The 142,611-nt window shown below is 41.0% G+C and overlaps 4 protein-coding genes across 11 annotated transcripts; 2 read left to right on the top strand and 2 right to left on the bottom strand.

Annotated features, from left to right (window-relative positions):
* Nucleotides 1–3,255: 3,255 nt before the first annotated feature.
* On the top strand, nt 3,256–52,831 carry USP54 (ubiquitin specific peptidase 54). The gene is made up of 22 exons (XM_074154347.1): nt 3,256–3,644; nt 6,186–6,278; nt 15,961–16,095; nt 18,055–18,168; nt 18,331–18,413; nt 19,063–19,168; nt 22,580–22,726; nt 24,116–24,265; nt 25,577–25,745; nt 28,676–28,846; nt 32,925–33,056; nt 33,336–33,716; nt 35,199–35,433; nt 36,145–36,284; nt 37,404–37,577; nt 40,436–40,555; nt 41,724–41,916; nt 44,114–45,570; nt 47,916–48,034; nt 49,114–49,254; nt 50,461–50,647; nt 51,376–52,831. The coding sequence occupies exons 1-22, from the start codon at nt 3,498–3,500 to the stop codon at nt 52,032–52,034; spliced, it is 5,253 nt and encodes a 1,750-aa protein (XP_074010448.1). The 5' UTR covers nt 3,256–3,497; the 3' UTR covers nt 52,035–52,831.
* Nucleotides 52,832–64,203: 11,372 nt separating this feature from the next.
* Nucleotides 64,204–108,414, top strand: PPP3CB (protein phosphatase 3 catalytic subunit beta). Of its 5 annotated transcripts, XM_074155333.1 has the most exons (15): nt 64,204–64,273; nt 77,932–78,132; nt 80,304–80,428; nt 83,675–83,786; nt 84,456–84,601; nt 89,900–90,039; nt 90,137–90,214; nt 90,314–90,408; nt 92,068–92,193; nt 94,181–94,258; nt 95,737–95,763; nt 99,081–99,165; nt 100,036–100,133; nt 105,674–105,703; nt 107,437–108,414. In XM_074155333.1, the coding sequence occupies exons 1-15, from the start codon at nt 64,204–64,206 to the stop codon at nt 107,613–107,615; spliced, it is 1,590 nt and encodes a 529-aa protein (XP_074011434.1). In that variant the 3' UTR covers nt 107,616–108,414. The 5 variants fall into 5 exon arrangements, with proteins under 5 accessions (XP_074011434.1, XP_074011435.1, XP_074011436.1 ...); XM_074155334.1 differs by lacking the exons at nt 95,737–95,763; nt 105,674–105,703; XM_074155335.1 differs by lacking the exons at nt 64,204–64,273; nt 95,737–95,763 and having other exon boundaries at nt 77,940–78,132; nt 99,084–99,165.
* A 4,558-nt stretch (nt 108,415–112,972) lies between these two features.
* Nucleotides 112,973–127,405, bottom strand: ANXA7 (annexin A7). 4 transcript variants are annotated; one of them, XM_074155339.1, is made up of 13 exons: nt 127,265–127,405; nt 124,393–124,450; nt 121,286–121,505; nt 120,935–121,042; nt 119,889–119,932; nt 119,476–119,578; nt 119,097–119,191; nt 118,270–118,383; nt 116,887–117,057; nt 115,247–115,417; nt 115,060–115,135; nt 113,571–113,683; nt 112,973–113,331 (listed from the first exon to the last, which is right to left on the bottom strand). In XM_074155339.1, the coding sequence occupies exons 2-13, from the start codon at nt 124,447–124,449 to the stop codon at nt 113,209–113,211; spliced, it is 1,395 nt and encodes a 464-aa protein (XP_074011440.1). In that variant the 5' UTR covers nt 124,450; nt 127,265–127,405; the 3' UTR covers nt 112,973–113,208. The 4 variants fall into 4 exon arrangements, with proteins under 4 accessions (XP_074011440.1, XP_074011439.1, XP_074011441.1 ...); XM_074155338.1 differs by lacking the exon at nt 127,265–127,405 and having other exon boundaries at nt 119,476–119,605; nt 124,393–124,449; XM_074155340.1 differs by lacking the exon at nt 127,265–127,405 and having other exon boundaries at nt 120,935–121,033; nt 124,393–124,449.
* A 5,159-nt stretch (nt 127,406–132,564) lies between these two features.
* On the bottom strand, nt 132,565–140,210 carry EIF3F (eukaryotic translation initiation factor 3 subunit F). The gene is made up of 8 exons (XM_074154708.1): nt 139,915–140,210; nt 139,731–139,801; nt 139,495–139,574; nt 137,856–137,993; nt 136,748–136,839; nt 136,407–136,543; nt 136,154–136,267; nt 132,565–135,097 (listed from the first exon to the last, which is right to left on the bottom strand). The coding sequence occupies exons 1-8, from the start codon at nt 140,204–140,206 to the stop codon at nt 135,020–135,022; spliced, it is 1,002 nt and encodes a 333-aa protein (XP_074010809.1). The 5' UTR covers nt 140,207–140,210; the 3' UTR covers nt 132,565–135,019.
* Between the last annotated feature and the right edge of the window lie 2,401 nt (nt 140,211–142,611).

Raw genomic sequence — 142,611 nt, 5'->3', positions numbered from 1 at the left:
ATTTTTTCATTGTTTTTTGTTCTGTGTGTGTTTGCTTTTTTGGTTTTGTTTTTTAATACAAGAGTTGTGTAGAGCTGCAGTTGTTGCCACTTAACATTAAAATACTCCAGGAAGCTGGGAAGCTCCATTGGCAATTCCGTTGTAGGGGCTTTTGTACTATTTTGTACTATTAAAAAGCTGGCTTTTATGTGTTCTTAATAGGGGAGCAGACTTTCTCAAGAACTTCTTTAATCGGAAACACTATATGAAAGTGTTTTCTTATTATTTAGCTATATAATTCTCTGAAGCTTGTGGCAAATATCATCAAAGTGTTACCATGATTTCATTTTGGAAGGTAAATTTTGTTTTTTCTTTAGTTCTGTGGTTAGGACTGGTCACAAGCTCACACCGTACCTGGGGGAAGGAGCCTGCTTGGGGAACACCGACATCTGCTGAAGTCAGCGATAGCCTTCCCCTTCCCTTCCAGGTCCCTGCTGTTTTCTTAGCAATTGTATGTTGGGTGTTGTAAAGTATGGGAGGGTTAGCTTTTTTCCGCTGACGAATCGTCAGCGGCGATGGAAACAAACCAGGATATTTTAGTAATGGCGGTTGGTTTTTACAAAAATTCACTTTTTCCTGCTTGCTTTTTGTGACCCTTTTTATGGTAGAGCAGAAGCTAAGTGGATCTGTAAATAATCCATACCAATACCGTCCTATATGTATTTCAGATTAATTAGGATTCCATTTTGTAGCTGTTGAATAACGTTGGTAGGTTTTTAGAGGTTGGCAAAGCGCGAAGCTGCCGGTTATCTCCAGAGCTCTGCTTGTGTCACAACTGGGTGGTTACCAGCTTAAGTGTTTTCTGCTTGTTCTTAGCTCTGCAGAGGCCCACGTAGCCCGAGGAGCAAAACGAACGCCTGGTAAGGAGTCAGTCCTGGGAAGCTTGTGCAAATGCAGTGCAGGTATTAAGCTTCCCCAGTTAATGCCGGAGTCCCAGCCAGCTTGCAATAGTTCTGCTGCAATGACAGGCAAACTAGAAAGCCTCTAATCTAGTTCTGGTTCCAAGACAATAAAATCAATGGAAAAAAATGTATTTGCTTTGTCATAACTGAGACAGCTTGGCTCAAAAAGTATTTAAAGTTTTATAGCCCTCTTTGAGAGCAGAATCCTGATTTGAACTTTAAGCCCGTGAAATAGGTGCTGCTCACAGCTGGGCATCTTGGGCATGTTTTGGCTTGTATTTTCCATCTTTTCATAGGTGCTGTGGAAAGGAGAAGACGGAGTGCTTGGCTCAGGGCTTTTTGTGGGTGAACCCAGAGCCTCGGCTCATTCCACGCAGCGTTCGGCTCCGTCCCTGCACCTATTGCAAGTGGTGGTGGTTTACAGGGATCCTTAAATTGTTGCCTGAAACCAAGTTACCTCACAGTTCATTAAGGGATTGAGCAAAGAAAAGGGGGATGAGGCTGAACTGACTTTGAAATGAGTCCTGGATACGTTCAGCGCTCAGGAATGCTGCGCGACGGGCACGGCGATGCTCTGTGTCTGCAGCCTTGCGAGCACAGCTGAAAATTTTGCATGGCACACCAGAAGCCAAGAAGAATATTCGTCTGTATGTAGATATTTGCCTGCCTTACAGCAACGCTGAGACTTCATTAATATTTGTAGAATGAGTTTAGTAGGAGTACAAACAGAGTATTACTGGAAAGGGAATGGGTTAGGCTGCTGTTACCCATCTGCAGATGTTGTGCGGAAGGTGAAAAACGTGCCTTCACAGATACCTAGGATATCTTTGTAAGGAATTATTCTCTCAGTTAATTTTTGCTGATGCACAAACGTCTGTTTTGTGCGTCTATTCCATAGTGACTTCATGCTGCAATTGCTGCTTCAGAACACGTGGAATAGTCATCTTGCTTCTAGCAGCCATAATAGGTGCATTCAGGTGTTACTGTGTGTATAGAAAGTGGGATAACCCTAAATGTCATTGGGAATGTCCCTGGAAAATATTATGTGACTGTCCGTAAAGTAAATATAGGAGGACTACGCTTGCAAGAGCTTAAAAAAATGTTTTGCCATGAATCTTGTGGTTCCTGTTTCTAGGAATTTCTCAGATCAAATTATTTTCTACATTTCCTGTGAGATGAGGGCAAAAGTGAACTTGTGGTGGGAAGAGCAGCTTCTATTGAATGATTCTTCCGGCTTCTTCAGCAGAAGCATTAATGTCTTTTGGAAGATACTGTATATCCTGGGTACTTAAATTTAAGTAACTTTTTATAGACATACACATAGTTTCTAATTAAGAACATTTGGAGACTGTTGTTCTGGAGAGAACCGTGGCTGCTGAGTCAGGGGAGAACCCTGTGCCTTTGTCTTCTCAACCTTCCAGGTTCAGTGCAAAATCCCAGTTCCAGGGTGGACAAGGTGCTAGCGTATACTCACAGAATCACAAATCCTCGTACTACTGTTTGAATGATTAAGGAAATTTAACACTTCAGGATTCTAAAGGTTACCTATGAAAACTGCCATGGAGTTCACATGAATGTTGGGTTTTATTTTTTTAATCTAACTTCCTTCTTTAATGCTTCCAACATGCTCCAGCCCTTTTGCTCTTACATACTTTTTCTTGGAATTCTCTGTTCTTTTACATGTTATTTTATTTTTTGGGTGGAGGAAGGTTTATATTTTTTTGCTTTGTCTCAGAAGATTGAGTGTATTGTGGGAGGTGAGGCAACACTGGTCTTGGCAGAACACCACAAAACCAAGAGAGTAATTAAATGACGCAAGCCTTTGATTATTTTTCTCTCTCAAGCTTTCTGGCACGGCCGGGCATTCCGATTGCAAAAGGCAGATCAGGAGAAGGAACTTCTAAAGATCACACACGGAATTAGAAGAACTGTATTGGAGACTTTTTGCTGCTTTAAACCTCTTCGTTCTCAAGTCCTGGAGTTCCTTTTTTTTCCCCTGTGAGGACGATGTCTCTTTCATCACCCAAGACAGATGTAACGCAAAGAAAGCTGCCAAGGTTTTATTTTGGGTTTGGTTTCTCTGCTCCCTTATTATTTGGATTTTTCCTATCTTCTGCGGGAGGATTATAGAAGGATTAGAGAAGCTGGGTTTTTTGGGGTGTGGGAGGTAGCTGTTGTTTTTCTTCTCTCAATTCTGGGACCTGCTTAATTTGCCACTTGTTCCCTGAAGTCACTGCCTGTTTGGAAAAGGGAGAAGCAGAATAACAGATGAACTTGCCTGACCATGGATTCCTTCCCTTTGCAAACTTTGTATGTGGCTGCTCGTAAAAGACGTTTTTGCATACATAAACATCAAATGAAGAATAGCATCCTGGGCTGGATTTAAAAGAAGCAAACTGCTTGTGTCCTGTTAAAGGATAAATTCCGTTTAAACTATAATTTAAAGAAGATTGGATGTTGTTCCAGTTTTGAATTTTGGTGAAAGAAAGGAAGGGTCTGATCAAGTCGAATACTCGGCCAGCCCAAACCTGCATATTCTACAGCTAAAACGAGAAGATGTCTTGGAAAAGAAACTACTTTTCTGTGGGTCGAGGGAATGTACAGGGCATGTTTACTCCACGAAATACAACCTCAATAGCACCCAGTAAAGGTCTCAGCAATGAACCGGGACAGAACAGTTGCTTCCTGAATAGTGCACTACAGGTAAGAGCACGTAATAAAAAAAATGTTTCTGTATTTGTCCTCTATTGCAATATTTTTTTAGGCTTGACTGTGCAACAAATATAGCCAGACTTGGCTACTTAATTGTTTGTGGGCTGAGATAGAATAAAGCTATGTTTGGAAATGTAGATTAGTTGAGTTATAAAACAACTTTTTTTAATTTTCAGGTTTTCCTGGTGGAATCAACAGCATTCACATAGTCATCACTTAGTGTACTTGAGTCTCTTGTTTGTGTCAAATTGTAATATGTCAACCAAATACGACAATATATGTAGAAAGTATCTTTTAAAATAATAGAATATGGCATAGCTTGCTGTATGTCTACTCCTTCAAAGTAAATTTAACCTTTTTGTTGAACTAGTCAAGTTCAAGGGTTGATAATACCTATACAAGATCCTTATGTCGTCCGGTTTTCTTTCTAACTGCTGATTTGTAGCTTAATTTAGATGATTGAGTCTTTACCTTTTTGATTTTGAAGAAAAACCTTTTCCCATGTCAAAATTTAGTGGAGTGGTACGGCTGCTATACTGGTGTTGTCACCATTTAGATGTTTTGAACATCTGACATTTGAGATTCAGTCCTGGCTGCAGGGTTTGAAACCCTTTCTCCACCCTTTCCTTCCCTTCATATGACTTGTCTGTGTAGCACAGACTGTGTCACTGTTTTTGTTGGGCTGGCTTTTTTTTTCTCCCATGGGCACAATTAGGTTCTCAACTACCGTCAGGCTTCAAGATATTATGCAAATAATACAAATAGAAACACCAGTGACCCTGAATGGGTTTAATATGCCATGAAATACAGGACTTGGGTACAAAGGGAAGTTATTATAAGAAAAGTGGGGTTTCCAGTGATGTACTGTATTAATTGCTTTTGTTAAATTGTAAGGTGTAATCACTGTCTGCCTCCTAATACTGAGTTACTGAACCTAGGTCAGAATTAAGTAGAGCCTCATATGAGCTGCATGCCGTATGAAAATGAAAGCCTACCACCTGATCTTTAGTCTTCTACATAAACCGTTTTCTTCTAAAGCTCAAGATAGATAGGATACCAAAAATATTGACAGTAAAAGCTGAATTTAAGAAAAAAAAATGGTAATAATTTCATAAAATATATACTTTTGGAGTTTTTTAATCTTAATTTTTTAATGTTGAGTGTTAGTCTGAGAGGCTTTTGAATGTTTGTTGCTCCTTACTATTAAGTATTTCTATAAACATTCAAGATAAACTCCAAGGCAATTACATTGAAGAATTGGACTCGTTCCCAAATGTGTTATTTTTTTGTCCTTTTGTGAAGTCTGCAGTAGTTGGTCAGGAATGTTGTGTGTAATCAGATGGTTCTAAGGCTTATGGTGCCTCCCAGCCCTTTAAGTATAGGGAGAGTTTGAGTATAAACATAGCCATGAATTTTGGGAAATTTTACAGATTACATATTCAATAAATGTGATTTTAAATATAATTTTAGGTAACATTTGTTACGCTATGGTTTAGTTAACAGCTTGTTTCATCTGGAAACACTTCTTGAAACCAGCACAACATTTTTCAGAGTTGCTCTGGATAGATTAATTGGAAATAAGAAGTTTGGTCCCTCCGTGTATGCTAACGAAGCCTTTAGCCAGTCAGATGCCAGCCTGGACCCTGCTGCTCCGTCCGGAACCTGGCAGGACGTGATTTAGGTCAGGGCTTCTTTCAGTGCAAGCTTCTACCTCCTGAAAGGCTGGTGGCTCCAAGGCTTACAAGAAAGTCCAGTTATTGTTAGTTGAAGCTGAAATAGGCAGCACCAACCCCATTTATATACAAAGATCTGGCTGTGAAACACCTCGGAGATTGGTATTGTTGCTGTTTTACAGATATGAAGTTAAAGAAGCCCAAGATTGCACAGATTTAGTGGCAAAACTGAAGAATAATACTTGGTGGCATTACACAAGTTTTGCCTCTGGCTGTTGCTATCGGAACATAGAAAAGCATCCTTTTATGTGCTGTGACCATCCCTGGTCACAGGCCTGGTATTACCACCATACCTGTCCTGAGAGAAAAGTATAACTGCCCACACAGGTTAGAGTTAAGAATCTGCCAGCAGTCATGGCACGTAAATCCGCTCACTAATGATAATATTGGGCATAATGGCTTCTAGTAGTTCATCATTTTGACTTGCAAGAACTTGTTAATGTATGTGCTGTTGGTGCTCCGTTTTTCCAGTGTTTGGGCTTCCTGCTCAGAACAAGGAGGCTGGCTCAGAGGTTACTGTCATGCGGACAAAGAAGCAAGTTTTTTTAATCTAAAAGCACACGGCAAGAAATTGAGGGATGTCCTACTGTAAACTAATGTATATAAATGCTACAGCTGAGGAAGAAAGATGAAAATGTCGCCTTGCAGCTAGAGAAGTGGCATCCCATTTTAAAAGTGATGTTCATTGACCCTAGTGTACTTCTGGGATTATTTAGCGTGTGTGATTTTAGCCAGAGCTTTATGCAGTATTTTATTTTATATATTCATAAAGTTGGCTGTGTCTGGTTTTGTGTTTCAGGTTCTCTGGCACCTGGACATTTTTCGCCGCAGTTTCCGGCAAATCACAACGCACAAATGTATGGGCGATTCTTGCATCTTCTGTGCTCTTAAGGTAAAAGTTGAAAATAAATTAAAACCAATTTAAAAAAAAAATGAACAGAGATATTTCCGATATTTGATTAATATGTGTCATCAAACTTGCATCTGTAAATTTGTCAGATCAAAGGTAAATCTGGCCCAAGATAGTACTGGTTTTAAAATATGTTCAAGCCAATAAATTGTGAAAGTACTGTGGGTAAAGTTTCAGATACAAGGACTCTTGTCAGTGGAGTGCGGATCATTGTGGGCCTCTATGCTGCTTGAAAGATTAGTTCAGTAAAACATCAGTTTGCTTTGGTTTTTTCTAATTTATCATTTGTTTTATAAATATCATACTCTGTACAGTTAGTGCGATCATCAGAAGTTACCTTTCCTTCAGAGCTACTCGAAATGTTACGATGGAGAAGGCCGCCTAGCTTTAAGCTTTTCTGTTCAAAAGGGTTCATTATATAAGACTAAAAGGTATTTCCTACTGTAAATATTGATGTCTGCATTATATGGCTCAGCTCTTTGTGGTCTGTGTTTTAAAAAAAACATCAATTCTGTCTGTAGATGCAGATACAATAACTGTCACAGATGCTGCCTGAACAGTCAGATCTAGATGCCAGCTCTGATTCTGAGTACAGTTACGTACTTCAGTAAATTGTGCAATCTTACATCTCCATTTGTCTCTACCCATTAATTTTCAGCACTTCTGGTTTTTTGTGCCCTCCGTTCTAAGTTTTGCTACTTCAAACCCACGGCTCCCTCTAACCTTGTGGGAGAAATGGTTGTGTTGCAACCACGATGAAAATCCCAGCTTCAGTCTTCCCGAGCAGTGAATTTTTTTCTGAGATTGGGACGTCTTCTTTGATCACAAATAGGTTGTAAAATCTAACTAAATATTTAAAGTCATTGTGGGAGAATTTACTGTGTCACGAATTCTGTGTGCAGTAATGAAAATGACAGCATGTCTTAGAAGTATGGCAAAATAAAGAGTGCAAGGTTTAAATTAAAATCATCTGAAGTTCACAGGCAGTGTTTGTAGTATAGTAGTTGCTTGCTACTGCTAAGTGACTTTACAGGCTTGAAATGAGTTATCTGGTGATTTTTTTGGACTGTTGTTGAGGGGTTTTCCGTTGCAAAAGAACAGCAAAGAGGAGGCTATTGAGGCGTGAAAGAAGATAAGTCATTTCCTTCTGAAGGGAAATTTGTCTCAAATGACGAGACAGGACGGAATTTACAGCAGTATCATCAGAAGAGGATATAACAGTGGGTTAGGAGCAAGATAGCACATCCAAAGTGAGAAACAGAGCTATCCAGACAAAGAAAAGATGGCGTATTTAAATATATTCCCTTCCTTATAGGGAAGCGGCAAGACTTAGGCGTGATCTGGTTTGAGTTCACTAAGTTCAGTGGGATAAATAATTTGAAGCTAATTCTTGGATCGCGCCCTCGAGTATTGCCAAGTGTTTGTTGGCATTCTTTGGCAGCTGAGATGAGGACAGAAAGAAGAGGACTCAGGAGATTATTGTGAAATGTAAGCTCTTGCTGTTCTGGGGTTTAACCTAACAGCAAGATATGGCAAGGAAATACCAGGAGAATCAGGCAGGTTCTGCCACTTGAATGAAAGTAGACCAGAGTCTGAGGCAGAGCTGAGAGGCTTTAGTATAAAGAGAATAGTTACGTCTTTTTCTGAATGAGAGTACTGAAGGAGGAGGAGAAGAGAAGGTGTTATAGGAAAAAGGAGAGGATGAACCTTTTGGAACTGGAACTCTGGACCAAGATGCGTCTGGATTAGCAGTACCAGTGTGAGAGGGGAAAGCACTACAGTAAGGCTGGAAGATGACAGGATCTCTGGAATATATGTATTAAAAGCAGACATTGGGCTGAAGAGTGTTTAGTTTTGTTGATAAAATCCTTGCTTTTGATGTCTCGCTGAAATGTGCAGTATGCTATTATAAACTTGGAAGTGACAGGTAGAGTGACAAAATTCACAAATTGTGTGCCTGCAGCCATATGCTTATTTTTTAAAATTAAGCAGCCTTTTAAAAAAATTGCTGCTCTCTCTTCTTGCTCCCAGATATCTGCAAGGATTTTTGTTTTGGCTTTATTTGCTATCTGAAGTTCTTACCGATGCCGTGCTTAGCCAGAAGGTGTTACAACCCTTAGTTTCCAACAAAGCTATGGTGTTGCACCAAATCCTCGGGTACTTTTGAAGATTTTAGCAAACTTGCATCTGCTTGTGTGCAGGATTCCTATAGCTCACAAAACTCAATGTGCAATAAAAAACTCAGAAGAAATGAGTAAACAAGTAAAGAGTTATCTGGACAAGTATTTCTGAATATGAGTAGTAACCAATACTTGACAAAGTAAATGAGTTCCAACTGGCTTTAAACCAAACCAAAATGTTAATGTGTTCTCTGTCTACAGTCTGTACTTCATGGGAAATTTCAGTGTGTTCTACCCAAGCCTATTCCAGAACCTTCAGAAAGTTTACAGACATTTATTGTGAAACTATGCAAGAAAAAAAAAATACATATAAATTTGTTAAAATTTGTAGAACTGTTTTACTCCTGGTTCCCTTATGTTGATAAAGCAACTCAAAATTTTATGTTTTTCTCTGGGTGATATCATGACAAGTTTTCACCTTTATTAACTTGTGTAATATGTCAATGTGTGTACATAAATATTTGAAAATTTCCCCCATTTTTATGTTGTTATCAAGTCAAATAATATTGTAAAGGTGAGTAATAAAGGGTGTCACTTCATGCTAAGTGAACTTGGGGATGCAAACCTCCCCTCATCCCCCTGAAAAACCCAAGCATCAGAAACACAGGCTGTTTTGCTTACGTGCAACTGAAAAGGTAGAGATACTAAATGATAAAGGCGTGCAAAAGGGATAGCCCCAAACTGTGGAGATGATCACATTCGTCTTGAGAAATTTCAGGCAGTAGAGGGGGAAAAAAAAGACTGTTTAAGGTATTTACTTGTTCTCTGCTGCCCTCTGGATCAGTGTTCTCAAAGTGCTCTTTTTGTTCCTCTTGTAAAAGTCTGGCTGTCTGGCACATACTGTGTGTAAACTTGTATATGACGAATGGGTTGATGGGCTTAATATGTACCTAATACATCACCAAGAGCATGTTTTGTGTCCCAGGGCAGCAGGATCATCCCTTCCCTTCCCTGCTCATCTCTTTCCCAGCCCTTCCGTCTGCTCTGGAAGCCTTTAATGTTGTCCTGCCAAGGGAATGGCAGCTGAGCCTCCAGGTCTTTGACATCCTCTTTCTCTTGAATCTTGCCTTAGGCTTTGCTAAGATGAGGGAGAAGATATGGCTGGATCCAGTGGGAACCCGAGAATTTGGAGCTCTAGACCATTCGAAAATCTCCCATTAGGGTCTGGGGAGAGGTAATTAGCTTTGCATGCTGTCAGGTGGATCTGCCCGAAATACCTGTCCAGACCGAGCAAGGAGGAGGCAAGACATGTTTATGCTTCTCCAAAGCATGTTCAGACTCCAGCCTGGCCTGGGAAAGGAGCAATACTTGGGGGGAAGCATCTACATTGTGTCCCCCCCTCCACTCCGGGTTCCCGGTACCTCCTGTGTTTTGCAGGGAGGGTTCGTGCTCTGCCCCTACTTGGAACCGTTGCTCTAAAGGCGACGTTCTCTTCCCACTGACTTTGGAGGAAGATAGTCTTCACGAAGCTAAATTTAGCCTTTGAATAACACTGAAGAAGTTGTATGTTTTTCCACACTTTTTTGGCTTGCTGCAACTGTTTCTAGGGATTCTGATGTCATGCACAGTATTTACTGTAAATGCTCCGCTAGCTCTATAAATATTATTTATAACTTTCAATTATTTTTTATAAAATGAAGGATCACAGGACAGTGATGTCATACCTGATATCAAATCCCATTTTATTTTTATACCACATTGAAGACATCCATTTCACAAATTCTTGGAAGTGATTTTAAAACTTGCTGTGCTACCTGGCAGTGTTCATGTGGCTACAACGTGAACCATGAAATCATTCCAGACATACATTCATTGGTTATTTTGAAGGAACCTTGCATCAATGGCTATAAAAAGGCAAGGGCGAGCTGCAAAACTCTGTGCTGGAATCCCAAACAGTTCCTTAAGATGTGGCATTATTTAAGTGGGTTTTTTTCAGTACACAAGCTGTCCTTACCGCTATGTGGTTTGCCTGCCCTAACACTGGAACAGCTTTTTGATTTATTATTAATGTTGAAGTCTACTGTGTTCTGTTTTATTTTCCTTTTTCTAGAGCATGACTTTGCTTTGGTGTTTGTTTATCACAGCTGGAAGAGGGCAGGAAGGGGGAAATCCGTCCACTGTACTGAGCATGCCACAGAGAGTTTGTTCTCCTTCCAGGGATTGTACTGGGAGCTCCATAGTGCCAGGATATAGGACAGAGTGTTTTTTGTAGTTTGCGAGGAAGAATGCTCTATTGATTGATAAATTCCAGTAGGGCTGGTCTTTTCTGTAATTCAGTCATGTGCAACAAAAGCAGGAAGAATGTGAATTTTCTCTGTAGAAATGATGTTGTTTTCTAAGGTGAAAATTGAGAACAATAGGCTTTAAAGAGGCTTTAAAGAAATGGAATGAGTATAGTTTCGTGGTTCTGATTACCCACTTGGTTGAGATGGAGGGATTTTTTTATGAGAAGTTCATTATATGATTGAGACAGTAATAGATTGGTTGCAAAGATTTCATCCACTTGTTTTGTGCTTTTTTTCCAAATCAGGAGAGTATTTCAGGGTAAAACAGTAGTAAAAATATATAAAATAATAAGTTCTATTGTTTAAACTTTTTCTTTTCCAGTTGGCACTTGCAGTTAACTGCCTGACAAACAAACTAGCATTAAGTACGGTTTCCTGAGTTAATAAACTGGTAATTGAAGCTTCCAAATAATGACTGCCTCTTTTGATCTTGATCAAGCAGCTAATAAATTGTCACCTAGTTGATGTGGACGCTCTGTGATTTGAATTTCTTTACATTGTTTGATTCTTTGAAAGAAATACCACACCTCTAGTGCTGCAGCAATATCCCCATCCAGAAGGAACATCTGTACAATGCTGGAAGAGACTAAGTAGTTCTCAGAAAGCTGCCGAGGACAGAACTCAGATTTACAGTGCATGGACACTGATCTGATTAAGTAGCTGTTGCCTGTTTTCTTCAGCCATCAATTTATTCTTAGGCCAGCCTGCTTCTGCATGCTTGATTAAAAACTCATATGTGCATGCATATCAAGTCTGGGGTTTTTTTCATCAGTATGGTTACACGCACATTAGAGATGTCAATTTACACCAAATAAATTGAGTACTTTTTTTTTCCTAGGGAGAAAATGGATTCCAAACACTGTTAGAGATAATTTGGAGCAGATCTTTCAAGTTATGGAGGGATTCACAGATATTTCGGAACTCTAAAATGTCAATCCCATGAATTGCCTCAAAGAATAATTACTATCTTTTATTCTCTAACCAAATGAAGAACAACTGGATTTATGATCATGCATGTGAACGTTAGCATTTTGAAATAGAAAAGACAGCTTTTAACTTAAATAAACAACTTAATAAACAACTATCATACAACTTAATAGTTGTATGATAAAGATTCCTGGTCTCAAACCTCAGGTTTGTTTTCCTTTGATGCTTTAGAAAGTTTATGTTGATTCCTCATGCTTCCCAAACTGGGGGAGATTATTTTGGGAGAGCACCGACTCTGCAAGCCTTTGTTCTGATGTATGTCAGAAGCCCAGACCTGAAATAGAAAGGACATGAAGCTTCCAATTACAAAACTAGGAAAAAATCCTTCTGAATGGTAATAAGCCAAGTGAAGTCCCTACAGTAGATTATCTGGGATGGTTAATGAATTTCCTGATTTGGATGCCTCTCAGAGCCAGCTGGTGAAAGATCAACTATGTAATTGTAGTTGATCTTGACTTAGTACTTGGGGAAGGACTAGCTGCAGCTAGATGGACTTTGGCAATTTATTCCTCTGAAAGAACGCTTGTACTTGCTAATTCTGCTGTCTCTGCTACTTTTTCCAAACCTTTGAAGATCTGTAGGGAAGGCGATACGAAGGGAGATGGCCTTCTTTTTTGTATAGACCACAGGAACGCAGTGTAACCAGAAGGCATAATTCCTGTCTGAAATAATCCCTTGCTCATGCTGTTCTCTGTCTTGGCTCGTGGATTTACCAACATGCCAAGAATAGGTCATCAGTGTAGAATTAGTAGTGCTGCTAATTCAATATTGGTAATTGCTCAGGTTTTATCTTAAGCTAATATATGTTGGGGGGTTTTTTGTTGTTCTGCCTCCTTGATTTTAGTTACTGAAAACTGGTAAAGTAGGAGGGACTTCCCTTGTTCATGGAGCTTCTAGCAGTGTCTTTTCATAATGTCGCTGCTGTTAGGGATACCCTCATTTGTGTTGGAATGTACTCATTGAGGGTGATCATCAGTGTGGTGAATAATGGGATTTTCACTGTCTGCAAATTTGGGTGAAGAAGTTTTTGAAAGAGAACAACAAAGTTGGAATGTTTCATATTTAAAGTTCTCATTAAGTTCCAGAAGCTCTTGGAGAAAAGGTGGCATGAAAACTCCTGGGGCAGAATCAGCAGGGCTTTCCTGGTCTGCGCCCAGCTGGCTTTCAGCCCTGTATATGGAACAAATATGTTAGTGATGAACAGTATCACTCAAGGGCAAGACCTGAAATTATGGGGAGAGATCTGACTTAGATAACTTAAGGTGATGAAACTACAGGAAATGTCACACCTGTCCATCTAAAGCTGAGAGACAAGAAAGACCTGTTCTGGAGGTGAGCAAAGAACCGATCCTGGAAAATAAGGAAAAGGGGAAACAACTCCACACCCCCCCAAAAAAAACAACCCCCACCCCAAAAACCCTGACCAAAACTCAGTGAAAACCAAACCCTTGTGTTCAAAGTGCTTTTGACTCCATTTGAGGTGCTTTTGGGACTTTCTATGTGCACTGTGTTCCAATGGGCTCTAAACTGCACTGTGCGATGACGTGATAAGATCTGATCTTTATTAGGTTAAAATGCACAATTACTCACTGGTTTTAAGATTTTTTTTTTCCTCATAATCTAAATGAGAGTGTACCATTGTGTACTATGTCATTACGAATTTTAGAAAGCATTCTTCTGTATAATATTGGGATCTTTTACTCCTTGATTTTTACATACTGAAGAATTCTAGTGTGCTACTGAATTATTTCTGTTCTGTGGTTGTGGTAGCAAATTTCAGTTTTCTGCTGTTTAATGAAAGTTTTTTGGTTTTAATTGTGAAGGCTGCAATTATTTTGTGATGCAAAAAAAACCCGTAAAATTCAGGATCTTGTGAAAAACAGTCGCTTATAATCATCGGGATCACTTTTTCCTTACTGGATCTCTTTACGTTAACTAGTAGGTATGCTTACAGGTAAAAGTAAAGTATACTGTTTTTTTAAAGATGGGAATTTAAAATAAGAGTTTGGGGTTGCTTGTTTGCTTCTGCTTTTATCTGGTTTGGAGCCTGCATTGATTCTCTCCTCCCCACCAGGAGTGCAGAGCCGTTTCAGAGCTGTCAGTGGAATAAATCGGGTCCTGTCCATCCGTTCCCTGCAGCGAGGTTGCCTGCCCAGGCGTTAGGCGATTGCCTCACCTTCCAGAGCTACAAAGTGAGATTGATAATAACCAGAATAAACACATTTCTAAAGCACAATCATAAATATTTTCAAGTGCTCTTAAATTATTTAAAATAAAGTGCTGAAACTGGATGGAATTATGTTTTACTGCCTATTTTTTTTTTCCTGAGGTCCAGTGAAATGAGAGAGTTTACTAATGAAACATGAAACTTGCCCTGTTATCAGACTGACAGAAGTGGGAATCAAGGTTGTTAAGTACAGAGACTTTGTCATTCTTTCCGTTTTTATGTACGTATATGTAGAAGGTAACTGAGGAGAGAGGTATTGTTTGTAATTCATGAAGTGTTAGACCTACTGCCTCACAATGAAGACATTACCGCTTTCCTCGTCGTTATCTTATACCCTAATAAAGGCAATATTAGAAGAGCTATGGGCGTCAGCACAGAGGCCCTCACCCATGAATGAGCACCGCAAAGACTACCAAAATAAAAATAGCAGGAGAGAGAGATAGGCATTTTACATCTGTATTAGCTAATATGTCACCGCTCTAAATTGTACCGTTCCTAGGGCCAGAAATGGCAGGGGACGGCGGTTGGTTTGCTGGCTCTGCGGTGACTGCTGTCTTCTGCACTCTTTCAGCTTCTGCAAAGCAGCCGAGATTGTACAGTTTGGCAAACCTTCTCCCACTTTACCTCCTCGTTTCCTAAGCAGAAACAAACTGGAATAGTTAAAGGAGAGAAAGATTCAGATTGTTTATTTCCAGTTACCATAGACCCTAAGTATACTGGGGAGAAGCTTTCTGTAGTTAAGGGAGAAAGTAATACATAAATCGACATCGCTGTGGATTCTCAGTATAGATTTGAAAGAAACCCAAGGTGGCAAACCAGTTGGCTTTCTCCTTGTTTGACTAAGTTTAGAAGGCAGAAAAGCCAAGTGGTGCAAAATTGAAGATGAACCTTTCTTTTTTTTTTTTTTTTTCCTCTTGCAGTAAGAATGGAGCCTTTCTGCGATCTTTAGGGATATTGTGAGGAAGGTTTTATAGGAAAGGACAAGCAGAATTTTGAGATTGACACTGCTGAAGATGGTTGCTTGTCATAGGAAATGAGGTAGAAAGAGCGGAATGGTGATGGAGACAGAATGGTCTTGTATGAAGATAAGGGCTAGAAGTTTCTACTTAAGCTGAGGGTCTTGCAGACAGAATTCTGTTCCTGTTTTTATAGGAGGGCACAGTGAAAGTTAAGTAACTGTTCAGAAGATCTTTCGGATATCTTGCATATACACACACAAAATAAAAGTGGGGGTTTTATCAGTTGGGAATATGTACTGAACTTCTATGCATATAATCCCCACTTTAAACAATAATGTGTCTTTATAGAACTACTTGTCCTTGCAAATGATTACTCAGATGATCTGTGAGTTACAGTTATGAAAATGTGGGTTTATGGCCATACATAGAAACTGCTGTTTGTGTTGTGCCCTGTCCCTCCTCCGTGCTAACCCCAAAATCATCTAATTCTTAACCACTTCTTGGAATTACTGGAAGGTAAATTCCTTAGAGTACATGCAGCAGGTTGTGGCTGTTGAAAGGGCTAAGGTGTTTGGAAAGAGTTGCTTGAAAGAGGAAAGAAGGTGGCATGTGTGAGAAGAAAGCTACTAAGGTGGGAGTCAAAAAGTGAACTGGAGAGGGAGAAAAAGGAATAAAAAGTGAGGAAGTTTTGGTGTCCGTTGTATTTGCTTCAGGAATCAAATTTGGAGGAAGATCCAAGGGGAATTGACACTGAGAGAAATTTACCCCTAATGTCTCCACCCTCCCATGGGTGTGTGAAAGGAAGGGAAGGAATATACAAAAGTGGATATGATTTCAAAGGAGGAACTTCTAAGATTTTCTCTTGTAGTCCCTGTACGATACAAATATCTGTGTGTTGCTTGAGCAAAGCGAGTTAAAGGTTTGGTGGTGTTTTGTTTTTTGGTTTTGTTTTTTTTTTTTTTTCAGATAACTTGAGCAGTGTTTTGAAAATACAGTAACTTAACTATCTTTTTGTTTTCTTGCTAGAGTATCTTCAACCAGTTCCAGTGTAGCAGTGAGAAGGTACTGCCTTCTGATGCCCTGCGTACGGCTCTTGCAAAGACGTTTCAGGATGAACAGCGCTTCCAGCTGGGCATCATGGATGATGCTGCTGAATGTTTTGTGAGTGTAACTGAAAGATGGTTTGACAGGCATAGATGGGAACCCCCGCTACACCATCTTCTTGTTTGTTTCTTTTTCATTTCTCCCCAAATTCCAACAGACCTGGCCTCAAAAAGCCCACAGAGAGATCCCCAAGCTTGAAGTGATCCAGTGGGGAACCAATATTTTGTTTGAGAGTCATCACTAATGATTTTGAAATGGAAACTTCAGTGTTACCCATTTTTACAGTTGCTTTTGCATATGTAATGTCTGCAATCTCAGTGTGTCTTGAATATGAATTATAAAAAAAATTGCACTGCAAGAATGATCCAGGATTCTAGTTTTAAGGGTCGCCTCGGAAGGGTGAAAGGATATTTTGTTTGCCAGTTATTCTGAAATCATGTTTGCATAAAATCTAGTTAAGGGAAAGTAAAAATACATAAATAAACCAACCACAACCCAACACAGTTGTTTCTGTTTGTAAGTGGAGGTAAGCAACGGTAAAATGGATCATCTCCACATATTTTTGTTGCTGTATTTGTAATCTGTCTGACAATTATTTTTTTTTTAAGTCTGGTTATCTCACCAGTGTGGTTGGGAGATGGCTTTTACATGAATCTTGCATCCCTAGGTTTACCCACCTGCTTTATTTTTATACTCAAACTCTTTCCTGATTTGAGACTTGCACTGGAAGAGATCATAGAAATAGGATAAATTCATATAGCTGTTGTGGTTCTTCTCCTACGCCAAGTGGACTGATAACGGGCTTATGATAACCTGAAGTATCCTGTGTTTGTAGACTACTAATACAGAAAAATAACAGAGTTTAATAAGCTTGCTTAAGATGTAAGTAGATCATATGAATAAAGCCTCAAAGTGAAACAAACTGCATCGGCCCACACAGGAGCCCCTGTGAGAACAGTTATGGCAAATCTTTGTATGCAGTCCAGCACTTGAACAAAGTTCTGTACATAGTAGAACATGAGAACTTTTGATTTAGTTTCTTCCTTGAGAAAGCCAATCTTAATAGCCCATCAAATACTGCTGTGGGAGTGCCCAGGAGCAGGTTTGTTGGGTTAACCCTACTGGGACAAGGACAGTTAAAATGGGTACAAGTTCCTTTTTGAGGTTAAGCTTTAAGGCAGAGATAATTCTGTAGCTTTTCACTTAGTTAACCTTTTCAGCCCCGAAGGCAGAGATTTAATTTAAATGGCAGAAGAGTTTAGATTCTAAAGTTCAAGGGAAATGTATGGGGTCAGAGCTCTTTTGCCTAGTAATTAATCTTGACCTGCTTATTGGAGGCCTATAAACCATTGAGGCAGCTCATAGTGATAGTGAGAAGTGTGGTGCTGGAAGAGGTGTCAGTGGACTTGTGGCACCCCTAGATTAATGTTGGCAACAGGGGGAGGAGAGGAGGTCTCAAGACAAGAGATGAAGTTGTGTGAAATAATATCTAGAAAATGTTCGGTGCTTTTGTTTCCTGCAGAATTTACTCTGCCTCTTCATTTATTAGCTCTCCCCTTTTTTGATAGAATCTAGCCGATTTGCCGTATTTCAAAGCCCTTGTGGAATGTAGAAATTTATTTGGGTTACTCTGTGTTGATGAGGAGAAATTAGTGGTCACTAATTTTAAAACTGCAGAGCTGCTGTGCCTCTTACATTCGATCAAATCCCTTGATGCTTGAGAATTGGACAGAGTAATTAGTGACAGAATCTTTAGCTGTTCTTGTAAATAAAATAAATGATTACTTGACATGGCATTTCAAATCAGAAGTGGTAGCCATTTTCCTTTATATCAAAGAAATGCCAACTTCTTTGTTTACTAAGCAGCTCCTAAAAATTTGCAGGAGGCTTCTATCTACGAAAATAATGCCTATAACATTATTGCAGCTGAAGTGATTTTGTGATTTATATTTTAACTTTTGTCTACATTTGAAATGACGTAATGCTTTCATTGCTTTTTCTTCTCTCTTTGGCTAGGAAAACCTGTTAATGCGAATTCACTTCCACATTGCAGATGAGACAAAGGAGGATATTTGCACTGCACCACACTGTGTTTCCCATCAGAAGTTTGCCATGACCTTGTTTGAGCAGGTGAGGTAACGGTCCAGGCTTTATACAAATCACCAGTTCCCAAGTTTCAGATTCTCATTTCTAAGGCATTGCATTGCCATGGGTAAAAAAGATATAAGCACACGTGTTGCTGTGGAAATACTGTTTAATAATGTCAATGTATTGTGTTTTCTTTCTCTTTAGTGTGTTTGTACCAGCTGTGGTGCCACCTCTGACCCATTACCTTTCATCCAGATGGTACATTATATTTCCACAACCTCACTCTGGTGAGTTGAGATTTTTACAGGGAAGATAGCTTCTCTTTTTTCATACTGGTATTGCAGTTTGATCTTTACCTTCACAAGATTAAATGTTCAGAACATGGTTTATTCAAAGCTGGTGGAGCTTGGATTAACTATCGTAAAGAACATGAGGATTTAGTGGAGCAGAAGCTATTGATTTAGGCATGGATCAGTGTGTCTACTTGTTTATGATTCTGAATCTGACAACTGTAGTGGGAAGGACTCGTGTACATTTTGAAAGGCCTTAGTATGTGAGTAGGTGCGTTAAGAAGCAAGGTAAGAAAAATAAAAAACAACTTATGCTGGAAGGGGCCTTGGGACATTTGCTCCATCCTCCTGTTCAAAGCAGGGCTAACCTCAAAGCTAGATCAGGCTGCTTGGGGTTTCGTGCAGCTGAGTTCTGAAAGCGTTCAAGGACAGAAATTCCATGCCTTCTCTGAGCTTGCCTGTTCCTGTTCCAGTCCTTAACCACTCATTGTGAAACTATTTTACTACAATTTTAAATATAAAAAGTATTGTATATTTTAAGGTTCTTAACTTTTCATAAAATTTAAGTGAAACATATACTTAATGTGGGTTTGCGTTTTTATTTTAATATTAAACTTTTGTTTTCCGTGCTTTCTATATACTGAAGCAATCAAGCTATTTGTATGCTGGAGAGACGAGAGAAACCCACTCCGGATATGTTTGGAGAGCTACTACAGAACGCCAGCACCATGGGAGACCTGCGCAACTGTCCGGTTAGTATCCTCAGGTTTGGTTTTCGAGGGGGTAACAGGCAGGACAGAAGAGATTTAGTAGATTACACTGTAACTCACGAGAATTTTCAAGGGTTTAGCTCATCGTAATGATAAAAAGGATAGGTGAGGGAGTTTTCTTTGGATTTGAATTCAGTACCTATCAGTTATTCAATGGAGGAAGGGGAAAAACAGGTGTCGAGTGCCTCTTTGACTAGACACAAGTTATGAGACCAGGAATAGACATAGTGTTTGGATGGAGACTAAAAACTAATATTTCAGAGAGTTAGAAACCACAAAGAAAAGGTGATGAGGGGGAATAAATTGGAAAGGCTTACATTGCTCCCAGAGATGGGCACACAATCCATTCCTGTTTGAGCCTGTGTTGCTGCTAGAAGTTCATATCCTATATTTGCTGTTCGGCTACACTGGGAGATGGTGAGCACTCCGACACTGGCGTTACATGAAGCTGCAATCATGTTGCTTTCATCCTATGATGAAAGTTCTGGGATCTTACCTAAAGAAATGGAAATGATGAAGAATTTGGATGCTGAATCTTTTTATAGAAAACTTCTGTATGTCGACAGTGGGTTTGTGATTAGCAAGGCTTTTTAGAACAGCATTCCCACAGTTCATCCCAGTTTCTCTGGTGGTTGTTTCTGTTGACAGTGGTGTGCTTCATCTGTAATAATAGCACGAGAAAAGAATTACTTCTTGTAAAATCTTTTCAGCAGAACCATGCTACAGCACAAATAGCAGAACTCTTGGTACCAGACACTAATCATGTGTACAAGATCAGTTGTTTTGCCTAGATAAGCTTCCATTCAACTTTCAGTTTGAATAAATGGAACTGTTGATCAAACTGCTGTACCTGCATCATAAAGCCAAAATGTTGCTCAGGGGGAAAGAGAAATGGACAAGAAAAGGACTGCTGCTTCCCACTGCCAGAGGATATCCCAACAGTGAAGGGCTTATAGGCTGCACAGTGTATCTGCAGGAGCTACACCAGAGGCAGGGATCATCACAGAAAATTTGGGGGAGTATTGGTTTGGTTTTCTGAGTGAGGTTTGCTGTGCAGAATGTGGGAGGTATTGACCGGGAAGCGTAGGCTATAGCTGTGAGTGATGACTGGTGTTTAACCACTTAAAAAAAATTACTGCATATGTCCAGTTGATAGTCACAGGCTGCTATTCCTCAAAATTTTCCATTCTGCCATACAGTAAAAGTCTTGACAAAATTCAGCTGAATTAAGTCCATGTATCATTTGACTTAAGAAAAGTAAATTTTTTTCATGTAAATATAAAATGATTTTTTTTTTTATCATAAGGGCTCGATTTCTAAGGCAAGAGTTTGACACCTTGTTCTGCCTTTTAATTTGAGTATGTCCAGATCCAGGGCTTTAGATAAGTACGCGAGAAAAGTTATCATCAGACTTTTTTACACATTGATTAATAGGTAGGGCAGGAAACAACCGCATAATTGCTGCTTCGTGTGATGCTGCTGTTGGATGCTTCACCAGTCATCAGTGAAGCAACACAGGCTCTAACAGGAATGTCTTGTGTGCACCTGTTCCCTGGGGGCAGCGTAAGTATTTCCATTTTATCCCCCCCCCCCCCCCCCAATGCTTTCTGTAACTTAGAACTCTGAAACATTCACTTCTGGTCCCTTGACCAAAATTGAAACATTATTTTCTCTTTTTGGAATATTGGCAAATAGTAACTCACTTATCTGAGTTAAAGAGATGAAGATGTTGTATTGTTGTTTAAAAGATTCATATGAGTCCAGCTATTTAATAACCAAAGAATGAGAAATTTAATAGAAAGACATTCTTTGTCAGAATAAACTGTGGAATAATCAGTTGGATAAAATTGCTTGCCAGTACTTGCTGCCCTTTTTTTTTTTTTTTTTTTCCTGTTTGGGAAAATTTTCTATTGAGGCTTAGCTAATGGTGACCTAAAAGTCATACAAGGGAAGCTTTTTATCAGGATGCCATATTCCCTCTGTCTTGCAGAAAACACTGATGTTACTTAGCTTGAAGGAAAGAAGGCAGTTTGAGAGTAAGATAGGTTTGTTGTGAGGAATCCACAGGAATGCTTGTGCTTTGAATGACCCTTGCAAAATATATGTGAATGCAGTCATCTTAATATTAAAACCTCATATCTACATTTATCTACGGTCCTCTACCTGTGAAAAAAAAAATCTGTCTTTATTGCCTGGTTGTTGAGCTTGTTTCTTTCTGGTGTTTGAATTCTTCATTTTTGTCTCTTTTTGATAATTGGGACTGAAATTCTGGTTAATTGTCTAGATTGCTGTGGGGAAGAACTTTATGATCTAGAGGTCCCTCCAACTCTGACAGTTCCGTGATCCGTGATTCCCTGGTTGTCGTGTCTGAAGTGATTATATCCAATTGTGAAACTTGTCTCTGTAGAGATGAGAAACTATTCTCAGTATAAAAATGTGTTGGTTTGTTTTTTTTTTGGAATCTTGCAGAGGTACCTTTGTGACCTGCCACAGGGGGAAGTGAGTGTTGCAAAGGGACTTTGTCATAGTTGTCATCCCCCACAAAAAAGATAGTGCACAGTTTGCTAAAATTAGAGTGATAATCTCTTAACTCAGGTGGTGAACTTCTTTCATGATGCTTTAAAGGTGCCCACAATTCCAACAGGTGATGGATTGGAAGGACCACAGAGAAATGTCGTAGCTTCACAAGCAAGCTGGGGAGTGTTCTGGCTAGAGAGCGAGGGGAGACTGCTCAGTCCATAAGCACTGGGGGTTATTTAAACAAGAAAAAATGGGAGGGGGAAGGGAAACAGGAAATAAGAAATGAGAAATTGCTATGGGTTAGCAAAGCACGTCTTATTCTTCTGGTCTTCCAGCTGCTGCTCTGACATTCTATGAATACTGACCTAACTATCCTGTCTAAGATGAGATGCTGGGGTACTTTGTAGAGCAACCAGCCAATTTTAACAGCAAAGCAGCACCTTGAAGGTTTTCCTGACGCTGTCAAATAAAGTGTCAGTCTCTGTAAACATAATTTTTCATCTGAGGTTCTGATGAAAAGAAAGTGAGCTTTCCCTCCAGTTCCTAAGAATGTTTTGGGGATCTTTCATATATGCTTGCTTATGTTTTTCTACATAAGCCTACTTTTGCACTGTACCTTTTAATCATTATCAGCTGTATGAGGAAGAATCAGCAGCATTCACTTTAAAGCTTGCAAATACCAGGTAGTCCTGACAACGCTTCTCATCTGTGACATAAGAGGCTCATATCTTAACACTGAACGTATTATATCCGCTGTGTTTCACCACCACCTCTTTGGAAGCTATATTTTTGAAACTTATACTTGTTAATGCCTTGCCCTAATGTTGTAAGAGTAGGATTATATTAAATGTTTTGTTTTATTTAAATCCTCAGAGTAACTGCGGGGAAAAGATCCGTATTCGCCGTGTGCTGATGAACTCTCCCCAGATCATCACCATTGGCTTGGTTTGGGACTCGGACCACTCTGATCTGGCTGAGGATGTAATTCACAGTCTGGGCACTTGCCTTAAACTGGGAGATGTGAGTTTTTGTATTTTGACACTACCTACAAACACGGTCTTTCTCGTGGTAGTCTATAGTAGCGGATTGAGAGAAAAAAGAAGTTGCCACCTTTTCGGTTTCCATAGAGGAATTGAGGGCAGCTCCAAGGATCTGACCTGTTTCTGAATGCTTCACAAAAACCTGTGAAAGCACTAGTGTAATTGCATATTCTTGAATTTCTGAAATGACTGAAAATCAAAAATTACTCCAGAAAACAAAGCTTGTCTGTATCAAGAGAATATTTTCAAGTGGAAGGAAACTCCGAATTGGGGTTTGTGGCGTTTCTATGAAAATACATATGTAATCTTTCATTTTGAAGATCGGAGTTTATTTCTATTTCTTTTGAAGGCAAAATGTAGTTTGGGGGGGTGTTTGGGTTTTGGTTTTTTTTTTTTCCTGACTTCTTTAAATCCTCTTTTCATTGAAGTGTGTGGTCGTCACACTTAAGAGTTATAAATAACTGAGCAATCTCAGAGAGATGGTGGCTGGCACTGTGTAATTGAATGATTGATTAAATTAAATAGTGTTTGGGATCCGATGGTTTGTCCTTTAGAGGATTCACTTATTCTACAATAGCTGATGCTTTAGAGCTGAATTATTGGTATACTGAATTGTAGCTGTGTCTTATTGTAGCATTGAAGTATTACATTAATTAAAATCTATATGTACACATACGTGTATATATATAAAAATGCATTGGCCAGTGTACAGTGTACCAAAATTAGTGCAAGTTAATGGAAAAGTGGTTATGAAACAGTATGGCCCTTCCGTAGTAAAGCAGTAATGCACTAAAACATGAGTCCAGTGCATTTTTAAGTAAAACTTGGTCAATTAAATAGTCAGAAAACAGTTTTTTCTGTGTGCTGAATTCTTTTGACCCACTAGTGTCTTCAGTTCATCTTTTATGTGGTGGTGTCGTAAATTTGTCCTTTCTTAAGTCAGAATAAATGCCAGCTGTTCACTGTCAGAACCGCATTGTTTCCACAGGTTTTAAACAGTATTTGATATAATCAGCAAACACGACACAGAGAATACAAATTTTGAGAATAGAACCGCACCTCAAGTTCTGAAAAGATATTATATCGTTGTTGTAATTGTCTTCCTTAAAGTACAGCCACAGTCTCCAAGACTGACTCTGTTCTTGAGCATCTGCTGAGTTGGTAGGAGTCTGTTCCTGGTCTGGGTCACTGGGTTTGCTTAAATATTGGTTAATTACTTAGAGTAAACAAGGCAATAAATATTTATCTTTTGAAGTAAAATCCTGACACCTCTCTAGTGCTTTGAGGTCTTCAAACATAAAGCAGAATGTAAAATTCTGGACACTTCATTTATTTCTTCTTTCATTTTTTTTCACCTCCCTTCTTGAAGCTCTTCTTCAGAGTAACTGATGACAGAGCAAAACACTCAGAGCTGTATTTGGTGGGAATGATCTGTTACTATGGAAAACACTATTCTACCTTCTTCTTCCAAACTAAAATCCGCAAGTGGATGTACTTTGATGATGCTCACGTCAAAGAGGTGAGAAAATAATGTTTAGAAAAATAATGTTAGAAATTTGTTAGCTACTTGTGTGTAGATCCATGCTGTTTTCTACAGATTTTGAGAAATTTTGGCTATTTTTCTCCTCAAGATCCATAACACCATTGCTCCTTTTTTTCTGAGCAAAGTAAAGCATTCTCAAAAAAACATACCAGAGGTCTCAGAAGCCCCATTCTTAGTTCTGTTCTGTTGGCTGCCAGTCTTGCTTTTATGGTAGTGTTTGAAAACCCTCAGTTTGCTTGTGCGCACAGTGCACATGTATCTTTTCTCCTTGCTGACAAGCGGTATAGCTATTTAGTGCCTGCTTTTTGGGTTCTTTGTCAAAATATCTAGATTCCAGTCTTCCCTAGTGGTTGCTGCCAACAACAAATTTTCCACTTCTTCTGTTAGTGCTTTTTTTCCAGTCTTTTCACCAAGCATGAGATCCTTGACATTAAAGATACCAGTGCTGGGATCTTGGCACACCATTACTACATCCCATTAGTTTGTTTCGCATTATTTCACACCGCTCTCTTTTTATTCCTTCTAGTCGTGGGAGCACAAAGATGAGAGAGGAATATTTTCTCCTGTAGCCATGCCAAGCGCAGCCTCAAAGGAAAAACTCTAATCCTTGCATTTGTTCACAGTCACATTTCTCTGCAGCAAAACTTTGCCAAGGAATAGGTACTGCAGTGCTTTAGTAGAACACTCATGTATGGAGCAATTTTGTAGGAATAGATATTCAGTGTATTAGGTGAAACCCGTATTAGTATGTGGGGAAGATTTTTGAGATTAAGAGAAATATATGAATTATTGCCTGACCTGTTAAGATGCTTGCAGAGGTTCTGTAACAGCAGAAATATTCACCCCCCCAAAGTGGGGATGTTGACTTGAATTTGCTGTCATGCTGTTGATGTCTTTTATTGTCCATTTTGTTTATGCTGATGGATGGGGTAAGAAATTTTGTTAACAATTATTTTTCTTTTGACTGATGCGAAGTTAGAACATTTCAGAAGATGAAAAGCTTTTTATGGGAAAAAAATTCTGAAAGGGAAGGATTACTTTTGTAGTCATATTTTTAACAGGAATTGTAATTGTTTAGCCATAAGATGGTGAATACCTTGACTTTAGTTGGGCTTGGTTCCAGAGGTTTCTTGGTGAGTCCAGTTCAATGCTGGATATGAAAGGAGTTAAAGAATGTCAGTGGAAAATCAAACTCTGAAAGAATTACAAAGGGAAAAAAAGAGAACTTATAGAAAATGATGTCAGAAAACCTCTCTTGTGCATTCTTTTTTATTGTTGTTAATTCAGATCGGTCCAAAGTGGAAAGATGTTGTGACGAAGTGCATTAAGGGTCACTATCAGCCTTTGCTGCTGCTGTACGCAGATCCCAGAGGAACTCCAGTGTCAACACAAGACTTGCCCCCTCAAGTGGATTTACAGCAATACAGCAGGACTTGCTATGATAGCGAAGACTCGGGTAAGCAGTCTGAGGTCTATGCCTTATACCTATATGCTGTAATGCTGCACGTGAAAGGTTTTTCTTCTGTTTAGGATGTGTTTTTATTAGCAGAGGTCCTTGTTGCCCATCAAAGCTGATCTAGAATTCTGAAGAGGACTTCCAGGGTTTCACCTTTGAACCTCTGTCTCAGTCCAAGTCTCTGTTGATTGTTTGGGTTGTAATTTTTTCCAGTAAGGTTTGGAGAAAGAAACTTGGAAATAAAAGTGAAGGACCTTTTGTGGCGTGAACACAGAGAGGAACAATAACTGGTGACTTCAGTGGCTGAGTTCATAAATCCATCAGCAGTTTTAACAGGAAGGGAACGAGACCAGAGATGCACGAACACGTAAAAATTGAAGGAAACTGCAGAATTAAACTCAGGAGGGAAGTTAGGGAAAAGAAATATTAAGGAAATGTCATAAATGAGTTCTTTGCTAGGATGGGGAAGGGATGTGGGGGAGGGGGAAGAAATACAATTATTTAAATAAAAAAAAACAGAAAGAGAGACATCAACAGTGCAGCTTATCTTCAGCCTTTTGCTTGTCTTTTACTCACACCATTCGGGGTTGAGGCCTCATTTAAAGAGGAATAGGTAAATTCTGAGAAAGATATGCTATTGCAATCCAGACAGAGTGAATTTAAAAACTGAGTCTAAGTTTATATTGTAATGGCTTTGCAGAAGAAGATTGTTTCTATTTTTGGATGTTTGCAGAGAATATCCTGAATTAGAGATGGGTTTATAAGTTGCCAAGAACAGCAAGGCAAGACTAAAACCAGAAATACAATCTTTCTTCCAGGATTTTAACCTATTTATACAACTGTAATTCCAAGAATATTTTATGGTTTTCCTGTCCAATAGCTAACTTTATGCTTCCTGGGCAATGAATCCGTAGAGAACGTCTGCCATCTCCTTATTTATGTGTTGACAATCTACCAGTAATGAAATAAATCTCCAACTCCTCTTAAAAATAAATGTAAATAAACCCACTGCTAAGACGACCTTCACTTCTCACTTGACAAGATGCCTTACAATTTATAAACCTATCTTCCTGTTCTGAAAAAAGTGGGAAGTCTGGAGGAGGGAGAGGAGGGCCTTCAGTGCTATATATCAGCTGTGAGCAGTTCTACAAGCTTCGGGTCAATCTACGCTGTAAATTTGCCTTGCTGTTCTGCTGGTTGATCTCCAGGAAATACACAGATAACCCTTCTGCTCATTGTCTCTGCAGTATCTTATATTATTGTGTTGGAAAATGATTTCAGGAAGCTGAATGCAGAAATATATATATAAAAAGGTGTTTCCCTTCAGATAAAATTCGGAAGGCTATAGTGAGTAACCTACTCTTTCATTTCAAAATCACTTGGTGAGTCCTCAAGGCTTACTCCTATAGTCTGTGGTGTTCAACATTGATACCAAGCTCTTGAGAGAATTTGAAATACTGTAGGTTGAAGCACTAGGAGAAATCATACCTTACACATTTTCCTGTCAAATAGAAGTGAATTATTTTCTAGTCTTGTTATTATCCAGAGTTTTCTACCCTAATATACCTTTTTCAGAATGGCTTTTTTGTCTCATTGAGTGTAACTACAGCTTCTTCTGGATTCCTCAGTGTTATCAGATACGCACAGCCCATGATTCAGAAATGAACAGAGGTTGCTTATTCTTAAATTGTTAATATTGTACCTGAACTTTTGTTATGGGAATCTGATAGATGCATCTAATCACATCAAGATCTGATAATACACGTTATGGATTGTCAAAGATGCTGGTAGGAAATGTTGTGAAGTGCAAACAACTACTCCTTATTTTCTGTTTAATTAATACTTCAGTTTACAAATAGTTTTCTAGTACTTAATTCCACAGCACTGATTCCTGTTGCCTACATTGATCTTCGTTTCAATGACCGTCATCTCCGTGGACAGCTGTATTTTACATTTCTTTAGACCAATAGATTTTTAACCAGTAAGGAGGTGGGGGGAAGTTTCAGACTTCAGAAGTTGTTAGGCATCCTTAAATAGAACATCAACTACAGGGCTTGCTCTCACCGAAAATGTGAAGTGCCCTCAGGCTGTTTGTGATTTAACATAAGAATGACTTTCTTCTTGAATTTCTTTTTTCTTCTTTAATTTCTCCACTGAGAAATGAGTATGAAATGAATATCCTGTGTATACAGGAGTGTATACATCACATATGTCATATGGCCAACAGTCTTTAATCTGTTCAGATTTTTACTTTTATGTACTGAAAGTGGTGGGAGAAGGTTGTCTTTTTCTCCTCTTTTACTGAGTTTAGGAATTACTGAAGTTGAATCATGATGCTCTATTCATTTAAATATCCCACTTGTACAGGGCATCAATGCTAGCTTCTTGAGGAGGGGGTTACTTTGCTTTAGATAATACAATTTCAGTATATAGTTTTACTAGATAAGCTTTTGATTCATAATAGGTGAAATGTGTTAATTATTATAACTTGTGATGGTTTTATTACCCTTATTAATATTTTGTACTTGGCTAATTTTTTACTTTTTAACTTTGACTTCCCCTGAAGCGGTGTATTTCATATTTTAATTACACTTGACAGTGTCAAAAATTAATGAAAAATAATATCAGTGTGGTACTAATGTGTACTTTCAGTCCAATGGACATACCTTAATTTTGCGTAATAAAAGGATTTGATAAATTTGGAGTTATCAAAGAGAAAGAAACTCAGATTCCAGGATGCCAAAGCTTAGGGGAAAGGTCCTCTCCTTTGGAAGGGGGTGGAGAGTGACATTTCTTCTGCAAGCCTTTATTTCTATGTTTGATGCTCTGCTTTTCTGTGTGGTTTGCTCTGTTTTCTTTTTTTCGCTTCTCCCGACTTTTGTAATAGCCCCAAAAAATTGAAATTTGACATTGCTTCCTTCCTTCCCTAGGGAGAGAACCTTCCATCTCGAGTGATACCAGGACAGATTCCTCTACAGACAGCTATCCTTATAAACAGGCACACTATGAGTCTGTGGTCAGTCACTTCTCCTCTGACTCGCAGGGGACCGTCATCTACAATGTGGAGAACGATGCAGCTTCACAAAGCAGCAGGGACACAGGTAGCGGATACCATTTTATCTGTGTGATCACTGTCATTAAATGCGATGACTGCAGTGGATTCCAGTGAAAAATATCTACATATACAGCCTATAACAGAATAGTGAACAGCGTTTAGTATCCTAAATGTTTTTGGTTTGTAATGAACCATTGGCATTCACACACAATAAGCACAATTTTAAATGTCTTGTTGGCTTCTGTAGACTCTTATCTAGCCAGACAAACATTTACAGGCATGTTTTCCACAATCCTACCTGCTCTCTTTGTTCTATTATTCTCTAAGTTGGAGTCTGTATGGTGCCATTGTACGGTTTGGTAAGTGTTGTGTTGTGCTACTTACTCATCTACGGGCAGTTACTTCATTTCGGGAGTTGCCACTATCTGGGAAAGGCTCTTTCATCACCAGAATCTCTCATACTTGGGACTTTCTATGTAAGTGGGTGTTGGTAGTATTTACTACGTCAGGGAAGAGCATAAGATGATTTCCTGCCTGTGCCAGGAAAGCAAGTTAAGTAGGAATCTGCAATGATAAGACAATCTGTATGTATGTTCCTTTGGGCAGCTGAACAGTCTGCCTGAACACTCTTTAGTTGAAAAGAGGTTAACTGGAAGTCTGAAGGCTGAGATCTCCTCTATTATTCATGCCCAGTGACCCCAGTCAGCCTGTTTCTGCATACAGGAACTTCTAACATCACTTCTGAAAAAGTAGTGTGTGAGTTGAGGTCAGACTTCTCGAGCACCAGAAATACGATCTGCCAAGTCTGTTTGAAAAGTTACTTTAATTGTGCCTTAAGTCGACTTTCTAAGAAGATACGAGAATTGAATCAGCAATTGTTTGTTGCACCACAGTGTCAACAGCTAGCCTAGCACTTTGTCCTTTTAGCTGCAAAATAATTGCTGTCTTGTACGATGACAACATATGTATATTTGGTTCATTTCAAACAATCTGTGGTACAAATATTTTTCGCATGAAAATCCAAAAAAAAAATGTTTGAAGTTGGTTTTCTTTAGTACTCTTTGATTCTTCATCTGAGGTCCAAGTAATTGTAATACATGGTTTTAGAGAGCCCGACAGTACTTTTAACATTTTAGCAAATACTTAATGCTGTAGGTTCCAGTGATAGTCCTGAGTAGAGTGTGAGAAAGAAGGGAAAGTTGGAGCAGAATTTGAGTGATGAGGAAGCAAAATAATATGTTGATCTTCAGAGTATGAAGAAGACAAAATCGAAAATTCTAGTAGAATACTGTTGATACAGTCTCCAAAAGCAGCACAGAGTTTATTGGATTAGGTTCCTCCCTGCAAAACTTGCAATGCAGAAGTCAGCAGCAAAGGGAGGGCAGGGGGGTGGTTGAAAACATGTAAGCATGAAGTTCAGCATGTAACCTTTTGTTCTGTCGTTTTTAGTGACTTTGTCCTTTTCTTTTTCTTTCTTCTCCTACTGATTCTATCCTATGTTATTCCCTTCAGCTTAGCCTGTCTCGCCACCTAAATTCAGTTGTCCTCATCTTCCCTGATTCAGCCTTTGCTGTAGTCAGTCTGTCCCCTTAGCTAGCCACCTGTCTGGGCATTTCCCCTTATTTTTTACCTACCCAAAACCTTTCCAAAATAGTCAGTCTGCCAACTCATACAACTGCTCAGTCATCAAATGCTGATCCGTGGGGCTATAAAGAAGCCATCCACATTGACCTGTCAACTGAATCGTTCTGGGCAAGAGCAGGATTCTTCATTTAATGGCCATTTACCCACTACTCCAGCCCAGAAAATTATGGACCCTATCCCACATCGTCCTCCGGGGAAGGACCACCATTTGGTCGCATGTCCTCAGGCACCGGGTACTTCAGGATGGGGGCACGAAGAGTGGCTGCATAAGCCCTCTCTTGCTCCTGCCAACCTGTGCTGCTGAGAAAAATGTGCGTATTCTGGCTGCCCTGTTCATGCAACTAAGATTTCAGTGGGAGGGAGCAGGGGGCGTCCTGTCTTAACCTGTTTGATTTCATTCTCTTCTCTAACATACTCTTAGACGTACACAACCCCTAAACTTTTCCTTTGAATATCACTGTTTGCTTATGAAGCCATCCCACCTCTGGAGCACGAGGTATTTAAGTGATACATTCAGCAAGGGACACCTTTTAAGTGTATGATCAGGCACTCGGAAATCCTGGCTTTTTATTGTAGTGAATTAAAAAGAGTGTAAAGTATTAGCTAATATTCTTGGGATCATAATTCCTATATTCATAAATTATGGTGGATTTAGTCTTTGTTCCAGAAGGTCCAAGTAAAGGCAATAAAGCCTGTGTCCTGCAAACTTTTAATTCATGGCATTTCCTCCGTGGCTCTTAAATGTCCAGTGAAAATAGGACAAAATTTGTGATTTGTGAAAGGAGGAAAAAATATTTATGCAAATCTTGCGGCCTTCATTCTGCAAGGTTAAGTTGGGCTCCAGTTACAATGAGTCTATGCAGATCCTGAGCTAGCTCCAGTAGCACTAAATATCTTTAAATAGTTTCTGTTGTGGTACTTGAAGGATGCTAACCAAGCACCCCCTGTCAGGTTGAAAGGACTTTGGGGGGAAGAATGTTCAACTAGAGAAGCTGTACAATCTGAAGCGAAACATAAACCTCTTCTATCTTAAGGGGAGCCACTAAAAATTCTAAGATAATACTGTTCTTTCATTCCCTAAAAGATGTGTGACACTCCATGCTGTGAAGGAAAAACAAAATTCTCCCAAAGCACTGACTCGTGCTCAGTCACCTAAATGCTGCACATCTTCTATCTTCACTGCCAACTTTTCTCCTTTAGTTCCTTAATTTATTTTCTTTTATACAATCTGCTTGTTTCTAAAGAATTTAACCACAAAATCACTCTCCACTTTGCAAATGAATAGAAATGTGAGTCTTGTGTAGCTTGTTTTTTGTTGTTTGGACTCCTTCCCACCCATTTATTGTAGTATCTTTGTAGCAATTGTAGTTGAAGTGAATGATTTTTTCAACTGTCGAAGGTACGATTTTATGTGTAAAATCTGCTTTAAATGTTGTTGATTTTTATGTTAATTTCTAGAGGAGGGGGAAGGCTCAGAAAAGCCAGCTATGTGGTCTGGGGGCTGTTAATCCACTACTGGGTAGCAGGGATTTTCCTTTCCTATCATCCCATGCAAGGTGAAAGTTGGTGATATAAAGGCTAGAGAAAAAGTCTTTGTAGCTTATTCATAAATTCCCTTCTTATCCTGCATCTCTGCTTGGGACTGCTCACGTGAGTAAAGCCACGCGTGTGTTTGTGCTTGCAGGTTTAGGACTGTGAATGTGTGAGAACTACAAAATTCAGAAAAGGCAATACAGAAAACTTGAGTCCAATACTCTTTAATTCCCATTTGATGTGAAAAAATGGGGAATAAATTGTGTGCAAGAGAAAATACTCGTGCTCAGACACATGAGCTGTAGCAGGGGAACATGGTCATGTGTCGGCTGATCCATGTTGATGGTTTGTGTGTACGCTCTTAGCTTGTGGCAGATGTGAATTAGCTGCCTTAGCCCTTAAGAGCCAACTCAGGCTCCTTTACTGTAGACTAACCTAATGGAGATTATTTAGTTTTTGCTACAGGCGAAGAGAGGTGACGAGATAGTTAGTGCAGAGCAGCTGATGATGTGCAGTAATGTATTATTACGCGGTAACTCGTTCATGTGTTTGAGTCTTCATTCAACAGAGTAATGTCAAACAAGCTGTCCTCAGGACTTTTGTGTTCACGGCCGTTAAAACTGAAAAAAGTATTCAGACAGCAAGAAAGTGGTGTCCTTAGACTACTAAAGGCAGTGTCAACTTTTTCCTCTCCCTGTGGATGAGCTCTCGTAAACCAGAGTCCTTGGAGGGGCTGTATTGCTCTTTTCTGACCTTAAAACCAGAACACCCTCCCCTCCCCAAGACAAAACCAAAAACTTTTGGATACAAAAACTTACCCAAAGCTGCCAGTTAGTGTTGGAGCATCTGCAGCTCCCAAGGAACAGGGGAGCTCTGCTGCTCTTAGCACACAGAACGCTCGGTCCAAAGGCTCTTGTCATCTCGACTGTGTTTTTCTGTCCTTCCAGGGCACCTGACTGACAGCGAGTGCAATCAGAGGCTGGTTTCCAAAAAGAGCTCACTGGCAGATCGCAAGAGGAGCTCTAGCCGGTCTCGGCGAAAAGGAGATGAGGCTCAGTCGTCAGGATACCACAGTGAAGGCAAGAGATGTTCCTTTATTTCAAATATCAATAGCTTTCTCTGCATGTTTTTACGATCCTCAGTGTGTACATGCATTTCCCTCCTTGTTTCTTACATCTTTCTCTGTATTTTGCCCTGTCTTTGCTTTTTTTTTTTATGTTTAGGAGGTGTTGGTCGGGTGGTTTTTTTATTTTGTTGGGCGTTTTTTGATTTGTTTTTACTTTTCAAAGTCTGCCAGTAGGGCTGCTGGTTTAATCTGAAGTTATTTTTGTGGCTTTTGCTGTCTCTATAAACTGCAGGAGAAACCTTGAAGGAGAAACAAGCCCCCAGAACTGCCCCCAAACCACCCAGCAGCACCAGCAGGCTGAGGGAATTTAAAGAGACAGTGAGCAATATGATCCACAGTAGACCACAGCAGATTTCTCAAACTGTCCAGAATTCCCCTCGGGGAGGGAGTAATGTGGATCAGGCAGAAACACGACCCTCAAAAAGCCTCTCTGCGCACTCTCGAGACTGGGAAGTGGAGAGTACCAGTAGTGAGTCCAAGTCCAGTTCGTCCAGCAGGTACCGGCCAACCTGGAGACCCAAAAGGGAGTCTCTGAATATAGACAGCATCTTCAGTAAAGACAGGAGGAAACACTCTGGCTACACACAGCTTAGCCCCTTCTCTGAAGAAGCAGGTAAGAGTTTGAGAAGAAAGATTTATTTCAGAATGTGTGGAATTTGTAATAATCTACTATCCAGTTTTGTTTAAGTAGGAGGGTGAAATTTTGAACCTTGGCACTTAGGGTAGCGGTGAGTCGTGTCCTTGAAGGCTGGATATTGTGGAGGTGTTTATGTTGTACGTATGGTACTTGGGTTTGCTTTCCGCGTGCTAAATTTCACGTGTAAGGAAATAATAAGCGAAACACTAACATCTGCGTTGCTTAAATGAGCACAGGGCTAGTACCTTGGAAGTAGTTGGAAGTTCATCCCTTGGAATGGCCTTTTGTAATGGTCTGGGTTTTTTCTCTGGCTCATCATGGTATATTTTTCATACCTTGGGTACCTCGTGTATCAGTGCTGAGTTGGGAGGGTAAGAGCCTGGCAGCCTGTGAGGATTTATCTGGGACCATTTTAGACCATAGCAACTATGCAATTTTTATGTAGAGGCTTTGTCCTCAGCTTGGCTTTTCTTGAAGGTAGTCAAATCTGTTGTGAGACAACTTTGGGTATCCTTTTTTGCCCCTGCCCCAGTCTGCAAATGAATATAACAGTTATTTTGTTCCTTGTCAAGAGGAGGGTGCTCCTGAAACTGTAAAGCGTGTGGAGAGCAGATCTTTACCAGTTCCTGGGTTTTATGCTGTTTTGCTGCTGGAGCTGCTGCGCTCTTATCTCAGAGTGATTGAAGGACAGTGCGGGGATGAGAAGGAAGAGTTTTGTGTGACGAGCAGTAGAGTTGTGGTTACTGGGAATGCTGTTGCAAAAATATGGGGGCCTGGAGAGGGGGAGGGACAGATGATACCAACCAGAAGGAGCTAAAGGTTGGAAAAAATTGGGAAGCATAAAGAAATATGTATAGGGAAGGTGACGGGAGAAGAAAACACAGCTCCAGGGAAGGAAGCAAGGGAGCAAATGAGGCAAGCAGGAAGACACAGTGAAATCACTAAGAAAGAATTAAAAAAAAAAAAAAAAAAAAAAAAAAAAGCAGCAGTTTTTTCCTGTCCTCTGTGAACTAATGTTATGTAAGCCTCATCAAATTGTAGATGGCAAAATAAACAATGTAAAAAGTGCAGCGTCTGAAGTAGATATGACAGAGTACAATAACAAACACAAACTGGAAATACAGTTGGGGATACTGTAAAAGGATCTTGTACAAATGCAAATTGTTACGGGGAGGAAGGGATTTTCTTTCCAGACTTGATTGTTACCTGGGGGGGAGTATGGTAAGTTATACTAAGGGGGAGAGATTTAAAGATAAATTTGTTGAATAGATAATTGCTTAATATTACGAGGAATACTGTAAAGGTATTGGGTGTTTTTCTGCTTAGTATTGCTAGTTTTACACTGAGTTGAAGGCAGTGCTTCTGGTTTAAGCATGGTTGAGAAGCTAATGTGTATAGATGATTTGCTGGTATTGAAGCTTGGGTCTTCTACCAAGCTGTATACTTTTGTCTTGATAGGTAAAGAGCTTGTTGAGAATGAGGGGAAGGAACACGCTGGTCAAGAAACGAGATCAAGCCAGTCAAATGTCAGATACAAGCGTGGTGTGTTAGGTCGGGGCACCCAGCATCACATGGTGGATCAACATCCTCACCTCATACAGAGGATGGAGTCTGGCTATGAAAGCAGCGAACGCAACAGCAACAGCCCCGTTAGTCTGGACATGCCCTTGTCTGAAAGCTCAAGCACCCACAGGTAGGTTTCAACAAATGTCATTTTTTGGAGTGATTAAATCTTTATTTCTTTTTTTTTTGATAGCTTACTACTAGTGAGAAGGAAAAGAAATGAGGTTCAGTTGAATGAGAAATGTTGACTAAAATGATGCATCCGAAATAGTTGTACGCTTAGTCCATGATTTAAAAACACCGAAATACAAAACTTGTGCTTGCCCTTTGAACAGCTCATAGGTTTTTGTTTCAGTTAAACCATTGCTTGATAGAAGCCTTGTACAAAACGAGAGCTCAATAGTCTTGTATAGAAATCCTTGACACTTTCAATTTGAGAGGTTCATTGAAGTCTTACAAGACACTTGCCATATTTATATGCAAAAGTAAATAGGCAGCACGATGTGTTTCTCTCCTTGGCTTAGGAAGCTTCAGGCAATCCCAAACTGAGATGATGTTTGGCCAAAATAGTAGATTTTCAGCTGTAAGAATCTGTTGAGAACAGCCATCAGACCATGGTTTCAATATGCATTGCATACTGTCATGGAGGAGAATAGAATTATTGTCCTCCCCTTTGTTAACTTTGTCTTCCCTTGTTTCTCCCAAGATTTTCTTATGGTAGACTTTTTTTTTTTTAAATGAAATTAAAATGCAAGTAAATACTTATGTGATGAAAAGGTAGATATAATTTCTCCTGGAGAGATTAGTACAATGTTAAACTCTAATTTCTCTCTTCTTGGAGGGATGTCCATATGAAGCGAACGAGTGGATTGGTTCCTGCCTGGCGTAACATCCCAAAGTCTCACAGTAGCAGCATCTTGGAAGTGGAGTCTAACTCATCAGCTGGGAGCTGGGCAAACAGCGCGCACACCATTGGAAACGGTAAGATACACTTCCTTGGTAGCAGTGGTTTTTCAAGGTAAACTGTATTTGAGCTGTTCTTTACTTTGTGGATCCTCAGAGTGAAACTATGAGGAAAGGGAAAAGAAACATTGAGGAACATAATGCAGTTTTACAAGATATAACTTGTAAGATTTACCAAAGAGGATTGCAAAAAACTATTCCTTTGATAATAAAATAAAATACTCCTTTGATCGTGTTGGTCTGGCATCTTTTTTTGTGTATTGACATAACTGATAAAATAAAGCTATTTTTCTTATTCTTTCCCGTAACTCAGTATTCTGCCATCAGTGGAAAATACCTTCCCAAGCATAACTAACTCATAGTAACTTAGTAGGATTGACGAGTCCTGAAAACAAGCTATACAATAATACAATTGTTGCTGTACAAAATTCAAAATTGTCAGAAAGGAGAATGGGTATTTACAAGATCTTTGGGCTAAAGCTGAGCTTTTCTGCGATACTCATTCTGATTAGGTATCATTCTGAGCAAATATTTTATTCCAGGGAATGTCTGGGGAAAGGGAGTAGGGGAGATACTTCTTGAAATACAGGTCATAGTTGAAGTACAAGTGACGACTGATTGATTTCTGCTGTGTTGACTGGGATAGTGGTACGTTTTATTTTCCTCCCATTTTCATCTGCTTTTGCAGTTAGATGAAAAGCATCTCAGTTGGAATCCATTTTACTCACTAAAGCTAATGGTCTGGCTAATTTGACATAGAATTATTGACAAATTATAAGCACAGTAAGAATCCTCAAGATTTTCAGCATCAGGGTTATCTCTTCCAGTGATTTTCTCTGTTCTGTTTCTTGGGTCACTGAATCGAGGGATGGGCTGTGCTGCAGGGCAGCTTGGGGCAATACTCCAGCATTTCTGCCAGTCACTGACACAGAGAAGGCAATTGGAAACCAAATGGCTTGGGCAGGGTTTTAAAAGTAAAATTCAACAAAGCAGAATTTGTGATCTGAAATTCTGTGGTCTTTGCTTGGTCAGTCTGTTATTTCTAGTGTTAATTGTATTCTCCGTTAATATATCTTTATCTTTTAAGGGATAATTTAAGAGATTTTACTATCAAAAAAGTTTTTTTTTTCTTTGAAGGTGGGGAGATGTTTGTCTCTTCAAAGAGCGAACTGGATGAATTGCAAGAGGAGGTGGCAAGGAGAGCACATGAGCAAGAACTACGCAGAAAAAGAGAAAAGGAAATGGAGGCAGCAATGGGCTTTAACCCCCGTCCCAGCAGGTTCATGGATCTCGATGAACTGCAGAATCAGGGTAACTTCTTGAATGCAGTGTATTTTGCAAGGTTGTAGTGCTGATGGAGTTTGAACCTTTGAATTTAACTCCCCCTCCATTACAATTTTGTACCTTCAGTTAGCGAAGGACCAGAAATTTCAAAATTGCAAGATGCGCAAAAACTGCGTTTGGTGTTTTGACCAAATTCCTTCTTAAATGAGACAAAGTAATGCAGAGGTGTTTTTAATATATTCACACCTTTCCATTTTTATGGTGATATGCACCATGGCCAGTATTGATATCTAGATCTAGCAACAAGGCTTCAACCAGCATCTTGGAATGAGCAGGGCTGTTTGTACCTTTCAGACATCTCAGGTACATCCCCAGTAGAGCTTGTTCTTTTAGGCCATTGTTTTGTTTCTGATTATTTCCGGTGGCATCACTGCGATTCTGCCTGTTCCTGCCCTTGTACTTTCCACTCTTTCTCCCTGCCCAGCTGTGCAGCCACAGCAGAGGTGTGGGAACAAGTACTGTGGCAGGCTTAAGCTGGATCTTACTGAAAATTTGAGCTGGGTTTAGCTTACATACCTTTTTTTAAGGAAAAAGAATTGAAAAAAAAAAAATGTTAAAAGGCCAAATACCAAGTTTGATTGTTTTTCCATGACTCCTCATGTTTCTGGCAGGGGATGGCAACAGAAGAGGTTTTATTGCAAGGATTGCAGAGATAGCAGAGGGAACTCGGTGACAGGATTCACATGTAGTGTCTCTGTGTTTAGCCAAGGAAGGAGCCGTGAATACCTAGTCTCTGGCTGGGGCAAACCCACTGTGCCCCACTGGTGTCCCCGTGCTGCTTGCTCAGACCTGTTGTAGATAAAAGTTGAGGTGCTTGTTTGCTGCTACAGGACAAAGAGGACGAGAGGGGCACCCCACTGCGATGCCAGGTCGGAGCACAACACAGCCAGTGCTCTGCAGCCTACGGCCGTGCCAACTGCTCAGCAGCCAAAATGTCACTGTACCAATGGGCAGCTGAAAAATCTCTCTGTGAGAATGTCTGACGCTGGGAATGTTTTCATAATTTTTGCTGACCATCAGTGAGCCACTTGGTGTTATCCTTTACGGTCCTGCTGTGACCTGCCAGTAACCAAGTGGAAAATTCTCATGTACCAGAGTAGACGGGTATCTTTTTTTATTATTAGTAGAGTTTACTCTTCTAATGTAAATGCTAATGATACAAAAATTGGAAAGTAAACCTCTATCGTTGAGCGTGAGGATGTTGTCTTCTCTGCTTCTCTTGCCCGAAAGACAGTAGCATATTCTCCAAGACATTACCTCTCTTTGATCTCGTTGTATTAGTTGGTGGAAGCAAAAATCACTTAGCTTGATACAAAGAATGGGAACTAGAATAATGCTTAATCAAAAAAGCCTTCAGTGGAATGTTGGAGGAGTTCACAGGCATTGAGTTGAGATCTGGGCAAGTTTTTGTTTATTCCTTTGAAGTCTTTCCCTACCCCAGTCAGAGATGTAATAGCTTAACGTTACCAGACTGCTTGACTGCCTGGAAGGCTTGCTTGTACGCAGAGCTCCGGAACGCTTGTGACTCACTTCCCCCTCGAGTAAACTGCTAAATTCATGCAAAGAAAGCTAACTTTAGTATACTGGCCTTGATTACAAGCCTCGGTAGCCTTGATTTTGAAACGGAATGTGCTGCTTGATTAACTCGCTGCTCTAACAACTCTCACTTCTCTCTGCAGTACTGGCTTTTCATGCGAGTTCTTTGGGGTTGATGGTTTGGGAGAGTTTGTGTTTGTGTCCGTGCAGGAGGGTGCCGGGGAGCAGGCCAGGGCAGAGCATATGTTATGCGAGCTGAGAAAACATAATTTATTATTGACTGATAAAGATACTCATGTTCTCTACCACAATGACAGAGACATTCCACCGGAAAAACCTCCAGCCCTCAACAAAACAAAAAGTGAAGTTTTACTTTGTGTTTTCCCCCGCCTCATTTGAATGTGCACATTTTAGTGTATAACGTGCATAATGCCTAATGGATAACACCAGATTGTTTGGGCATTTCCTCCTCTCAGAACTGGATGTTCTGATGCCAGGACACAGTGTTTCACCTTTCTCTTTGGTGTCCAAGGATGATTTATCCTTCTGTTCTCCACCACTGTTTTCTAAATTGTTGCAAAAAGAATTCTTGACAATTTTCCTTTTCTTCTCAGCTTCTTACACCTGTGTTCTTCCTTCTAAAGCTGCAAGACCGTTGGGTTTTCATATTGCATTTGTGTGTCTCAGCAGTTGAGTGTATGCACTGAACACATGTTTGTAGAAGTATTTCGTGCAGGCATTTACGCTCACACTCAAGTCTGGGTTTTGTTCCCCGGACATCTCAGTTGTTTCAGTTTGTTTCCGTTTTATATGCAAGTAATTGGATATCCGAAGAAGAGAGATACGATTTTTGGCAGGGGACTTAAAGTACAAGGAAAGCCCTGACCTGCGGTATTTCTTTCACAGATATATTTTGGTTTAGATTTAATTCTAAATTTAGATTGATTCCTACTTGACAGAGGTCATCTGAACTGTCTCTGTGATATATCTGTACCTTCTTTTGCACTGATTTAGACTGTTGGAAATAATATAAGCCAACACAACTCTCTCAAGTAAACAAAATTTGAGGGAAAGAATGTGGTTCACATTGTTTTACCGTGTGGATGTCAAGCATATGGGGGTGCTCAAGTTGTAGTTCTGCTTAGGGAAGGCTAAATGGTGCGGTCTGGGATATGCACAGCCTCTGCGAGACTCCGTGTGTGGAAGAATTTGGCGATGACGAACGGGAAGAGGGTAAGTGAGGGTTCTGCCATGAATGAAACCAAAATGAAGGGTGCTGCCCGTTGCAGGGAGGAGTGATGGCTTTGAGAAGTCGATGCAGGAGGCAGACTCAATCTTTGAAGAGTCGCTGAATCAGGAGCAGAAGGGGGATTGTGCTGCAGCTTTGGCTCTCTGTAACGAAGCTATATGTAAGTAACTCTAACCGCCTGAGCTATTGCGCTTTTGACAGTTCACTAATACAGTAGAAAAAAGTCTGAAACATTTAATCACGTTCAATGGTCAGGTAGTAACACGGGGATCCAGCTGGTCTTTAGGGAACGTGCAGGGAGACAGAATCTTCCTTTTTACAAGCATTCCCTTTTGGGGGTTTTAGTCCTATTCCTCTTCATCTCTGTTTTTTTCATGTTTGCATCCGTTTTGGTGGTTCTCTCCAGCGCTTCGGCAGTAACAGCACTGGGGTGCTGATGTGCCATTTTTGGCGCTAAATGATGCGTTTCAGCAAGCACCTCGTAGGTAACTCCCCCTGCCACTCGGTTCTTAATTAACCATTTTTCCCCATCCTCAGGCCAAATTGCAAAGGACATTGAGCTCCCCGTTTCTCGTGGAGGGTGTAGCATAGGAAGAAAATGGTAGCCCACTCTTGAGTCCTCTCAGAAATGAGCTTGTGCTGTCCCTGACTTTCATGAAGAAAAACAGCATTAGGACATTGAAGTGCTTAAATGCATTGTGACCTTTGAGAATGTGTGCTGTGTGATTTCATTTTATTTTTGGTCTTTTTCCATTACGACTGGCTGGCTGTCTCACCCCATGCTCCCCTCTGTCTGTATAGAATGGCTGCAGACAGGGTGGGTAGCTCCTCTGCATTTGCATTTAGAAATTGGCTCTCGGGGACTGCAGACTCGGGGGCACAGCATCGAGCTGTTGTGAGGCTAAAAAAGCTTCCACTCCAGCGTCTGAATGTCAAACCCCAGCTGGGTATTCCTGCACACGAAGGGAGTCCCAGATATGGAGGGTACAGGAGAAGGGTAGATGACAGAACTGAAGCGTCAATGTGGTAGGGTTGGAAAGAGCCTCTGTGAAGGGGATGAGAAGTTGGGCTAAAACATGGATAATTTAATTTTTTTTTTTTTTTTTTTACTTTATTTTGGTTTGGTTTCAATTAACGTGTTTGGACACCTGGCTAAGCTGAATGTGCATTAATGGAAACAGTAGCATCCTTGTGAACTCTTTTGTGGCAGTATTTGCATGGTCCATGTTTTACGTTCTTGCCGCATCTTTTATTATTTTTTTTTCCTTTTTCAATTTTATTCCTTTTTTCTGTTTGTTTTTTCTGCTATGTTTTCTTTTGCATTTTAGCTAAACTAAGACTTGCCATGCATGATGCCAGCGCTAGCACTCACAGCAGAGCCCTAGTCGATAAGAAGCTGCAAATCAGTATCCGAAAAGCCCGGAGCCTCCAGGATCGCATGCAGCACCAACAGCCATCGCAGCCGCTGCCGCCGCCAACCTGCCACCCACCGCAGGGTGGCACCGGGGCCCAGTCTACAAGGTAGTCCAAGTATATCACCTAGAGACCCAGATCTGAGCTGCATCAACGAGCAGCGCAGTCTGGAAAGAAATAGCAAACTATATATACTGCCCTGGATGGTCCAAATCCTACAGTGTTCCTTTCTGTTGTAAGATGGTCAAGTGCCCCCTTCCCTTCCCCTCCCAGTCTTTATAGAACAGTTCAATGTGCACGTGTTCCAACTGTGGTCTGTGACAGAGAATTGTAGCAGTCAGTGCCTGGCAGCATCATTGTTTTATGTACTAAGGGAAAGAATACAATAGACAATAACCTGGGGGGGGAGGTTTAGGATGAAACGTGCAACTGTTTATACTCAGGAGCAGTTTCAGGACGCAGTAAAAGAGTGCACTACCATGAAAATCTTGTATAATCGCTTTTATGTTGGGAACAGCAACCAGTGTGTGTTAGTGCTCTGTAATTTGGGAAGTGTCAAGTACACTGGTCTTTTCTTTCTAGTGCGCTTCTCTCATGGGGCACTGGTACAACTCTTGGATCCAGATCCTGATCCTGTCACCTTGACTGCTCTCCCTGATGATGTATCATTCATTTTCTTTCTGTGCTTCCCAGCATCTTGTAGCCTGCCTTAGCAGCCTCTTCAGTGTCTCTTCATGATTCTTTCTTCCATACTGACTTTAACTATAGCATAATAAACTCTCTGCTGTAACCGATCCTTTCTTCCTACCCTCTTTAGCATGCAGCTTAATCCTTCTTTCTTCCCATGCCATTCCCTCCTAGCACTAGACCATCCCTATCCAATTTCTAGGCTGTTTCTTGAACTGTTACTTTTCTTCCCTCTCCCCTTCCTTACATGCTGTGTTGTCAGAAGCTTAGATGAAATCTCAGATGAGGAGCCTTTTTCTTTTTTTAAAATGCCACATACAGCTATATACTAAAAGTCAGTTAATTTGCACACCTACCAGGCTATAGTTCATAATGTTCTTTTCTTTTCCTGCAGTAGCTGAATTATATGTAATGAGGGCTGATCTTTTTGTCAATCAGGGGTCCATTATATTCTCTTTTACAGGAGAAATGCAGAGCCCCAATTGCGCATTTTGGCAGATTCTAAGAAAATGAAAGGAACTTTCTAAAACTAATTTTGTTAATGCTGAACTTGCTCACTGCTACTCTGTGAAAAGAACATTACTTTTGCAAAAAGTTATATCCAACCAAGTGTTAATATTGCAGCCAGTGAAAAGAATCTGTTTGTAGCCAAAGCTCTGTACTCTTGCTTTGGTATAAATAACATTGTAGAGAGTGCAAAGTGTGCAATTACTCACAGACGAGGCCATTCTGCTACACATATCAACTGGGTCTTCATGATAACTTTCATCCTGTGCCTCTCAAGGAGGGAACAAAGCAATGATGGTTTAGTTACCTTAAGTTCTCTGTTGGAGCTGTTTGTAGCCTGTTGTTTTCTCACAGGCACGTGGACTTGGTACTTTTTTTTCTGTCTGCATATTAAAATGCTAACTAAATGCAGAAAAATGCCAAGGACACATATGACCCAAGGATGTAACTGTCTTGTATTGCTACATAAAAGATCACAAATTACTTTTTAGAAGTATCCTTAGAATACAAATTATTACAAGAGAATAGTTACATATTTAGCTTGAACTTTATTTAATGTGTTGGATAAATATCTCAAAGATCAGAATACAAATATAATACGAGAGAAGTTCCAACCTGTCCCTTCCATTTGTCAAGTCATTCTTCATTAAGTTGCCTGAAGAGAGGGGACTTTATGGAAATATTGTTAGTTCGTGATTGGATCATGAACATGTCCAAAGTGTTTTCAAAAATATCTAAGATGTTAATGTTGGAAACAGTTTTTTTATTTTATATAAATGCTATTTTTACTATTCCTACAGTTATCCCTAGCCGTACGGTCAGTCTGCTGAGCTTAGGTGCTCTACACAATACTTTATATAGAGCCCTAATGTAGCAAAGTACTCTGAAAAATACAAAATGGATTCAGTTAGATGAGTAATAGGAGAAAATCAGGGTTAGAAGAAAAGGGCTAACATGTACGTATCTACTGAATTAATGCAAAGTCTTCATCAGAATACAGTTAGCGAAGTAAAGCGTGATGAGGTATATGTCACCTAGTGCGAGTTCTGTACCCTAGGGATAAGCATAAGCAATGACTACTGCTAATCATTTACCCTTCTGTGTGTTTTAGTGAACAGACTGGCCCGCTCCAAGTACTGCTGAGCCAGGAGGTACCACTGGAACCCAACAAAGAAGTGGAATTTGGGTCCAGTTCTTTCTTCCACCCACCTGCTTCCTGCCATGAATTGCACTCACCATTATATCCAGAGTCTTCCTCCTTGCCCCCTTCCGAAAGCAATCCATCCAACAGGATCTCTCCAAACTTCCAGTCTGCTTCTGCTGATTTTCATGACCAAGTTCCCTCTTTTCCCTATAGGCAAGGGTTGGCAGAGAGGTCTGCAAGAACTGAGAATGATGCCCATCGTAGTGTGGAATTTGCTGACACCACAGCCGCAGGGCCAAAAGACTATAGGGAATGCTGTAGTAGCAGCAAGTTAGAAGAGGTTCATAACATAACGCCTGTTCTCACACCTCAGTACAAATCCAAGGCTAACACAATAAACTCGGGGTCTTTGCCTGCACTGTTTCCCTGTCCACATCCACCACAAGCAGCATCTCCCGAAAAGAACGGCCAGCACAGTCCTTGTTCCAAACTTGCAAGCTCTCCAGTGCGGCCCAGCATTGATCATTTAGGGGCCTATCATGCAGTGACCCCTGCAACTTCATCCCCTACACAGCAGTGCTACTTGGATCCTTTGCAGAAAACCAGTAAGTACTCCAGAGCAAACAGCCATGAGGTTTTATTACCCTCACAGGATGAATATGGCACAGCAGAAGGTTGCAAATCTGAGGCTTTTAGTCCAAAGGGACACGTTCGCTCCTTGGCAGAGCAATTTCAGAAAATGCATGCAGTCTCCCAGAGGAAAGGTACTCATGAAAAAGGCTGGATTGCTGCAGTGTGTCAGGATGAGAAGTCTCCAAAGTTAACACAAAAATCTTTCATCAACCCTTCATCCTCTGGTTACAGACAGCTAATCCATCAAAACCAAGAGACCAAAACCCAGTCTTCTGAGAACTCACACTCAACTGTGGATATTAGGGACGGGGTAGTTTCTTTGGAGGGTTTTAGTGCCCAACATCTTGCTTCTAAGAGTATTTGTTCTCACAGTGAAGAGCTGTGTAGAAGAGGTGGACAGAATGTAGCAGACCCTGCACCCTACCTGGAAAGGCACTGTCATGATGGAGGAATGAAGCAGGTGGATGATGGAGCTACTGGTAGCGTGGTTGCCTCTATGCCTGTGGACCGCTGGGTGGATAATGTTACTAGGTATTACAGTTCTCAGAAGGCTAATAAGAATACTGAATGGCTTCCTGTACCTGGGAGGAGTCCACCCCTTTCTGATCAGAGAGCGGTTGGAGATGACTTGAGCAGGATCCCAGTACATCTGCATCCACAGTGGAATCAAGACACAGAACAGGAGCTCTCAGAACTGGAGTCCCTCTATCAGACTAGTCTGCAGGCATCTCAGGCCACTAGGCCTTTCTTGGGAAGACAGGACAGTGCTAGGTATCCATTTGACCAATCAGGTAAGAACGATGCAGCTGTTTTTCTTGGTTGACCTGCCTTTGTACTCCGATATAGGTGAAGGTACGTTTTTCCAGTTGATTTAGTTAAATGGGCATGAATTTGTGCACAGACGCAGAAAGATTCAGGTTGTGGAGTGTGAAAACCTTCTAACGATGTAGGTAGAGAAGCAGCGGGATGGCACTGCCTGGGGAGGCTGCAGAGGAGCTGTTGATCTTGGCAAACAGAGGAGAGCAACATCTGTTAAGAGTAACGTGGAAATAATTGATCCTGTTTTCAAGTAGGGAGCTACTTGAGCACATCAGGCTGCTGAGTTTTGCTGTTTGAAAGTCCTATACCACCTCTGGAATTCATTAAACTGTTTCTATGCCTGAAGTTTAATGTTCTCCATATTTGTGAATTCTAACTGATTGTACTGAATTTGAGAATTTAGTCTGTACCTGGTTGAGAGGAGTAACTTCTAAAAATGTTTCCAGATCTATGAGAGTTGAGCTTGTGCTAAGGGCTACCTCCTGTAAATTCTGGAAAATTACATGTGAAAGCAGCACTTGGGGGTACACCGTCTGCACTAAGATCCTTGAGACCTCGTGGATTAGTTGGTGCTGAAAGAAAATGAACAGATTCTGTTGCTGTTGGTGAGAATATCCAGCTGCTGCTGGAGACATTCCATTAGGGTCTGATGACAGCAGTCCGGCTCCGCTGAAGCTGATCTAATCTCCTGCCTGAGATAAGGCAACTGTGGTTCTCTGCTTAGCACAAGTGAAGCAAATTTCTTTATAACCCATGTCATAGCACTAGAGCTATGAATTTTCTGGTTAAATACAAAGCAGCCTGAACCTTGATGGGTACCAAAATGAGATAGATAGATATGTGTGTGTGATATATATATATATATATATATATATATATATTGCAATTCATACACAAGACAGGCTTTCCCCTGCCCTGCAGTCACGGAGGTGAAGCCTGTGTCGTTCCTGACAGATCAAGCCTGGTTGTGACCACAGTAAACGCTGCAGTGAACTCTTGAACAGGTTTTTATTCAACAGCTCGAGTTTTCTATGGAACTCTCTTGTCTTGCAGACCAGGTGACACATCCAAAGGTGGCCATTTCCCATTTGTTATCCTTGTGGTTTTCTTTCAGTTAGGTGAGATCTGACCTCACAACCTTGCAGATACTCTCTTGCATGGGCTTGAATCAGAAGGTCTTATATGTTCCTGCTTAGCTTACTGATTTTGGAAGCTCTTTCTGGAAATCTAACAGGATAAAGCCCAGCTGAAGCTGGAGCTTCAGAGTTCTGTCATCAAATGCCCCATTTCTTATGCTGACACTTTTCTTGCCTATTTTCCTACTCCACATACGAGGGATATGAGGTACATAGAGTCTTCTGAAGTGAAGTTTGTGTTTGAGACCTTTACTTCTGGGTTGCTGTCACTTTCAGATGTTTCTTTCTGCAAATTCTGTATAGAACCAGTGCATCTACTGTGATGAACTTGATGAAGATCACCTGAAAGTGGGTCTAGGGCAGCTCTTTCTTGTTTTTGACTTGAATTACATACTCATTTTCAAGTGCTGTTTGAGCTTTCTGCCCCATGTTAACTGGTTTTGTCAGACCTTTGCATTCAGAATCATGGTGAAAATGCCTCTGCTTCATTTCTGGAGCTTTGTAACAGAGGTTAAAGCAAAGACCTGATCCTCCAAATGCCACCTCAATGCAGAAAACGTGTTGTTACCAGCACATCACCTTTCTTCCGTTATAGAGAGATTCCCTGTGACCATTTTTATTAAGCCATTGATCTGCCTGTCTATTCCATGAGAAATTTTAGGATTATAACTGGTAGGGATCACACTGAAGTGAAGCAACTGTAGCAGCCCGAGTTAAAAATAACACTTTTAACTATTTAATCAGCACAATAAACGGCTGACAAATGGTAGCACTGGGTGGGAACAAGCAGGAGAATGTGTGGAGAACACACCAACACAAGTTGGTGAGTCTTGTTTATCCCAAGTGACTCTAGGTAACTTGCTCCTGGTGGCTGATTTTCTGTCCCTTTAGGTCCCCTAAACTGTCTCATGTCTGTGCAGTTAAATCATTTAACTCTGAAATAGTTCAATTAACTGCTCCCCAGAAGCCTGCAGAAGGGCGTGAATATCCCGATAGACTTGGTCCCCTTGAAATCCTGGGAGTTACCTTGTGTATTAATGTTCAAAGGGTCTCTGACGACTTGTTGTTCTGTGTGTGTAGTCCGTCTGTCTTTGCTGGAGTCAGACCTAAGATAGTCAGAAATAGGTGCAGTCAAAGGTGCAATCAAGCAGTGAATTTAACCGTAGCGTTTTCCTTCCCAGTCTCTGCGAACCTGAACGTGAGGAAGCTGCATGTTACAGCTGGCATGGGGCTCTCCAAAACCCCCACGGCAGAGATCGAGCGCAGTCTGTGTGGATCCGCTGTCTCTTCTGTCTCCAAGGTGACTTCTTGTTACTGAAGGGGGAAGAGCTTGGCCTGTGCAAGTGAAAGAATTTACAGTGGGAGAAGTAGAATATATTATGGAAAAGGTACTGGGTGGTACCGTCATTGATGGTGGTGCTAGGGAGAATTTTAAGTGCAGTCTAGCTCAGGATTAATTAGCTTAAAAATGAGCGACTCATGCTACATGCAGCTTGCATGGAATCAAATTATCCAAATTCTGACTTTGAGTAACATATCCCTGAAAACTTCAAGATCTAGTCTCTTTGAACATATTGCTACGAACTGCCTTGCGTCACAACTTAGGATAACTGCTTCTTCATGTTACCACGTGCAGGGGCACAGACTTTTTTTTACATCTCTTGAAAGTGGGGGATAACTTGGTATTTGCTAGAGTTGGTAGTTGGTCACCTCGGAGTAGGAAAAAATGCTTTATCTCTTTCCTGGGAAGAAGCTGTTTGAATAACTGGCAGTTACATATCGGTGCCTCTACATGGAAACACACAAGTATCTTCAAGGGGAAAGGACATTTCCTATAGTACTTTCATACTGCTTAAAGAGAGCTTAAACAGTCTTGCTGATGCAGACCAGAGGAAAAGAAGGAAGGAATAAACATTTTCCTTGCTAACGTAAAGCTTCCAGCGCTCATCAAATAATCCTTGATTATTTTTTTTGGTTATGAGAAGCCTTTATCACAGGATGGCTCTCGGCTGCAGCCACGATTATCTCTACAGGGGCAGTGATGCCTCTAGCAGCAGTCGGTCCTTTAGGTAGATTCATCCCATTAGACACTTTTTGTCTCGGCTTTAGATACTTATAAAAGAACCAATCTCACTTAGACAAATCAATCGGTGTATATTTACTAAATAAGGAATAACATTTGTAATCACCAGATCCAATCAGACCCATTTGCTTTAAGTTTTCGAGGTAGTACCTGAATGAAGGACTTCAAAAAAGAAAAGGTCATGGACTTTGTTTGAAGTATAGTCTGTTAGATTTATATGGATCTCTTCCCTGTATTTATTATACAAAATTGATATAATGGAGAGCCTTTTCTGAAATGTGTGGTTTTGTCTGCAGGTCATGTACACCAGAGACCATAGCAGGGAACCAGGAGAGGAGGAAATGTACAGTGCAGAGAATTTCCGTCGCATCGCCCGCAGTCTCAGTGGAACTGTCATCTCAAACAGAGAAGAGACTTTGGTCTCTTCTCACAGTTTTGTAAGTAGAAGGATGTACAGCTTTGCAAAGAGCCGTCGTCTGCATGGGGGCTTGCTGTTTTCTCTGTCTGCATTTAGGAGTTAGCAAACAAGACAGCAGACAACTGAACAATAAGCCACGATGGAAGCTTGTCTTTGAGAATTTTTGTTCTCTTTTTGGAAGAAGAATGAGCTTTTATTTAAGTAACAAAGGCATTTTCTTTGGGAGTCAGTGCAGAGTAGTACCTGCTGCAGCTGGTAAGCACGTGAGCTAATATTACTTGCCAGTATCCAAAGGCATCCAGTATAAACATCGTGTTCAGTTGACTTAGAATATTTTCAGGAAAGCTTCTAATACACCTATAATTTTAAAAAGACATGACTAACCATGTGAAAGTTTCTGCTCTCTTGTGGGTGTTTGCAGCAAGTAGCATTTTTAGAGAGTAAAAGTAAGTGTAAAGGGGAGACAATTCAAGACTTGATACATAACACGCAGCCAGTTACAGGAAGTAAGTAAAAATAGGAGGTTGATATTTCTTTTTCCCCTTTGTTATCTCTGTTAAGTAGTTTTAGGTGCAAGTTAAAACTGCCAGCGAGGAAAACAGTAACAGGCTATGGTAGGTGTTTAGCAACAGAGCCAGATAGAATGTGAAGGTTTGGCTTGGGTTGATTTTTTTTTTTTGTGACCTGTCCTTAAATTTTGATTTGAAACCAACCACATAATAAATGTACAGGAGCCTCAGTTGTGTAAAATCAGTTATTTAGGCTGGTTGGTCTGATTCTATCTTTCTGCTGTGTACCGTAAGCTAAGGATATGTCAGCTTCTGAGCGTTTGCTCTTCAGCGTGCTTTAGTTGAGCATTTTAACGCATACCTGGAGGTGCTGGCAGAAGCAATTAAAAACCTCTAGCTGTCCAAGAACCCCCCCTCTCTGCTGGAGGTTTTTATCCCTACCACAGAAGCAGCCGATGGGATGGCTATCTGTCACCGCTCTTCTCCTTGGCGTATTTCCAGCCAAATGATCCTCCTGAGTAGCCCACCGCTGCAGTAAGAGCCTTACTGGATTGATGCTTTTTTTATTTGTGTTTCTTTTTCACGTACAGATGCATGTTTTTGTTCCGGTGACTCATCCCTTTCCTCGGTTCAACACCATCTTTGCTTGATTCAACCCAACTCTGTGTTTACTCTCATTTTGTGTTCTTTTCTTCTCCTTTCTCATTTTATAAAAGGAAACACCAAATATGAGGAAAATGCCAGTGGACACCAGCCACCGTTCTTCCAGCTCCACTTCCCTTCCTTTCCCCCATGATCCTCCTGTGTTTCCCTTTGATCCCCAGCACAACCCAAACCAGGTGCAGCACCTACCCCATGATGTACTGGTGCCCAGCATGGTGGGCAAGGCACGTAAACCCTCAGGTAATCACAGGACTTTTCATCCTCCTTCCTGATCAGAAATATCACTGAAATACAGCTCTTCAGATCTTGTCTTTCATAATGATGTTTCACCATCTGCCTGAATTCCTCCAGAAATCTGGAAGGATGAGTCACGTTCCCTTCCTCCTCTGCCCTTTTGAGTTGTTCTGTGATTCTGTGTTAAGTGGACATAACAACAGGGAATAATCTTTATGGAAACATTACGATGACTTCATATAAAATCATATTCACATTTTTGTGAGGTATTTTCTTTAGTGTAAAAGTAGCAGTAAGACCAACCTTGTCCTGTATGAGAGTACTTCCACAAGCTCCTCATTCCAGCAAATCACACGTGTAATTGTGCCCATAGAAATAACCAATTCCTGCACGAGAATTATTTTCCCTGTGACAGCCATCAAAACCAGTTTGACCTACCAGCTTTGAAACACTTTGTTGGGCTCTTCCTTGTTGACACAAGGGCTATTAAAGAAATCTGAAGCCTGTGACAGCAGCTGTGGTAGGAGAAGGAGGAAATGCAGTGAGGGAAGTGGATGCTAGAAAGGCTACAACCAGCTTTTATTCAGAATTGCATGTCAACCAGTAACTGGGTGTACTGGTGATTTTTGCTTTTCTTCTGTCATTTGTTGGCCACAGCTGAAAGTTCTGAGAGGATGAAACAAAAAATATAACTAAGCAACCCTTTTCTTTTTTTCTCTCCCCCCGCCTCTCAGGAGATCAGAAGAACATCGTCCAGAAACTTTTGGTTGTGCCTGACAGGGGTGAAGCTTTCCAAGGTGGAGACTACCCAGGTGTGGCACTGAGCTACGGGAGTCTCCCTTGTGCACCCAAAGGCACCCTCTTCCAGGGGCAAAAGCCCCCTGTTAATCCACATTTAGGAGGTGGAGCACCAAGTGTCTCTGGCCACCGGCCCAACATGAGCCACGCTGCCAGGCAAGCAGCCACCTTGCCAGATAAACGAGCCACGCTCTGGGGGACACACGCTGGCCAACCCGGCAAGAGTTTACAGGAAGGCTTCCTCCCGCAGCCTTCGCAACATCAAATGCATGAATCTTACGCCATCGGTTGCAGGCTACCGGCCGGCACAGACTACAGCACTTTAAGAACACCACGCGAGCCTTCTTGGGATCCCGGTGCCTCTCGAGGTTGTCCTGTGCCCCCTTCTTGCGTGAAGGCCCCGGGTCCAAGGAGAGTTGACATGCCTCCAGAAGAAGACTGGCGGCAGAACAGCTACACCCCTCAGCCTGGCAGAAGGCGAATGCTGCCGACGCGTGGGATGGAGGGGACTTTTTCTCCTGCGTCAGAGGCACACAGAAACATGCTGGCTCGAGCGGCCGCAGCAACTGGCACCATGCAAAACAACGGCTGGTGAGATCCCATCCCCTCCATGTGCCCTAAGAAACCGCTCTGCAAACACAGCTGTTGCCAGAGCGTGGATTACATGGAGACAGAAAACTCTTTCGATCCGTACCTGTGCCAGTTTTGTCTTAAAATGTAGCTATACAGTATGTGGAAACTAATTGCACTGTATTTCATTTCTGACACTACTGAACTGCTGTCCGGATGGGGAATCTTGGCTATTCTGGTCCTGGCCTCTAGGAAAAACGTGCTATAGGAAGGGTAAGCTTCAGGGGCGTTGCTTTACGGGTAAGTTCAGAAGAACATGTATGTTTTGAAGGAAGACGGCCGCTAACAAAAGGACATTTTTAAGGACTCTTTTTCACGAAATGTAGCTTTGGTAAAATCCTTCACATAAAAAAAAAAAAACCCACAACCCAATCAATCCTTTTGTTTTCCTCTCCTTCCCTCTCTCCTGTTCCTTCCTACAGGAAAAAATACTGCCCCTCCTTCCAGGTTCCAGTACATGTGCACCTGGCAGGCTGGCAGCTGGTAAAGCGAACCCGGTTTTCGGTGTGCTGGGATCTCGGGCAGAGATCGCAGCCGTAGTTGCTGCTGAGGAAGTGGCAGGGAGACATTGTTCGTTAGTTAAACCAGAATTTTTCCCCACTTCCTTAAGGCAAACTAACAATGCTTCAAATAGAAAAGACTGTTAATGCTGCACGCTTAATTACACCAATGTAAACACAGAATAAGTTTAACTATTTTAGTGTCAAACATACTTGCTTTTGTAAGTATTTTTCAAATAAATCTATGAAAATAGTTCTATTTACCTGTCTGTGTATGAGCTTTCTTTGCTATTTGGCTCTAATCGTCAGTTGGCCTGAAACTGCTGTTTGTTGTTTTATGCACTAACAGATGCGAGTAAATTGTTTAATCTAGTTCATTAACAAAGTTTATGTAATAAATAGAAGTTAGATTGGAGGACATGTCCGATTTTGTCCCTGGGTTTGATGTGTTACATCATTACTCTGTGCTTAACTTTCCCCTTAACGATGGACAGTAATTAACAGTGTCCTTTGAAAAGTATTTTGAGAGGACTTTGTTGGAGGGAAAACTGCGGAATCCAGGCAGATAGGAGATTTATATCAAAAAAAAAGTCATTAGAAAGTGTCATTTTAATAAGAGTTGCACTCCTGCTCTTGCAAATGCTTTCAGGTGTGGTGGTTATGAATTGTTTAAAAACGTGGAGGGTTGTGTTATCTGTTTCTAGTGAGCGTGGGAGCGTGGCCGCGGTGGGTCTCCCCGGGCGGGCGCTGGAAGGTCCAGGCTGCCCTCTAGTGCCTGCTTCTCCCGGCTCAGCCGCTCTCCCTCCGGCTCTGGGTGAGGGTCTTCGTTTTAATTTCACCTTTTGCACCTCAGTGCCTGATGGAATTTCATCAGGTTTTGCTGTTTGGTCTGAGATTGAGTCTCGTGCATTTTAATAAATGTCATTTCTCAGTTTCTTGTTTCTAAAGAGTTGCTATTGTGTCTGTTATTGCTACAGTCTCGTGTAACTACATCATTCTGAATTGTGTTTTACAGCTGGGATCGCATTGCACACTCCTTTGCACGTAACTGTCCCCACTAGCCGTGGTTACTGGTACAAAGCACTCTCTCCTTCCACCCTTCCATTCCAAAAAAGCCCTGCCGACTTCTGACTTTTTCATGAAATGGTTTTGCCACTTTGGAAAACATGAAACTTTCAATAGTAGTCATTTTTTACTAATTTTCTAAATGTAAAGCAATGGAGTATTATTCAGGGTTTCCCAACAGATACAGCTAATCTCTCTGGCCGCGCATGGACACCCCATAGCCAACTGTGAATTTTCTAGCTGTAGAAATGACAATTTTAAGAAGTGAGTGCAATGCAGGGGTGGATATTTGAACAGAAACACTGCTGTTGCAGTTCTCACTCGCTCTTTGGTAGAACAATACTTTCGGAGTAAAACTGGAGCAAATCTGTTTGTTTCCAGCTTTTTGTTACCTTCAGCGGTTGGAAAAAGTTGCAGTAGGCTCAGGGTGCAGCTGAGGAGGTGGAGAAGTGTTTGACACTTCGCTTGACCGCAGCTCTAAAAAATTCAAGTGGCAGAGTGAGGCTTAAGTAGTCTTGAACTCAGTAATCTAAAAAAATTAAATCTGCCAAAATAAAGTACATAGTCACCTCTTCAAGAATCTATATGGAGTATGAAACATTTTCAAATAGAGAAAATGGCTTATTTTTAATTTTTTTTAATCCTAGGTACCGGGAAGGAGGAAGTACGCTCCCATAAAGCCCTGCAGAATTACCCTGCATTGATGCAACTTACTTCAATCATCGGTGGTATCCAGTTTTTCTTTATAAAGGGAACTGGTTTTATTCCTTCATCCTAGTTCTATCTATCAGGTTTCAAACCCAATTTGTAAATGTCCCGTGTATATTAATTACTTGCTATGAAATTAACTCAACCAGGGGCCTGAAAAGGAAAAGTTGGACCATAAGCTGTGAAATACATTAACACACTGCTCCGTATGGAGGTATCGGAATAGAAACAAACTGAAGTAGATTCAGAAATATATATATAACATGGTAAAAAGTGTGAAACTGGAAAAATACTTCATCTGTAGCTTGTGCCTGCAAGTCTTGGTGAAGTTGGTTAGTTAATATTTACCTTGTGCTTCACTTGACTAACTGCTAACTTGTAAGTCTCTTTGGTGTTTGTATTGGCTGTTTAAACCCTAGAAAAATCAATTACATATTAGTTTAATAGCTCATTGAAGTTTACTGTTACCTATAAGAAGAGTGAGGAGGGAGCTTCCGCAAGGAATTCGGCAGCTTTTTTTTGGAACAGTCTTGTCTTCTTAGACCTTATAGTATTTGTAAGCTTTGATGCAACATAACCAGGACTTTCTTCGTAAAATACTTGTCACTGGCTGCAGAGTAGGTTAATGGATGGAATTAAGTGAAATGAAACCCCCACAAACTCGAATTTACCTTTTAAAAATAATTTCATTTTCGTTCTCCTAAAAATAAAATTCTTGTTCCCTATATTTGTATGATCTCTCATAATAATTTGTAATATATGTTTAGGGGGCAACAAAGAGCAATAATAAAGAGTAGCTTGGTGTTCTAGCGGTCACAAATCTGGGTGAACATAATCCTTCTGTATATGGAAAAGGAACTACCCAGCGCAGCTCCTTCTCTTGAAGGCTACGATTTCCATAAACCTTGTGCACAAACTCTGTTCCCAGAGCTGCTGAGCAGCAGATTGGTTCAAATGGAGTGTGTGCGGGAGTGCACGGCACTAGTGAGTTAACCAGAACGCCCTCTGCTTTAGAGAAGTGAGCTACAAAAGTGCAAGGTAAGTGCCTGCTCCTCGCTAAACAAAGACTGCTGCACCCAAGCGAAAATGTGGGGAATTTGGGAAGAGGGAAGGAACCATCTTACGGACATTTCCCACGATGGGCTCACCAGCGGTGGCGGGGGTAGGATGTACGAAGTGGAGGCAGGATTCCGGATCGCTGGCGGTCACGCAGGATTTGCATCTAATGACATTTGGGGAGAGGGCCAGGGTGGGGATGTGGGGAGAAGAGCAGAAGGAAAGCAAAAGACAAGAGCCAAAGGGTGGATTGGAGTAGGAAGGAACAGACGGGTGGGTGAAGAAGACAAATTGAAAGAAAATACGTGCATTACATTTCTTCCCTCAAACGCATCCATCTTTCCAAAGAACACGCAGTAATTGGTCTGTCTGAATTTTCTTTCCTTCTTTTAATGGCTAGATTCCTGTGCAGAGAGCGTCCTCGGCACCGGCTCCGCTGCTGAAGCCTTGCGGAAGGGAAGATTGACTGATGTAGAGAGCAGGCAACTTTCTATATCAGAATCTTTAATAACGTTCACACCATGGTAAATGAAACTGCAGAAACACTTACATACTGCTGCTATATGTATAAATAGGCAGACGTTCAGTTAGCGTTTGTGCCAGCTGGGGCAAAGATAAAAATGTGCTTGGGTTTTACAAATACCTCACTTGAGATCGATGTGTTCTGGGGGCTCCTACCACTGCGCTCTCTTCGGTTTCGCACTCGGGGTGGCAGAAAGGAAGTGTGAGATTCTCATCCATCTGCGCTTGCTGCCTCTAGCATTTCATGGCTGCCTAGTCCAGAACCTTTCCGAGCCCAGTTAGATACCTGTAATGCTCCTTTTCTGCTTGTTCCTCCACCATTACTCTCACTGATCGAGTTCCCTTTAAAGCTTCAGAAAATGTTTTAGAAAAAGCATGTTAGATTAATTATTTTTTTTTAATCCTCTTGCGCTACTGATGAAATGATATTCTAGCTGCATCATTCTTCTAGTTCATGGAAGGATTTTTTTTATCCTTTAAACCTCCAAAAATATAACTTGAAAATGTTTTTAAGATTGCTATTGGATTAATGGAAAAATGCCAATTAAGACCAGCTATACAGTCACTGAATATGTTTGCTAGCGTATTTATGGAAGCAGATACAAATGGATGAGTTCAGCTGAAGAAACCTAAACTTCCTTATTGGCATTAATAGAATTGTTTTAGTGTTGATCCTTGAGCGAGTAAGCGCTGAATATACTCATGAATAAGAAGATCAAGTGACTATTTGTAAACTAATTCACATTACCTTTATTGAAGGAGGGTTATCTTGAGCTTAGGATAGCCCAGTCCCAGATGATTCACCAGTGAATCATAGGCTTGAGAAGCTTTATGTGTGTATGTATCACTGATAGAAATAGTTTTAAATATGAATACATGAGAAAAGTGAGTACAATGAAGCTGCACTTTAGTAATAAATCTAAGAATCACTTCATATTATCAAATTCTAGCTTAACTTTTTTACTAATCAGGCAAAGTGATTTCGAGGGCAGTCTTTTCTCTCTCGTTCCAGGGGTTTTATTCAGAATTTTATAGCAGTTAGTTGTGATGTAACTGTCAATTTGAGGGAGTTCCAAACATAGAACTCTTGCTAATTAACAAAAAAAGTTTAAAAATCAGTCTATTCAAGATTGTCTTAAGTAACTTAGAGCACATTAAAGCATGAGCATGTTAACATGCCACGTCTATGTGAAAAGTAAACAGTAGCTGAACACAAGTAACTTGCTTTGATTTACAAATCTTGACTTGCTAACCTTGAATCGCTCGGCTGGAATGCTGCACAGAATGCTAATTTAACTAATGAATGCATATTTCTGCCTCTCTTGTCTGATGATGTTGCTTGTGGGAGCTTATATATCATAGCTGATACACTATTTGGAAAATCTCTGGGTTCAGTTTGCTATGGAGCTACATGTTTTCATGGTTGAAAACAATTTGCTTTCAAATTCCTGTAGTCCCGACACAGCACACTAAACTAAAACATTCCCGTACAACATACTAAACCTTTTTTTAAAGGTTCAGACTGACTTTATTTTTAGATATAAAATATGACAATCAAATGCAAGTTAACATTATGCCATTAAGTCGGCTACAAGTTTTTAGAAATCAGGTACGTATTTTTAAGTACCTTTAAGAAGAAAAAGCTGATTGTTCATGACCCCATGTATTAATTGTTCCTAATTGGGTGAAATAATGCATAAATAAATTTACCATTTGCTCTGGTAGTTCAGTTAGTTTCTCTAGAGATGAAAAAAACTCAATTGATGTTAAAGAACCATTTCAGGGCTGTAGACTGGTTTTGGTTGACTGCCCTTGAAGCCTGAAAAGAAGGTATTTAATATAGCAGATATAACAGGTGTTTATGACACCTTACTCATCTGAAAAGGGAGAGGAAGGTCTGGATGTGAGAGCTCTCAACTGATTTTTCATTATAAACTACTAATTTGAACACAAGGATGTAATTCATATGAAGTGCTGAGATGGTACAGACCAAAAAATAAATCTATAACATCTTCTCAAAGTGGTTTTTTGGGGAGAAAGCCCACATCTCTTCAGTGGCTTTATAGTTTTCTATTTGCATATAAAGTTACTGGGACAAAATACATAGTAAAAAAGCTTTTAAATCCTTCTGTGGGATGATTTTGGGATGTCCTTTTCTGCATTCATTTAACTGTTAGTCATGGCCTCAGGTTACTCTGTGACTCAGTTACGAGAGTCACTTTTTGTTCAACCCCTTCGGAAGCTATCCAGTCCCAGTGGAGCAGTTAATTCTTATTAATCTTTAATGGTGTTTGGTCTCGGTAGCTTGGTAAAAGGATGCAGAAGGGTGGGTGGGAGGCATCATTGCACTTCTGCCACCCAGTAACGATGGCCAGATGTGTCTGTGAGAGAAGAGTGCATGTTCTCTTCAGAAATTGAGTCATCATCTATCTGTCTTTTGTGGGTTTGTTCCCCCCCCCCCAGTTTCCTTTAAAATCGCTTAATGGGATTTCCCTGATCTGTAGGACATCACCTTCATGGATCAACATGCTTCATCAAAGTTAAAAAATACATAAATATGACACTGTTTTACATCGTAGTTCTTGTAGAGCAAGGAGATTGTTGGTTTTTTTTATAAGGTCCTGTACACAGACCTGCTCACCGTTAAGTACTTCGTCAGTTAAGTCTCTTGCTTGTGGAGGCTCTGAGAAAACTAGAGAGAGCGCAAAGGAGGGCAGCAAACAGCAGAGTGAACTCAATTTTTTAGAGTGAGTAGAGGTGACTGGATCACAGTCTATTAATATCATCAAGGTAGTAAGATAAATGAAGAGAGGGAATTGCTCGGTCTCAGGCGGCAGGAGAAAGAGCAATCGCTTAAGGCTAAGGAAGGAAAAGTTTGAACTAGATAATAAGGGCGGGGGAAGGAATGCTTTAAGCAGAGCAAGCGAGCGATGAGGAACCTAAGGAAGAGTTCTGAGGTACCATCACTCCAGAAATGTGAAATTTAAATTAAAGACGTGGCTGATAGGTTTCGGTAAGAAAAAAAAAAAATCACCTAAAATTCTAGAGTCAGGGTATGTGGCGCAAGCTGGGTTGCCTTAGCCTGGTTCTTACGGTTGTGATATGATGCATGGAATGACCGTGGCCTTGACCAGCTTTTTATACGTGCTCTGTGCTCCCACAGCCTGTTAGAGGTTACCGGGAATGAAGGAAAACCATGCAGGGAAGGGAGTGTGACAGGATAGAACTGTAATAATAGTCCGGTAACATGTCATTTATACCAGCAGCTATCTGATAATTTGGGTTTGTGTTGTGGTTGGTTTTTTCTTTTTTTTCTTTTTAAGTCAGTGCAGCTTCTCCGTACTGGGTGACACTGGTAACTGGAGTATTGCAGTGATAATGATTTCGTGGTGCTGGAGAAAATGGCTTGAGACTATGCTTTCAACCACTCTGAATGATGCCCTTGTGTTAAGGGACAGCAAGGTTTGCCATAAGAAACTGCCTTGGGACAACATGGAAGTCTTGGGTCCTCTTAAAAGAACGCTTTCAAGTATTCTTATTGAAACTCAGTACAGTGATATGTCAAAATGTATTTAAAATAAAATGTGGCTTCTTCTGAGGCGGTCTCAGTTCATAGAAACCACAATACCGTTTCTGGCAATTCAGAAAGGAGAGTTTCAAGCAGTCACTGGTGAGAGTCAATGAAATGGAACAACCTCTTAAAAGTTTTGTGTTCCTCATCTTGTTCTCCTGCTTATAGCACGTCTTCCCCCTCTCAGACCTGGTTTATCTCTGCAAGATTTGCTCTCTGCATCTTTCTCTTGGGATCTGGAATATATCTCTCTCTCCTGCGATTCAATTTCCTTCTTAGAATTTTCAAAAAGTCCTTGTTGGGTAATTAGATGATTCTGGGACATTGCATTGTGCCAGTTTTAGAGATATGTCGCTGTTAGAGTCAGAAGGGACCGTTCCAGTCATCTGACCTTCTGCATGAGATGGTTACAGAATTTCATAGTTGTTTTTATGTCTAACTTCTGTCTGAAGTTCAATAAACGGCACTTCTTGTCTGAGGCGACCATTTACTAAAACATAGTTCCCGCTACATCTTGCAGTGCTCGGTCAGGGGAGGTGTCAGAAAAGTCTAGGTTTTAACATAACACCTTTTTGTTTAAACACCTTTTGGGTGCGGCTTCAGTGTGTGCTGCTGTGAGACGGAGCAGGAGGAGGGCAGGGATCATCTGCATCCCAAATGGCTCCGTTCCCCACAGTACAGAATAACATGGATTGGCTGGATTATTCCATCAGCTTCCCTTGCTGAATTGTTTCTCTGTTACAAAAGCAGTTGTTTCAGTGCTAGTTAATGCTTTGTTGGAATATCCGGTCAGAATAGGAATCAGGCGCTTCTTTCTTCTTCTTTTTTTTTTTTTTTTCCTTCCAAATTAGGTATTAAAATGTATGGAGTGGAACGGCCACTTGGTGGCAAAACTGAACAGGAAGTAAAATGTGACTCTGCTTTCCAGAAATATTTTAATTCGTCTGGCATTTGTGGGAAACTATCAGGATTACAAAGACACGCTGACTTCTACCTGCAAGGCCGCGTTTCTGTTTGTAATTGTGTTCCCGAGTTCCTACAACCATAACTCTGCTTGCGGTGCTGTAGAAATTGTTTGGTTCCTTCAATACAAGACGTATTGAATCCATCAGCTTTGCTTTCACCATGAGGCGAGTTGGGGCAACGTGAATGCCCCTTCCAGAGTCTCCAGCAGATTTAGAGACAGTACTACATGAAAAAGCTTCAACGACAAGCTAAAGGGCTAAGGTTGAGTTCTGTAGTTCTCTCTCTCTCTCCCTAATACAGGTTTTGGTATTGTCCTAATGGCATTGTATGTCAATGAGGCAAGATGCAATATGTTAGATAAATGACATCAATAAACCCCCAAGGTAACTGTGCTGTAGCTAACTTCTCTTTCTAGCTGCCGTTATCCAAAAAAAGGGTCATTCAAAGATTTTTAACGTTTTAAGGAGGTGTGGTTTGTAGGGAGATTTAAGACCATTTGTTACATCAACCTATTTATGGGGGAGGGGGGACCAGCAAGATTTCTTCTGTATGAGCCTTTTCTTCAGGTGTTGCCTGGATATGACTGGAAGCGTTTCAGCAGGCAGGGCTCTAGGTGTGCTGCCGAGAAGCCGATAATGTCTCCTTCTGGCACGGCATCATAACAAAATAAAATTATGCTCTGCTTCTTCCTCAAGGCAGAGTTCTGACTGCGTTCTGACTGAGTTTGCTTCATACCCCGGGAGCCGAGACGCGCATCAGCTGCAGGCTCACGAGAAAAGTGAGCAATCGAAGGAAGGAAGAGGCATCTCCCTTGCAACTGCACTTCAGGTGAGGTGAAGAGGCGATTCTTGACAACACTCAGCAAGGTCTCAGGCTCCCTGTGTGTTTGGAAATGTACGGACAAATCAATTTCTTTACAATACGAGGTGCTCTCTGCTGTTTCACGCTGTCAAACGTTCAAACTGCATTTATTACTGAGCTTCTCTTGATTCTAAATAAGAGACTTGAATTCATTCCCCCTGCTCCTTGTTCCAGCAGATCTACTTAGCTAATGCTAAGTCAACAGGAGCAACATTTACTTACTGCCCTTCCTACCCCGTGCTCTCACTGCATATTCTGAATGGATACACGTGCATACTATTGAAGCAAATGAGCTTTTGTTCTATTTAAAAAAACCCAGGCCCTTTAAATTGGTTGTACAATAACAGACATTTGTAGAACATGTGGCATAAAGTATTAATTCCTGCTACCGGAAAGCTTAGCGATAAATCCAAAATAGTCATCGAGGATTTCTCCCATGATGCTCAAATGTATCCCAGCCCTCTGCTTGAGTGCATGCAAATATTTTACTTATGGACATGGAATGAATAGAATTCTGTTTTTCCAAAACTTTGGAGTCTTACGAGAGTCCTTAATAAATAACCCAAGGGTTTATAATTCTGATTCCCTTAAAATTTTCAGTTGCTTCCTTGAATGTCTTTACAGTGATGTTTCATTCAAAGTTTCTTGCTTGGACTGTCTTGGCCATGTAATAAAAAAGCGAGGTTAAACCAAGCGCTTGTGTAACCCATCAATTTTAATATATTTTTCCTTGAGCCAAACAGCTTTTTGTGCTCAAGATGGCAGGTCCTCACCTCACATGTCATCCTTTTCCCTTGGACGTCAATGAGGCAAGAACCAAGACCTTGCTGGAAACTATTCTCTCTGAACGACTTTTCTTTCTTAAATGCCTGATTTATTGTGTGAAATAGTTTGTACAGCTCAGTACAAGTGATGCATAAGAGCTATATTATTAGCTGAGAAGCAAAGCAGCAACTCTTTAGATATAACCATATTTAATCAAATGCAGTGTAAGTATTTAGGTGTTTGCTAGATCTGACTGAGTTCGTTGGCAGATATTTAAGTGATGCCAAATTCAGAGATTTTGGGGGTTGGGTTTTTGGGGGTGGTTTTTGTTTGAGTTTTTTTTAAAACCCAGCTAATTTCTGTGATCTCAACTACAGTGCAGTCCCTACAGCCAACCTGCACTGCTACAACTGAGGATATACTAAATTGGAGGAAAGAGGATGAAATTAACAGCCGGAGAGCAAGAACCACTTGGATATTTTCCCATCAGTAAAGTTAATGTGATATGGAATGGTCATAAAGAATGACCGGATTAGCTTACGTCAAGGTTGTACCAACCTTTCTCCCCTGTCTTATGCCCTGCATATGATTAGACCTATTACTCTACACAATATTTGCATGGTTTGTATATAAATGGTTTCAGGGGAGATCTTTCACTCTCTACAACTGCCGGAAAGGAGTTTGTAGTGAGGTGGGGGGCGATCTCTTCTCTCAAGTAAGAAGGAATAGGACAAGAGGAAACAGCCTCAAGTTTGCACCAGGAGAGGTTTAGGATGGATATTGGGAAAAATTTCTTCACCAAAAGGATTATCAAACATTGGAACAAGCTGCTTAGGGAAATGGTGGAATCGCCATCCCTGGAGGTATTTAAAAGAGGGGTAGATGTGGTGCTGAGGGACATGGTTTAGTGGTGGACTAGGTAGGGCTGGGTTGATGGTTGGACTCTATGATCTTAAAGGTCCCTTTCAACCCAGACAATTCCATGATTCTACGATGGCAGGGCTGTATCTGCAAGGATCAGGCCGGTGGAGCTGTGCCGCTGCCCCACTGTCTCCTCATGCAGCTTTGAGGGGTGTCAGGGCCCACGAGGGGCTGCGGTACCCAGGGCTGTCACCGCTCCTGGCCCACCTCCTTTGCCCGCTGTGTTCAGCTCCAGGGCTGGGGCAGAGACATTTCTGAATTACCTGGTGCTTCCATCCTGGGGGGAACTCCTTCCTCGTCCTCCTCCTTCTCCACCTCCTGGCCCAGGCTGCAGAGGGGAGGCTGTTGGGCCTCCCCCAATGGTGCTGTAGGCGAGAGGTGCCCGCTGAGGGGACGGAGGCAGCCCCTCGCTCTGAGGAGGGGACCAAGGGACTCCCCTTCGGCCCGGCCGGGAGCGGCGGCCCCTCAGCCCTCACCGCCTGACAAAATGGCTCCCCCGGCCCTGCCGCCGCCGGCGGGGCCTGCCCCTGCCCCTGCCCCGCCGGGAGGAGCGGCCGGGGCGGCCCCGCGGAGCTCTCCATGGTGGCCGCCGGCCCTCACCGGCTGAGGGGCCGCTGGGGGCCGGGCCGGGCCGCCCGCCGCGCCGCCCCCGCGTTGCCACCCCGCCCCCCCCCCCCCCCCCCCCCCCAGGCTCGGCCTAACGCCCGCCCGTCCCGGGCGCGGCGGGGGCGCTGCCGGCTGCTCGCCCGCCTCCCCCGGCCGGGGTGGAGAAGGAGGGGGGGGGGAGGGGGGAGAGAGCCCGGAGGCGCCGGGCCGCAGCCTCCGCCCCTCCCCGCGCCCCGCGGCGGAGGCGCCGCCCCGGAGGAGAGCGGAGTTTCGCCACGGTCCCTAACGGCCGGGCTGGCGGCGCGGCGGAGCCCGGAGTTTCGCCACGCTCCCGTAGTCCCCTCGCGGGGTGGCGGCCGCGGTGCATGCCGGGCCCCAGGCGGACTGTCCCTTCGCTGCGCGAGGAGCTGGGAGCCGCGCCTGCCGCCATGTTCCTCCGCTGGGCCGCCGCCGCCCGGCGCCTCTAGCCGCCCCCGCCCCGCCTCGCCGCCGGCCGCCGCGCCCCCCTCTCCCCGCCAGCCCGCCGGCGGAGGAGGCGGACGAAGGCGCCGCCGCGCCCAGCAGCCGCCGGCGGAGCCCGGCAGCGCCCAGCGATGTCCGCCAAGGAAGGGAGCAAGGTGCTGCTGCTGCCGCCTCACGCCACCAGCGAGCGCGCCGTCAAGGGTGAGCCTCCCCCGGAACCCGCGGCCTGGCGCCGCCCGGGCCCGGGCCCGCCGGGGGCGCGGGGAACATGGCTGCCCGGCGCGGTGGGGGAGCCGCCGGCCGCGACCCCCGGCGGGGCAGAGGCCGCCCGGGCTCGGAGGGGCGCCCTGGCCTTTGCTCGCCACTGGGGGGTCTGACTGGTGCCGGGCTGCCCACGGGCGGGGGCGGCGTGTCGGCGGGAGGGCCGCCCGGCTGCCTGCCGGGGGCGTGGGATGCCCTCCCGGGCGTGAGGTACCCGGGGTTCGGCTGGGTTTGTAGGCGGGGGGGAGGCCCCAGCTGGGCGCGGAGGCCGGCCGGGAAGGCAGCGGGGCTGGCCCTGCCCGCGGTGAGCCCCGGGGCCGGCCGTGGGGCGGAGGGGCCGCCCGGCCGAGGCCTGCGGGCCTGGCGGATCCCGCCCGGAGGGGCTGCTCGGGGGGTGTCGGCACCGGTGTGCTCTGGGCTCGGCCGGCCGGGGGCTACCGGCTTCCCCGCCCCGGGGTCTGGCCCCTTCACGGCCGGTTCTCTGCGGGGGTTTTTCCTCCGTCTATGCAGAGGGCGATCCTTGCCATTGCAGAAGCTGACAGCGCCGGGGGAGAGGGAGTGGGAGTGGGAATGGGAAGGTGCTGCCGCCCCTTCCATTGGCTGCGGGTCTCGGGCTCCCGGTTCTGATGGAGGAAATTCACCTTGATCTATTTCTCCGTGGCCTTTCTTGGTAGCACGGTCTCGTGGGAAGCCTTTAGAAGTCGAACGTTATACTTCTCAGGAAAAAAAACTAAAACGTTTTAAAGTACACGCATCTGTGCAGAATGAAGATGCTCTAGCGACTAAAATGCTGTAAAATACCAAGATCCTTGCTCCAGAGCACATAGAGTGTGTCATTTCAGTATTTGTGGGGAGAATAATCCTTCGCAACAGAAGTATCCTTCAATACATTCGTTAGATCTAAATTGTCAGTTAAGACAATAGCATAGGTAACACTTCAAAGAATGTCGTTTGGTTTATTCAAATTACAGATCATTTTATTTTGATATTGAACTGTATTTATAGACGATGGCAGCGCGGCTTTTTGTGATCGCAGACCTGGGCTGTTGGAATTCATGGTTGTACGTAAAGCAGCCTGCTTTTAAGATTGACGTTCCTAGGAACACAGCGCCTGACTGATTTCAAAGGGGCGGAGAGATCTGTTCCTTTAACTTTTTATATAACCAGGGGGTCTTGGGAAACGAAAGGGATGTCTTTTGTCTTCAGCAGGTCTTAATTAAAGCCTTGGAATCCCATAGTATGTTTTGGAAATCGGCATGTTTTCCAGTAAGCTGGAAAGCTTTGCTCACAGTAAGTCGTTACTCATTTTGGATTGCTTAACCTGTTGATTTGTTTGAACAAATTGCAAGAGTAAAAGTAGAAAACGTTGAAACTAGCCTACTGGAAACTCGTACTCATTAGTGCTACTTTAACGTATGGTGTTTAGACTTGCTGAATTTTTGTACCTTTACTGCAATTTGTTGTAACAAATTAAGTTCCTTGAACAATGCAAGAGAACTAATGGTAAGCGATTAGATACTTCAGAGTGCACTGGAAAACCTGCTGATTTCCAATCGCTCGGTAATTCAGCTTGTTAAATGTGACCTATGCACCTGGTTGTTTAAAATCATGGTTAAGACTTGCTTCATTCTAACGGGATTGCAGCCTGGGGTTACAGTATTTCTTAGAAATCTGGGTGTGTAGGATACGGAACTATTGTAAAGGTAATCAGGCTTTGACAGCTTCGTCTGACATAATTACAACCAGTTAAATGTTCATATATCGGCCATTTTCTGTTCCTTCTGGTGACCTGTCCTGTCCGTACCTATCGTGCTGAATCACTGGCTTCTGGAGAAAGCCTGGGCAGCTGTGCCAGGCTGTCCGTGTTCTTGATGTGAAGGACAGGGTGGTTTGGTCGTCCCCCCATTAGGTGCACTGCAGTTGGAAATAATTTTTTTAGATGGCGACCTCAGGGGTGCAAGATTGCAGGTTATGTCAGCGCCGAGTGGGAGTATCATAAATACCTTTGTTGAAACCACGTTAAAATGTAACAACCCTGTCACATCCCTCTTTGCAAACAGATGTGGTGCCGCTCGCATTCCAAGAAATGTTCACCGTCCTCTTACCTATTAAGGAAGTGTCCCTGCCCAGGGCAGGGGGGTTGGAACTCAATGATCTTTGAGGTCCCTCTTCCAACTCTAACCATTCTGTGGTTCTATTGTACGATGAATAGATTACAGATACGGTGATATTTTCTTAAAATGGGCCTTCTGCTTTTGTCAAGATAACACGATATACCAGGGGACCTAAAAGCGCTAATTTTTTATACTGGAAACGTGTGGACTGGGCATGCTGGTGAAACCGTTAAGACAACAGTTCAAATGATTGCAGAATGTCTTATACTTTTAACTTCTGTAATGCTTGTGAATCATTGTAGGTCATCAACTTATTTATTGATAATTATTAGTGAATTTATTTGCTGGAATAAGGTTTAGGGATTCTTTGTGAGGCAGTAATTTTTTCGTGTTTATTTTGTTTAATGTGATCCACTGTAGCAGAAGAAAAACAGTGTAAAAATTTTCTTAATATGCTACTTTTTTTTTTTTATGTTCCACCTTTGTTCCCAAGAGAACACATCCTTGAGGCGCTCAGGCTTTCTGTCTCTCCTTGCTGAGATAGTTCATTTATAATGTCTCAGGTCCTTGAGAACAACCACAGAGAAAAATGTAGTAATATTGTCTGTGTATCGGTCCATATTTCATCTTTCATGCTCTCTGTGTACTAGGTCTTTTTTGGGGGAAATGTGAATGTAGGACTTAATGCTTGCTGGTATTTGCATTGTTTCATCTCTTGCTTTTATTTTAGCTCTGTTTTCCTCCTCTGTATTACTGGAAGAGGGGGAAAAAATAACAGAGACCATTAAATTTCAGAGGCCATAAGAAATTAAATTGTTTGCCACTAATAATATATGTTGGCAGAAATGGGCAACAGATGCTCACCCAAGAAAAAATGGTTAAATTATTGTATCATCAGTAACTAATGTTTTCTGATAAGGTAGGATAGCAATTAGGATGTGTCCCCCTTTATATGTTGGCCTGTATATTTAGCAATTAGTGGGCAGTGCATATATCTAGAAAGATATCTGCAAGGTTATCAGGTGTAGTGTTCGTATTAGATAAACGTATAATAAACATAATAATGGCTTTAAATCTCCAGTCGATCCAGCCTCACTGTGTTGGTCCGACATGCCTTCCCAAGTATGAATTGTAGCATCAAAGATCATTGGTTGCTTTTAAAGTGTATAAAAAGCTCAAATTTTCTCTTTTTGTGGTTTAGTTAAATTGTCTGAGTAATTTGTACTTACAGAGTTTCCTATAAATGAACGGTTAGCTATGGAATTGAAATGTCTAAAGTCAGTTTTTGTCATTTACTTTCCAAAAGGTGTCTTGTGGCGAGGCTTTTGTTACTGCTTTTTATAAAAAGAGATGAGAAAATGTACCTGTCGTCTTGATTCACTGTTTTCTAAGGCACCTTCTTCATCTTTGGAGAATGATAGTGTTTTACCGTCTGGTGAAGGTAGCGTTTTCCTCTTTTATGTTCTTTCAAAATCACGGGGGGGGGGGAAGTATTTTTTCTTTAAAGTGGCATTGAGATTTAACTGCTCTATCTGGTTCATTTGGGTTTGCCTTTTTTTTTTTTTTTCTTCTTGGATGATTGACTTCAGTTGCTGCACTCGACCTTCCAGTGCATGGGACTTTAGAGTTAAATTTGTGATTGTACCGTATCTTTTCTATGAAAACAAATGTTTTACTACCTTGTAGTAAAGCGTTTGTCACTGATAGGGAGGAAGAAGTGCTTGTAAGATCAGACAGTTTGATAGAGTGGTCCTGGGCATGGCAGGAATGAGCCTTCGTTGTTTTTCCTTTGAGGGAAAAGCACCAGGGCTTCTCTGGACCCACCACAAAGTTGTACTTGGAATGGCTCTGTCCTCCCAGGCGTTGCACTTTGCCCACTCCAGATGCTGCCAGGCTTTGGGATGCAATCCACAGGACCTTGCCATCCTTGATCCTAGTGGCTGTTTTTTGCTAAATTTGGAGATGATGTTTGTTCTGGTGGAAATGGGAGGCTTCAGTATTCCTTTGTTTTGGATAAAAGTCGTGATACATCGTCTGGTTGACAGTCATTTTGGATATTAAATGGTAGCTCATTGAAACCACTCTTCAGGGAATCCCAAAGAGAAGTAACTCATAGCCTTGAGCAGGGTCCTAAATTAAGACGCTAATAGATGATTTTAACAATTATTTCCATGCAGGAGAAAAAGAAATCATTGCAGTATTTAACTTTAAAATTCAGCATCTGCTAAAAAAAAAAACAACCACAAAACCAAAAAACCAGGTAAAAGGATAAGTGCTTACAGGCAGCATGAGGGCTGCTTTAGGAATATAAGGCACTTCAAAATGCCTTTATGCTGCTGGTCAGAAATGATTCTAAAATGATCCAGAAAAGCAGCAGAGTATAAAAAGGTCATACTTCAAAAAAAAATTTAAAAAAAATAAATCACAGTTTTGTTTTGGGAGAGACAAGGGAATGGAACTGAATTCTGATAAGTTAGTGTTTGACTTGCCTTATACTCTTTTTTTCTTTTTCGTATTAGAGAGAGAGGATTGTGTGAGTGAATGAATCTTAAAAATAACAACAAAACCCACAAAACCCCACCCAAAAATGAAAAGCTGCTTTAATTTTAGTAGAGCCAATTGGCAGTTGAGGCTTGGGAAGGTAAGGCCAGGGCAGAAAAATCTGGTGACTGCTTACATCTGTGTTTATTGCGTAAGGAACTAAGGACTCTCTCGCCCATGAATCAGTTCTTATTACTGGATGGGACCAAAGAATTGTCTCAGTGAAATGTAAATCAACAAAACAAATGTTCCAAAAAAATATCCCAGGACCAGAAGATATTTGTCTAGTGGATATAAAGGAATTCTTTGGGGTTTTTGGGTGCAAAATTGCGGATTTATTTTCCATAGCCTGTGGCATAACTCATCTTCTGACTCTGAGAAATGGAGCACAGCAGCGTTTTTTTAAAAGCTCTAGATTGAACCGGAGAGCTGTAGATCAGTAAGTTTAATTTAAGTAGATTTATAGCACTTGTAAGAAAGAGTGGACTAAATATGTCCCCGGGGAAATACAGTATTAAAGAGGAGTTGGTAGAGTTTTCATAGATGGAAGTCAAGAGAAATTGTTAGGATATTTTGGAGGAGCCAGTGAGCTGGAGGGTCCAGGCAAAACTGTTCATCAGGTTCCTTTGTCAGAGCCTTTAAAGTAAGCAAAAGAGGAAATACCCTCTTTTGGATCAAAATTAGTTAGGAAAGAAAGGATGTTAATAGGTAAGAAACTGCCATGGTTGAGGGAGGTTAACATCTGTCATCTGTGCTCTTTAAATGTATTCATAAGTTATTTAGAAAACAGAGTGAATGGCAAATCATAACACTTATTCAGGATAGTAAACTTCCCGAGATGTTTCAGAAAGCTCGTTAGGCTGAGCGCCTGGGCAGAGAAGGTGCAGGAGATGCTGTTCTGAGAAAGGCAGAGTAAACTCTACAAAGGAAAGAAAAATTCTTGCTTAAACATAGAGGGCAGTGAACTTGGGAAAGAAATGCTAGGGTCTGTATGAATAATATTCTGAAAATGTTAGTGCAGTGGCAGTCAAACCGGCTGATAGGAATTTAGGGATTATTAGAAAATCAATTTAGAAAAAAAGAGAACGCACCATCACGCTGTTACATGTGTCTTGTGTTCTATGCGCATCTTCAACAGCAGCATGTAATAGCAGCATCTCCTACAGGAGAGATGGGGAGGGACTCTTTATCAGGGAGTGGAGTGATAGGACGAGGGGTGATGGTTTTAAACTGAAAGAGGGGAGATTTAGATTAGATCTCAGGAAGAAATTCTTTCCTGTGAGGGTGGTGAGACACTGGAACAGGTTGCCCAGGGAAGCTGTGGCTGCCCCATCCCGGGAGGTGTTCAAGGCCAGGCTGGATGGGGCTTTGAGCAACCTGGTCTGGTGGGAGGTGTCCCTGCCCATGGCAGGGGGGTTGGAACTCGATGATCTTTAAGGTCCCTTCCAACTCAAACCACTCTATTGTTCTATGATTCTATAATTTTTGGTCCCCCCTTCTGACTGCTTTCTTTATCTAAAGATACATTTGGAGGCACAGAGTGGCTTTCATGCAGTGTGAGGAACAAAGATGAGAAATCTGTGACTTGGAAAAGGGGTAGGTGAGTGGGGGACAGAGTTAGATATTGCTTACATCAGGAATGGGATTTAATGGAGAAGTTGAATAGGAAACAACTGTAATTCTTGTCTCCCTGTGTGAAAGGGAGAAATGCAGTAGTAAAAAAAATTTTCCAGAAATGAGTATAAAGGAAAAGTGAAACACTTTTTCATATAATGTGTAATTATAATTGTGGAATTCATAGCAATAAGGTGCAGTGGAAGCAAAAACTATAAAAGTGTCTATTCAGGGTCTCACAAAATAGTGAAAAATAGTTCTATCAGTGATTGTAAACGGGATGATCTGGATGAAACTCTAGGGGAAATCCTTAAACCACCATTTGGAAAACAGAGAGTATGGGGAGGGAAAGACCTGTGAATCCATCACTGCCAGAAGCACATTTAAGCACTAAACAATCTTTTGGCATAACACACTATGGCCATCTTAATGGGGAAAGCATCTTTAAATATTTTTCAAACAAATAATTACATTTTTCCTGAGAGAAACTTCCAAAAGCATCAGCCAACTGAATTGGAAAATCACACAGACAGTATAAAAGATGAATGCACCATGGCGTACTAGATATATCAGTAGTTTCATTTGAGATTTAAAATTCCATGAAACTTTTAAGACTGCAAGTACGTGGCAAGTGAAGATAAAATAAATAGTGCCTGCAGTGCCTTTGTAGGGTTTCAAGGGTTATGGGGTCATTTTGCCTTGCTTCTGGAGTGCTTGTTAATACAGCAGGCGGCATGCATTCAAAGAGACTCGAGTAAAGGGGTAGATTTTTGTGGCACGTAGGAAAAATATAATTTGCAAGAAACTGACTTTGCTGAATCTGTGCTTTCTTGCTTGGGATGAATGTGGTAACTCCTATCTTTTGACAACTATTGAGTCTAGGTTTCTGATTGGAGTAGATGCTAGTGTGTTTTTGTGCTTAACTAATATTTTCAAGGTTACTGGTCCCTAGACCATCTGTGATGTCTTTGTGCTATTTTTTTCAAATCTGTTCTGCCAAATGCAGGAAGATGACTGGATGTATTCTGTCCTCGTAGCAGCCATGGGCGCTACATCTCTTTCTTCTGCGTGGATGTTGGCAGGGGCAGGAAAACTCCAGGGACAGACGGAAAGATGCGCTAGGTGTTAGGCTTTGTTATCCTTCTGAGTGACAGTACACAGACAGCAATGCATTTATAAAACCAAAAGCCCACAAAACCTGACCAAACAGCAGAAAAACCGCAGAAAACTGTGCTATCGTGGTGATAAACCCGCTGACAGAACGAAGGATACTGGCCTATCCCTTCCCAGAACACCATGGCTGTATTGATATATGATAGCACTTAGTGGAGACAAACATTATATACTCTTTCATGTGTACCTACCACCGAAGCAAGAAATTCTTTACAAACACGAGGTCTGTGTTTAGTAACCTTAGTAATGTGAGCTGAGATGTTATCTGTGAAATCAAAAGCACTCTTAAAACCAGAAAATGAAATCTGGGATGTTGAGCATGCTTTTACAGCCAGAGCTGAGTTCATGGAACGTGTCATGGGCTCCTGATTATAGGGGAAAAATGGCTAATTTTCTTTCACTGTCAGAGGAAAAAAGAATTATATAAGTTTTAAGGTCTTAAGAGCAGAAAATAGTTTGCTTGTGGAAGTATGGTACCTTGTATGGTTGATCCCTGATACTTTTTCCTACCATTAGTCTAGGGGCTTTGATCTCATCTTGTTTCCCGAGCCGGTTCCAACAGGGTGTCTCTGATACAAGCCAGATTTAACTGAGGTTGTTAAAATGGGCATATATATCAGCGTGCCTTAAATTTACAGTATCTGCATGTAAGATTTTATTAGCAGCTACTGTTGTACTCAGTTACCAGGCAATGGGAGATCTGCTTTGGGTCTGGAAGTAGCGTGTTTGTGTTAGTTGCCGCACTGCCCCTCTCAGCAGGGATTATGATATCGAGTAAAGCGCTCTGCTAATGGAGTTTTTCTACTTTTGAACCTCTTCACATGTCCTGTGAATTTATCCATTCAGATTGGTGCTGACTTTTGGATCTCTGTAGCGTGCTTTCTTCTGAGTTATAAACGTACCCAGAGGCTTGTGGAAAGTCAGTGTAAAACTAGGTTTAGAGGTTTTGCTTTTGATATCTCTGTTTCAAGTAGCATGGCAGTTTAAAGGAAAGGTGATTTTTTTTCCCCCCTCTTCTTTTTAAATGCATATACAAATAGTAATAAAAACCATCAAACCCTTTTTGTTAACAAATCCCAAAAGCTACTCCCTGTTTTCTTCCCCAGCATCACTGTTTAACATTTTGAATCAACTAGTTAAAATTATATCATCCATATGTATTTTAAAAGTGAAATTGATTAACTTTGGCTAGTAAGAAATGGTTTGTTTTAAACAATCTTTTATGTTGTTGTAAATCATGATGTGTTATTTTTGTTACTAACATCTATGCTTTTACTAACAGGACATAGTCTGTTGTTTTGTACTGCAGTGTGTTGCTTTAGAGATTCATCTCTAAATGCTTTTCTATTGCTTAGCTTTGCTGGGGATGGAAGAAGGGAATCCTTTAATGACCAACAGCATGTTATTTCCTTAGGGTAATTCCTCTTAATTACCATTCCGTTACAGTCCCAAGAGCGCAGGTTATGCACAAAGACTTTGAAACATGGGTTATATTTCTGTCTTGGAACACATCATGCTGCAATTCTTTTTCCTTAGGCTATAACATTCTATTACTACTTCATCAAAGGTTTAATTAAACCCATTAGTTTGCAGAAATTGTCTACATGCTTCAAAAATTATCATCCTTAACCTATTAAAAGATGTTATTTGTAATATTTTTCAAAGGTATGAGCTCTAATACAGTGTTAACTATTGTTGAGACAAAAATTAAAGTATAAATTGGAAAGGAACAGTTTTTACAGTAAGTGTTACCATTTTATTCAGCTGGATAGTGCAGATAAAATCTTTAGCCATGTTTTATTCTGCCTTCTCTATTATTCTAAAAAAAACTTTTCTTGAGCAATTGGAAAATACATGTGTTGTGTGAAAAGGATTTTGTTAAACTCTGAGGAACTAGGTTTAAGACTTCGGGTTTTTTTATGAGGCAAATACAACTTTACAGATACTTAACTACATCTGATGCTAACACTCGGGATTTTGGGACATTATCCATAATCCCTGGATATACACAGTTTTTAAGTTGAACCTTTATAAGTATATAAATATAAATAAGTATTAATTCAAATAATTTGAGACAGTTCTTTCCAGACACTGGACAGAAACATCTGGTTTTACAGGCTCCCAGAAAGTGTAACTTGCTAGATGAACTCAAAGCTGTAGTTTGTTAAAATAGTCAGAATTAATTTCTTTTGCAAATCTGATCTGAAATTTGTTACGTGGACATGTTAAGAGAAGAAAATTTCATCTGCCATATGCTTAGAAGCCCTGAAATATCTCTGATCTGTCGTAAGCAGGAGGTCAACATCATCTTTTTGAATGTTGAGGCATTGGTAGTCAAAATCAGTAATAATTTGTACATAGGAGAAGGAAAAACAGACCATTCTCTATCACACCCTGTATCTACCCAAAAAAAAGCCCCAAAAAGAAAGAAGGGTCATCTTTCTCTTAAGTAGTTCATTATCTAGAAATAATGCTAGAACTAATGAAGCACAATTCCAACAAAACTGTGCCTTGGAGGTGATGGACTTCAGTTCTGGGAAGGTGTGATCCCTAATGCTTTTACAACAATTAAAGCAGGAGAAATCTGCTTCCTGAATTGTCTGGTCTCTCATAAAAGGGTGAGCTCAACCTCGCGTTGCTGAAGGCAGTTATGGCCCCACAAACTGTTAAAAAAAGTGGAGGAAGAAATGGCCTAAAACTAATTTATGTACGGATTAATATAAACTTTCAGATAATTGAAAAATAACATTAAGAGAACATGAAGTTGGAAAGTCAAGTTCAAAAAAACAGTGAATGCTGTAATTGATGCTTGGTCATAATTAAGTGCTTTGAAAAATTAGTAAAATTTATCTTGTTGGAACAATGGACTTCTCTTTTCAGAGACAGATTTACGTTTTTAAGCAACTGAGCATAGAACAAAAGCGCTTGTCTTGATTTCTTAAACACATTAAGTTTATTAACTTTTGGACTACATGGAATTTTAATACTTCCGAATGAAACTTGAATCATTACTAGAGGAGACTGGAAGGCAAGGCATGCCATTGCTTTTCTGTTAATAAAATGCTTTATGTCCTAAAATAAGGCACCAAATTTATTTTACACTGTATAATCTCAAGGCATGTTTTTCAGCTTCTTCCTACTTAGCAACTTTTATAAGAGGAAGAATAGGCAATTCTCTGGTTTATTTTCTAGTATAATTTAATTTTGGTGAATATATATATGTGATTTATGCATCAGTTGTTTTATTGATAGATTTTTATTACTGCATAAAACAGAAGGGTAGCAACATGTTGCTAGTAATCTAGAATTCAATTTAAATGAAGTCAGTGAATGTTTTAGTATTTAAGTATTGATTTTTGGAATGTATGGTTTAACTTTGGAGAGTAAGAAAGTATGAATAATCTAGCTACAGGTGTATTCATTCTACTAGTTCTTATCTTTGAATAGTTGTGTGTTTCTCCAATTTTTCTTTTTAAACATATTTAAAATAATATTTAAATTGAGATAAATTGAATTATTTTACTCCCTTTTTATTTCATTCTTTCAAGAGTAGTGTGCTGCTTTTTTTTTTTTTTTTTTAAAAATTAAATTATTTTGATTTCCTGTAATCCTGCATGAATGTGATGATATTCTGCTGCACTGCTTCCTGGCAATTTTGACGTATCCTCTTCTCCCGATTCCCACGTCCATAGTTCATTTGTGTGGTAACTGAACTGCCACTGTTTGAATTCATAGAATCATAGAATCATCCAGGTTGGAAGGGACCCTTGGGATCATCGAGTCCAACCATCTACCCTACACTACAAAGTTCTTCCCTATATCATATCCCCCAACACCACATCTAAACGTCTCTTAAACACATCCAGGGATGGTGACTCAACCACCTTCCTGGGCAGCCTGTTCCAATGCCCGACCACTCTTTCTGTGAAAAATTCTTTCTTAATGTTCAGTCTAAACCTACCCTGCTGGAGCTTGAAGCCATTCCCTCTCGTTCTGTCATTAATTACCTGTGCGAAGAGACCAGCACCAACCTCTCTACAGTGTCCTTTCAAGTAGTTGTAGAGAGTGATGAGGTCTCCCCTCAGCCTCCTCTTCCTCATACTAAACAGTCCCAGCTCCTTCAACCGCTCTTCATAGGGTTTGTTTTCCAGGCCCTTCACCAGCTTCGTTGCCCTCCTCTGCACTCGCTCCAGCACCTCGATATCTCTCTTGCATTGAGGTGCCCAAAACTGGACACAATACTCCAGGTGTGGCCTCACCAGTGCTGAGTACAGGGGCACAATCACCTCCCTACTTCTGCTGGTCACGCTATTTCTAATACAAGCCAGGATGCCGTTGGCCTTCTTGGCCACCTGGGCACACTGCCGGCTCATATTCAGCCGCTTGTCAATTAGAACCCCCAGGTCTCTTTCTTCCAGGCAGCTTTCCAGCCACACTTCCCCAAGCCTGTAGCGCTGCTTGGGGTTGTTGTGGCCCAAGTGCAGAACCTGGCACTTGCCCCTGTTGAAACTCATGCCATTGATTTTGGCCCAATGCTCCAATCTATCTAGGTCTCTCTGTAGAGCTTCCCTATCCTCCTGGGAATCAACGCTCCTGCTTAGTAAGTAATTCACGTAAGCTGCTGGCCATCAAGTGTGGTCTCTGGGCTGTTACTGAGCCTGGCTTGGTCCCCAGCCTCAGACCTCTCGTCTGCTCCACTTCTTGGAGATACGGATCACATATGGCTGCTTTTGACCCGTGAGCCAGGATCCAAGGACTTCTCATACTTCCAGTAATTTCTAAAGTTGTCTCTAGTATATGGACCGCGTCTGCTCTTAGTTTCATATTTTTAGAGAGAGCACAACAGGAAAATATGGAAAACAAGCTCAAAGAAGGAATTTCAGCCGACAATGTCGTTGCTGTAGGCTCCCACAATTACATTTTTTTCTGATAGTATGAACTTGTTCTGCTGCGTAATGGGTGGTTTGACAGAACTTCAGACTGGCAGAGTCCATCCTGCCCCTTGCTGCCGTTCCGGGGCTGAGAGCACCCAAGCGCTGCTCTCCCTGCACCTTCTCCTGCCATGGACCTCCTTAGAGTCCCCCTTAGTTTTCAGGGGTTTAGGATCCTCATCTACTTAATTACTGCTGTAGCAGAGATCATTCTTTTTGATTTCTGTTATTGTTCCTTGAATCTTTTTGTAATTAATCTTTCTTTTTCTATAAGATCGGCAAACCAGAGTTGCATACTAAATTTATCAGCGGCATAATTGCATCTTCTTGTCTTTTCTATTTGTATTAGCAGTTCTCTATCCTTTTAGTGGTTCTCTACTACTATTCTCTATTTCTGTTAGTAATTCTTAACATTCCATTTTCTAGGTTTCTTTGACTTGTGAGCATCAAGTATTTTGGTAGAACTATAGGAAAGACCTTCCTTGTGAATAGTAATTTTATAATCTGTAATTTTTATATGTAAAGTAGGATTTATTTCCTTCATTAATTTGCATTTATTAATATTTAATGTGTTATATTTTGCTGAGCCACTCAGTAGCACGGACGACTACTGTAGCTCTTCATAGCCTGCCCTATTCTTCATTGTTTGGGATAGTTACTGTCACCTGAAGGCTGCATCACTCTATGAGTTACATTCTTTTCAGTGTAATTTATGAATTAATTAAATAGCACAGATTCTAGTGGGCCTCCTCCAGCGACCTTCTTCCTTTTCGGGTGCTGGCTATTTCCTCCTTTTATTTCTAGTCCTTTAAACATTACTCTATCCTTTTCTTGCTTTGGATTTCTTTTGGTGGGTTTTTTGTTTGGTTGGTTTGGTTTATTTTGTTTTATTCTGTTTTTGAGGCTTTGATGATGGGCTTATTTCAAAATGCCTTTTGCAAGTCTGAGTGTCTGTTAAATGTATCTCCTGCATCCCCAATACTTGTTGAGTCCTTCAGAGAATGGCAGGATGCTGGAGAGAGATGATGTCCCTTTGCAAAGGTAGTTTTGATTCTTCCAAATGTTGTACGTGTTATGGTGCCTTCTAACTCTGTTTTATAGTTTCTACAAACTTGCACGTTATAGATGTTATTTTTTTTCAAATAGGTGATAGATCCAATCCTAGATGGAGTATATTTTTAAAATAACATTGTTGTGATTCCTGTTTCTTCTTTTTAAATTTTAGCTGTCCCTTTTCCACCAACGCATCGCTTGACATCTGAAGAAGTGTTTGACACAGATGGAAGACCAAGGGTTGACATTTTGAAGAACCACTTGATAAAAGAAGGTCGAGTGGATGAAGAAATTGCACTTAGAATCATCAATGAGGGTGCTGCAATATTACGGAGGGAAAAAACTATGATAGAAGTTGAAGCTCCAATTACAGGTAATATTTCTAGGTAATTTCACTCATAATTAAACTGGAAAGAAGCCAAATTTTTTCAGCAGTAGAGTTTGTCTTAAAGATTGCTAAAGTAAAATTTCTTGTATAATCTCCTTGAATTATCCCTCACAACTGCATTTGCTTAATAGCACTCAAATGGTCTGAAAAAATGGGCTGCGCATTATTTTGCAAATGAAGGCATTAAACCTATAGGAAAAAAAATAGTGCGATTGGTATTAAAATGACAAATTAGAAAGTAGTTAAATGCTGATGAATTATGGATTTCTAATTCCTGGAATGCTGAAAGTGGGAATAAAGACATCTACCTGGAATAGAAAAAATGAACTCAAAATTATCCTGAAATCTAAATATGTGAAGAAAAGCTAACTGCTGTGGTTTGAAGCAAATTCTGTGAACTGGAATTCTGAGTGAGAAATACACCTTTATAGTTCCTCTGTAGGCGAGACTGACAATTGCATGTAAAACCATGTTCTTGTGAGGGTAGTAGTTCTGGAAGGTGTTGAAAGATTGTTTTAGCCTCTTCAATGCAGAAGGACCAGGTCCGTTGTGATACAAACCTGACTCTTAGCGGGTTTTGGAGTATATTTGGAGTATTTTCATTTTGACTAGTTCTATTTCTGTTTGACTGGGTGAAAAGTGGAATTGGTGTCCTTTAGTACTTTTATTTATAAACAATCCGGACTCATAGAAAAGAGCTTATGTTGCATATGTGTTATTTATGATAATGAAAGTAGATTTGATTTGTGTGTTCAAATCGGATTTTCTTTCATTTGAATGTGTTTTCATCTAAATGGACCTATATAAAATTAGTATCTGAAAAGCTTCTCTTAGGACATCAGCTTGCTTTAATTTATTATCAGGTAAACGAAAACTTTTAAACAGAACATCATTATTATTGACATTTTTTGAAAAAATGAATGATTGAAATAGTGGAAACCTCTAAGTGGCCCTCTGAACTCAGAGTCTTCTGAAGCTCCAGACAAAGCTTAAAACTACAGTATTGTCCATATGTTTAGAATTTTTATGTTTCCATTTATTCAGGTAGTTACCCATAGCTACTGGTATATTGGCAGCTGAAAAAGAAGGAAAGTTCTTGCTCTGTTTGAGTAGAAATCTTAAGAAAAGTGACATAAAAGAGGACGCATTCTATTTAGTCTAATTTTTTGTAGGTCATGATGACAAATGGTCTGCTCCAAGGGAATAACAGCCTTTAAAGTGTGGTGTGCCATATCCGATATTTCTTTCCAAAATTAGAATAACTTTTTTCCTAAAAGATTTGCTGATAAACTCTGAGAAGTCGGCAGATGCTATTTGTCAGTTGATCGGTGACATTTTCCATCAACGAAAGGCAGTGTCTCTCAAATTCCTGTTATCAGCAATGCCTCATGCAGAAGCGAGAAGGCAGTTCCTGACTTCCATTGAGCTGGGAACTCCTGTGGGAATGAGGAGTTGGGAGCAGTTGTCGTCTTCCGTACATTTTTTTAAATTATTTTTTTTTAAATTGTGAGATGACCTGGTTTTGCTGTGTGCTCTTCAAAGTCTTCCCATCTGCTATCTTTGGCACTTCTGCCTTAGGTTGCTGACCACTGGTCTTGTCCTGTCTCTCATTCTAAAAACACAAGAAAATCCCACTGTTGAAATAGTGAACATGGTTATTTGAAGGAGAAAAGTAACTGAGCAAAGAGAAGATATGATGAGATTAAAAAGGTATGTTAGTCTGACTCGGAAACAAAAGCAGTACTCCCTGCTTGTTTCAATCCCACACGGACACAGCAAACTGCTGCAAAGCAGCAGGAATTTTCAAATATGAATACCAAGGAGAATTCGCAAAGATACCTAAGGGGTTGAGGAGGACAGTAAAGAGCTGCTGACAACTTTCCAGGACCTCAATGCTCAGTGCATTAACTGTGTTTGAAAAATACTCCACAATCCACTAGATTCAAACAGGGCAATCATCAGCATTGTCACAGGTAGTGAGGACAGGATCTTAATGAATAACAAAGGGGGAAGCTTCAAAAATTTCTGTTATTCCTTCTTTGTACCTGCCTTTCCTCTTAATTAGAAGTACTTTGTGGCTGTTTATTTAACTATAACTTAGTAACTTTTCTGTTAGATTTTTTTTAAATTAATTTGAACAAAATTTTTGCTTGCAGTGTGTGGTGATATTCATGGCCAGTTCTTTGATCTAATGAAGCTGTTTGAAGTGGGAGGATCACCTGCTAACACAAGATACCTCTTCCTCGGTGACTATGTAGACAGAGGTTATTTTAGTATAGAGGTAACTGAATACATTAATCTGTTTTGTCCTAAATTTTTCTGTAAGCACACTTTCACGGAGGTTTTAAAATTAAATTTTAGGTCTGCTTTGACATGTGAATGTGTTCTTCCTTGCTGTGCTTTCTCCTGTGACAAAGGCCTGTTTACAGGAGGATATCGACCAGCCGTTTGGACTGTCCTGTTGAAATCACCAGATTTACTCATTTTTCCTCCTCTTTCTTTAGTTAGTTTTAAAAAAGTTGAATTCTATAGCATTATTATACATAATCCTGCTACTCTGGTAATATACAGGAAGGTGTGTTTGTATGTTTTTGGAAAACAGGTGAGTCATGACTGCAAGGTCTTCTAATTTATCATAGCTATTTATCTGTATAGAGTAGATTCATTTTCCTTATGTAATCAGATGTTTTTTAATAATTATTAATATTTTTCTTTACTAAAATTCTGAGGGTGATTACAGATATTCCCTAAGGATGACCTGTGTTTCTGCCATTAATTTTTCAGGTATTTTGAATTCAAATTATATTTCTAATTTTCAGCATGTTTATTAAATATACTACATTCCAGAAATATTCACTTACCCCTATCAATTAGTTTCAGAGCTGTGATTTTTTAAGTTACCTGTTCTTCTGGAGCCAGCTTGGGAAGTGCCTCAGCTTGGGATCTCTTCACAGATACCAAATCTAAGAGAGTGATGTACCATATGAAATAGTATTTTGCAAGTCATGGTGTATAATATTTCATTTCTGTATTAAAATTATGCTGTTGTAATACCACGTGTGGGTATATGCTGTGAAGGGCATGCACAATGCCTTCTGGGGTTGTTAGGGATGGTAGACAAACGGGAGATGCAGCAAGAGTGATTGCCTCAAAGTAATTTATAAGGATAAATTTCAACAGACATTCCCTGTTTCTTAATTCGATCTTCTTGGCCTCTTCTTGATGATTACAAATAATGTAATTGTCCTTGAAAAGGACATTTACATAGCAACACTATATGTTAATATATCAAAACATGATATAAAAGCTTTTCAACCATTACACTCACAGAAAACTTTTGAACAATAGATGTTCTTGAATACGTTAATAAGAACAGACTCAATTTTTTTTTCCTCATATGATTTTAATTTAATTTTTAATATAATATTTGGCATGCTAGATATGCTTGCGGAATATGTAAAGATGTGCTAAATATACTCTTGAAAACCACTCCAGGGTTCTTAAAAGGCTTGTCTGTCTTCATTGAGATAATCTGCTCTCTTCTACCCTGAGTGGCTGTTGGAACATCAGTGAAGTAGGTGGTAGATTATCTGAATGAAGTTGAATTGCTGCCAAGTGCATGAAGGTGGGGCTCTGCTTTGTGGTCCTCTTGAGAAAGAAAAAACTAATACATGAAAATCAGCCGTTTGTTCTCCATTTTAACCTTAACATTTTTTTTCCGATTGAAGTTTTTGCCTTAGTTAACATTTAGGAAGTTTAAGTTGACCTCCAGGAGTTTTCATATATGGTTACTTTAAAATCTCTCCTAATGACTGGAAGTATAATATACTTTTGGTAAAATATTTGACTTTTCACAGAAAAGTGAGGTGAAATTTTCTAAAAATGTACAAACAGTGAAATTTAATTTTTCACTAATAAATTCTTAATCAGTCTGTCCTGAAACATCTTTAATTGCATTGATATTTTAGTAGTAACCCATTTCCAAATAAAAAATGTTATCAATTCTAATAGGAAAGCTAAAGACATGCTACCGTGATTGTATATAACAAACTGCTGGGATCAAGATGGGGTCCTTCACATAAGTGTGTGCAAGTTCTTCTTTTTTGTACTGGGAGTAACAGGATATAGAGAACTCTGACATTAGTTTGTCTGTATTTGATAATAAAAAATAAATCTACCAGTAGACGAAAGGTAAAAAACCAAACAACTTAATAGGTAACATGTTTGAGAACACATAAATCTCAGCAATCCAGTCAAATGGAGTATCCATTCCCTGAAAGGAAGGCACTGTTTTGCCACTTTCCTATTGAATGTTTTCAAGGTTGCCAGCTGTTATAAATTTTTCATACAAACTGACTTAACTAAAACAGTTCACAATTGGAGAACTTGCCAGATTAATTCAAGTATTCATTTGATGATAAGAAGTTGTTTTGTAAGAAACTGATTATGCTCTCTGCTGGGAAACAGTTTTAAAGAGTCTGGGGACTTTGCGATATATCGGGATATTTTAGAGTTATAGAAACATTGGAAAGCAAGTGGTATCATTAGAAAAATTAGTTTTTTGCATATTTTTACTAAGAAGATAAGAAAAATTCAGTAATTAGTTTAGCTAAACTTCACAGTAGAAATCTTTGATGTATTTCTCCATGCTTGCTGTGTTTTTTAAAGTGTTCCTTTGTTTTCTTTCTTCCTTTATGTGCTTACTATTCTATGCAAAATCATTTTGAAGAATGATAGCTTCAGGATACTCGTATTGATTGAGAACAATAATAATAACAACTGGCAGGTGATCTCAGTGTAGTCCAAAACTTCTGGGTTTTTGAGATTTCTGTGCTCAGTTAAAAATGCAAGAATGAGATTTGAAATTTAAGAAATACATTTTGGGCATGCAAGGCTGCTGGGTGGTGGTAAGGGACTATAAACTGAAAGAACTGTGCATGTTCTGTGGCTCTGACTTCAACTCTGCTGCTGCTGATGATACAATAATAATGTTGTATGGAAACTTACTATAACTCTTTGAATTTGCTGCTTGAAGAGTGAATAAACCTTTACTCTGTCTATTCTTAGTTTAAAAACGGTCTCCAGATGATATAGCTGTCTTTAAAGTAAATAGTTTTGTGTTTGGTTTTTTTTTCTTCAATCTGTATTAATAAATATCTGCTTTCCTTCTTATGCCAGTGTTTAGAATCATATTATAAAATCAGATTATAGGCACAAACACATGCGTGATTTGTCTCTATGAACGTGTTCCGCAGTATGATTCTGCTGAGTTTGTTTTATTATTGAGTGTCCAATAAATACACATATTTTTTCAGCGTTCTGTGCTGTTCTTAAGAAAAGTAATAAGCAATTTGCATAACTCATGTCCAGAACTGGACTCGAGGAAGTAGTGCTGTATTTTAAAATGGCACATTAAGCCGTACTTGCTTTTGAAGCTGTTAACGTTCTTACTCAGTGTTTCTCAATAATAAATTTCAAAGTTCTTATAAACTAGTGTATTTTACTGAATGTCTTTGTTTTTCAACAGTGTGTGCTGTACTTATGGGTCCTGAAAATTCTCTATCCAAGCACGTTATTTCTTTTGCGAGGCAATCATGAATGCAGACACCTAACAGAGTATTTTACCTTTAAGCAAGAATGTAAGTACTGTGTAAGAATGTAAAATTAGCTTACTTCCAACCTGCTGATCTACGGTCTGTCGCTTTGCTTGAGAGATGTTTGTCTGTTGGCTTAATTAAGGTCTTGCAAACATTTGGAGGCCCCATTGACTTCTGTAGAATCCCTTGCAGTTAAGCGTGGCATGGGAGTGTGAGTTATGTAGAAGACTGCTGGCTGTAAAGATACATTATGGAGTAAATTTTGGTTTATCAATATAGATTCTCAAATCCTGGAGAGAGGAAGGCTATTTTGTTGTCTTGGCTGTGATTGAGAGTGCAAAGTAACTTGCTGCCGAGTAATTTTTCCATGTGGGGAATTGATTTCAGCCATACTAGTAACATAACTCTCTTGGTGATGTAAGCTGCTCATCCGTTTGGAGGCTTGTGGAAGTATTGATCGAGTGATAAATGGATCATTTGCCCTGCTAAAACCCTCTTTGATGTAGTTAAGTAATGTAATCTATAAACAGTTTCCAGCTTTTCACTGTAAATGAGAAATCACAAACTTATCAGTAGTATTTTACACTGAAGTACGCTGTATAATTGTATAAGGCAAAATAATTCTGTGAATTTTTTTATAATTATGATCCACTAGATTACTTCTTCCATCTAATACGGATTTCTTAATGGTTTATGTTTTCTTCCCTGCAGGTAAAATAAAGTACTCGGAAAGAGTCTACGACGCTTGTATGGAAGCTTTTGATTGTCTCCCTCTTGCTGCTCTTTTAAATCAACAGTTTCTTTGTGTTCATGGTGGACTTTCACCAGAAATTAATACACTAGATGACATTAGGAGAGTGAGTATTTTGTGTATTTGAAAATAAGTCGAAATACGGATATTTATATGACGTTATACAAAGTCATGTTTGTCTAATTGTCAGCATACTGTTTTCTGTTCTTGTCTCTTTTGGATGTGTAAATCAGGAACTGAAATGTAGGCTAAGTAGTAGCATAATTAAAAACTCTTGGATTATCTAATGCATTTTCCATTAGTAGATCTCATTGGGACAGCTGGGACTGTTACAAAACGCATCAAAAAAGCCCTCATCAAAAAACTTCACGTAGTTTCCTGACACAGGTAGTACATGTGAAGAGCTTCTTATCCGATCCAAAAAGTGCTTTCTGTTTCTTTCTAGATAAAAGCTGGCATTCTCATGGCTTTCCGGACAGAACTCATAGAAGTTAATTGTAGTTTTAAAATTGTTTGGTGCATCAAACATCATACTTCAGTTATTCTTATATTTCTTTGAAAACTGTTTTTTTCATTCTCTTGATCATGTGGGTTTTGGTTTTGAAAGAGTGTGAAATTGCAGTATTTAATAGAAATTCAGATTGCTATTTAAAATGACAAATTTGGTAGGCATTTGAGTAACAGCTGTGGAGTGCTTCTCGCTGTGGTAAATGTGCTGAGTATATCGGTAAGAAGGAGGAAAACAAGTTTTAAAAATACAATGGAAACACTAAATACTGATGTGCGATTTAAAGGGAAGAAGTTTGTGATGACACGAGGTGTCCGTTCCTAATAACTTGGTTTCAGCTTGCATGGTCTGCTGATGGCAGGTGATGATTGTATCAGATGGGAATTTTCAAACTCAACTGCTTTCCTTTTTGAATACTCCTTTTGACTTATTTTAGTTAACTTACCTGACATCTTGGCTGCTGTGTTTGGAAATCGAAACCATTCCTGTTATGATTAGTAACAGCTAAAGTGTTTCAGCTTAAAATATAAGTAGGTGGTTCTAAGAAAGCTTTGGGATTATAGGTAAGGATGGAAGAAAAAAGTTGGTTTTCCACATATGGAAGAAGGTATGTGGGGGCCTATTTCAAAATAGATCTAAGTATCAGAGAGAAGGAAAATGTATGTTCCTAATTTGGTTTTACAGTATATAAATATTGAGGGCCTGTTTTGGTTTTTATCTTCATTTATTGTATTTCTCATTTTCTTAGGATTTTCTCCTTTGCTTGTGTTCCTTTTTTTTGCTTTTTACCTCTCCTCTCCTCAGATTTATAGGCTGCTCTCCAGTTGAATCTCATTTCTGAATTCACCAGATTATATTTTTTTGTACTGACTGGACCATTTCAGGGGCTGGAATATCAGCTTATTTCACTTACAGATATTACACTGCCAAACAGAATGATGTGAGAGGAGAAGAAAATGGTAGAAAGAGAGAGGAAGCATATTTACAAGCTCAGTGGTGTAAGTGGAAAAATGTACTGAGGCACTTGGCATTTTCGGAGCAAATACTGACATATACAGAAACCCATATGCATTGTGCAGAGAAAGAGAAGTAAGAAAGCACAGCGAGTAAATGGTGCCATTCTGACAAGACCTTAACGCTTCTCATGCTACAGATGAAAAGAAACATGGTCAAAGCTTTTTGGAAAGTAGTATAAAGGAAACATAGTCTGGAAAAACGCTTTGGAAAGCCACTGTCATAATAGGATTGTGATTAATTTTTCTTTTAGTCTCAGTCTTGCAGCTAATCAGGTTTCAAAGTGTCAAGTAAATTAAATTAAAAGGTAATTCTGTCATCTTGGCCTGTATTTTCATATGTGGTTCTATAACGCTCAAGGCTACATTAGGATACAAGCTTGTATGTTTATATATATTTGTATATATGAAAAACTGCATTGTATATTGCTTCTGATGAAAACCATGTTTATAAATGTAAGGCAGTGTTATTAGAGCTGTTCTTTGGGCCTTTTTTGTTTTTTAAAGAATCATCTGTTAACTTGGAGAGGGCACTATTCCTGGGTTGGCAACAGCTTCAATAGCTGCATTACAGCTTGGCATGCACTGATATTGTAAACGTATTTAAATTAAATGGGTGCTGTGAAATGCTCTTTTTGTATCTAGGAAAACATCGTATACTTGTGGTACAAGTGTGGTGTGTGAAAGGACTCCTGTAAACAGTCGAGACAATTGTATGACATTACAAGCCTTTGGGTTTATTAGCAGAAGTTCTCATTAAGGAGACGTCTTCTCTGCAAATGTAAAGGCATAATCATCTGACAAAAAATCAAAGCTCAATAAAAAAATCAAAGCTCTATAAACCCTATAGGAATCACCTAAAAAAAAAAAAAAGAGAAATTCTGTGCAGGTGCAATTTCTTCTGGACTAAGTCTTTTGTCAGTATTATTATTCAGGAAGGTGATTAAACTGCACAAATTTATTATTTTTGCTGGCATAAGCTTATCTCCAGTAGACGACAGCTACATAGGAAGGTGTGACAGTAAAGCCTAACCAGAAAGATTGCTGCAAGAGCTTCTTATTTCTGGGAAAATGGAAGTTTGTAAAACTTACAGTAATCTGATTTTTATTCTCTGAACTTTGTTTACACAAATGTTCTGATTGTGTTGGTAAAGAGTGTCTCTTTCAGACATGTCTCCATCAACTTAGAGATGCTGTTCATTTGGTTTCATTTACAGGGTCAAGACTTCTGCTGAAACAAAATGCCAGGAACTGTGATTTTAAGCCTAGTGATTTATAAGGAGGAAAAATGTCCAGATAAGATTATGGGGACTCTTAATTTAAAGAAGAGAGACAGAGAATTTTCTTCCTCATTTACAACAGATGCTCATTCTTTTGTTTAGTTGTTGGTGATACTAAGGCTTCATCAACAAAGTCCCTTGAAATCTATGGGGGCACTACTGGGAATCTGTCGTTATAATGCTTTGCTTCTTTTCCACAGTCTGATGAAATTTCTTTCTCTTTAATAATATGTAAGATGACTGCCACTCTTCACTGGCCTTCACGTTGTTTTTAGAGCTTTACTGTGTGATAGTTCTCAGGAAAATTAGGGCAGATTAATTAAAACTAGTGTCTGTATCTTCAATTATTTGAAACTTCCGTGAAGGTCTTTTGCCTGAAAAGTAAAGCAGTTTTAATTTACTGTACCTTAATCTACCTCCAAGGTTTTGCTACTCCTGAATTTGAACATCCTTGTGGAGGTATGGTGCATTTCAGTTCGGTAGCCCTAACTGCATAATACCTAGAAATTAATTTAGATCTAAATATGTTACAGTATGTATTTAAAAAATATACTACCTATTTCTGTTTGAAAACCAGGTGTAGTGATTCTTATTATTGAGTAAAATTGTCTTTCTCAGTTACCTTAATCCTACTTAGAAATACGTTAAGCTCATTTGTATTGAAATTCTGTTTTGCCATACTCGCACCATATTCAGAAATAGTTAATCAGTAACAAGTGTTTTGAATTGACTCGTCGCCTTCGTTAACTTTCTTGCTGTCCCAATGTAGAGAAACCCTGAAGTTGATTGTTCTGATTTGATATATGCAGTCTGGGTTTAGTAGCTTGCAGTGACGTTACCTTAAATTTTGAGATGTCTTGAGAACCGTACCAGTTGGTAGCCTGTCTAGTGATTTGGTGTGTATGTAAGTATATTAATTTTTTACAAATTGACGTCCTTACTTCAAGAAATGGCTACATTATTGTTCCGATGCGATGAGAAAGTAGTTTGAGAGAGAAATGAGTTGCTTGCAGCAACCAAAACTTTTTATTTATAGTGTCTCTATCCATTTGGCCAAAGTGATAAGGAAAATCCTTGAAGAATAACTCAAGAAAATTTCTTAGAAATGCTTTCTAGACTTTCAGCCTTCTGTATTGCAGGAAACATCAGTCGGCAAACAGTTGAATCTTCCTTGTGTGAATGCTTCTGTTAGCTGCTGGACCCAAATTTATTGCTGGAGGTTTAGAAACTTGATGGTTTAATCTACAGAAATTCAGGTACTTGTAGAAGTTGATGGACTGACTTCTTCAATCTGGAAGAAATATTCCATACCGGGTTTATCATCCAGTGTGCGAAATGTTAAACCACTGGATTTTTAATATTGAATAAATTCCAACAACAACTTCATTTAATACCTGCCTTGCCATTATCTGGCAGGAATTTATAAAGATCTGGACCTCTCCACTTATGTTACAGGTGGCAGCCTCGGGAGCTCTGATTTTCCAGGGCATGAGAGAGCTTGGCACTACTGCTGGTTCCATATTTGAATGGATTCCTATGGACCGTTAGACTCAAATTCACCAGGTGCTCACCAAACCTCCCTTCGAACCTGTCACGAAGAGTTAAGTGTTCTCTAGTACCAGCAAAGTCATCTTCTTTGGTATGGGAGGTAAAGTGAGATAAATGCACTGTCCATCAAAGAACTGTTCCTACATTTCTTGGATAAAATCATCTTGTGAACAAACTCCAGCTACATAAAGACCAAATAAACTTTACATTGAATCTGGGATATCTAATTTCATTTCTGGGACATCAGAGATTGATTGACTGTTACTTAAGCAGGGTATTTTCCTTTTATGTTAACAAATGCACTGTCCTCCTTGCCTCTGCCCCTTCTCGCTGTGGTTACTAGGGAAGTTGCAGGCTCCTAAAGCAGGTGTTTCCAAGTAGAAATCTGTAAAGAAGCAGCTTGAGAAAAGAAAAGAGAGACATCTCCCAAAATGCTTATGGCCCGTTACACCAGGGCTAGAGCTGAGAAAGAAAGCCTGCATGAAAGAAGTCTAAGAGGGCTCAGCTGGTCACCTCTTCATCACATTATTAGACAATCCATTATGGAGATGGGCGTTTCAGGGTTTTTTTGGTTGGGTTTGGTGTTTTGTTGGGGTTTTTTTTCTGGTTTTGATGATATGTTTAGTCTCTTCTAGTCAGTGTTAATTATTCATGCCTTTTCTTTTATAATTCCTGTTTTCTGTACTGCTTCTCTTTGCTAATTCCTGGTAGTGTCTCCAGATTGGTAGATATGGCATGTGCATGAAAAAGGACCATTTTGTTCCTTGTCTGTAACTTGACCTTGTATTACACATATCCATCAGTCTGGAATTTATCTCCCTTCTTTTTACAACTAATAAATCTTATTGCTCTTAACAGGTTTGGTTCTTTTGGCATGCCTCTGCCTTATTTCATGAGGAGGAGAGGAAAAAATATACAGAAACTACTTCTCTTTGATATGGTTGGGATTTATTGTAAAACGCTTGGTATTGATGGATATGTAGTTTAACAAATGTGTAAAACTCGCTGATTTGATACTCAAAGAGTCTTTGTGCTGTTGCCTTTTTCTCAAACAGTTAGATAGATTCAAAGAGCCTCCAGCATTTGGACCAATGTGTGACTTACTGTGGTCAGATCCTTCAGAAGATTTTGGAAATGAGAATTCACAAGAGCATTTCAGTCACAATACAGTCAGAGGATGCTCGTACTTTTATAGGTGAGAGTATGCGATGATCTATTGGATGTTTTAATGCTGACTTTTGCTGTATATTTTAAGAGAATTTCTTTTACTCATAGTTGGTTTCTTTTCACAGCTATCCAGCAGTTTGTGAATTTTTGCAAAATAATAATTTGTTGTCAATCATTAGAGCACATGAAGCACAAGATGCAGGGTAAGTACTTTGTGTCCTCCCAAGAAACTATTCACAGTGTAAAATAAAAATTAATTGCTTATTGCTGTAAGATGTAAAATAATCTGTTTGGTTTTGCAGTTATAGAATGTACAGGAAAAGTCAAACTACAGGGTTCCCATCATTAATAACAATTTTTTCAGCACCTAATTACTTGGATGTCTACAATAATAAAGGTAAGAACTTGTTATTAATAACTGTATGTAATCATAAAATAAAAGTGGCTTACTAGATAAGTCATGTAATATCAAAAATTTTTTTGCTAGGTAAAAAATTAAAGGACAGAAAAAGTCCATTAATAAAAGTTACATTACGAAGAAGAGCATGTGGCATAAATGACAATCTCCTGTAAGAGAGGAGGCACAAGTGAGGGCAAAGATTTCCTTTGTAAAAATCGTTGCTATTTAGGACTTCTGAATGTATCACCTGGTGTTTTCCAATCTGAGAAGGCTTTTCTGTGCTGTGAGTTTGCACTCCTCTGGTTGTCATTAGTTTGTGAACTAAATAAGGCAGGGAGGAAGCACTGATCAGCAGCCTGTGCATAAGGCACTTTGTGTTGCTTATCGTGGCATCTGAGAGTCCAATTCTGGGCAGAAGAAATTAAATGCAGATAAACGCCAAGAATTTGAGTTGTGGTAGGTACCTTGGTGAAATGAAACAAAACCCACCGCGCTTATAAATAGGTGGACACTGGGAAGGAAGTGAGACGGGGAGGTGTGTGTTTTGTGGTGTTACAGGGCCATAATGGCCGTGTCTGGGAAATCAAGAAAGCGCAAGTGCTGATCTCGGTTCACCGTGGGAAATGGTATTAGGGAGGTGTAACACAGAAGGAATTAATTTTTGTCCATCCTCTGCTTAAGATGAAGTTGCGCAGGAGAAGCATGCTTAGTAGTGTGGAGAAAGATTTACAAGTCAGAATTACAGAGAAGAGCTTAACTGTGAATTAATACTATTCGTAGATGAGAACAAAGTTCAACAACAGAAATAATTAAAAATAAAGCCTGCTGAAATTCAAGTATGACATTAAAGGATGGCATTTCAAGTATGTGGTGAATGAACGATCTCCAAATGTTCAAATAGTGTTCCTTTGAAACCAAGACCTCTTTTCTATTAAATACATTGCATTTTCTCCCACCCACCTCCAAAGAACCACCCCTCAGCCCATACCACTTATGGAGGGTGACTAACTGTATGGAGGAAAAGATGGGCTGTTGTTACCTGCACTGATTGTAAAGTAAAGGAGAAACAAAAATAGCTTTAACTGGCTTTTTCCTTTTTTTTCACCATCTCTGTGGATATTGTGTTTTAAGAATCCTTTTTCACATGAGCTATTCCCATTGTAGTGCAAGCTTAAGTACGGAAAAATGGAGTCAGTGCTTGTTTAGCTTTAGAAGGCTTCTGGTTTTCTGCTTTGTTTCTCCGTGCTTCACTTTCCCCCTTTTACTCCAGGCTTACAATGTGGGAAGACGCATATGAAGAATAAAACCCGAGTCTGAATATACTGCTCTTCTGAGTTAGAATTTTGTTAAAGTTGCTTAAATTATACCTTTTCAGGACCTCTTAAAATCTTCGTTCATTATAGACCTATAGTAAGATAGTACAGAACTATACTGGCGTGTAACAGTGCCTTAAACTGCAACATTTGCAATAACATAAATTCCAAAGTTCTCCGTGAGAAATATGTCCTGTAAATACTCTGAAAGAAAGAGAATGGAGTATCTCTGCGTTTATTTTGTCTATAGTATAAAATAGAGCTAAAACAACCCTGTGATTTTACATTTGTGGTACTTGGAAGTTTTAAACATTCTTTCCAAAATTTCTCAATTTTGTTTCAGCTGCTGTATTAAAATATGAAAACAATGTGATGAATATTCGTCAGTTCAATTGTTCTCCTCATCCTTACTGGCTACCAAATTTTATGGATGTTTTCACATGGTCTTTGCCATTTGTTGGAGAAAAAGGTAGGCAAAAGTTGCACATCAATGAATTTCTTTTCTATTTCTTCCAGATTCATGATGGGAAGATTATTTTTTTTAACGTATTTGCCAGTGAGAGATGAATTGCATAATTTTTGAGAAAATGGGTTTCTGTATTTGTCTTTAGCAGGGAGCCTTCTCGGATGCTTAATTAGAAAGAAGATTTGGTAAAGTTAAACTGATTGGGAGGGGTTTTTTTACCTGTGAAAATGCCGTTTCCGAGGAAGGATAGCCTGGAATCCAACTTGTTCTGCAGGTTTCGGTTGCTTTCTTCGCCTCTTTCAGTCAGGATAGTTAAAACTGCATCTGATAAAGCAGAGGTGTTAACAGAAATTGTAGTTCTCATTGAGGGTCTGTACCTGCATTGTTAAGTGGTACCTTTGAACTGCATTTGGAGTCAATATGAAAATTGTTCATATTCTACAAAATGTTTGGGTTATATACATTGTTAATCTTGTAAAGTTACAGGTATAAAGTACGTTGAGATGTTCATGTAAAATTTTTACTTTTCTTATATAGTTATAACAGATTGACCTTCATTAAAGATAACTTTTTCAGTTACGATTTTTCTTGTAAAAAAGGTAATTTAGCACAGATCTCTTTTTCTTTTTTCCCTCTAGAGTTGGTAACTCTGAATCTAGGACACTTGGGCTCCAAGTAGTCTTCAGTTAAAAAGCAATGAGGTTAGCGGCTATTTGGGTCTGTTTGAAATCCTTCCGTGACAGGAGCTACTCTTTTTATAAAAGAGATCTGGAAAGCTCTTTAAATTTCTTTGAAAAGTATTCTTGAGATGATATATTTACAGCCATATAAACCTAAAATTCTATATCTGTCTATATTGTCTTTAGTGAGCGGTTAAAAGCAAGTAATTTGGATGCTTTTTAGCAGGGTTAACCCACTCAACAATGGCTTTATTTTTAAATGGAGGGACCTAACATTTGAAAAGACATTTTCGTTCTCTCTCTTACCTGATGATGCAGTAAATAACCCTTTGGTATTGTGAAAAAATATTAATACTGTTTATTTTGCTTTTGTTATCACACTGGTAATGAGACACCAAGTGCTGGTAAATAAGTTGCTGATTGACCCACTGTGTTCTTAAGACTGCTGGAATCATGGCCCTTGCAGTTTGTCTTGCCTTTGGACAAATACACGCTTCCACTCTTGGTGAAGGATACGGTGCCAATATCGTCTGGTCTATGTTGAAAAGATCAAAATCAGAATAATTTGGGTTTTTTTCATTAGAGAGTAACCCTTTCGTAAGAGCGGAGAAGAATACCATAGCAGATAACACAGGGGTTGTATGAATTAGTCATGAATAAATGTAGACAGCAATTTACAGGGTTTTTAACCATCTGACTGAATTTCTGGAATAGGTTTCTGAACACTCCAGGGGGAGAAGTTTGACTGTTTTAAGAAAGAATCTGATATACGTAGGGGTACATTGAGTGGCGGAATGGGGAGATTCCTGGAGAAAGAAAGTAGAGGCTTTTTGAGACAAATTTATGTATCCACTACATCGATATTTTTAATGGCAGTTTAAAAAGATCTGTAGTTTGCACCAGAACAGAATGGCTCTCGTTTTAAACCTAAATTTGAGTAGTCAAAATCTTTTCATATTTAAGTAAATTTTGCGGAAAAACTAATTGAAATACTTGTCCTAATGTAAAAATACTGATATAGAAGAAGAGAATTCTTACCTAAAAGATCTTATAAGACAGGAGTCTTAAAAGACTGTGTTCTTTGGTTGTCAGGTGGTATAATTTTTAGCTGCCTATTTTTCTGAGTTTTTTTAATTCTGTGACAGTGCACATAAAGAAAACACATATTTTTGAAACCAGATTCCTGAGAAATGGCTGTGATGTGGGAAGTTCGTTCACTGTACTTTCTGGTGACTGGTTACATCTTGTGTGCATGGAAATATTAAAAATTCCACAGGGAATGAATTAAGATTTCTTTTTTTCCTATACAGTAACAGAAATGTTGGTGAATGTTTTGAGCATTTGCTCTGATGATGAACTGATGACAGAGGGAGAAGATCAATTTGACGGTAGGGTTTACTTTAAGATATATAAATCTTTTTAATGGCAGTAACTTGTGAAACAGTAGTTAACTTAGACTGGTGTAATATTACCTGGAATTTGAAGAAAATTGCCTTCAAATTTTTCAAATTGCCTTCGACTTTGGGGGAAGGAGAGGGAGCAGAGAAGGGAATTGGGGTTTTGTGTTTGTAATGGTATCCTTACCGGATTTCTAGTTAAAACTGAAACTTTTTTTGAAAAATTCTCAGAATTCGAAACATACTAAACTTACTTTGCTAATATTTAGAATACGTTTATTATGAGATCTTAAATTTCTTAATGGTTGCTGTTGAATAAAGAGTTGATACAGGTGAAAGTCAGATATAATACTTCTTATGGCAAAGTGCTATACAGAAGGTATGAGATACAAGTTTTAAGTCTCGGTGTTTGAGTTTAAAGCTTAAAAGTCAGAAGGAGAACCTTCATATGTACGTTGTGTAATATGTATTTCTGTAATGAATCTTTCTATCTTATGTAATGACATCTTTCAGTCTTGTAAACTACGATAGATTGTTTACTACAACTAGCAGATTGTTAAGGAGATGTTTGTAGCACGATGATTAAGAAGGAACGTTAACGTGAAGACCCAGCACATCGCACTTGGTTGGTTTTTTCCAGTAGTGCTTAATGTCACACCTAAAAGTTTCTCAGACTTACTTCACTTCATCCAGTAACAGAAGTGATTTGGTGGATTGGTTGACCATGGGGGAGGAGGAAGGAAAGTTTCAGCAGATGGAGACGTTGCCCTATTTTTAATGTTTGATAACTGTGTTCAAATCCAGTTAGCAGAGCAGTGTTGTGCCGAGCAGGTGTGGTTTCGATTGGGATGCACTGGTTATGAGCCACTCGAACTTTGTTGCCAGAAGTGTGAAAACTTGGAAATAGTCTCAAATGGGATCCTACAAACCGTTAATTTATGTTTTCTATTCAAGTGATCCTACTAAATTAAGCATAAAGCAATTACACCACGTGTTTGCAGGGCAGGGTTTGGTGGTATTCTGGGATGTTTGGGTTTAGGTTGTCCGGTGTCAGTGCAGTCATCGGTTGATTGCATACACCCTGTCTTTAGTACAAAGTCGCAGTTTCCTAATTTGAATTGTTTTATTCTTCTGTCTCCTTTAACAATTTCTTTGCTTGATACATCTCTTAATGCCACCTAGGTACTGTCTACGCTTTATCTTTCTATGTGAATGGATTTTATTTTTTTTTAACTGTTGACTTTCAAGTTTCACTTGTTTATCGTCAAATTTTAAAATACACTCAACAATTCCACTTCTTGTTGGACGAATGCATTTTTAAGTGTTGCAATTTTCCATTTTGTTTTTTCACATTTCTTCTCCATTCCTTCTTTATTACCACTGCCAAGTTAAATATCTTTATTTTATTTGTCTCACTCACCTTTTTCTCCATCGTTCACTTCCTTTTTTTCTGGACTCTCCATCTGAAGAGCGACTCATATATGGCAATAAAAAAGGTACAGACCAGACAGAGTAGGAATGTTTTGAAATATGACTTCATAGAACCTGGCAGTATAAGTACTAATCCAGAAAATACCTTTCTGTTGAGAAACATATGGAGCATTTTGTTGTTATTACCCATTTTAACGGGATGTTTATAAAGACTTGTGTATTTTATTATCAGAAGTCATATTCCAAGACATCTGTCTTTCTGTGCATGAATTTTTTTCCTCCTCTCTTCCATTCCTTTTTTTGTAGAATTTCATTCTTTACCTATTTCTAAAATTTTATCTTTGGTCCTGCATGTGTAGGGAGCGTTCAGTTGTCTGTCTTGCTCTTTAATAATTTTATCGTGAGCTTTTTTTAAAATTGTGCATGGAATGTGTTTATACGATGTCCCAAAACCCGATTTGTAGAGTACTTCTAGTTTCCTTCCTCTGAGATGTCCAAAAGTTACTTTTTGATTGTATGTGCGATTTTGAAGATGGCTGGATACGAGATGTAAAAAGAAGGCTATTAACTTAAATTCATGGTCTAGCACCTGTGTTTTGGAAATTCCAGGGTAGATAATTCTGTGCAGAAAAATTCTTCTGACCTAGTAATCAGTTTGCTCTCTGTGGGAATTTGTGACTTCCAGAGAATATTTGTAATACTTGAGAATGCATTAAATTGTAGAGATGTTTCCAAAGGTTATGGGAATTCTTTGGAACATAATAGTATGAGCATTTCTGAATCATAGAAGGGTTTGGGTTGGAAGGGACCTTAAAGGTCATTGAGTTCCACCCCCCTGCCATGGGCAGGGACACCTCCCTCCAGACCAGGTTGCTCAAAGCCCCATCCAGCCTGGCCTTGAACCCTTCCAGGGATGGGGCAGCCACAGCTTCTCTGGGCAACCTGTTCCAGTGTCTCACCACCCTCACAGGAAAGAATTTCTTCCTAAGATCTAATCTAAATCCTCCCCTCTTTCAGTTTAAAACTGTTCCCCCTTGTCCTATGGCTCCACTCCCTGATCAAGAGTCCCTCCCCATCTCTCCTGTAGCCCCCTTTAGGGACTGGAAGGGGCTATAAGGTCTCCCCGGAGCCTTCTCTTCTCCAGGCTGAGCAACCTCACCTCTCTCAGCATGTCCTCAATTTGTTTCTTGAGCAGGCACTGGGAATGGGGAAGGGGCGAGTTCTTTGTTGTATCCCCTCTCATTTAGGGTGTAGTCAAGACATTCTTCTGCAAGCAGATACCACCTGCAGTAATAAGCTTGGCCTTTGGGCTTGGCTGTGTTGCTTCTGGAGGGCTGGAGCGAGGAAAGACCATGTTAAAAAAAAAAAACCCAAAACCCCCAAAACAAACAAATGGCAAAACCACTCCAAACCAGCCATTCTTCTAGTAAGGCATGGGGACCTTCCAGAGTTGAGACATGCCTGGAATCTTCTCAGCCTGCACTGCACGTGTCGGCTCTGCAGCAGCGGAGCCCTCAGATGGGTGCAGGGAGGAGGAAAACTGGGGGACTTGTAGGGAAAGATTGATGGTGCCTCGGTTAGCCCTGGCCTTTTCAAAAACTCTTGAGAGTCTCCTTCTCATTCCAGATCCTCAAGCTGTTATTTAATAGTGTTCAAAGACAGAAAGTAAAAACTTCTAGAACTTAAAAAATTTAAAGTTAAAATTTAAAATAATTTTTTCAGTAGAAATTGAATGTTTCAGCCTATCCCATTGAAAGCTTCTCCTGAGCCTGCTGGGTTTTTTGTTTTTTGTTTGTTGTTTTGGCTTTTTTAATTTGGTGTCTGCAGTTCATTAAAATTGTTCCTTTTTCTAAAAAAGCTTCACTTGGTAGTTCCTGGCTTTTTTGTTTCATCAAAATGGATTGGCAGATATTTGTCAGACCCCGAGATACTTTCACTGTGTTCATAGAAGGGTTGTCTCTTGCTTCCTTTTTTCTTTGTCGCTACTGTATCTTTTCCTTCTCGTGTGATTTTTTTGTTGTTGTCTGCCCCTCTGTGCCTTACCTTTCTTGTATTTTATTGGGTTTGGTGTTCAGGGTGGGAAATCTGCCCACTCGTGTGCAGCCGGGCTCTGAAAAGGGTGACTCGTGTGCTCGAGCGTGTGTGCTCTCACGTGGAAGCTAAATGCTACTGAGCAGGGATGAAGAAAGGCTTCTTCCACGGCTGCCTTTTTGGAATGGGAGAAGACAGATTAGTGGACATGGAGCTTTCCTCCGCCCACCTCTGTCATCCTCCCTTCTACGTTCTTGCAAATTAGTCTGGCAACTTTTTAATGGGTATGTTTCTCCCAGGGTTGGAGAGCAGTGATTTATGGAAGATCTGGAATTACCTACCAGAGCTGTCCGAGTTTGTCCACTTTTGGTCCCCTTGGTTGAATTGAGAGTATGACTGAGTTACTCTTATCTTGGTGCGATTAATGCTCTCCTTCTCCAACGGCTGAGGAGAAGTAAGGAGTTTAGTTTTGATACCTCCTCAGCTGCCTTTACTGTTTTAGTGGAATGAGGAGCCAGCCAAAGGAGAGGAGGATGAGGGGAAGGATGACTTGGATTTTTATACATTGAAGCAAACCAGCAACACCTAGTGTTGGAAAATGGAGCTTCCCTTCTCATAATGTCAAGACCAGCGAAGGCGGCTGCTCTCCTTCCCCACCCAAGCCTCCTGTCAGAGTTTTGTCCTCGCTTTTATCTGTCACAAATGGTGTATCCCTGCTCTGTGGAATATGCAGTATTTACTCCAGATCTTTGGTATTTGTAATTTCTGCAAATGATGCAAACCTAAGATGATACAGAACAGACTTAGGTGGTAAGGGAGCAACTTAAGGGTAACACTGCAATTCTTTGGCATTTTGTTTTGTGGGGGTGTGTTTTGGGGAGTTGACATAAAACCAAGCAAACTACTCTTTTCTCTTGGACAGCTGTGTAAGAATGGGCAACAAATCTTTATTTTTTGTGACTTTAATATCTCTTTGGCTTCTATATTGGGCTGGATGCCTATATCTTGATATACACAGGTGTCAGCGAAGAATTTCAAGTATAAAATTTAGGCAAACGAGTTATGATAGTTCCTACACTGTAGAGGTGGTAATTTAGCAGCTTGCTAGCTTTAGGAGGTCACTGGGAACATCCTGAACCTTTTTTGTGTGTGTTTTACGGACACAGAGGTGGTGGTGGTTTTGATGGCGTTCTGAAGCCATAATTTTCTAACTTTGTGCCCTGAAGTGTTTGGGTACTGGCCTCCCGTGAAGAGTTCTGAACTCGAACAGTTGTGTTGAATTCAATGCACTTTAAAATGGTGAACCTGTAAGTACTCATGAGCTTGAGACTCTCTCTTATTCCATTGAAAGTAGGTACAGCTGCCGCACGGAAAGAAATAATCAGAAACAAAATTCGTGCAATTGGCAAGATGGCAAGAGTCTTCTCTGTTCTCAGGTATGACTTCTGCATTCCTAAAACCCCTTCTTATTTATGTTAGGAAAACAGGTTATCTCTTCCAGGATAATGGATGCCAAACATTTTTCAGGGAGGTCATTGAATCTGGTTTGGCATATTAGTGCACCCCATTGATGTTGGTATTTTTGGTTAAAGAATACTTCCAAGTTATTTTTGAGTATGTTTCAAGAAATTAGAGATCCTTAGTTTACCAAGTTATTTGTCCAACCGTTAACTAGTGAGTGTTGGAAAGACAATACCAAAATAGAGAGACTGAAATCAAGGCTGTAATGGAGCAGGGCAGGACTGGGTCGGAAAATTTCTGGCGTACCAAAAAGTTGGGTTTTAAGGGGTTTTTTTTGTTGTTTCAGGCTTTTGTTTATTTCTTTTCAGCTTTTAAAAAAAATACCATTTTCTTTTACCTGTCTAGATCTAGAGATTTCATGATTGCATTTACCCAATATGTATAGTTTTCCACAGACCATAATTGTTCCAGTAGGGATAATTTTTTCAAGTTGGTGTTTCCCGAAGCACAGACACTTTGAACAAAATAGGGGATTGTTTTACGGCACTGAGATGTGTTCAGTACCTCATGAGGCATTCAGTGCTAATTGCAAAGCTAATGAGCCGGCATGTGAGTAATTGCTCGGAATTTGGTTCAGAGGTAATGAGTGTTTATAACTCCTAGGGAAGGCTGGTACGGAATAGAAATATTTTCCCCTTCCTAGTTGTTTGAATTTGAACTTACATTCAGTCTTGACACGTGTAAAGTACAACAAAAATAGGCTCTCCCTCTCCCCATCCCTTATTTTACTTTAGTACAGGTTTTAATGAGCAGCTATTTAAGGTTTTTGTTTTTTTCCCCACCAGGGAGGAGAGCGAAAGCGTGCTGACACTCAAGGGTTTGACTCCCACTGGAATGTTACCTAGTGGAGTGTTGGCCGGAGGACGCCAGACCCTGCAAAGTGGTAATGATGTTATGCAGCTTGCTGTGCCTCAGATGGACTGGGGCACATCTCACTCTTTCGCTAACACTACACATAATGCATGCAGGGAATTTCTTATGCTTTTCAGTTCTTGTCTTAGCGGCTGATACAAGCAGAGTGTTATGTGTTAATCAGGCAATGTGAAATGGATACTTAACCAGGGTATAAAACTAAAAGCCAATGAGTTCAGCTGTGTTGGGCCAGTTTTTTTTTCACACTTTGAGCTTCCTTAGTTTACAATTTTTTAGGTGGCGCAGATGCCAGAGGTGGGGTGACCTTATAGATCTGGTATCGAGGCATTTGATCATTACAGACACAAAAATGGCAATGTGATTTTGCATCATTACTTGTCTGCTTTCCATCAAAATAGTTTTATTATGGATGCGTTAGTGTTTTCACGGACAATGTCAAGTACTTGTTGATATTAATATTAACAAAAAGCTACAGGCTGCAGAGTTCCGTATTACACTCCATTGATGGATTGAAATGTGCTACGTTTTGTACCCTGGTAATTAATGCCAAAGTTTGTTCTCTATGTTGTTTGTCAAATGTTCTATGTATAATTGACCTCCCTGAATTGTCCTTGTAACATGCTGTTTCCTTCCTCTGCAGATGTAGCTGCTTTCTTAGATCTGTCTGTCTCTCTCTAGGTATAGATGTATGTCTGTATAAGTGTTGAAATTAAACCACTATTCCCAGACACTTGTCTGTCTCTTGATGTAGAAGCAATGTTGTAGCACCTTGTTTTTGAGGTTTGCTGCATTTGCTGCTGCACATTGTCTGTGCATTTCGAACAATACTGTACTTGAAAAATATTCAGTAATTGTTATAAAATCAGTTGAGAATAAAGGGATTGAATTTAAAACTTGTAAATAAATCAAAATAAAAGGGTGTTACTAAGTGTGCATATATTTTTTGCATGAAAATAAAAAGAACTCTATACAAAATATACCTGTAATCTGGCTCATTGAATATTTTGTAAAAGGTTTTTCTTCTTTTTTTAGTTTGTTGAATCATTGGATCGTATTTTTCACAAGGCCCATAAATGATTAATTAGACTTAGGGAGAATGCTGTGAGATCGTACCAAATGTATTCAAAGAACGAAGTCCAGGTTTCTGTTCACAATGGTGGGTAACTAATATACACCAGTCTGAAACTGGACTTCCTGTCAGCAGCACTCTTACCGTAAATTATTCAAAGGCTTTTTATTGGCCATCTTCGGGCTTTAATAGAAAGCATAAAACTTGTATGGGACCACAGAATTTTATAGCTATTGAAAGATTGTTATACCTGAATACCACTTTTTACACAATCGATTTCCCGAGAGTAGCTGCTTTTCTCGTTTTGTGATTTAGGCTGTTTATTTGAATTTTTAAAATTTTCTATGTAGTTTTTTTAAAGCCTTTCACTACATTTTCTATTAAACTATCAAAGCTGTTTTTTAATAGCTTTGAAACGTGAATGTCACATTTTAAGTCATTTTTCAGTGGACATATAATGTCTACAAGTAAGTTTATATGTCCAGTGTATGTATGTGATTGTTTTGTGAATGTCTATAACAAGAAATGGTGTGTGTTTCCTAATCCATCCAACTATCCCAAAAGCATATGTTCTAGTTTTAATTTTCATTGTTTAATAAGATACTTTATTATGCTTAAAAAAATGAGTCTGCATTCCTCTCACTCATTTAACAGATTTTTTTATCCGTGTTGCATTACAAATATCAGAGAGGATCAAACTGACTAGAAAATTTTTTTAACATAAAACATATGACTTTTTACTGTGACCGAAAATGTGGGACATTTGGAAAATGTGCAAAATGCGTTTTGGATTTTTGTGGGTGTGTTTTTTTCCTGACTGGAACTTTTAATGGCAATATTCCTTGATGCTCTACGTGAATATACCTCATTTGTTTTAGTCATGTTGATCGTTCAAAATAACTCATGCCAGCTGTTAGCTCTCCTTCAATCGCAGTAACTTCTTTTTCCTGATAGGAGTTTTATTGGTTCAGTCTTAAAAAAGTAGAAGCTTTCAAATAATTATGCTCAGTTGCAAAGCTAGAAGTAAGCCAAAAATAAAACAAAACTTCCCTAATTGACACTTTTCTAAACCATCATAATATCAGTGAATTCATATTTTTGGCAAAAATATGGTCACTGGTAGTATAGAAGGATTTCTTACTGCAAATATTTAATTACCTTTTGAAGTATATTGTACTATGTTGATCAATATACTATCAATAATTTAAAGTAGTCTAGATTTGAGAAAATAAAAGAACATCATATTAATTGTAGTTTGTTTTTTTTTTTATTCTATTCTTTTGCTTGCTTGAAAAGTCACAAAATTGGCTAATGTGTCATGGATTTTCCAGGTTTCAGTCTTAGGAGTGCTCGTTTTTCAATGGCACGTTGGGAAAAGCTCCAGTTGTGCTGGTTAAATCTCTGAGAAGCTGTAAGAAATTGGGAGTGTGTAGCTACATTTCTCTAGAGAGCTGGGCTGATTTTTTTGGTGTTTTTTTTTTTTTTTTTTTTTAATCCGGGCCAGTATATATATAGACACAGAGACGTACGTCTCCATTAAGGCAGTGCCTCTGCAATTTTTGCATAAATGCCTAGTAGAATTTTAAATGTCAGTAAGGTATTTGGTACTAGACCTCGGCAGTCGAATACAACTGGGCAATACAACACGGGCAACGCTTGAACAGCTTCTTACTGCAAACCAGAGCAATCTGAGAGTGAAATACAAATCCTAACTGTAGTGAAAGGGTTAAGCAAAGACAAATCAGTTAAAAAAAGATAATTTGGGGGGGAAAAAAAAGTGCAAAACTGCATCCTATGGATGAAGTCAGTATTTCATTCTTTTTTCCCCCAGAAATATATGGATGTATTTTTGAAAAACAAACCATAGGTTATTTTTAGATAGCTTTAATGTACTAGGATAAAAATAGACTTTGGGAAATCGTGGCCTTTGTATGTTTCTAAATTTTTTTTAAATGTAGATTTATGAGTTTTATTTTTTACATTGCGTGCATTATAGTAGATGAAATATTGAAGACCATATTAAGTACTGTTTTTTAAAGTAGCGTTTCCTACTGACTTATTCTGTGAACTGAATCCAAGAAAATTATTTTCCAAATTGAGTCAACGTCTGTTAAAAAGCACAAACCAAACACCTAAAGCCTTATTCAGCAAAGCACTAAAACACAGGCCTAAATTAAGAATTGTAAGTAGTTCCATGGAAGTCTGAACCAGCCAAATACTTCTTATCTCTCATCGCTGTCTTTGCTTTTAGTCAGAGGGGGCAATAAGGTAGTTGTTTTGTTTTTTTTTTTTTGTTTTATGTTGAAAGTTGGCAAGGATTTTGTATCAGATCTGTCCCCTGAGTAAAGCAGGGCGAGAGCTGGAACTGAGGATGGAAATGCCATTGAACCCTCTTGCTTAAAATTTGCTCTCAAGTCAAGAATTCTCTGAGCAAAGACTCCAGGATTGCCTGTGACCTTAGTATCACACGGTATTTATTTGAGGTTTATCAGGGTTTACAAAGAATTATTTTTAATTTAGATCTACCTGCAAAAGAGAATCCAACAAAATTATTTTCCAAATTGAGTCTTTACAGTGTGGTTTTTTTAAGTGCTTGTATTTTCCAGTCAGTTTGTTCTTTTATGTCAAGTTGAAAATTATCTTTTTCTTAACTGTGATGTATATTCCAAGATCTTTAGTTGGAATGATAGTACTACACGTAGAATGAACTAGGAGTAAATTTTGAAATTTGTATTTATGACCAAGCTACGTAATTTGCAGAGATAAATCAGTATTCGTGATCTTTTCAGGGAAAGATTGAAAACAAAGACTTCACAGGTAACAGGAACTGGTGGAAGGAGGTGGTCTTTTTACATAGTTTTGTATTTGTATGGCAAATTAAATATAGTTTGAAAGTATGTATTCGGTGACCTTCTAAAATAATTCTTAAACTAATTTATTTTTGCAATTTGAGAGAGTTTCTTTCCCTTAACGTAAACGTAAATAACCATCCATTCAAGTGGCTTTTTCATTTAGTTCTAGGATTGCCCTTGTCTCTGTAGATTTAAGTGCAGGTAATTTATTGATTTTTTTTTTTTGGTACCGTGGAATGTGCAGTTTGTAAAGGTTAAAATGCTGCATTACCCCTACCTATTCTTTTGTGCTTTTTTAGTGGCACTTAATGCAAGTATCTGATTTTATTTATTTTTTTTTTTAGTATCTCAGTGAAAATTATCATTTTATGGAACAGCGAGGGTGAGGTTGAGGCACAGCGTAGGCAATTGAAAAGTTATATCTGGTTTCTGATGGGCAGGAAATAAGAGCTAATAAACTTAATTCGCTGTAAAGGATTCTATTGTGATCTAATGCCATGTTTTCTCATATAGCGAGTTTCCCCAGCATTTGCTTGAATACTCTGTTGTATTTTTGTTGTTAACAGGATGTATCAAGCATTACGCAAAGAGGTTTACCGCTACGTAGGCTATTTTTGGTTAATATTTCTGAAGTTATGGCATTGGAGGCATGGCACGTAGTAAGGGAGGTAAAAAGTTGTTACCGTTATTGAAACTCGGCTCCAGTTTAGGTGGAAGTTACCAAGTGATTTCTTTAGCAAATCTGCCCTAATAGAAAATTATTTGGATTGTCCTAACAACCTTATGATAAAGTTTTGACTTCTGGGGCTAAAACAATTGGGAAAGAGCCTAAGAAATTACACCTAAGAAATTACAGCAGATATCAGGGTTATTTAGTTGGAAAAACAACTAGTAGGCTAGGGTATTTTTCATATTGACATTAATTCAACCACCAAGACTATGGTAAATCCAGACCTCTTCCTGCTGTAGACTTTGTCGTTGATTCAACTGAACAATTGATGAGTTTTTTATAAATACGACTTGCACAGTTCAGTTCTCGGCGTTACCCGCTTTAGCTTAAAATAGGGTGAGAAATTAAAGTAGTAGTTAAACTTCAGGGAGCTAAACATAAAGAGGAAAATAATTTCTTCTCATTAGAACACTGCTGGTGTTATTTTTATAGCATCCTTCCTGGTAATTTAATGACACTCACTATAGTGCATTTTAATCTTCAGAAATAATAGTTTCAAACAGATTTTTAATATTCTTGTTTAAACCATACCACAGCTTCAACATCTCTTGAAATTTTCTGTCTTAAAAAAAACCAACCCAAACCAGAAAGCTTATAGAAATGTGCAGTTAATAACATCGCTTAATTAGCGTTGCTTTGATATACTTGATAAATTGTAATAGCTAAAATCTAGTAATAGTTAAAATCTAGTTGTAATAATTTGTAATAGCTAAAATCTTTCACTTCAACTTAAAAAAACCCACCCCCACCCCCCCCCGAAACCTTCAGGATGATTTTAAAGTGGAATGTAGCCTGGCGTAGCGTGCGATATTAAATTGATCATTGCCTTTTCTGCTGTGCGATATTACACTCTTCATCTTTCTCATTCATTTTGCATGCATCTGCTCACTTCTGTACAGCCACTGTAGAGGCAATTGAGGCTGAAAAAGGTATGATCAGAGTCTTTGCCCCCGGCAGAGATCTGTGGTGTCTGGGAGGGAATTCAAAAAGTGCTCTCTGTGTGGGTGTGTTTTCCTTTCAACTGGCACAAGCCGAGATGAATCGAGGGCACCGATTCATCCCTTTTACATGTAACATTCATTTCTGGCTTTAGGACGATGATTTATCTGGAATATTTTAGGGAAATTCTCGGGGGTTTTTGGTCGTGGGTTTGGTTTTTGGTTTTTTTTTTTTTTGTTTTGGTTTGGTTTTTTTTCCGTTGTCGTTTTGTTTTGTTTTTTACCAAAAATACGCATTAGGTTTTTGTATGATAGCATGTTGTGATACGTGGTGTTGTCTTGAAGTCCTTAAAAATGGTAGTGTTTAGTGTTTTTTTTCTGCATTCACCTGCGAGGGTTTGTGTGCCGGGGGGTATACGTGGAAGGAGGGTTGTTTGTGCATGCCTTTTCTCATAAAATCTACTTTAATGGCTTTGAATGTATTTTTTTTTAAAACTTTCCGTAACGCATCTGGTAGTGCGAGATGTATAAACGTGATGGTTTTTTTCTATAGATTTCAAACGTAACACGTTGACCAAATTTATTTCCAGTATATACCCCGGCCTGCCAGTATGAGGCACATAAAGCTCCGTGGATTATCAGTGCTCCTGGGCTAAACCGAGCTGTAGACACCTCCTTTCTTAGTGGTATTGAGCAAAAGGCCATCAAATTATTCCGTGTCCGGAGTGTCCAACGTCAGATTGTTGTCTTTTCAGAGATTTTTTAGTTACCCTTTGCTCAATATTGAACGAAGCGAGTGACAAACAGCACAGAGAGAGCTGCCACCTTCGGGGGGGGGGGGGTCAGATTTGGCTGCCAAAGCACCATTTAATTACTGTATTCTTTGGGTTTTTTTTTTTTTTCTTAATTAAGGAAGTCAGAGCTCCAAAAATTTATAAACAGGTGCCACATTCTGTTCTCACACACACGTGCGAGAGGTCCTGTTGGTGTGAGTGGAAAAGCCGTGCTTAAATCTCCCAGGAATTCTTTCATCCCAAAGAATTCAGTCTTAGTATGTGGTCAACCGTTTTCAGGTCTAAATTCGGCTCCGGGCCTCATCCGTTAAAATAACCAGTAGCAAAATAATACCTATTTTCTATACTTACTTTAAATACATCCGTATTTAAACGATGCCGTTGTTTAACCACGGCGCCGACTCGGCGATTGTGGTTGTCTCCATTTCCATCCTCCCCGGGATGAGCCCGGAACCTGAACCACATCCCGCAGTTTTGCCTGTGGAAAACTGCAGGATCGGGCCTTCGAGGCGCATCCTGTAAATCCGCCCTGGCTTTGGTGCCCCTGTGCTTGGATCTTACTGACATCCCACCCTGGGGAAGGGGGATGTTTGAAGATAAGCCCGAGGCACTGGGCAGCAAAAGGGGCTGCTTCCGAGCCGGCCGCCCCAGGGACGGGCAGAAACAATCAAGTTGGGCTTAAAGCCCCTTGATTCCCACTCGCAGAATGAATATTTGCCATATTTTGTCCTTTTTGGTACGAACTGAACCCACGATTGCCGTTGAACATGTCAGGAGAGCAGGTTAGAGAAGCTTTTACTAATACAGAGGCAGAGCCATACGTTTCTTTGACTGATTTCTTACCTGTTCTTAAACTTCGTTTGTTAGAAAAAGTATATGCTTTCAACTTATTTTTCCGTTACTGACATATCAAATTTGCATTTTGTTAAGCAATACGAGGATTCTCTCCGCAACATAAAATCTGCAGTTTTGAAGAAGCAAAAGGTTTGGATAGGATCAATGAGAGAATGCCACCGAGAAAAGATGCTCTTCAGCAAGATGGTATTAATGCTATAAACACCACAAATGCCAATGGAAACAATGGGACTGGCAACAACAATGCACAGTGACCACCTCCGCTCCCGGTTTACTCCCTCCTCTCTTGCCTGAGAATTCCTAAATTACTGCTTTTTTGATGTGACAACAGCCGGAATCAGCCAGGGGGATCCATCGCTCCGAGTGACTACTTAACACGAGGTGGGGAAACCCTCCGGCTGGATCCTCCTGCCGAAGACAGACCATCGTCGCGCTTTGGAGACAACAGCCCCTCTCTCCGACGTGGTGGCCCGACCTCCTGGGAGCGAGCGGCGGCGGAGCTGAGCCTCCTCCTCTTCCTCCTCCTCCTCCTCCTCACCCCAGACCCCCCCATCGCTGGTTGCCGGAGCTGCAGGAGAGATCCGGGGAAAGAACGGGGCTGTTCTCGCTAAAGCACACCTAGACTAGCGTCTTATGCTTATCGTTGTCAACACTTTTAAGTTTACAAAATGGGATTTTTCTTTCAGTAGAGGTAGTTCCTTTGTTTGTTTTGGTTTTTTTTTTGTTTTGTTTTTTTTTTTTTTAAAATCAGACTTTCAAGTACAACCCTAAGAGCTAACTATTTATTAACGGACATCGGTTTCATAAAATGTCTTTAAAACGATAGATTAGAATGGTCTTAAAATATCTGAGGCTGCAAAAACTGTGTTTGAAATAGACAGAAAAAATGCCAAAAAAAGAAAAAAAAAAAAAAATATCTCAGTTGGTCGTTCTGTAAAATGCTGACCTCAGGTTTACTCCTTAGATGTTGCTAATTCTATATTGTATTCACTGTATTTTTTAGTTACAGCTTATCAGAAGATTTCTATGTAGGAATGTTTATTACTTGAACACAGATTTAAAAAAAAAAAAAAAAATATTTAATTTAGAAACTTTTTTGCCCAGCTTTTTCAAGACTCTTCCCCACCTTGAATTTTAAAAAAAAAAAAATAAAAAATAATTATTATATATACTAATTTTAAAAGTAAGGAAAATATGGAAGTGTTAATTTTAAGGTACTTTTAATTGAACTTTGTACATTGTTTAAGTAAATTTTGATTCATATCAAAGTCTGTAAAGCTTGGCATTGTATTTTGTGTATGCATGTTTTCATTTGGCAAATATTTAATATATAGACCTACGATGTACATCTCTAGGTTACCTAGATGTTATGGGTACTTTTAGTTTATCGTGAGTATTACGGTTGCATAAGTAGCTAATAATCACTGGGCTGAATGGCTGCGAGCTTCTGATTCTTTTTCAATCCGTGGAGGAACCTGAGACTGTACGGGGACATCCCTTTTTTTTTTGTTTTTTTTTTTTTTTTTTGTTTTTGTTTTTGTTTTTTGTTGTTGTTGTTGTTGTTCTTTGGTTCAGGCGAAGCAGCGCGTCAGCAATTGCTCTGTTCAACTGCTTGAGGCATTAGTGAAAGTGTTAAACTCCAGACTGCATGTATTTTGGTATCTACGGGACTGCTTGGTTACAATAAAAAAAAAAAAATAAAATTGAAGCCCTGTGCTGGTTTGTTCCCAAACAATGGACTGTACCGATTGCCACTGTACTTTGCTCTACATTTTGACATCTGCTCCGTGTCCTTCTCGTCCCCTGGAACGCCACTTGAAACTTCTGTCACTAGAGTTCATCTCCCCTTTGGTTGTTTTTTTTGTTTGTTTGTTTGTTTGTTTGTTTTTTAATGATTATTATTTTCGTTTGCCATAAAGTACAACCTGTACATACCCCTCAGTTGGAAATTTTATGCATGTTCTGAACTATCCAAGTATTTTATAAACGGTAGCACACAATAAATTTTGTGCATGGGCTGCGGCTCCTATCGCTGTCTGTGGGTTTTATTTTTTTATTTGGCACAGGGAGGGCTAATCTCACCTTGCAAACTGCTTAGAAATTACTCTTCAAAATTTAAGCTCTTGGAAAAAAAATAGCCTGAGAGGTCAGGAGGTCAGATTTAACTCGCGGAGAACTAGTTTCATGGAAATGCTGTTTAATTTAACTGTTACTGCTGCTGCTTTGGGTTGTTTTTTTTTTGGGGGGGGGGGTGGTGGTGGTTTTTTTTTGGCTTTTGAGTTCTCTCATAAATAAAATACCTGGCTGTTCTCTGTCTGCCAAACCGGACACCCCTTGGTGGTTTGTACGAGCCCGTAAGAGCAGGGTTAGTCCGTTCCAGAAAGGCTGAGAAGTGTTAATTACCTTCTGTGTGTTGCTTTTGAGCTAAACGTCCAAGACACTGGTGTGTCCTGGGGCAGCTTCTCGGGCAGAGGGAGAAGACCCCGCTGTCCCCACAGTGGATGCGGAGACCTGTGGTTCTGGTGTGTTCTTGAAGGAAGGACAAGCTGCTGAACAGGATGAGAATTAAGATAAAAGATCAAGAGAATAAGCGCCGGATGTTGCTAACGGAGTTTTAATGTTTGGTTTTACTTTATTGCAGATGCGTTCTAATGGGAAACTCTTCTCGGAGTTTGGGTGCAGAAGATCAAGTTAAAAAAAGGTAAGTTTGGGGGTTTTTATGAAGTACCCTCATACTGGGGAGCTGTGGGGTCTGTGTACATTTTACTTGATGAACGCGCCTGGTCCCTTCCCTGCCTGGAGGCTCTAGCGGAAGGTTCCTCGGCCTCACGAGACAGTATTTTTCATGATCTGACACTCGGATCTTGGTCGTGATGGGTATCCTGGCCAGCTGGGCTTGCGTTTGTGGAGAACGTTCGGATTCTCTTTGTCTGGAAAGACCTCCTTGTAGTTGGAGAGAGCCGGTGCTGATGCTCGGGTGTCAGGAAGCGCCCGGCTGCCAGGATGCTTCCTTCAGTATTCCCTTGCAGGAGTTGCCTGTGGTAGTTTGTGCCAGCTGAGAAAGGCAAAGCTGCGATAAAGGAACACTCCTTGGGCAGATGTTGGCCTGATCTCTCGTTCTGTGTCTCCCGTCACCCTTTAAGCAAGTTGTCAGGCAACAGGAATATGGCTGTGGGTTTTCTTTCTTTGGAAAGCAGGTACTTAATTTTTTTACTACCGTGTTTCTGCCAGGTGGAGCCTGGAGCTGTCTCTCGTTCTCGCACTGGTGGGGAGAAGAAAGGACATCGTCCCGCCCAGAGCACCGTAAGTAGTTTGCGTTGCTCGTTTTCTGCTTTCGGTGTTTTAAGGAGGGGGGGGGGGAAAAAGTCTCCGTGTCCTTAGAGGAGGGGAGAATGCCTGGAAATGGCACTCTCGGCCAAGGACACAGGTAGCGAAAGCTGAGAGAGGTGGTTGGTTCCTGGTTTGAAGCTGGAGTTCCTTCTGCCCCGGGCTCAGGGGACGCTGGGTGGGTGCCAGGGAAGGGGCCGCTCGTCCCTGAGCTGTTGGATTAAAGCATCCTCTGTGGCAGCGGCTGGGAGGAGGCTGGAGTTCGGAGCTGGGCTGGGGGTCCTGCCTCTTCCGAGGAGTGTAAATGCATCTCACTCAAACCGAGAAGCCAAAGCGCAGAAGGTGCTTGAGGAAGGGTTTTGGGGGCTTTTTTTAAAGCGGGGACTTGCGCTGTGGAGACACTGGCTGCCACCTGGGGAGCCAAAGCGGGGAAGACCAGCCCAGTTCCCAGAGTCTGCCAGCATTTAGTTTAATGGCAAACACACAGCTTCACCTCCCAAAATCACGTATAAACAATAGCTTTCTCTTCAGGGCTTATCGAATCCCAGTTGTGTGTGAAATGGAAAAATTGCTGGTTGTACCTCTCGGATGGTGACGATCGGCCTCTCTAGCAAAAGGACAAACGGGTGGGATTGGGGCGGGTTTTCTCTTCAATCTCTTCTGGTTTGGGTCTGAGCTCATTTTGAGGGAAATAGTCTCACAAACGGCTTTCTTTTTTCTAACGTTTAATCTCAAAACGCCATCGTGTTAGTACATAGAAAAATCAGGCTTTTCCAGAGGCGGGATAGACCGTATCTGTACATTTTTTCCTTCCCTATTTTTTGCTATAATTTCACTACCAATCATTCAGTTCTTGTCACCCGTTTAACAATTACCATGTAATGAAAATGACTTTTTGCCACAAACCAGGTGATTGTCATTAGGACATAGACCCCAATTCATCTGCTCGTTTTCTTGTAGCGGTGGCATGCACGAGCCGGACTTAATCCGTGTTCTGCTTTGAATGCCAAGCGGTGGGCATTTTTTTAGTCACATAAAAAGATACAGAAGCACTAATATCCTTTAATTACTAAATGCTGCGCTGCTTCACTTATAAGGGAGTTTGCTCAAGAGCAAAGAAACAAGAACCAAAGCCTATGAGAATCTTGGTCAATCCTGGAAAGCTATTGACAGATGGTATCTATTATCTATAGCTATCTATAGATCCAGATACATCACCAAGGATGACCGGAGTGATGCCGAATGGAATGTCTTTTACCCTCCCAACATCAGCTCCCACCTGTTGTTCGTATTTGAAATAATTCATTTTAATCTGACCCAGGAATATTAAACCGAACTGAGTTTAATACCAGGAAAAGTTTGTAGTCTGGAGTCAGACTGAGGTTGCAGAACGTTGACGGAAGAGAAATACTTAAGGTTTTTTTGGTAAACTTGCTGTCATTATTGTTTTGCAAAGACCCGTCTGTAGGCGCTGTGTGGGAGTGAAAGGTGCTGCGTCAGGATCGACTCCACCAGCCCCAGCGGGTTGGTTTGAGGGGTAACAGGAAGAGGGTTTCGCTGTTTGCGTGAGCGTGTTCTGTCGCACAATCACTGTTTGTTAAAGCATTGCTTGGAGATGTCGGGAAACACGCTGCTGGCCTTGGAGCTTCTGTTACGTTGATGGCTGGGGACAGATTCACTGGGGCTTTCTATAAAACCAAATGTGCTACTCAAAGCTGGTCTTTTCAAACCCTTTGAACACCTCCCCATAGTTGTTTATGTTGTCTAGGCCACAATCGCTCTCAGTTGGGATTTACGTGTGTTCTGTAGCGTTAGCCTTCGGATTCTGGCTTTTTTCACTGCTCGGGCATTTGCTGTGTAACCCACTCCTTTACCAGGAGACACTTCAAAAGTAGTTCCAAGATGATTTCTCCTTTCCATCGCTGCCTTAAGCATAATGGTAACTCCCCGCTAACGGGAACTAGTTGAAGAAATTAAATGAGGGGGGTACAGTCAGATTCTGCCAAGCACCTTAAACTGTCAGTGTAACGTGACTTAAACTGAGCACGTGCATGTTTTCGGACGTTACAATGGAGAGACATTAAAGGGGGGGTGTGAAATATGCTTTCCATCACAGCCTGGGGCTTTTTGGGTCACCCCCAGTGAGCTCAGCAGTTACACTCAGGTGATGCCATAGGGTTGTTGAGCGCTGGAGATTCAGCTCAGACAAACAGGTCAAACCTGCAGGATCTGGCAGAGGGGAGGGGGCTTTGTCCGGGTCAAAAGGACCAAGGCTTAGGGGCTAAGAGATAAGATATATATCTTTTATTATACAATAAAGAATATTATGTGCTGTAAATTAAGGCGATTTAAGTGCAACAAGCTTATGGAATGATCAAGAAGTAATTATTTGATTATACAAAGTTTAAAATTATTCTTTTACACACGAGGATAGTCGGTGTCTGCAGAAAGCATGTTACATGTTACATGTCCTTTAGTTTGTTTTAAAAAAGAAAACAAAAAAACCCAGATAATCCTCTTCTACTGACCAACAATTGCCAGCAGCAAACGCCTGTAATCACCGCTGGTGTCACTCGCTATCATCGTAGCCAAAGTCTTCTGATACATTTGTGTGAACATCTGTTTAATTTGCACAAGGTCGATCTGTGCAAAGAAACAAAAAAACAAAAAGCACAAAACTTAAACAGAGCGTGGGATTTTTAAGTCCTAGAGAGTCACCCCACGTCTTCTCCCGCACGGCCCAGCGAGCACGTGCCAACTCCATAAAAACTCCCTCAAAATACACGATTTCTACAGCTGTGAGGGAAGGACTAAGTGAAAGGCTGGTGAGGGCAGAGAGATTTCTGCTCCGTGCGGCGTTTACGGAGGAAAAGGTTTCTTACCTCGCTGCGAGTGACTATAATTCTGATGAGGGTAGAATCGTCTGTGCCAGCTCCTTTCATAGAATAATAAAGTCTTTCCGCAAAAAAGGCTGGGCGATTTAAAGCACATTGCACTGCAATAAAATAGGTTTTTTGGGTTAGTTCCGGTATCGTAGGCTGTATCGTGATACCTGGCAGGATCAAGTCGGGATTTTTGCTGTAGACACCTAGAGGTAGGTACTGCTGGAGATCCAGGAACTGCTTTATAGAGCTAAGCTTATTTTCAAGCTGACCAAACGAGTTATTCCTTCAAAGGAAAACTTAACGGTTCTTAGCAGTTCACTTCTCTGGAAGTGCTTCTCAAAGCTGGCTGAAACCTCAATTCTCAAATAGGTAACTTAAAACCAGTTGTTCTCCTTGGAGAGCTGGTGCCGGGATACGAGGGGTTTTACTCACGTTCCATTGTTAGAATCTCACTAAGGAAAGTACAACTGTAAAAAGCTCTCACTCCGGTACTTACAGAACGCATCTTGTTTCAGTGAGATTGTTCACTCTCAGAGACCCTTTGTTCTTCTACACGATTAGATTGGATATTAGGAAAAAAATTTACGCTGAAAGGGTTATCAAGCATTGGAAGAGGCTGCCCAGGGAAGCGGTGGAGTCACCATCCCTGGAGGTATTTAAAAGGCCGTGGTGCTGAGGGACACGGTTTAGTGATGGTTTTTGTCAGTGTTAGGTTAATGGTTGGACTCGATGATCTTGAAAGGTCCCTTCCAACCTAAACAATTCTATGATTCTCAGAGCCGATTTCTTCCCATAAAACTCTTGAGCAGAATATAATCTGGGAAGTTTTTGCTTATCCATTATAGCTACAGAAATGCTGTCATTTTGGTAAGCACCAGCAGGAGCGGTGTCCCATGCAGATTTACCATTAAATCACACTGATTCTCACTATCAGCAGATTGTGCTGAATTTGAACTGCTTTACTATCACAGATCAGCAGGAAAAAGTGAATTCAAAACAGGTGGTCTGTTTTGCTGGAGTATTCCTTACAAATGCTGAGCTTTCTGGGGGCAGGTGGTGGTGGGGAAGAGGGGTCGGAGAGGGAACTGTGGCTGAAGCAGGTTCCTGTTGGTTGTGAGATGTGTGTGGAGGTGGTTCAGGTGTCTGTGCCACACAACCAGTCATGGTTCTGTTACCCTGGTATCGCGTTGTTCTCCAGAGCTCTGAAAAATACCCCTACGACCACAGAGCAGTGACCCCTTTCCCAGGGAAGGGACGAGTGGCTCCTCTGTAGCTTTTTCTTCTTTCAAACTGACTTTTTCATGGTGGATGCTTATTGTCTCCAATTAAGTGTAAAGTGAGTAATTTGAATAATTGAAGTTACTTTTGTGCTAGCAGACTGCATGTGCATTTGCCATATGGCCAGTGCTGAATTGGAGTCGTCTTTAATTACGTTTACAAGGTTTAATTCCCAAGGGATAAGGGGAGGGAAGAACATATCACTTACAGATAGCCTTCAAACCACGTTCCACGTTTCCAGAAAATTCTCGGTCGATGCTGCTTAATAAATCACGATTAGCAATCTACAAATAAAGGAAATTAACATGTGGGTTACGAAGTGCAGTAAAAACTGGAACTTTAATTTAAAATACACTGACCAAGCTCATTTGAAGTTAGTGAGGAACTCCTCCTACCCTGGAGTAGGCCTCAACCGTTGCTTTCAGCTGGGGAAAACTTCTGGTTGCCAGAACCATATTAAAACAAGATTCATCGGTCCCGAGTTTTCCTTCACCTGCTTGGTAGAGACGCTGAGCGTCTTCTTGAGCTTTTTGATAATCCACCGTTTGATTCTCATCCCGATTCCCCTAAAAGCAAAGACAACAGACATCAGGTGAAATTGCACAGAGAAGGCTTTGCTTTAACTGCTTGCAGCGCGGACCCCAAGCACGAGTCTTCAAAGCTTGGGACAGAAAGAGTAATAGCAGTGTGACATACGTTACATTGCTTTAAAACGGCTCTTTGGTTTAATATTTCCTACAGGCAACAAATACACAAGTGGCCCAGGACCCAATCCATAGGGCACACCTTGAACTGTAGATACACTGACTCAGATAATTTCATCCCACGCACCATCTCATCCAAGTACTGGACTTAATTCTCTGTTCTACTTAATAACATAAGCTTTCTCTTAATCTGTTTTTTTTTTCTAGGCTTCAAGTTGCAAAGAATCTTCCCAAACGAACTAATGAATTATCTTACTGAATATGCACACCTGAAATATCTCAGGCCTTACATTTTATTTAGAATTTGCTAATTTCAAGTAAGAATGTCTCCAGAAAGCACTTAATATAGTTGTAGTATGTCAGTAGGGCTTACATGACATTTTATGTGCTTTGATTTTGGTTTTCCTTTGCTGCCCAGTGCATGGATGGATACTGGCAAATATACTGGCTGAGTACGTGCCCTCCAATACTGTTGTATCTATAGTGGTTAATATAATATTTAAATTATGTGGTTGTCAATTACTGTAAAGTACTGGATTTATCAAAATAAAAATTAGCAGCATGAGCTTCTCAAGGTTTGCTTTCTTGGGGATTTTGACTTCTTAATCCAAATACCTTGTTCATAGCTGAGCTCTCCCAAGGGTAGAGGCAAACGAGATAGAGAAGCATCATAGAAACTCTAACAGCAAGGAGGCAGATTGATCAGAGCAATGTGGGAAGCTGCATTAGTACGTATTTTTTCCTAAACGTGGATAACAGCAAGTTTTGTTCCAATGCAAAGAGCCCTAGGAAAGGATACGAGATAGACAAGCTCCAGGGCTCGCCCGAGTTCAGCAGTAGCACCTCCCTAATTCTGATGGTATGAAGGGGGTTATGGTGTAGGTTGGGAGGTAAGTTTTGCCCTGTGGTAGGGACTCTCACAGGTATTCTACGTACCACAAAGGTTCTTCTACCAGATTCACCCAAATTATTTTGTTAACATATGTTAAAAAGCATTTGCTTTAGCAGCAGTGTGGAGCACCGCTTTGTGGTACCACTTGATCCCATCTGCACAATAAGGTGCTTAACACACACATTCTCTGAGATGAATACAGGGTGCTACATTAGGTCACACAATTCATCATAGATTTGTAGTTAGGAAGTATCTCTTCCTTGAGGAGGGAGTGAAGTGTTACATCTTGTCACCAAGGAACAAACGGGGCTAATTTCTTAAAAACCTGGCTCTTGCTAATCATATACAGGCAACTTATTTATGGAGCCATTATGACTGCGTGCATCAAAGCCAGACTGTACACCATTATCTTACCAAAAAAAATAAAATTAAAGCTCACTTGGCACATAGATATAAGTAATCGTTCAAAGTGTCCTGAAGTGTCTGCTCTGATGTCTTGTTCGATGTCCCTTCCAAATTCTGATTTATAGCACTTCACTATTTCTTGTATTTCCTGGTTTGTCCTCGTGCAGAGGATCTCAATCAGCACCCTCTCCTGCGTGCCCGCTCCCTGTAGGCAGAGGAAAAGAGGCCGTCACTACACAGCACCACCTATTCCGTTTTCTTCAGCTGTGAAATTAAGCAGTCGTCTGTTATTGCAAAACCTAATACAGTCTACATTGTAAGAACAGCAGTGTGAAAGCACCAAGTGTTCTGCATACTGAAACTGGCATGAGGCTTCCTCATTCAATTCTGCACTGGTTCAAAACAAAAAACACCCCAAAACTATACATCCACAACAGTGACATCAGCCAGAGTTAACTGAAAAATGGTTTAGGAAGGAAATTCTTTGTCAGCCTTAATCTGGAAACATACTAGAGGAAGGCAGAGCCTTATGATTATCATTAAAGCCAAAGATAATGCATGTAAATTCTGTTTTGGTCCGTGTACAAGCCTGTTCCCTATTCCAAATGTAGCCACTTCCTCACCGTGGAGCACCAGCGGGAACTTTTTATAGATGTCTCCCTCCCCTCAGAATAAAAATTAAGTGTGAGGTGTGTGTACAATGAGATCTTACTGGTATGGTCATCTCTATCCAGGCAAGGATTAGACAGGAGTGGATCCATATGAGGCTTCTAGGTCATGTTGTATTATAAATTTTTTTAAATGGTCAAGAGTGGCTGCTGCCTCCACTAAAGCCAGGTATTCATTTAAGCTCCACATTCTCTAGAAGGTCTGCATTCATACATGGGTTAAGTTACTTGTTTCCAGTATCAGCTGCTGGTAAACTGGACTTACCAGTTTACCTGAGTTAAAAGTTTAAACCAACTATCTCACCTAATCTCTAGTGCAGTCTTAATACTTGTACAGATACGTGCATCATCTGACCTTAAAAAATAATTTTTTTATTGTTGTCCTTTTGGAAAAAAAACTGGGATAATAAAAAAATACGTTTCAGTAGCAATGGTTTGTCCCAGTAAGGAGAGGTACGTACCTCCAGCTTAAACAGTGGTTACAGTTTAAACATACCCTGGCCCTTTCTAGGTTCTAGCAAAAATTACGAGCGAGTGGCAGAGAGCGAAGTTCTGTCCTGCAGCGTTTTGTCCTCTGCTGGATGGACGGCTGCTCGGAACTGGCTAATCCTGCAGGAACTGCCTGCAACCGGGGGACGCAGCAGCAAAGAGTTTTAAGCCCTGCAGTCCCGAAATTTGTTTGCCACTACAGGATTTGTCAGTGATGCAGGGGTCAGGGATTCGCTTTTCTTAGACGGGAAAACCGTTACCTTCATTGCGTGACGTAAACTCCAGGCGTCATAGTAGGTGCTTGGCATGAAGAGCGCTAGAATCAATTCTTCCACATTTCCACTTAACTCAGACTTCAGATCTTTAATTAAATCCTGTTCAATTGTAAACACAAAAAGGGCTTTGGAAAGTGTTAGCCATAGAGATGATATACTGAAGAAAAGATCAAACTAGAACTTACTTTTGTGACTGCTTTCTACCTTTGTGCTGTTTTTCCTATAAAGCTTTAGTTTATTTCTTATAAAGAACTTCCCTCTGTTCGAAACTTTGACAGCTCAGCTCTTCTCCATTATCTCCTCGCTAATTAGGACCTAGGCAGGTCCTGAAAAATGCCACAACTATAAAATTTCACTGTAAGTTGTAAAAATGACAGAGGGAAGAAATTAAATTATCTTGGCCTTTTATTGACTAACCAAGCCTCAAACGGTTTCTCAGTTTGTTGCTTATGAAAAAGCAGATTTCAGTGCTGGTTTGTGTGCATAAAACACTCGGTAGTTTCAGACACTAACACAAGGACAGTTTAAGCTTGACTATTTTCTATCTATCAAGCACTGTAAAAGCAGAGAAGCTTCTTGTTTCGTCAGGGACAGAGCCAGCCCCCAACCTTCCCCCACCCCTGCTTCTGCCAGGTATCAGGACAAGACCGTGTTAAATATCAGATTCTCCCCCGTACACATGGAAAACAACCAGAAGAAGCGCATTTTAAAAATGCCCCAACTGCTCCCCAGGACTAAAATGCAATCGGGCAGTGAACGCAGCGGCTGGAAGTTTGGTTTTGTTTACTGATTCACGGAACTGGGGAACATACCTTGCCATACATAGTCTTGAAAGCTGCCTTGATTTTTTGCCTTTGATCATTGGAGCGGTTGGCAACGACATCGATGATAGCCTGCTCATCAGTTCCTTGGAAACAGAAGGGCAATTTCATGTAAGAACTCGTAATAATCCCTCCGAGGCTACGTGTTTTATAATCTTGTGTTTGGGCACAGTTACATAATAAATGACTGCCATTTAAGTCTATCAAATTTTCTACGTAACTTCATCTACTAAATTGCCCATTTTGAAAGTGTGACTTTTGAAAAGCTTGGGGAGGAAAAATGTATGGTTAAATAAAAGTTGAAGGAAAGGACAAAATGCCATTAAGCAGTTAGCTCGATAGAAATGTTAAGCTTCTATGGCTTTCTTACCAAACCCCTTCATAGCTTTGCGTAGAATTTCTGCATCCCTTCCGGCATCAAAGTTTGGAGCAGCTCGAATTGTGCCCTGGGTACACTGAACCATTGCTGCAGGCTGAAAATAAGAGTCTAGTGTAACTAGCTATGCTGCATAACACAAATTCAAATTAAAATCACAACTTTGGAATCAGTACTTCAGCCACCGGTGCCAAAGCGATGCTTTTCCCCAAGTGTACGGATGAAGATCTACTTGATGAGTGAGTATAACACAGAGACAGGGTTGTGATTTTGTTCTGGTTGTGCTCTGAGTAGAGCCGGAAACTCCTGATACAGAACACACTGCAAATTGTTCAAAAGCAGTTGTAAAAACATTAGAACTACAGAAGCCACAATAGATTGATTATAGAAGAGGATACAACACATACCGGACCGGGCATTGGTGATGGTGCTTGTCCACCAGGATATCCTACTGAAAATAAATTAAAGAACAAGATAAAAGGAATTGATTAGGTCTCCTCTTATTATGTAAATGCTATCTAATTTGAAAATAAAGCCATTTACAGACCTACCACTGCACAAAACCTGTTTCCTAAGTAATGATGCCTATCGTGATCAGTAACTGAACTGCTTTCCCTTGGGACTGATGGGAAGAAGCAATCACAGACACGTTCTGGTGCATACACTAACAAGGCAATTCTAAAAATACTAAATTTACTGGTGCTGTGGGAACTGGAAGGATCTCTCCTTATTAAATACTGCTATCTTTGGCAAAAGCCAAGATAGCCCATGCAAATGAAGAATGTATGTCCTGTGCTCTCTTTTAAAGTCATATTATAAACTTAAAATGTCTAGCATATAAAGGATAAATATTAAGAATTCATTGGTGCAAAAAGAATCGAAGGAGTCTCATTTTGTGATCAAAAGTGGTGTGAACACAAAAGCTACAACTACATTTTTTTGTACTGGAATTTTATTTTTATCCATAATACATATGTACAGTTGTTACCGTTTTAACAGCAGCTTCATTATTAGAGTTAAGAAAGCAATCATTTAAAAAACAAGAAGGTTTCTCTGTTCTGAATTTCTTGCGAAGACAAGCGACGCATTTCAGCACAAAAATTGTTTTGATGGCAACTGACCACTCAAAGCATTAAAAACACTGCACCGTTTTTAAGCAATTGTGTGCATTCCCCTTTCCACTTCCCCCACTATGGCCAGGGACCGCTGTGAACACACAGAGCTGAAAAATGCATCTGAAATGGGATAACGGAACAGCTACTCATTGAATGCGGACTCCAGATTTCATGGTTCTCATGAGAAAATCGCAGTTTGAAGAAGGAGAAGCACCTAAACCATGACCATTAATCAGTGACAGCCATCCCTTTTGGATGTAGCACCTGCAGAGATGGATCTCACTACCTATCTCTTGGTTTAACCTTGGATGCTTAAAAGTTTCTTAGCTATGACATACCTGGAATTTGTGCTGGTCCACCTCCAGCGTAGCTTTGGGCAGGAGGCTGTGGGTAGCCACCGAAGGCAGGGCCAGCGGGAGGCACACCAAACCCAGGGCCTGTAGGAGCTAGGAGAAGAAGAAAGGCTTTAGCATTAAGAAAGGCTTAATGTTTTGTTTCTCTGTGCAAGAGACTAATTTCTCTGTTTGTGCAGTGGCCCAAAACCATCACAGCCCTGCCATTAGCATGCAGGTATTTCCTGCTAGATTCACTGAACAAAGTGGCCTTTATTTACTGCTTCTGCCAAGCACAGGGAACGGTTCCACCAGAAATCGCTCCCGAGGTGATTTTACTCTAACAAAGGATCTTACCTCCTGGATAAGGTGGCATTCCTCCAGCCTGGGGAGCTCCGGCGTAGCCCCCTGGGGCAGGGTATCCCCCCGGGGCAGGGTATCCTGCTGCCCCTGGATATCCAGCGCTGGGTGGAGCTGCAGGATAGGTCCCTGCTCCTCCCGGGGGGTATCCTCCCGGAGGAACAGCGGGATAGGAGTACTGACCGGCTGGCGGATAGACAGACTCTTGTCCTGTCGGCTGAAACATAAAAATGGCATCTCTGTACACCTGCTAACAGGACATCAGAGAAAAAAACTCTCAAGGTATCAAAATGTCCATGTGTAAAATAATGCAAATTCTATAATTAGATTCAGCACTTGAAGCAGCAGCAGCAGAATTCCTGAACCCTGGACGGGGGCTCCTGGTTGGGTTTTCTGATGCGTCTCCCATGTTGACACAGGATCAGAGAGTGCTGCAGGGTGGAAGGCACCTCTTGAGGGCCCCTGAGTCCATCTACCTTCAAAGCCTGCTTCAGAGTTAGATGAGGTCACATCTATTGAACCTTGCCAGGTTTTCAGTACCTTCAAGGAACAGTGAATCCACAGCCTCTCTGGGTTGTACTGGCTGTTCCAGTGTTTGACTACATTCTTGGTGAAAAATGTTTTCCTCAAATCAAACTACGATTACAACCTGTGGTTGTTGCCAGCTGCCCCTACACTGTGTAACTACACAAGAGTCTGGTTCCAGTGTCTCTATCACTCCTTCTTAAGTAGCAGAAGACCGAACAGATCTCTGCTCAGCCTTCTCCAGGGGAACAGCCCTCCCTGGAGACAGAGTCTTGTTTGTCCGTGTCTCTGTTGTACTGGGAGGCCACAACTAGATACGGAATTCCAGGTGTGGCCTCGTGAACACCAAGCACAGAGGAATAATCATTTCCTTTGACCCGCTGGCTTCGCTCTTGCTACAGCCTGGTATGTCATTAGCCTTCCTCCTCGGGGACACGCACTGCTGAGCCACATTCCACTTGTCAACGCCCAAGGACCTCTGGTCTTTTACTGGAAAGCTGCTACTTTTATCCCACATAAGAGGTAAGCTCAGCCAGGCTTGCTCTCTATGAATCATTAGAAGCTCACCTGTTTTTATAGGACTTTTAAGAGCTTAGTATCCTTGAAACTTCTGCCTCTCTTCCACAACCAGCATTTTCAAATGTTACACAGTGAGAACTTACAATAGTTATGTCGTTTTTTTTTCCATTTGCTTTGCAATCCAGGTTATAAAGCGTGGACATTCAGTAACTAAATCTGGACCACTGAGTCAGACTGAACATCTATTACAGGTTTTAAATAACAAGTCAAACATCTTTATTTTGCTTTGCTTTGCCTTTGTTTTGCTACATATATGACTTAGAGTCATACCACAAAGGTTGCTATTAGCATTAACGTACATTAGAAATATTTACTTGAATGACCAGGATGTCTAAGGAAAAACTCTGTAAGTTAAAAGTCATATATTTCACCTTAAAAATCAGGTATTTAAAATCAGCTTAATAATGAAGCATAATGTACAGACTCATTACTCACTCGCTGAGAATCATCTTTATTGACTAGATACGGGTCACACATTCCGTACAGTACACACTCATTCTTGAGCCCAGAAACCAGAAATAAACTGCAAAGCGGTAAAATCTACCTCAAACGTTCTCCTTGGGTTTGGTTGCCCCAAGATTTTTACCCCCAGCTTACTGGGCCTGGGCTATATAATATTCTCTCCCCCAGCAGAGTCTAACCTTTCTCTGCCAGGCTCAACAAAAAGATTTTAATGGAATTTAGATTCACAAATCCAAAATTAGGATCCTCAAAGGCCCTGCTCAGGTAACTATCACTATTGCAGAAGAAAATAATTTCATATTGTTTTTTGCACTGGTTATCACTTTGGGCATCATCAATCAGACTAGGAAACCTAGAATTGTTGCTATCGAATCTAAAGGGTCTTTTAAATTAATCCATTGAAGTTGGCTATATTTTAGATGCTAGCTAAGAAAAAAAAAACATTTTCAGATGTAGTTAAAAATAAATTACAGCTACAGTCATGAGGGTTCAGTAGAACCTTGCGGGGAGAGGAGGAATAAATCCTGGAGTTAGGAAAGTCTGGCTTCTAACATGTTTTAGTTTGACTGCCTTAAGTGTTTCGGAGGGAGTAAGGGTAAATCGTAAAGCAAAACAATTGGAGAAGATATTGTATGTATTTATATGCATGTATTTATATGCATGTATTTGTATATATTGCATGTATGTGTAGCTTTTCAGTAGCTTAGTGGGATTCAGGCTCAGCTCCATGCTTAAGTCTAGTTCTGTACTACATAAACACAGACCATATAAAATTCCCACAATCACAGTATGATCAGTGCTGTACTAATTAAAGCACACAGTTGCATCTAGCTTTGAAAAACGATGCCGGCATATCAAAAAGACTGCAGTACCAGCCACAACTGATACATTCCAGCCTTCCACTAGACATTTTAGTCCATTCAGTCATGAGCTGAAGGTGGAACAAAGTCCCACGGCTGAAGGATAGGGGGGCAAAGTCAAGATACGGTGTCCTTTATCCTCAGAAAAATATTTACTTGGTGTCGTATGAAAGCTGGGCTACTTGAGTAAAGCGTTCCAAGCTCTTCCTGAGGGTAACGGCCACTGAAGTTTGTTCAGCATCTCTGTAAACCCTGGGATATGGGTATGTGGAATATTTGGTAGAGACTGTGGTAGAAACTGGTTCAGAGATTACATCTCACCCTGTATGTAAAGACCCTCGTATGAATGTAAGAACTACTGATACTTTAAAAAAATTATTTGCTGAGATAGTTAGCTATATTAAAAAAAGAGCAAACTCACAAGACGAAGATAAACTAAAGCAAGACCAAACTGTAACAATAGGCAACATTAAAAAAAAATAAACTTCCTTCTTGGAATTCTTATAACTGTAAACTCATCCTTGGGAATATAGAGACAAAACCAAAGACCATAATCTCCAGAAAATACTGTATATGAGCTGACAGCTACTATAGACACATACAGAGAGCAGAGAGAGAAGGGGCATGCGCAGAATATAAATACAGTAGGAATGCAACACATTCAGGAGCCATACTTACAGGATAACCAGGGAAAGAAGGGTAGCCGCCAGAAGGGGGATAACCCGGGTATGACATTCTGGGGAAAAAAAGAAGGTATTTTCACAGTCAAGACACTATATATGAGTTTGTAGTAGTTATTTGCTTGCTAATTACCTGTTCAATCACTTGAACAGTATGTTTAGTAGGTTTAGAATTGCTCAGGAGTACTTGTCAGCTATTAACCCACAGAACCTTTCCTTTTTTTTTTCATTCACGTGACCATAGCAAGCAGGATTCAGAAGGGAAGCATCTTCAACTTTGTAATCAGCTATCACTCATATTAAGGGTCAGATAGACACTGAAGCATCCCAAGAGGCTTGAACTTCCAAAATAACCTCTGAAATACAGGATACACATCGAGGTGCCAGCAGGAGGGGGCTGCCCCCCTACTTCATTTGTGTGGAAGATTTCTGTTTCCTGCCAATTAACTGTTTATTTTAGCCCCGTTTTTAATAGAGGGGCTTGAGGAACAGAACGGGACAGAGATCATCCCCCGTGTTGCCAACCAGTTAGGCAGGGAGTTTCTAGGCCATTAGCCAAGTTACGAAACATTTAATGTCAGGAAAAAAAAAATCATGTTAACGCCAAGCAGCCAGATTGCCTGGGAGTTACTCACGGCATGTTTCTAAGACAGTACGCACTCCAGCTGCACAGATCGAAGGACATAGGAAATATAAAAATGAATGCAATACAGCAAATCATTATTCGCATTTCTAGGTATTCACTGGCCAGAACAAACGGATTTCAAAGCAGAATTCTTACTGCGTTGGACCATGAAGACAATAGCTGGTCATAGAATTAAACATCTGAGACAATGTGGAAAATAGTAAAATTTTGAGGTTAGTTCAAATAAGAGCCCAAGGCAACTTGCAGAGAAGCACAGCGACGCAGTCGCACACTGATACATTTGGATCATCACTTCCAAATAAATAAAGGGGGAAGAACAACATGAGGTGTCTTTGTAAATCTATGCTTTAATCATAGACACTGCTAATGGCTATTTACTTGCCTAAGAAGAAACACCTTAAACTCATACCTGTATAGTATTTATTACTGACAGCTGCTTGAATGGGCTTTAAATTTGGCTTTCAATAGCACCTTTCTTTTGGTATTTCTGACTGTAACGCTAATTGTAACTCCTTTCAGGAACAAGATGACCAGGGACACTTCCTTCCGATTTCAGTTTCACTCTTTCTGCTTACATGAAAATATTGCGTCAGCAAAACTGAATATTAAAAACCAACCAAACAAAAACTTCTTCAGCTTTTCAGCTTCATGTAATTCAACTAAACTTACACCATTAAGACCGGATTGTACACCCTGTAAAACTTGTTGAGGTGCACTGTATCATTTCCACTGTACAACTTAGAATTTGTGTTTTTCATGATGCAAAATCACAGCTGGTGATGGCAAGTCAGCTGTTTAAACAGGTGTAAAAAGTTGTACAACAAATGGGACCCAACAATCTTCTAACCATATTAAAATTTATCAAATTTTAGACTTGTTGGTAAGATGCTTCATTTAGAGTGAATTTAAGTTTTCAGCTATGTTTCTGATTTACTAGCAAACACATTCTGGCAAAAAGCTTCTCGAGGCACGAGTTTCCAACATCTCATTTTCAAGAAAACAAGTCATCAAAGTTATGTCGTATTTTTGATTAGCGAATTAACCACCCGTGTAAACCTGTGACTTACAGCGCACCAGTAGATTGTTTAACACTTTCCTTACTTTTGTTGTATCAGTTCCTTTTCTAGGATTCAATGTGTGATGTGAGTTCTTTTGGGCCAGGTACTGGGAATGGTGGTTATTTCATTTAATCATTCCCTTCTTAACAGGACCCCGATTCCTATTTGTCATTCTTCTGAATTACAAAAACAAAATAAAAATGTTACCTTTGCATTTGCTTGTTCTAGCTGAATATCTTTTTTTTTTTTTTTAATTTGGGGGAAAAAAATAGTTTTAGAGTATTAAAAGGGTGAAATAAGGAGCACTGCTTCAATTACTTCAGGCCTTCCGTAACTCAATCGACACGATGCTAAATTGGGAATTCAGACTTGCCTCTGACACTAATTACAGGAGTCTCTTCAAAACCTCCTATGATCAGACAGGAATATTTACTGAAACAGCTTTCAGTGTGTAGGTATGTCTTCCAGGAGATAAATTTAAGTCACTTTACACAATATTAAGTACTTTGCAAACACCGGCCTGACGCTGCCATAGTGCATGGCCTCTCTCCCCTCCGCATCACCGTCCTCAGAGGCAGAGATGTAACTGCTTTTATAACCCAAATAAGCACCAGTTTCGCCCATCGGATGTTAATTTCCACCCCGTTTTTCCCGGCCGGGGCACAAGGCGGGGCCGGGCGCTGTCACAGCCCGCCCGGGGGTGAGTCAGCGCCGGCCACGGGCCGCAGCCCCCGCCGCTCCTCCGGGGCGGGCTGGAACCGCAGTCTGAGGCGGGGGGGTATCCTTTTTTTTGGGGGGGGGAGGGGGTAAGTATATATTGGTCTGAGGGTGTAACGTTAGGGGACGCGCGGGGCAGGAGTAAGGGGTAGAAAGAGGGAAACCTCCCCTCAGACCGGCCCCCGCGGCCCCCCCCCACCGCCCGCGCCCACCTGAGCCCCAGCCGCGGCCGCCGCCCCCGCCAGCACCACACCCGCCCCCGGAGCCTTTAAAGGACCCCGGTGGGACCGCCACCGTCCCGCCCTGCCCGCCCCGAAACGGAGAGGGGCGGTGGCTCTCCCGGCGGGCAGGGCGGTCATGTAGCGCCCCGCTCTCTCCCCGCTCCCTCAGCCCCAGGGCATCGCGGCGAGCCCCGGCTACGGGCGGAGGCAGGTATCGACTTTACTTACATCTCCCGAGGGGACCGGGACCTCGTCCCCGCTCCCCACCGGGAGGACAGACCGCCGGCCAGGGGGGGTGCGGCGCTCTGGAGCGGGCCGCCGCCTCCCTCGGCCGGACACCCGCCGAGCCCCGAGCTGGCAGGCGGCCGCGGCTCCGGGAGCCCTGCCCTGGGCCCCAGCCACAGAGTGCGACGGGGCTGGGGCCGAGTTCCCCACCCCTCCACTCCACTCCCCTGAGGCGGTGTGTGAGGAGAACCGGCGGGGCCGGGCTCCGAGGCGAGGGGCGCGCACGAGTGGCGGCCGGTCCCCACCCCCATCCGCCCCCCCCCCGGCTGCCTCACCTGAGGGGAAACTTGCGGAACCTCCGGCCTCTCTCCCGCAGCAACACCGCAAAATGGAGGCTGTGGGGCCGGCCGGTACCCGCCCCGCCCCCGGCACCGAGCCCGCCCCGGCCCGGCCCACGGGCCCCGCTCCCCGCGGGCAGGGTCGCCGCGCCCGGGTCCCAGAGGGGCCGAGGCGGGCCGGGCAGCGGCTCCCGGTGGTGATGGCCCAGCTGACCCTGGACCCCTTTTCCTCTCTGTGCAGGTTTGCCCCACCTTGCTGAGGGAAAGCTGCAGTATGGCCAGTTCTCCTTCAAAACGGCCGAGAGGTAAGTTCAGAGGCGCAAGTACCACAGAAAGGCAGAGCGACCTCCCTGGAGCTGTGTCAGGGGAAGCATTCATCACGGGAAGCTCCAGGCCAGGCCATCCCACGGGAGGCTTTAGCCACCATCCCATGGGAGCCCCCGAGCACCCACCTTCTTGGAAAGGAAGGGAGAAGTCCACCCTGCAGTCTCCCTACAGCACCACTGCAGTGCCCTAATGCATGTAGCTGAGTCGCGTCTGTTAGTAACACATAAGTCTTTAAGATTTGAGATCATCCTGCAGTAGCTGGCAGGTAGTCAGCCAAGCCATCTTGGCCACCAGAACCATGTGTAACAGGCAGAGTGTGTAAAAGACACAAGCGAAGCTGGAGAAGTTGCTCCTTTTCATGTAGTTACTGAAGATCAGGGTCTAGGTCCCAAGAGGGGGTAAAGGTAAGATTGTCCTGACTACTACGTACCTTTCTGTAAGAAGAAATCTTAATGGCAGCTATTTGTATGCAGTGTGGGAAGTGCACTTAGTGGTTTGTTTCTGTTTATTGTAATGTTTATTCATATTATACTCAGACACTACATATGCACAGTCCTTTTACTTGGTGGTTAATTATTCATAAGGGATTCTGACCAGCAAGATACAATTTATGAAGGATACACCTATGATATTATGTACCAGTTAATTGAGATTTTTAAAAATAACATACTATTCTTTTATGATAAACAAGTTAGGAGTTCAGAGACCATTAAAATGCAAACGATTTTTTCCTGTAACCTGGTGCAGCACTGAGCTCTAGATGAAACAACAGCCACTGTTCTGTTTGCCTGTAAAACAGCATTAAGCGCAGGCAGCAGAAAATGAGTGGGTAATAATTTACCATGCTTGTCTGCTTCAAATGAAAAGCACCTGAAGCCACATAAAGAATCTAATAAATGACCTATCTTCAGCAAAATTGGGCTTGTTCTCCATTGTTTCCCCCAGAACGCATCAGGAGCAGCTTTAAAAATTTAATCCTCACAGCATTCTTCAGCTGACACTCCCAGTGTATGTCTACTTTGTTTCACCTCTGTTAAGCACATTTCTTTCAGGACAGGTATATATTTAAATCCCTGTTTCTATGGGAACCAAGTACATTTATAAAATATGCAGTTCTTTATCTCTTCCATTTACTGGGCTGTTTGGATTTGAGCTATTCAGGAAAGGAAGAATCTGTTTTCACAAACAAGTGGGAAAAGAAAAAGAGAAAACATTTTAATGAAACTGTATGTCTGAAGAGTCAGTTAAATGTGTTGCATGTTTATATAACAAGAATTTTTTAAAGCATAGAATGGAACCACTGTTGTCAATTTTCACTCTCTGTATTTAAGGAAATCCCTTGACTTGTTACTAGAGCTAGACCTAAGTAAATATGTTACTAAAGCACATTTAGGGAAGCTTCTAAAACCCCACGCAGAGTCAAGGTAACTTCTCACTATTAGAAAATTGAACTTTAGTGAAGCTGGGAGACAAACTCTTGCTCCTCTCTTTTGTAACATTCTGCTAAGAGATGGTACTGGACAGAATTCTGATCTGGAGGGACTTGGCTCTCAACGACATATTCACACTAATTCAACACAGCCAAAACAAAACATTTATTTCAGAGTAATTGATTATTGGTGACACAGAGAAGCAGCAATGCTTTAGTGACCTGTGCTGTCTATCCTGGTTGGAACATTATTTTTCACTTTAATATGAAGCATTACTTTTGATGTTCTATTTCAGCCAATACAGTTAAATAAAAAACCCCCCAACTTTCCCATAGTTTGACATAAGCAACAAGATCTGGTCAGCTTTGAACCACAGGTCAAAGTGTAACAAACCAACAGGATACTGCAGTGATCCAAGTCTAAATTAAATACTAAAAATACTTTTCCTGTTACACTACCTTGTGACTGTGTTAATTAAAAGGCAGATAGTCCAAGTTAGCTGCTGAGTTAACCTTTCATGTGCACGGGGAGCAGAGCAAGTTCAGGTCACTGCAGGAGGAGCCATGGGTTGGGTGAGCTGCTCAAGTGAGAGTCACTACCCAGTGAGTCAGGGTAGGGCTCCACCCATGGTAATCCAAACATGGAGATTTCACACAAACCTCACAACTGAGTTGCCACTAGGATCTCACCAGGTCTGTTGTGTGGAACCACACTAAAAATAGAAGTTTCACCCTTTCCCCAAGCCCAGAAGGAGAACAGCAGGATGTTCTGCTAGACTACTACTTAGAAGAGCAGCATGTCCAATGTTTTACAACCATCAATTTTCTAATCCTTAGGATTAAAACCATGCCTTTCGGATTAGTTACTAATAGATGGCATATGTCCACAGGTTCACAAAATCACACACCAAAACACTATTTCCTCTCTGCAGCAGACTTACGTATTCTGCTAAGAAACTTAAATGACGCAACTAACAAGGCAAACTTAGTGACCTTCATCCGAGTATACGGAAAAAATCAGCAAAAGAGATTGTAATTCTGGCAGCAAGGATTTTTTTTTAAAAAGTATCAAATTGCAGATAGTAGAATAAGAAGTTTGTTATTCTCAACAATATAGAACAATTAGTCTTACCTTCACCTCCGCTTTCCAAGGCTTTACAACCAAACACATGGTTTCTCAAAGATCAGTCACTGGACATCCTGGGTCAGTTTGACACGACGTATGTTCTAAATGAGGAATTCAGTATAAGCCACTTGGATGTCCACAGAAGGCTTGACAAGAACCCATAATCAGTTAAACTGCAAAAGAAAGGAATTAGCATGAGCAAGGATAAACAACTTGTAAGAAAGAACAAAGGCTGTGTTGAAAAGGAAATTTGTAGAATTCTGTTAAATTGGTCTAGGATCAAGTACAAGTTTTTTCTTAACTGAGGAGGGCACAAAAGTAAGAAATAAGCTAATTATACCTGCTGTCAAAACTGAGAAATAAGCTAATTATACCTGCTGCCACCAATACTGAGAATAATCCAAGCCAGGAGAAATATGTGGGTCTAGGTTTGTTTTTGTTTTTTTTTTTTAATTAAAATGTGTCATAGTGCCAGGTCATGCATTTGAATTAATATTTTTCTTCGCAAATTGGAGTTCAGCTGCAAACACCACCAGGGGCAAGAGATGGGGGTGCTCAATCACACTACGTGATAGACACAAGAGTCAAACAAGGAGTTTGTAACAGGAAAGTATTAATGTATTCTTATATTCATTGATCTATATGCTGATATGGGCGTGGTCTTTACCAGCTCAAGTTCAAGAAGGACTGAAATTAAGTTAAAAGTGGGCAGGTAAGTGATCAAAGCATAGACAGTGTGTCAGAAGAAAGGAGATAAAGCTTAGTATGTTTAGCAAATGAAGGCTACAGCATGATGGCTACCTATAGCAGACTATAAGTACCAGGAAGAGCATGAAGTAACTTTCGTAAGGACAAAGGAGTTATATTTAAGTATATTTGAAATAGAACTTAAGATATGGTTGGTCAAGACAGGAAAGAACTGAATTTGTGATTCAGGAAGCCCTTTCTAAGGTGAAGTTAGTGGATGTGGGGAACCAGAGAAGACAGCAACCATGAAGTGTCTGTTAAACACACCAAATTTGCAGCATGAACTTCTTTCCCTAGCCAGAGAAACACACAGATGTTAGCCCTTTTCTTCAGTCACATGAATTTAGATTGTCAAATTTCAATTGCTTTTTAGCTTAACCAGCAAACTGCCAGTAGCACAAGTCTGCAAGGACTCCCTTTGAGATCTTATTCTAATCCTGGTCACCGCTACAAGTTATGTGCAGCATCAATCCTAAATATCTTATAGCAGTAGCAGGAAACCTGACCGTTGGGTACTGCCTACCCACTAATACCTCTTGAAGAATCATCTAAGTGTCATCTGCAAACCTTGCAGCACAACAGGGCACAGGGAAGCTGGTTTCCATCAGGTGTCTGCAATCTCCATGGTGGTACACCACCTTCTTTCTGCTGCTGAGACTGTCATACTGGAGCGTTACCAGCTCCCTCCTGCAGTTTTAAGAAGGCATTTCTGTTAAAGATACTTCATCCTGCAAATACTGATTTTGCTAAGTGATGCGAACAAGCAGTGTCTTACCACACCAGATGTCAGAACAAAGCGTAATGGCTGCATGCTAATTAAACCACGGGTCGTCAGAGGTCACTGTGCTCACTGTAAAAACACAAGGTTTCATCGCCTCTTTGTTCTGCCAGAAGATGCTTTGCTGAAGCTCCGTTCCTTTGTTGAGGCTGACTGAGATTACATGGCTGAGAAGGGTCCAAGGTGGACTGGTTTTATACATTCCTCCAGCTTTTCTAAGTACACAGGATACCCAAAGGGAACAAGAGAATCACTTGTAACGGTAAACTCTGTTCTGAATATTGTTATGTATATCGAGGAAGAGTAAAGAACTTCATGCTGAGGTGAAAAGCCACGATCAGCTCAACTAAGCCAGGATACAGAAAGAAGACCTTATCATCATTTGAGCAATTAAATACTTGAGCGCTAGGAGCATTTAAGCAGGGTATTTCAAAGCCTAATACTTACCAGGAAAAAATGCACATTGCCAGAAATAAACATGTAATACAGTAATGTCCAGTAAAGTTCTACTCATTCAGAGAAACCATCCAAGAAAAGAAAAAGGCTGAACAAGTCACAGAGGATAGAAAAGTTTTTTATTATATTAGTGAGGGCACTAATATGACTAAATATAATATAAAATGTATGTAGAAGTATACCCAGAGAACTGTCTCTCTCGACCGTTTAAAGCTAGACTTTGTCAAAGTTATTTGGAGCAACACATCCTAAACAAACAAAAAAAAAAAGGAAAGGAAAAAGTCCCTTAATAAATCCAAGAAATCTGTGGTTTACAAATCAATAGCAAGTTAATGCCTGAAATCCTTGGTGGTTTCTCGAATCCCAGGCTTTTCCCACCAGATTTTCTACTGAAATTCAAATTTTTAGGTAGATTTCTGTAAAGTGGAACAATTAGAATAAAGTACCTTTAGGAATTCCTGTCTAGATTTTCAAACTCCAGAGAAGGAATGCCTCCAAGGTAATAATATAGCCCAGGCTTTACAGTTAAGCAAAATGATGCATTACATTTGTGTTTGCAATATTGTCCTTCGTAAGAGCGGTCACCGAAATTTGAAATCAGGCATTCAAAATTCCAGAGTCAAAGTGAGGTTCGTAATGTGCTGTTGAACCAGTAAAAAGGGCCAGAATGGATGGTGTTCTGTGCACAGCCGCTTATTAGATAGCATAGCTATTAAACTTGTAGAGCATTTAATATCTTGCATTTTATCAGTTTTCCTAACAGGGAATGGCAAGAGTTTACTCCAGAGGAGATCAGGGAGATATTATTATGCTTCCCCCCACCCCCTTGCAACTTTTTTGCAGTAACTGAGGCTTATACAGCTTTGCTGCTTGCTCTTTCCCTCCACCTATTTCAAGGCTTACTTTAAAAAAATACCTTGACTTGAAAATTTGTGAAATAGTTAAATGGCCAAAGTTATGAATATAAAGTTTAAAAAAGTTTTAACACTTATTTGATGCTCACAAATACCAAGGGATGAGAATCTTTGCTATATCTTCAGTTTTCATGTACCTTACCCTTGCAATTAGAATTTAGCATTGAATCACTCGGAGGATTCTCCAGATTGGAACAACAGGTACAGGATCTACAGATTTGTAACCCGAGTCCCATTCTTGGATTTTTCTGGCAAATTAGCACAAAAATTATTTTGGGAACACTGGTTTTGCAGGCTTCTCTACCATTTCAGATTCATTTACCAAACCAGATGTGAGACATCAGAAATAGTCATTAGTAATTAGGTGGGAGTAGTTATGTTGTAGAAGAGGGACACTTCTGTTAGGCAAAACTTCCTTAGTACAGCTGAAGGAGCTCTCCAGACAGCCCGTCCAGAGACGGGCGACAAAGCTGGTGAGGGGTCTGGAGAATAAGTCTTATGAGGAGCGGCTGAGGGAGCTGGGGGTGTTCAGCCTGGAGGAAAGGAGGCTGAGGGGAGACCTTCTCGCTCTCTACAACTCCCTGAAAGGAGGGTGTAGCGAGGCAGGGGTCGGTTTCTTCTCCCAGGTAACAGGCGATAGGACAAGAGGAAATGGCCTCAAGTTGCGCCAGGGGAGGTTCAGATTGGGTATTAAGAAAAATTTTTATCCTGAAAGGGTTATTAAGCCTCGGAATGGGCTGCCCGGGGAAGTGGTGGAGTCACCATCCCTGGAGGTATTTAAAGGACGGGTAGATGCGGTGCTTAGAGATACGGTTTAGTGATGGTTTTTATCAGTTAGGTTGATGGTTGGACTCAATGATCTTAAAGGTCCCTTCCAACCTAGCCAATTCTATGATTCTAAGACTTCTAAAGTCTTTTAACCACAAACTCAGTTGCCAGTTTAATTCTCTGAACCCCCACTTTATGAGGGGCTCATTCTATTGACCTTGATTTCCTTTCATAAAGGATCAGGGATGCACAGAAACGATACCACAATGTAAACCAAATTCACTGTCTCACACTCTTGTCAGTGCCGTGCTGAAGAAGGGCATATACACAGCACCACCAATAAACCTGTGACCATTCTGCAGTCTTCCATGGAAAAGCATATTATGGGCAACACAAGAAGCCGTGGTTTCAGTGTGCTTTAACAGTTGGGAAAAAAAAAACCACCTGCAAAGAAGTCTGCAGAATGGGAGTTGACTTGCATCTACTCTAGTTTTCTTTCAAAAGTTGATTCAGGATACAATAAATGAGAATAGGGTTTTTTCTGCAAAGAAAAATGTCATTCTTGCCATTGCAATGGAACTTTTATTTCAAATACATTCTTACAATAAAGCTGTATTTTGTTATACAAGTAGATAAACCCAGGAGACAAAAAGATTCACGTATTGCATTTTAAAATACTGGGCTCAACTAAACTGCAGCCGTTTCCATTCATTTCCCAAACCACATAGGGATTTTTCAGGGCAACAGAAATAAAAATGTAAACCAAGTCATGTAGGGAACTAAATTACGGTCCAAGGCAATTTGTAGCAACACCATAGAAAAGTGTATCTGCTCATTCTTCGGGCTCTTTGAAGTGTAGGGTGGCAGAAGGTTCTTTATAAACTCAGAAGTTTTTCATTGAGAGCGATCTGTGACTGTGTGAGGTTTGCCAAGTAGGTTACCATCAGTAGGTCCTGAGAAGGGAAAAAAAACCCCACAGTGGTCAGAAATATTAACAAATGGACTCTTTGTCAGGAAGTGTAGTGACAGGACAAGGGGTAATGGTTTTAAATCGGAAGAAGGGAGATTTAGATTAGATATTAGGTAGAAATTCTTTACTGTGAGGGTGGTGAAGCACTGGAACAGGTTGCCCAGGGAAGTTGTGGATGCCCCATCCCTGGAAGTGTTCAAGGCCAGGCTGGATGGGGCTTTGAGCAACCCAGTCTAGTGGAGGTGTCCCTGCCCATGGCAGGGGGGTTGGAACTAGATGATCTTTAAGGTCCCTTCCAACTCTAACCATTCTATGATTCTAAGATGGTAGCCTGTTAGGAGTTGAATTTTTAACACCTGTAAAGCAGTTTACAATCAGCTACTAGAAATACTGTTGTTAGTCCTGGAAGTCCTACCCTGAGGAATCCTTCCCTCGCAGGAAGAAGGTTTTGGTATTGCCAGAATATGAAATGCTGCTTGTGAAATTTTAACTCCGAGTTCACCCGTGTTAACCAGGCGAGTCAAAGGGTAGCAGCAAAATTAAAAATTAGTTCTGGTCTCGCAGGCTGTGGGTGAACAACACATTCAGAAACTTAGCTTTCGCTTTCTAAAAATCTGTTAGAGAAGTAAGGTAGCACACTAAAAACTTGTTCATGTCCTCAGTGTTTCACAAAGTGACAGAACTTCAGCTCAGGCAAGTCACCAGTTATCCTTGAAATCCCTACTGCTTTAAGCTTGGTAATTCAAATTGTCCAGTCACTCTAAAAGAAGAACCGGTGCTGGCTTTCAGATCACTTGCATAATTCTCAAGTACTTATTCTTAACTTATTCTTTCATTTGCAGTTGCTTGTGAGATTATGGTGAGCTCCTTTATCCACCTTGAGCTTTTAAAACATAAAATCACTGACAAGAAAGGGCTGTATTTTCTATTGACATGTTTGTATGAAAAGCTAAGGTTGTTTTGACCAGACAAATTTGTGTCTATGGCAAATTTTCAAAATTGCTGGCAATACACTGAAAAAATTAGATGACGAACTTACATTGATATTGCTGTTCAACATTGTCTCAAAGTCCTCTGGTGTAATCTTTGGCACCTGGTTAATAAGATCCATCAGGAATCGCCCGACAGTGTTGTCAGCAGCCACTTTGCCAGACTAAGCATAAGAAACATAAGCTTCAACGTGAGTAAAATTCAGGAAGTTTATGGCCCAGAAAGAGAATTTTTATGAAGAAAAGTAAGATGCACGAGCTTACATCAAACTTATCTGCTGGCTCATAAAAATCTGGCCTTACCAGTACATCCTCTGCGTACTGCAGCACCATACTCAGGGTATCCTGAATCCTGGCTGACGCTGATCCCACCTGCTGCAAGTCACTGGACAAGCCAATCACTCGATTAGGGCTAAAACAGGTCTTCATGATAAGATCCACTGAAAGGAAAAGGAGGATAAATGAAAAGAAACACCCAGCTGCCACAGAAAACTCCTTAAATCCTTAATTTTTGGAAGATTTTTACAACAGCTTCAGCAAGTCAGCTTATTCCCAGTAGGATGGCAATTTTACCAGAGTATAAAAAAAGCATTTAAACAACGTCACAACAATGGTTATAGCCAAAATAGGAAGAAGACATTCACCTCCTATCCGTTCTGTATCGTAATAAACATACTTCACTGTTAGAGGTGTGAACATCACGCCCATAGTTTTACCAGGGACTCCCATTGGAGCACTAGAAAAAAAAATAACAAAAAACCACTTTCAGCACAGACATATTTAAGGGAGGAAGTAATAGATTTCCATCTCAACAGTCTCTGTTAGCACTGGAGTGCGAACGTGAGCAGGTTACTCATTTTCACCAAAATCAGCAATATTAAGACCATGGATGACCGAGGGCAGGAAATCCATCCTGGCGTACTATTAATTGCTTATTTTCATCCAAGAATATTCCCAGCTAGTCTGACATTTGTCAGCGTGAAGAGCTAAATACTATCTTTGTAGCCACAGTTCCTTCTTGCTTACAGAGCATTCTTCTACCCTGAAATACTCCATGCTCTTGGAGAAATCATTTAAGGAAGAAACATAAATATCACAAAAAATCAAGTACAAAGCACTCTCAACACCTTTATTATTCCCATTATTCAAGGTATTTGAAGTTCATTTAAGTTCATTTGTGCTTTAAGAAAGATGTCATGGAACAGCTTCCTTTTTGAAGGTGCACAGTCAAGAAGCAGTTGACTTCTACTACAAAGAGGAGAGTTCTTCAGCCAGTACTGGGAAGAACAGTGAGGTGGCACAGTTTCATTTCTCCATATTTAATCTCCATTATTAATTGAGAAAAATGGAAACAATTAAGGGAAAGAAACACTGATCAAGAAGATGCTGTTTCAATTATGTTTTAACTGCACTAATCCTCCAACTTGTATAGCCCAGCGACTGGAGCGTAGCAGTCACAGCGTGCTGGGAGTTAAGTGACATTACTGGTAGCCATATACATCCTCTGAAACGTCATAAAGACGTTCAGAGCATTGTTAATTAAGTCACAATTCTCCACCCCAATGAGGTACCAGCTTATGAAAGGTTAGGTCTTTCCACTTACATATGATGATCAAGATATTCCAATGATCAGTGATCCCTGGTTCCCCGCTGTGTTTTAGCTACTGCACGATATTGTCCAAACTGAGACACCACAGCCCATTACGTTCCTCATTACCCTGATGCTGTCCCTCTCGGGAATTCACACAGTACCTGACGTAGGCTTTAATGCTCATGCGTGAATTCTGGAGGCTGGTGTCCACGGTGAGATGGATTGGATTGTGTGCTTCTCGGCTGTAATACTCGTGGATCAGGACGGAGTGTTCTGTGATGTCATGACCCGTTGCGTACCTTCAAAAGAGCACAGGTTGAGAAGCCGTTCTTCCAACATTCCAGGGCCCGATGTTTGGTATCATTGGTATTTAAAAGGTTTGTATCCTAAAACACTGGTTTCCAAACACTGAGCTGCAGAACTATACTAAACACAAGTGTTTTAACTACCGAATTTGTAGTTTTATGTCCTAGAATTGTAGGAATCCCACCCATGGCCAAAACACACACAGGGCTGATGTTGCAGTACCAGCCATGAAGAGTCAGTGCCCTTAACGTGAGACACCCAAGATTCAGTTCTTTCTACGTTCTGGACCAACTCTTTATGTCTGTTTAAGTCAAAGCATGCCAAAGAAACCTGGACCAACCAAGTAGATCTTCTACAAATCCAACATCTCTCTGCAGGAGGTGTAACTCGTTAATCTGGCTCCTTTAGCTGCTCTGCAATTAGCTGCTTGCATGCACAGGAAAACTCCTGTCATTAGAACTGCACTTTGCCGTGCCATTAGAAGGTTGCTGAGGAAGTTTGCTCCATGGGAACAGAACTAAGCTGTTTTGTAGGATCAGAGAAGCATGAAAGGGCTAATAAAGCTCTCTGCCCACACACTGGGACACGGGCTTTGTTCCCGTAACACCCCACTGATCCTTCTTCACATCCCACACACAAGTATTTCCACCTTTTCTCAGCAGAGAACTGCGTGCTCAAGCTGGTATCACTGATTCCTCCTCAGGCCTTCGATACTTGAAACTACTCTTTTGTGTTCTCCCTCCTTTCTAACCAGTTATCTTCCCTGGTGCGGGTTGTATTACGGGTGGTTAAGTTCTTCTAACAGAGCTGGGCAAGCCTTCTCTAATTCATCCCTCCTCTGCGATACCTTTGTTAGAGAGAAACAAAAACCCCGTAAGTCTCCAATACCATCTCATAGAATCATCATAGAATGGTTTGGGTTGGAAGGGACCTTAAAGATCATCCAGTTCCAACCCCCTGCCATGGGCAGGGACACCTCCCACCAGACCAGGTTGCTCAAAGCCCCATCCAGCCTAGCCTTGAACACCACCAGGGATGGGGCAGCCACAGCTTCTCTGGGCAACCTGTTCCAGTGTCTCACCACCCTCACAGGAAAGAATTTCTTCCCAATATCTCATCTAAATCTCCCCTCTTTGTTTAAAACCATTACCCCATGTCTTATGGCTCCACTCCCTGATCAAGAGTCCCTCCCCATCTCTCCTGTAGTCCCTTCAGGGACTGGAAGGGGCTCTAAGGTCTCCCCCAGAGCCTTCTCCTCCAAGCTGAACAACCCCAACTCTCTCAGCCTCTCTTCCTAGGAGAGGCGTTCCAGCTCTCCGATTCTCTTCCTATCATGAGTTCCAGCAGCTTTACAGCTGGCTCTGCAACAAGATCTTATTGTCACGAGCATCAGCGCTTCTGCTTCCCAGCCCGTGACAAGGAGAACTGCCAGTTTTGAGCAGTTCAAGGGACCGCCACAACTGCTGGCATCTTCTTACGGGAAGCAGAACTTACCAGCCCAAGATGATCTCGCTGGGAGACACCTTCTTGTGCAACTCGTACATGTTTTTGGCAAACTCCATATCGACCGCCACCTGAGGGACGGGACAGGGCCGAGTCAGCCGGTGACAGGGAGGACGCTTAGCCCTTCGCCGAGGGCGACGCGGGCACAAACCCTAACGCCGCCATCAGAGGGAGCGAAGGGGCCGCCCCTCCCCGCGCCCGTGGGACCCGCCAGCCCCGCTCCGTACCTCATCCTCGGACTCGTTGTGCGGGACGGAGAAGCAGTTGGTGACCTCCACCGAGTGCTTGTCCACGGTCCCTGCGGGAGGGCAGCGCGGTTAAGGGGGAGGGGGGGCGCCGGTGGGGGCGGCGGGCTGCTCGCCCCCAGGCTGGCGGCGGGACGGGACGGGACGGGAGGACGGCGGCTCTTACCCAGCAGCGTCCCGATGACCCGCGCCGCGCCCTCGTTGCGCCGCTCGAAGCTGTCCACGATGGAGGCGAGAACGACCGGGTGCAACCGCACCACGCGGCCGCCGGGGAAAGGGCCCGAGAGCGCGGCCGACAGCGGCGTGGCCGTCGTCGTCGGCGGTGCCGGGGCGGCGGGCGGGGGCGGCGCGGCGGTGGGGGCAGCGTTTGGCGCCGCCGTGGCGGGCGCCGCCGTCGGGCTCTGCGCCGGGGCGGCCGCGGGAGGAGCCGGAGCGGGAGCGGGAGCTGTCGCCGCCATTTTGCAAGAGAGAGGGGTGGGGAAATCGCGCCGGCAATAATTGGCTGATCTGAACGCCTGTCACGCAGTGCTACCTTCCTATTGGGCGAAGCGGCGTCCTAAGGCCCTCCTGCCATCTGCTAACCAATCTGGAGAGAGCAATGAGGGAAGGCGTTCTGATTGGAGGGAGAGCACGCAGTCTGTGACTGAAGCGTCATCTCGCTCCCACCCTCTCGGGGCCGGAGAATTTTTCGATTGGGTTCTCGCAATGCCCCGCCTCCGTGCCTATCTGCACTCGCATTGGCTGGTGCCGCAGTCTGTCGGGGGGGAAGGCCTATTTATTGGCTGGGGCGCTGTGGTTCACCCCGCTGGTTGCTACGTGAAGGGAGGGGCGGTGCCTGCGTGCAGCGCCGAGCGGCCGCCCGGCCGGGCCGTCATGGCGGTGCTGAGGGCCCTGCTGGAGGTAGGCCGAGCAGGGCCGGTGTCCCAGGGTCGCCTCAAGGTTGCCCCGGCCTCAGCTGGCTGCGTTTCTCTGGCCCGTTACCCGGTTGTGTGTCAGGCACACGTTGTCGCCAGCTGCGGGTGGCTGCTGAGGCGTTGGGCCGGTGGTGGTGCGGTCCCGGCCGTGGCGGCAGGGCCGCAGCTGCTACCTCGGCCTGCTTGTAGTGATGGTGGAGGCAGCAGCGCTTCTCCTGCTGCCCTGCAGCTGTACGGTGGTGTGGCAAACGGCAGGCTGTGGGCCTGGCACCGAGCTGCCCCCACAGCGAAGGTGGTGATGCAGTATGTGAGGGCTGTGCAGCCCTTGGGGTATTGGCCCTGTTTTCCTGGTCTGCGTTGCCAGTGAGGCAAAGAAGAGTAAGTGGTTGCCAAGTATTGCACAGAGAGCAAGTGCCGGTTACCTTTATCTGGGATTTAATGCTTACCTAACAAACAAATTGACTTGCTGGGTAATTTAGCAATTTATAGTGCCCCTTGTGTTCACTCAGGCAACAAACCTGTGTGGGTGGGCCAGGTATGCTTGTAAAATAAAGTATGTATGCTTTTAATCACTGGTAAGAAGGCTGCATTCATTCAAAGCTTCCTTTTTTTTTTTCTTTTCTTTTTTTGCCATATGGTTGCAGCTCTTATTTTAACAGTTGTAGTAACACAGTAACCAATTTACCTCTAAGTCTCTTAGTTCGGAACCTTCTATCACAGAGTTTAATATTAGTTTGACAAACTTTAAGGGAGACCTTCAGGTATCATTGAAATGTTTGGGTTTTTTTGGTCTCAAGCTGTTCTCTTCCCAGAAGTAAACTGTGTGTAGACACATCTTTAAATACTGAAAGATCCAGAAGTCTCACCTCCTGTCAAAATGCTTAGTGCAGTGAAACTATGCCAGTCAAAAACTGCATAAATTCTGTGGCACCACTTTGTCCATGAGGTGGCTGTTTGAATGATTGAGAACACTTCCAGGTGGTTGCTTCCCAGGTGTAGCAGAGAGAAAAGTGCAGTGTTGGTTACTGCCTTAGGTACAATCCTCTTTACTCTTTTAGAGATCCACTTTGGGCTCCTGGCACACTCTTTCCCATATTTGGGTTACCAGTTAAAGTCATTTTAACAGAAAAAACCCTAATTTTTATCATGACTGGTGGCTTTCGGAGTTTTCTCTGTTTCATTAGCTGAGAGGTGAACACCATCAGTTGATGAGCAGTTTTGACTTAGTCATCAAAGACAGGCTCCTGAGTGTAAGAGGAGCAGCCCAGTAAAAAGATAATACATTCTGCCCATGTGCTAGCAATTTGCTTCTTTTACGTAAGTGGGGAACACCTGTCAAAGCTACAAAGGGGAGCTAATGCATGGGAACACGAACAGATTTTATCTCTTCATAAAAGCATTTCCTAGTCTGCGTACCAGTAAAAACCGGATCTCCTATTCTTAGTTTTCCACCAAGCTGCCTTCATTTCTTGTAGGTGTGCCTGGCTCAAATTGCATAAAGCTTTGAAATGTTTCTGTTCCTGGAGCTTTGATGTGTCATTGAGAAGTCTAATGTGTGAGGCGTTCTTGTTAGAGAGCAGCTGTTTGATCTCATTCTTGTTTGCATCAAACTGCGCTTGGTGCTTAATTTGACCCAGTCAGCTGCAGATCCAGTTGAAGCAAGCAAGGCTCTTTAGGACCAGCCCATTATACTCTTATGCTGCCTCCTTAAAAATCGGGCAGCTGAATATGGAGCCGTAGTTGTGCTTCAGAACTGGCAGCTGTGATAACTTTCTTCTAATATGTTGGTGTCGAGCTGCTGGACAGAATACCAGAGAGTGTATGTAGCAAGCAAAGATGGATATAGCCTATATCTCAAAAGTCAGAAAATTGGTGGTTGGCTCACACAAAACCTGCTTAATACAAAGATTGTATGAAACTTATGATAAGAAAATCAGTCATGTGATAGT

This window comes from Numenius arquata, chromosome 10 (genome assembly GCF_964106895.1).
Source record: "Numenius arquata chromosome 10, bNumArq3.hap1.1, whole genome shotgun sequence".
Lineage (NCBI taxonomy): Eukaryota > Metazoa > Chordata > Aves > Charadriiformes > Scolopacidae > Numenius > Numenius arquata.
The sequence above is the reverse complement of the archived record's forward strand: the minus strand, read 5'-3'. Positions and strand labels throughout refer to the sequence as shown.

Bases quoted from the DNA above. Each gene is read 5' to 3' on its own strand.
- USP54 (XM_074154347.1), top strand. From the start codon at position 3,498: ATGTCTTGGAAAAGAAACTACTTTTCTGTGGGTCGAGGGAATGTACAG. The intron at 22,727-24,115 runs GTGAGTTTTTGT...CCCTTCTTGAAG, and splicing joins CTTGCCTTAAACTGGGAGAT to CTCTTCTTCAGAGTAACTGA. The intron at 41,917-44,113 runs GTAGTCCAAGTA...TGTGTGTTTTAG, and splicing joins ACCGGGGCCCAGTCTACAAG to TGAACAGACTGGCCCGCTCC.
- PPP3CB (XM_074155333.1), top strand. From the start codon at position 64,204: ATGTCCGCCAAGGAAGGGAGCAAGGTGCTGCTGCTGCCGCCTCACGCC. The intron at 78,133-80,303 runs GTAATATTTCTA...TTTTGCTTGCAG, and splicing joins AGTTGAAGCTCCAATTACAG to TGTGTGGTGATATTCATGGC. The intron at 83,787-84,455 runs GTAAGTACTGTG...TCTTCCCTGCAG, and splicing joins TTTTACCTTTAAGCAAGAAT to GTAAAATAAAGTACTCGGAA.
- ANXA7 (XM_074155338.1), bottom strand. From the start codon at position 124,449: ATGTCATACCCGGGTTATCCCCCTTCTGGCGGCTACCCTTCTTTCCCT. The intron at 119,933-120,934 runs GTATGTCATAGC...ATTTATTTTCAG, and splicing joins TGGACCAGCACAAATTCCAG to TAGGATATCCTGGTGGACAA. The intron at 113,684-115,059 runs GTAAGTGATATG...ATTTTATTGCAG, and splicing joins ACGTGGTTTGAAGGCTATCT to TGCAATGTGCTTTAAATCGC.
- EIF3F (XM_074154708.1), bottom strand. From the start codon at position 140,206: ATGGCGGCGACAGCTCCCGCTCCCGCTCCGGCTCCTCCCGCGGCCGCC. The intron at 139,802-139,914 runs GTAAGAGCCGCC...GCCCTCCCGCAG, and splicing joins GGTCATCGGGACGCTGCTGG to GGACCGTGGACAAGCACTCG. The intron at 136,268-136,406 runs GTAAGGCCAGAT...TCTTATGCTTAG, and splicing joins AGTACGCAGAGGATGTACTG to TCTGGCAAAGTGGCTGCTGA.